Source organism: Ptiloglossa arizonensis, chromosome 2 (genome assembly GCF_051014685.1).
Source record: "Ptiloglossa arizonensis isolate GNS036 chromosome 2, iyPtiAriz1_principal, whole genome shotgun sequence".
NCBI classification, from domain to species: domain Eukaryota; kingdom Metazoa; phylum Arthropoda; class Insecta; order Hymenoptera; family Colletidae; genus Ptiloglossa; species Ptiloglossa arizonensis.
In genome coordinates, this window is record NC_135049.1 from 34,201,232 (window position 1) to 34,345,410 (window position 144,179).

Here is a 144,179-nt window from a genome sequence, read left to right on the forward strand (position 1 = left end):
CGGAACGTGGAAAAATGTTTCTAACAATCGCCTAGAGACATAAACATTCGCTAAAGCAATTCGCCTTCCCAGATTTCGCAATATCTTGATGTTTGTTTATCATAATTATTAACAACCGTCGTAGGACCGTAGATTAAACAATTATTAACAATGTCCTAGTATAAATAATGGCTTAAAATATCATTTTGTTGAAATATTCTTTGTTCGCGATGGAATTGTTCTTATTGAGATCAAACCGACATTGTCAAGGCTGGAAATGTTTATCGATTCACAAACGTCTATCACGATGGTTTTTCTATCTAGAAAAGCGATTAATTGAATTTCGACGCTTTTACATCAAGAATACAGCTTCCACGCATAATCCGAAAATTATAAGAACGAAACAAATGTTAAATTAATGTATCTAATAAACAATTGTTACTTTCCATGCTTTGAAACATTAAGAAACACGTTTATACCTCGAATCTCGGTCAAAATTAATTGCTGTAGGCGAATCAATCATATTTAATGCATAAATAAGATGCATATTGTAAGATAAATGTTCGGAACATGTATAAATGTTAGTAACAATCGCGGAAATGAACAAACATTCACCGAAACCGTTCGCCTTCGCAGATTTCGCAATATCCTGACGTTCATTTATCATATTTATTAACAATCGTCGTAGAATTGTAGATTAAACCATTATTAACAATTTCCTAGTATAAATAATGGTTTAAAATATCATTTCGTTGAAATATTCTTTGTTCAGGAAGGAATTTTTCATTGAGGTGCAACCGACATACTCAAGGCTACACGTGTCGATCATCGCGAAGATTGTTCTATTCAGAGAAGCGATTAATTGAATTTCGCCGCTTTGGAGTAAAAAATGAAACTTCTACGCGTATTGTGTAAATTATAAAAATTAAACAAATGTTAAATTAATGTATCTAATAAACAATTGTTACTTTCCATGCTTTAAAACTTTCCTAAACACGTTTTACTATAAATCTCGATCAAAAACAATTTCTGTAAGTTACTTAATCATTTTTAATGCATAAATAAGGTGCACATTGTTCAATTAATATTGAGAACATGCATAAATGTTAGTAGCAATCGCGGAAATGAACAAACATTCATCGAAACCGTTCGTCTTCGCAGATTTTGCAATATCTCGATGTTTATTTATCATATTTATTAACAACCGTCATAGGACCATACTTTAGACAATTATTAACAATGTTCTAGTATAAATAATGGCTTAAAAGTCATTACTTTCTGGAAATATTTGTTAGATCGAACAAAGACAATCGAAGTAACCGTGCGATAAAATAAATGAATATTTCTCTACATATCGAAAAAATAGTTTGTATATATGCATGTATATTCCGAACGCTCAGTGACACACATATGTCACATGGCAATGAAGTGGGTTGCCATCTACTAGAGAATAGGTAAACTACACTTAAGGTGTGAAAACACCTGGCGGAGAAACGCTCAAGTTTGTTGAGGAATTGTTGTTATTTCCACCAATAGATAGCGCCACATGCATAATTTACCGACATTACAGATAAGTATTTCCATTTGTATGGTATTCCCTACCGTGCAATAAAATAAATAAATATTTTTGTACAAAGTTTCGTATGTATCATCTTTCGAATAAATGTAAAGTTAAACGAAATCAGCGTAATGAAATTTCTCTGCATTCTAGCCTTCCTTTATACATTTAAAAAAATCTTTGATACCTCGAAATCATGGCTACACATATCGATTATCGACTCACAAGTGTTTATCACGATGATTTTTCTACATAGAAAAGCGATTAGTCGAAATTCAGCACGTTTGAGTAAGAAATACAAATTCTACGCGTATTGTGTAAATTATGAGAATTAAATAAATGCTAAACTATTGCAGTAAATAGACAATTATTACTTTCCTTGCTTTCAAACTTTACGAAACAAGTTTTTACTTTGAATCTCGATCAAAATCAATTTCTATAAGTATAATCATTTACCATGCATAAATAAGATACATATTGTTCGATTAATATTGAGAACATGCATAAATGTTAGTAACAATCGCGAAAGTTAACAAATATGTTCTCCAAGAGACGGCAACCCATATAATTACCACGTTGCAAATGTTTGGAATTTCAGATCATATTTGCATGCATCACAAACAATAATTTCGATATGTAGAGAAATATTTATTTATTTTATCGCACGGTAGGGAATATTATACAAAGGGGATTATATATCTTTAATGTCGGTAAATTTATGCTCGTGGCGCTATCTATTGGTGGAAATAAGAACAATTCCTCAACAAACTTGAGCGTTTCTCCGCCAGGTGTTTTCACACCTTAAGTGTAGGTTACCTATTCTCTAGTAGATGGCAACCCACTTCATTGCCGTGTGACATATGTGTGTCACTGAGCGTTCAGAATATATATTTGCATATATACAGACTATAATTTCGATATGTAGAGAAATATTCATTTATTTTATCGCACGGTTACTTCGATTGTCTTTGTTCAATCTAACAAATATTTCCAGAAAGTGATGACATTCAAGCCATTATTTATGCTAAAACAATGTTAATAATTGTTTAATCTACGGTCCCACGACGCTTGTTAATAATTATGATAAATAAACGTCAAGATATTGCTAAATTTGCGAAGGCGAACGGTTTCGGTGAATGTTTGTCCATTTCCGCGATTGTTAGTAACATTTATATGTGCTCCCAATATTAATTGAACAATGTGCATATTATTTATGCATCACAAATGATTAAGAAACTTATAGAAATTAATTTTGATCGAGCTCCGAAGTAAAGAGGTGTTTCTTAAAGTTTTAAAATATGGAAAGTAATAATTGTCTATTAGATATATCGATGTAACATTTGATTAGTACTTGAGAAATCGAAATGCATACTTCCTTGGCGACAGTGTTCTCCTCATACCAAAGGATGAAATTCAGACATAAATTGTAGAAAATGTTCAATGTTGGGACTCTTGTTGTCAGGAGTATATGATATGCGAGGAAGTGCCACGATTTCGCGAATGAAAAATACTTCTATGAAAAATAATGTTTTAATCCATTATTTATACCAGGACATTGTTAATAATTTTTTATACCATGGTGCTACGACGGTTGTTAATAATTCTGATGAATGAACATCAAGATATTGCGAAATCTGCGAAGGGGAACGGTTTCAGTGAATTGTTGTTCATCCACGCGATTGTTATTAACATTTATGCATGTTTCGAACATTTATGTGAGAGAATGCATCTTAGTTATGCATTGTAAATTATTGATTTGCCTATAGAAATTAAATTTCATCGAGAATTGAAGTAAAACGTGGTATTCATATGTTTCTCGATTTTCGATCGAAATTAATATTTGTAAAGTAATTAATGACTTATAATGCACAAACAAGATGCACATTGTAATGTTAATATTCGGAACGTGCGTAAATGTTAATAACAATCACGGAAATGAAAAAACATTTACCAAAACCGTTCTTCTTCATAGATTTTGCAATATCTTGATGTTTATTTATCATAATCATTAACAACCGTCGTTGGACCATAGTTTAAACAATTATTAACAATGTCCTAGTATAAATAATGGCTTAAAATATCATTTCGTTAAAATATTCTTTGTTCACGAAGGAATTTTTCGTTGAGATCCAACTGATATTCTCAATGTTACAGGTATCGATGATCGATTCACAAGTGTTCATCACGATAATTTTTCTATTTAGAAAAGCGATTAATTGAATTGTGCCACTTTTAAGTAAAAAATGCAACTTCTGCACGTATTGTGTAAATTATAAGAATTAAATAAATGTTAAATTAATGTACCAAATAGACAATTACTACTTTCTATGCATTAAATCTTTACGAAACACGTTTTCACTTCGAATCTCGATCAAAATTAATTTCTATAAATTACTTAATCATTTGTAATGCATAGATAAGATGTACATTGTTCGATTAATATTGGGAGCACGCGAAAAAGTTAATAAAAATCGCATATAGGAAGAAACATTCACAGAAACCGTTCGCCTTCGCAGATTTTGCAATATCTTGATGTTTATTTATCATAATTATTAATAACCGTCGTAGGACCGTAGTTTGAACAATTATTAACTATTTCCTAGTATAAATAATGGCTTAAAATATCATTTCGTTGAAATATTCTTTGTTCGCGAAGGAATTTTTCGCTGAGATCCAACTGACATTTTCAAGGCTACAGGTATCGATTATCGATTCACAAGTCTTCATCGCGATGATTTTTCTAACTAAAAAAGGCGATTAATTGAATTTCGGCACTTTTATGTAAAAAATACCACTTCTACGCGTATTGTGTAAATTATAAGAATTAAACAAATGTTAAATTAATGTATTTAATGAACAATTGTTACCTTCCATGCTTTAAAACTTTAGGAAACACGTTTTAACATCGAGTCTCGATCAAAATCAATTTCTATAAGTTTCTTAATTAATTGCAATACATAAATAAGATGCACATTGTTCGATCAATATTGGAAACATGCATAAATGTTAGTAACAATCGCGGAAATGAACAAACATTCACCGAAACCGTTCGCCTTCGAAGATTTCGATTAGATCGAACAAAGACAATGGAAGAAACGGTAAGTCACCTTGGGGAGGGTATATAAGGAGCCCCCGGTTGTTTAAAATTTCATTGTTCCCGAAGCCTCCGAGGTGGACGCATCTCTTCGTTTTAGGTTTATGGAAGGGGGATCCCTCACCATGGTAACCGGTACTGGCCGCCGGTAAGCGGTGGTCAGTATTGGCGACCACTCTCTCAATCCTTCCTTTTTTTTTCTAACTGTTTCTTTGTCTAATTCTTTTCATTTGTACTCTGATTTTAATTTCTACTTGTTTTGACATGTTTATTTTTTTCCACTAACCAAATTCATTTCTATTTTCTATTATGCCATGACTTTAGGTTTCTCTTAGGTTTCTCTTAGATACATTCTCTTAGATGTATCGGAAAACGAAGAACGAAGAACGAAGAGGACTGATGTATTGCATCCTCCGCGGGACTGTTAATTCTAAGTATAGACTAAGTTAGTTTTAAGGTTACCATGTACGAGTATCTGTGATCTGCCGAGCAATTATCCAATCTTTAACTTCTTTTTGCTCGCTTGCTCGTATCTCAGTCCGGCCACCTCTGCTTGTTGCATAAGCAAGTGACCGGCCGTGGAGGTGGACCGAACGCTCGATCGCTGTCTCTTCTGGTGCGTCCGCTTTGAGAGAGAATATGCTGCGAACACAGGGGCAGGTGTTCGCACCGGTCCCTGCGGAAGTCCTTGTGCCACAAGACCCTCTCTTTGTCATCCTCCGTGAGTCAGGTCCACGCTTTGCGTGGTTCCTGACGCGGAGTTGGGAGAAACGGGGCACTCTATATGAGTGGACGGCGTCGTGCATTTCCTCTTTAATCGGGCCCACTGAGGGGAAACGGGACCGACCTAGTAGGAGCAACTCCACGGTTCGTGTCGCGTATTTCCCAATTTCGCCTAATTTTTCCATAATGTAATTGCTCGGCAGAATTAAACGAGGAGATCAAAGGAAAATTGATTCCGTCCATCTCTGCAGTTAGAATAAGTTAGTTTTAAGGCTGTGATCTGCCAAGCAATTATCCAATCTTTAGCTTAATTTTGCTCGCTTCCTCGTTCCTCGGTCCGGTCACCACTGCTTCTTGTACAAGCAAGTGGCCGGCCGTGTAAGTAGTCCGAACGGTCTATCACCGTCTCTTCCGGTGTGTCCGCTTCCAGAGGGGGCATGTTGCGACCACAGGAGCAGGCATTTTTGCCGGTCCCTGCGAAAGTCTCCAAAATAAGACCCTCTCGTCGCAAAGATGGAGAAACGGGGCACTCCTCTAGGGGAGTGGTAGGCGTCGTTCGTTTTCTCTGGAATCGGAACCACGTAGGGGAAACGGTATAGACCTAGTAGGACCAACTGCACGGTTCGTGTCGCGTCTTTCCCAATTTTGCCTAATTTTTCCATAATGTAATTGCTTGGCAAAACTAAACAAGGAGATCGAAGGAAAATTGATTCTTTCCATCTCTTTGGTTTAGTATCTTCGTTTGTATCGCGTGTCGAGGGAGATCGATGAAACTTTGATTCCATCTATCTCTCTCCGGGTCTCCGCTCGCAGCAACCTCCACGTGGTGAGACCTGGTAATCGGTATTACTCGCGACGAAGTATCACTTACAACGAGCAACGCCGAGCTAATTGGCTGCGAACTTAGAATAATTATTTAAGATGTGAGAACAAGTAGAAAACAAGATTTTTGTAAGGCGTGTGAGAGCGTGAAGACGTTAATGAAACCAATAGCTGGAATGGCCTAGGGGAAAAGTACACACACCATTGTAATCGGGCGAGTTTCTACTTTCAGATGCAACAGGAATTTCTCGAGTTCGTCAATCCGTTCGCGAGATATGGGAGTTTGAAGTTAAGGAATGGTTGAGAAACCATCGAAATTTTCGCAATTCTGATGCTAGAAACGAATAACTGGAATGGCCTAGGGGAAAAGTACACACACCATTCTAATCGGGCGAGTCTCTACTTTCAGATGCAACAGGAATATCTCGAGTTCGTCAATCCGTTCGCGAGATATGGGAGTTTGAAGTTAAGGAATGCTTGAGAAACCATCAAAATTTTCGAAAGTCTGATACTCGAAACCAATAACTACAAACGCCTAGGGGAAAAATACACATACCGTTGTAATCGGGCGAGTTTCTACTTTCACATGCAACAGGAATTTCTCGAGTTTGTCAACCAGTTCGCGAAATATCGGAGTTTGGAGTTAAGAGATGGTTGGGGAAACCATCAAAATTTTCGCAAGTCTGATATTCGATAACAACAACTGGAGTCGCCTAGGGGAAAAGTGCACACAGCATTGTAATCGGGCGAGTTTCTACTTTCAGATACAACAGGAATATCTCGAATTCGTCAATCCGTTCGCGATATATGGGAGTTTGAAGTTAAGGAATGGTTGAGGAACCATCAAAATATTCGCTGGTCTAATACTCGAAACCAATACCTACAAAGGCCTAGGAGAAAAATACACATACCGTTGAAATAGGGCGAGTTTCTACTTTCACATGCAACAGGAATTTCTCGAGTTCGGCATTCCGTTCGCGAGATATGGGAGTTTGAAGTTAAGGAATGGTTGTGAAACCATCAAAATTTTCGCTGGTCTGATACTCGAAACCAATAACTCGAATGGCCTAGGGGAAAAGTACACACAGCATTGTAATCGGGCGAGTTTCTACTTTCAGATGCAACAGGAATTTCTCGAGTTCGTCAACACGTTCGCGAGATATGGGAGTTTGAAGTTAAGGAATGGTTGGGGAAACCATCAAAATTTTCGCAAGTCTGATATTCGATAAGAACAACTGGAGTCGCCTAGGGGAAAAGTGCACACAGCATTGTAATCGGGCGAGTTTCTACTTTCAGATACAACAGGAATTTCTCGAATTCGTCAATCCGTTCGCGATATATGGGAGTTTGAAGTTAAGGAATGGTTGAGGAACCATCAAAATATTCGCTGGTCTAATACTCGAAACCAATAACTACAAAGGCCTAGGAGAAAAATACACACACCATTGTAATCGGGCGAGTTTCTACTTTCAGATGCAACAGGAATTTCTCGAGTTCGTCAATCCGTTCGCCAGATATGGGAGTTTGAAGTTAAGGTATGGTTGAGAAACCATCAAAATTTTCGAAAGTCTGATACTCGAAACCAATAACTGGAATGGTCTAGGGGAAAAGTACACACAGCATTGTAATCGGGCGAGTTTCTACTTTCAGATGCAACAGGAATTTCTCGAGTTCGTCAATCCGTTCGCGAGATATGGGAGTTTGAAGTTAAGGAATGGTTGAGAAACGATCAAAATTTACGCAAGTCTGATACTCGAAACCAATAACTACAAAGGCCTAGGGGAAAAACACACACACCATTGTACTCGGGCGAGTTTCTACTTTCAGATGCAACAGAAATTTCTCGAGTTCGTCAATCCGTTCGCGAGAAATGGGTGTTTGAAGTTAAGGAATGGTTGAGAAACCATCAAAATTTTCGCTGGTCTGATACTCGAAACCAATAACTGGAATGGCCTAGAGGAAAAGTACACACACCATTGTAATCGGGCGAGTTTCCATTTCCAGATGCAACAGGAATTTCTCGAGTTCGTCAATCCGTTCGCGAGATATGGGAGTTTGAAGTTAAGGAATGGTTGAGAAACCATCCAAGTTTTCGCAAGTCTGATACTCGAAACCAATAACTACAAAGGTCTACGGGAAAAATACACTTACCTTTGTAATCGGGCGAGTTTCCACTTTCAGATACAACAGGAATTTCTCGAGTTCGTCTATCCGTTCGCGAGATATGGGAGTTTGATGTTAAGGAATGGTTGAGGAACCATCAAAATTTTCGCTGGTCTGATACTCGAAACCAATAACAGGAATGGCCTACGGGAAAAGTACACACACCATTGTAATCGGGCGAGTTTCCACTTTCAGATGCAACAGAAATTTCTCGAGTTCGTCAATCCGTTCGCGAGATATGAGAGTTTGAATTTAAGGAATGGTTGAGAAACCATCAAAATTTTCGCTGGTCTGATACTCGAAACCAATAACTGGAATGGCCTAGAGGAAAAGTACACACACCATTGTAATCGGGCGAGTTTCTACTTTCAGATGCAACAGGAATTTCCCGAGTTCATCAATCCGTTCGCGAGATATGGGAGTTTGAAGTTATGGAATAGTTGAGGAACCATCAAAATTTTCGCAAGTCTGATACTTGAAACCAATAACTCCTATGGCCTGGGGCAAAAATGCACATACCGTTGTAATCGGGCGAGTTTCTGCTTTTAGATGCAATAGGAAATTCTCGAGTTCGTCAATCCGTTCGCGAGATATGGAAGTGTGAAATTACGGAATGGTTGAGAAACCATCAAAATTTTCGAAAGTCTGATACTCGAAACCAATAACTGGAATGGTCTAGGGGAAAAGTACACACAGCATTGTAATCGGGCGAGTTTCTACTTTCAGATGCAACAGGAATTTCTCGAGTTCGTCAACACGTTCGCGAGATATGGGAGTTTGAAGATACGGAATGGTTGTGAAACCATCAAAATTTTCGCAAGTCTGATAATCGAAACCAATAGCTGGAATGGTCTAGGGGAAAAGTACACACACCATTGTAATCGGGCGTGTTTCTACTTTCAGATGCAACAGAAATTTCTCGAGTTCGTCAATCCGTTCGCGAGATATGGGAGTTTGAAGTTAAGGAATGCTTGAGAAACCATCAAAATTTTCGAAAGTTTGATACTCGAAACCAATAACTACAAAGGCCGAGGGGAAAAATACACATACCGTTGTAATCGGGCGAGTTTCTACTTTCACGTGCAACAGGAATTTCTCGAGTTCGTCAATGCGTTCGCGAGATATGGAAGTGTGAAGTTAAGGAATGGTTGAGAAACAATCAAAATTTTCGCTGGTCTGATAATCGAAACCAGTAACTGGAATGGCCTAGGGGCAAAATACACATACCGTTGTAATTGGGAGAGTTTCTGCTTTCAGATGCAACAGAAATTTCTCGAGTTCGTCAATCCGTTCGCGATATATGGGTGTTTGAAGTTAAGGAATGGTTGAGAAACCATCAAAATTTTCGCTGGTCTGATACTCGAAACCAATAACTGGAATGGCCTAGGGAAACAGTACACTCACCATTGTAATCGGGCGAGTTTCTACTTTCAGATGCAACAGAAATTTCTCGAGTTCGTCAATCGGTTCGCGAGATATGGGTGTTTGAAGTTAAGGAATGGTTGAGAAACCATCAAAATTTTCGCAATTCTGATGCTAGAAACGAATAACTACAAAGGCCTACGGGAAAAATACACATACCTTTGTAATCGGGCGAGTTTCCACTCTCAGATGAAACAGGAATTTCTCGAGTTCGTCAATCCGTTCGCGAGATATGGGAGTTTGAAGTTAAGGAATGGTTGAGAAACCATCAAAATTTTCGCAATTCTGATGCTAGAAACGAATAACTGGAATGGCCTAGGGGAAAAGTACACACACCATTGTAATCGGTCGACTTTCTACTTTCAGATGCAACAGGAAGTAACCGAGTTCGTCAATCCGTTCGCGAGATAAGGGAGTTTGAAATTAAGGAATGCGTGAGAAACGATCAAAATTTTCACAAGTCTGATTCTCGAAACCAATAACTACTATGATCTAGGGCAAAAATACACATACCGTTGTAATCGGTCGAGTTTCTGCTTTCAGATGCAGCAGAAATTTCTCGAGTTCGTCAATCCGTTCGCGAGATATGGGAGTCTGAAGTTAAGGAATGCTTGAGGAACCATCAAAAGTTTCGAAAGTCTGATACTCGAAACCAATAACTACAAAGGCCTAGGGGAATAATACACATATCTTTGTAATCGGGCGAGTTTCTACTTTCACATGCAACAAGAATTTCTCGAGTTCGGCAATCCGTTCGCGAGATATGGGAGTTTGAAATTAAGGATAGGTTGAGAAACCATCAAAATTTACGCAAGTCTGATACTCGAAACCAATAACTACAAAGGCCTAGGGGAAAAATACACATACCGTTGTAATCGGGCTAGTTTCCACTTTCAGATGCAACTGGAATTTCTCGAGTTTGTCAATCCGTTCACGAGATATGGGTGTCTGAAGTTAAGGAATGGTTGACAAACCATCGAAATTTTCGCAATTCTGATGCTAGAAACGAATAACTGGAATGGCCCAGGGGAAAAGAACACACCATTCTAATCGGGCGAGTCTCTACTTTCAGATGCAACAGGAATATCTCGAGTTCGTCAATCCGTTCGCGAGATATGGGAGTTTGAAGCTAAGGAATGCTTGAGAAACCACCAAAATTTTCGCAATTCTGATACTCGAAACCAATAACTGGAATGGCCTAGGGTTAAAGTACACACACCCTTGTAATCGTGCGAGTTTCTACTTTCTGATGCAACAGGAATTTCTCGAGTTCGTCATTCCGTTCGGGGGATATGGGAGTTTGAAGTTAAGGAATGGTTGAGAAACCATCAAAATTTACGCTGGTCTGATACTCGAAACCAATAACTACAAAGGCCTAGGGGAAAAATGCACATACCTTTGTAATCGGGCGAGTTTCCAGTTTCAGATGCAACAGGAATTACTCGAGTTCGTCATCCCGTTCGCGAGATATGGGAGTTCGAGGTTAAGGAATGGCTGAGAAACCATCCAAATTTTCGTAATTCTGATGCTAGAAACCAATAACTGCAATGACCTAGGGGAAAATACACATACCGTTGTAATCGGGCGAGTTTCTGCTTTCAGATGCAACAGGAATTTCTCGAGTTCGTCAATCCGTTCGCGATATATAGGAGTTTGAAGTTAAGGAATGGCTGGGAAACTATCAAAATTTTCGCAAGTCTGATACTCGAAACCAATAACTACAAAGGCCTAGGTGAAAAACACACATATCTTTGCAATCGGGCGAGTTTCTTCTTTCAGATGCAACAGGAATTTCTCGAGTTCGTCAATCCGTTCGCGAGAAATGGGAGTTTGAAGTTAAGGAATGGTTGAGAAACTATCAAAATTTTCGCATGTCTGTTACCCGAAACCAATAACTACACAGGCCTAGGTGAAAAACACACATATCTTTGTAATCGGGCGAGTTTCTACTTTCAGATGCAACAGGAATTTCTCGAGTTCGTCAACCCGTTCGCTAGAAATGGGAGTTTGAACTTAAGGAATGGTTGAGAAACTATCAAAATTTTCGCGTGTCTGATACCCGAAACCAATAACTACAAAGACCTAGGTGAAAAACACACATATCTTTGTAATCGGGCGAGTTTCTACTTTCAGATGCAACAGGAATTTCTCGAGTTCGTCAATCCGTTCGCGAGAAATGGGAGTTCGAAGTTAAGGAATGGTTGAGAAACTATCAAAATTTTCGCATGTCTGATACCTGAAACCAATAACTACACAGGCCTAGGTGAAAAACACACATATCTTTGTAATCGGGAGAGTTTCTACTATAAGATGCAACAGGAATTTCTCGAGTTCGTCAATCCGTTCGCGAGATGTGGGAGTTTGAAGTTAAGGAATGGTTGAGAAACCATCAAAATTTTCGCAGATCTGATACTCGAAACCAATAACTGGAATGGCCTAGGTCAAAAATACACGTACCGTTGTAATCGGGCGTGTTTCTGCTTTCAGATGCAATAGGATATTCTCGAGTTCGTCAATCCGTTCGCGAGATATGGTAGTTTGAAGTTAAGGAATGGTTGAGAAACCATCAAAATTTTCGCAAGTCTGATACTCGAAACCAATAACTACAATGGCCTAGGGGAAAAATACACATACCGTTGAAATCGGGCGAGTTTCTGCTTTCAGATGCAACAGGAATTTCTCGAGTTCGTCAATCCGTTCGCGAGATATGGGAGTTTGATGTTAAGGAATGGTTGAGAAACTATCAAAATTTTCGCGTGGCTGATACCCGAAACCAATAACTACAAAGACCTAGGTGAAAAACACACATATCTTTGTAATCGGGCGAGTTTCTACTTTCAGATGCAACAGGAGTTTCTCGAGTTCGTCAATCCGTTCGCGAGAAATGGGTGTTTGAAGTTAAGGAATGTTTGAGAAACTATCAAATTTTTCGCATGTCTGATACCCGAAACCAATAACTACACAGGCCTAGGTGAAAAACACACATATCTTTGTAATCGGGCGAGTTTCTACTTTAAGATGCGAAAGGAATTTCTCGAGTTCGTCATTCCGTTCGCGAGATATGGGAGTTTGAAGGTTAGGAATGCTTGAGAAACCATCAAAATTTTCGCTGGTCTGATACTCGAAACCAATAACTGGAATGACTTAGGGGAAAAGTGCACACACCATTGTAATCGGGCGAGTTTCTGCTTTCAGATGCAACAGGAATTTCTCGAGTTCGTCAATCCGTTCGCGAGATATGGGAGTTTGAAGTTAAGGAATGGCTGAGAAACTATCAAAATTTTCGCAAGTCTGATACTCGAAACCAATAACTACAAAGGCCTAGGGGAAAAGTGCACAGATCATTGTAATCGGGCGAGTTTCTGCTTTCAGATGCAACAGGAATTTCTCGAGTTCGTCAATCCGTTCGTGAGATATGGGAGTTTGAAATTAAGGATAGGTTGAGAAACCATCAAAATTTACGCAAGTCTGATACTCGAAACCAATAACTACATAGGCCTAGGGGAAAAATACACATACCGTTGTAATCGGGCGAGTTTCCACTTTCAGATGCAACAGGAATTTCTCGAGTTCGTCAATCCGTTCGCGAGATATGGGAGTTTGAAGTTAAGGAATGGTTGGGAAACCCTTAAAATTTTCGCAAGTCTGATACTCGAAACCAATAACTACAAAGGCCTAGGGGAAAAACACACATATCTTTCTAATCGGGCGAGCTTCTAATTTCAGATGCAACAGGAATTTCTCGAGTTCGTCTATCCGTTCGCGAGATATGGGAGTTTGAAGTTAAGGAATGGTTGAGAAACCATCAAAATTTTCGCAAGTCTGATACGCGAAACCAATAACTACAAAGGCCTAGGGGAAAAATACGCATACCTTTGTAATCGGGCGAGTATCCACTTTCAGATGCAACAGGAATTTCTCGAGTTCGTCAATCCGTTCACGAGATATGGGAGTTTGAAGTTAAGGAATGGTTGAGAAACCATCGAAATTTTCGCAATTCTGATGCTAGAAACGAATAACTGGAATGGCCTAGGGGAAAAGTACACACACCATTCTAATCGGGCGAGTCTCTACTTTCAGATGCAACAGGAATTTCTCGAGTTCGTCATTCCGTTCGCGAGATATGGGAGTTTGAAGTTAAGGAATGGTCGGGAAACTCTCAAAATTTTCGCAAGTCTGATACTCGAAACCAATAACTACTTAGGCCTAGGGGAAAAACACACATATCTTTGTAATCGGGCGAGTTTCTAATTTCAGATGCAACAGGAATTTCTCGAGTTCGTCAATCCGTTCGCGAGATATGGGAGTTTGAAGTTAAGGAATGGTTGAGAAACCATCGAAATTTTCGCAATTCTGATGCTAGAAACGAATAACTGGAATGGCCTAGGGGAAAAGTACACACATCATTGTAATCGGGCGAGTTTCTGCTTTCAGATGCAACAGGAATTTCTCGAGTTCGTCAATCCGTTCGTGAGATATGGGAGTTTGAAATTAAGGATAGGTTGAGAAACCATCAAAATTTACGCAAGTCTGATACTCGAAACCAATAACTACAAAGGCCTAGGGGAAAAATACACATACCGTTGTAATCGGGCGAGTTTCCACTTTTAGATGCAACAGGAATTTCTCGAGTTCGTCAATCCGTTCGCGAGATATGGGAGTTAGAAGTTATTGAATGCTTGAGAAACCATCAAAATTTTCGCAAGTCTGATACTCGAAACCAATAACTACAAAGGCCTAGGGGAAAAATACACATACCGTTGTAATCGGGCGAGTTTCTACTTTCACATGCAAAAGGAATTTCTCGAGTTCGTCATTCCGTTCGCGAGATATGGGAGTTTGAAGTTAAGGAATGGTTGAGAAACCATCAAAATTTTCGCAATTCTGATGCTAGAAACCAATAACTACAATGGCCTAGGGGAAAAATACACACACCGTTGTAATCGGGCGAGTTTCTGCTTTCAGATGCAACAGGAATTTCTCGAGTTCGTCATTCCGTTCGCGAGATATGGGAGTTTGAAGTTAAGGAATGGTTGAGAAACCTTCAAAATTTTCCCAATTCTGATCCTAGAAACCAATAACTACAATGGCCTAAGGGAAAAATGCACATACCGTTGAAATCGGGCGAGCTTCTGCTTTCAGATGCAACAGGAATTTCTCGAGTTCGTCAATCCGTTCGCGAGATATGGGACTTTGAAGTTAAGGAATGGTTGAGAAGCCTTCAAAATTTTCGCTGGTCTGATACTCGAAACCAATAACTGGAATGGCCTAGGTCAAAAATACACGTACCGTTGTAATCGGGCGTGTTTCTGCTTTCAGATGCAATAGGAAATTCTCGAGTTCGTCAATCCGTTCGCTAGATATGGTAGTTTGAAGTTAAGGAATGCTTGAGAAACCATCAAAATTTTCGCAAGTCTGATGCTAGAAACCAATAACTACAATGGCCTAGAGGAAAAATAAACATACCGTTGTAATCGGGCGAGTTTCAGATGCAACAGGAATTTCTCGTGTTCGTCATTCCGTTCGCGAGATATGGGAGTTTGAAGTTAAGGAATGGTTGAGAAACCATCAAAATTTTCGCAATTCTGATCCTAGAAACCAATAACTACAATGGCCTAGGGGAAAAATACACATACCGTTGTAATCGGGCGAGTTTCTGCTTTCAGATGCAACAGGAATTTCTCGAGTTCGTCAATCCGTTCGCGAGATATGGGAGTTAGAAGTTATGGAATGCTTGAGAAACCATCAAAATTTTCGCAATTCTGATCCTAGAAACCAATAACTACAATGGCCTAGGGGAAAAATACACATACCGTTGTAATCGGGCGAGTTTCTGCTTTCAGATGCAACAGGAATTTCTCGAGTTCGTCAATCCGTTCGCGAGATATGGGAGTTAGAAGTTATGGAATGCTTGAGAAACCATCAAAATTTTCGCAAGTCTGATACTCGAAACCAATAACTACAAAGGCATAGGGGAAGAATGCACATACCTTTGTAATTGGGAGAGTTTCTACTTTCAGATGCAACAGGAATTTCTCGAGTTCGTCAATCCGTTCGCGAGATATGGGAGTTAGAAGTTATTGAATGCTTGAGAAACCATCAAAATTTTCGCAAGTCTGATACTCGAAACCAATAACTACTATAGCCTAGGGCAAAAATGCACATACCGTTGAAATCGGGCGAGTTTCTGCTTTCAGATGCAACAGGAATTTCTCGAGTTCGTCAATCCGTTCGGGAGATATGGGAGTTTGAAGTTAAGGAATGGTTGAGAAGCCTTCAAAATTTTCGCTGGTCTGATACTCGAAACCAATAACTGGAATGGCCTAGGTCAAAAATACACGTACCGTTGTAATCGGGCGTGTTTCTGCTTTCAGATGCAATAGGAAATTCTCGAGTTCGTCAATCCGTTCGCTAGATATGGTAGTTTGAAGTTAAGGAATGCTTGAGAAACCATCAAGATTTTCGCAAGTCTAATGCTAGAAACCAATAACTACAATGGCCTAGGGGAAAAATAAACATACCGTTGTAATCGGGCGAGTTTCAGATGCAACAGGAATTTCTCGAGTTCGTCATTCCGTTCGCGAGATATGGGAGTTTGAAGTTAAGGAATGGTTGAGAAACCATCAAAATTTTCGCAATTCTGATCCTAGAAGCCAATAACTACAATGGCCTAGGGGAAAAATGCACATACCGTTGAAATCGGGCGAGTTTCTGCTTTCAGATGCAACAGGAATTTCTCGAGTTCGTCATTCCGTTCGCGAGATATGGGAGTTTGAAGTTAAGGAATGGTTGAGAAGCCTTCAAAATTTTCGCTGGTCTGATACTCGAAACCAATAACTGGAATGCCCTAGGAGAAAAATACACACACCGTTGTAATCGGGCGAGTTTCTGCTTTCAGATGCAACAGGAATTTCTCGAGTTCGTCAATCCGTTCGCGAGATATGGGAGTCAGAAGTTATTGAATGCTTGAGAAACCATCAAAATTTTCGCAAGTCTGATACTCGAAACCAATAACTACTATAGCCTAGGGGAAAAATGCACATACCGTTGAAATCGGGCGAGTTTCTGCTTTCAGATGCAACAGGAATTTCTCGAGTTCGTCATTCCGTTCGCGAGATATGGGAGTTTGAAATTAAGGAATGCTTGAGAAACCATCAAAATTTTCGCAAGTCTGATACTCGAAACCAATAACTACAAAGGCATAGGGGAAGAATGCCCATACCTTTGTAATCGGGCGAGTTTCCACTTTCATATGCAGCAGGAATTTCTCGAGTTCGTCATTCCGTTCGCGAGATATGGGAGTTTGAAGTTAAGGAATGGTTGAGAAACCATCAAAATTTTCGCAACTCTGATGCTAGAAACCAATAACTACAATGGCCTAGGGGAAAAATACACATACCGCTGTAATCGGGCGAGTTTCTGCTTTCAGATGCAACAGGAATTTCTCGAGTTCGTCAATCCGTTCGCGAAATGTGGGAGTTAGAAGTTAAGGAATGCTTGAGAAACCATCAAAATTTTCGCAAGTCTGATACTCGAAACCAATAACTACTATAGCCTAGGGCAAAAATGCACATACCGTTGAAATCGGGCGAGTTTCTGCTTTCAGATGCAACAGGAATTTCTCGAGTTCGTCAATCCGTTCGGGAGATATGGGAGTTTGAAGTTAAGGAATGGTTGAGAAGCCTTCAAAATTTTAGCTGGTCTGATACTCGAAACCAATAACTGGAATGGCCTAGGTCAAAAATACACGTACCGTTGTAATCGGGCGTGTTTCTGCTTTCAGATGCAATAGGAAATTCTGGAGTTCGTCAATCCGTTCGCTAGATATGGTAGTTTGAAGTTAAGGAATGCTTGAGAAACCATCAAAATTTTCGCAAGTCTGATGCTAGAAACCAATAACTACAATGGCCTAGGGGAAAAATAAACATACCGTTGTAATCGGGCGAGTTTCAGATGCAACAGGAATTTCTCGAGTTCGTCATTCCGTTCGCGAGATATGGGAGTTTGAAGTTAAGGAATGGTTGAGAAACCATCAAAATTTTCGCAATTCTGATCCTAGAAGCCAATAACTACAATGGCCTAGGGGAAAAATGCACATACCGTTGAAATCGGGCGAGTTTCTGCTTTCAGATGCAACAGGAATTTCTCGAGTTCGTCATTCCGTTCGCGAGATATGGGAGTTTGAAGTTAAGGAATGGTTGAGAAGCCTTCAAAATTTTCGCTGGTCTGATACTCGAAACCAATAACTGGAATGGCCTAGGAGAAAAATACACACACCGTTGTAATCGGGCGAGTTTCTGCTATCAGATGCAACAGGAATTTCTCGAGTTCGTCAATCCGTTCGCGAGATATGGGAGTTAGAAGTTATTGAATGCTTGAGAAACCATCAAAATTTTCGCAAGTCTGATACTCGAAACCAATAACTACTATAGCCTAGGGGAAAAATGCACATACCGTTGAAATCGGGCGAGTTTCTGCTTTCAGATGCAACAGGAATTTCTCGAGTTCGTCATTCCGTTCGCGAGATATGGGAGTTTGAAGTTAAGGAATGCTTGAGCAACCATCAAAATTTTCGCAAGTCTGATACTCGAAACCAATAACTACAAAGGCATAGGGGAAGAATGCCCATACCTTTGTAATCGGGCGAGTTTCCACTTTCATATGCAGCAGGAATTTCTCGAGTTCGTCATTCCGTTCGCGAGATATGGGAGTTTGAAGTTAAGGAATGGTTGAGAAACCATCAAAATTTTCGCAACTCTGATGCTAGAAACCAATAACTACAATGGCCTAGGGGAAAAATACACATACCGCTGTAATCGGGCTAGTTTCTGATTTCAGATGCAACAGGAATTTCTCGAGTTCGTCAATCCGTTCGCGAGATGTGGGAGTTAGAAGTTAAGGAATGCTTGAGAAACCATCAAAATTATCGCAAGTCTGATACTCGAAACCAATAACTACTATGGTCTAGGTCAAAAATACACGTACCGTTGTAATCGGGCGAGTTTCTGCTTTCAGATGCAACAGGAATTTCTCGAGTTCGTCTATCCGTTCGCGAGATATGGGAGTTTGAAGTTATGGAATGCTTGAGAAACCATCAAAATTTTCGCAAGTCTGATACTCGAAACCAATAACTACAAAGGCATAGGGGAAGAATGCCCATACCTTTGTAATCGGGCGAGTTTCCACTTTCAGATGCAGCAGGAATTTCTCGAGTTCGTCATTCCGTTCGCGAGATATGGGAGTTTGAAGTTAAGGAATGGTTGAGAAACCATCAAAACTTTCGCAACTCTGATGCTAGAAACCAATAACTACAATGGCCTAGGGGAAAAATACACATACCGCTGTAATCGGGCGAGTTTCTGCTTTCAGATGCAACAGGAATTTCTCGAGTTCGTCAATCCGTTCGCGAAATGTGGGAGTTAGAAGTTAAGGAATGCTTGAGAAACCATCAAAATTTTCGCAAGTCTGATACTCGAAACAAATAACTACTATAGCCTAGGGCAAAAATGCACATACCGTTGAAATCGGGCGAGTTTCTGCTTTCAGATGCAACAGGAATTTCTCGAGTTCGTCAATCCGTTCGGGAGATATGGGAGTTTGAAGTTAAGGAATGGTTGAGAAGCCTTCAAAATTTTAGCTGGTCTGATACTCGAAACCAATAACTGGAATGGCCTAGGTACCAAAAATACACGTACCGTTGTAATCGGGCGTGTTTCTGCTTTCAGATGCAATAGGAAATTCTGGAGTTCGTCAATCCGTTCGCTAGATATGGTAGTTTGAAGTTAAGGAATGCTTGAGAAACCATCAAAATTTTCGCAAGTCTGATGCTAGAAACCAATAACTACAATGGCCTAGGGGAAAAATAAACATACCGTTGTAATCGGGCGAGTTTCAGATGCAACAGGAATTTCTCGAGTTCGTCATTCCGTTCGCGAGATATGGGAGTTTGAAGTTAAGGAATGGTTGAGAAACCATCAAAATTTTCGCAATTCTGATCCTAGAAGCCAATAACTACAATGGCCTAGGGGAAAAATGCACATACCGTTGAAATCGGGCGAGTTTCTGCTTTCAGATGCAACAGGAATTTCTCGAGTTCGTCATTCCGTTCGCGAGATATGGGAGTTTGAAGTTAAGGAATGGTTGAGAAGCCTTCAAAATTTTCGCTGGTCTGATACTCGAAACCAATAACTGGAATGGCCTAGGAGAAGAATACACACACCGTTGTAATCGGGCGAGTTTCTGCTTTCAGATGCAACAGGAATTTCTCGAGTTCGTCAATCCGTTCGCGAGATATGGGAGTTAGAAGTTATTGAATGCTTGAGAAACCATCAAAATTTTCGCAAGTCTGATACTCGAAACCAATAACTACTATAGCCTAGGGGAAAAATGCACATACCGTTGAAATCGGGCGAGTTTCTGCTTTCAGATGCAACAGGAATTTCTCGAGTTCGTCAATCCGTTCGCGAGATATGGGAGTTAGAAGTTATTGAATGCTTGAGAAACCATCAAAATTTTCGCAAGTCTGATACTCGAAACCAATAACTACAATAGCCTAGGGGAAAAATGCACATACCGTTGAAATCGGGCGAGTTTCTGCTTTCAGATGCAACAGGAATTTCTCGAGTTCGTCATTCCGTTCGCGAGATATGGGAGTTTGAAGTTAAGGAATGCTTGAGCAACCATCAAAATTTTCGCAAGTCTGATACTCGAAACCAATAACTACAAAGGCATAGGGGAAGAATGCCCATACCTTTGTAATCGGGCGAGTTTCCACTTTCATATGCAGCAGGAATTTCTCGAGTTCGTCATTCCGTTCGCGAGATATGGGAGTTTGAAGTTAAGGAATGGTTGAGAAACCATCAAAATTTTCGCAACTCTGATGCTAGAAACCAATAACTACAATGGCCTAGGGGAAAAATACACATACCGCTGTAATCGGGCTAGTTTCTGATTTCAGATGCAACAGGAATTTCTCGAGTTCGTCAATCCGTTCGCGAGATGTGGGAGTTAGAAGTTAAGGAATGCTTGAGAAACCATCAAAATTATCGCAAGTCTGATACTCGAAACCAATAACTACTATGGTCTAGGTCAAAAATACACGTACCGCTGTAATCGGGCGAGTTTCTGCTTTCAGATGCAACAGGAATTTCTCGAGTTCGTCAATCCGTTCGCGAGATATGGGAGTTTGAAGTTAAGGAATGCTTGAGAAACCATCAAAATTTTCGCAAGTCTGATACTCGAAACCAATAACTTCTATGGCCTAGGGGAAAAATACACTTACCGTTGTAATCGGGCGAGTTTCTGCTTTCAGATGCAATAGGAAATTCTCGAGTTCGTCAATCCGTTCGCGAGAAATGGGAGTTTGAAGTTAAGGAATGGTTGAGAAACCATCACAATTTTCGCAAGTCTGATACTCGAAACCAATAACTACAAAGGCCTAGGGGAAAAATGCACATACCGTTGAAATCGGGCGAGTTTCTGCTTTCAGATGCAAGAGGAAATTCTCGAGTTCGTCAATCCGTTCGCGAGATATGGGAGTTTGAAGTTAAGGAATGCTTGAGAAACCATCAAAATTTTCGCAAGTCTGATACTCGAAACCAATAACTACAAAGGCATAGGGGAAGAATCCACATACCTTTGTAATCGTGCGAGTTTCCACTTTCAGATGCAGCAGGAATTTCTCGAGTTCGTCATTCCGTTCGCGAGATATGGGAGTTTGAAGTTAAGGAATGGTTGAGAAACCATCAAAATTTTCGCAATTCTGATGCTAGAAACCAATAACTACAATGGCCTAGGGGAAAAATACACATACCGCTGTAATCGGGCGAGTTTCTGCTTTCAGATGCAACAGGAATTTCTCGAGTTCGTCAATCCGTTCGCGAGATATGGGAGTTTGAAGTTAAGGAATGCTTGAGAAACCATCAAAATTTTCGCAAGTCTGATACTCGAAACCAATAACTACAATGGCCTAGGGGAAAAATACACATACCGTTGTAATCGGGCGAGTTTCTGCTGTCAGATGCAACAGGAATTTCTCGAGTTCGTCAATCCGTTCGCGAGATATGGGAGTTTGAATTTAAGGAATGCTTGAGAAACCATCAAAATTATCGCAAGTCTGATACTCGAAACCAATAACTACTATAGCCTAGGGCAAAAATGCACATACCGTTGAAATCGGGCGAGTTTCTGCTTTCAGATGCAACAGGAATTTCTCGAGTTCGTCATTCCGTTCGCGAGATATGGGAGTTTGAAGTTAAGGAATGGTTGAGAAGCCTTCAAAATTTTCGCTGGTCTGATACTCGAAACCAATAACTGGAATGGCCTAGGAGAAAAATACACACACCGTTGTAATCGGGCGAGTTTCTGCTTTCAGATGCAACAGGAATTTCTCGAGTTCGTCAATCCGTTCGCGAGATATGGGAGTTAGAAGTTATTGAATGCTTGAGAAACCATCAAAATTTTCGCAAGTCTGATACTCGAAACCAATAACTACGAAGGCATAGGGGAAGAATGCCCATACCTTTGTAATCGGGCGAGTTTCCACTTTCATATGCAGCAGGAGTTTCTCGAGTTCGTCATTCCGTTCGCGAGATATGGGAGTTTGAAGTTAAGGAATGGTTGAGAAACCATCAAAATTTTCGCAACTCTGATGCTAGAAACCAATAACTACAATGGCCTAGGGGAAAAATACACATACCGCTGTAATCGGGCGAGTTTCTGCTTTCAGATGCAACAGGAATTTCTCGAGTTCGTCAATCCGTTCGCGAGATGTGGGAGTTAGAAGTTAAGGAATGCTTGAGAAACCATCAAAATTTTCGCAAGTCTGATACTCGAAACCAATAACTACTATAGCCTAGGGCAAAAATGCACATACCGTTGAAATCGGGCGAGTTTCTGCTTTCAGATGCAACAGGAATTTCTCGAGTTCGTCAATCCGTTCGGGAGATATGGGAGTTTGAAGTTAAGGAATGGTTGAGAAGCCTTCAAAATTTTCGCTGGTCTGATACTCGAAACCAACAACTGGAATGGCCTAGGTCAAAAATACACGTACCGTTGTAATCGGGCGTGTTTCTGCTTTCAGATGCAATAGGAAATTCTGGAGTTCGTCAATCCGTTCGCTAGATATGGTAGTTTGAAGTTAAGGAATGCTTGAGAAACCATCAAAATTTTCGCAAGTCTGATGCTAGAAACCAATAACTACAATGGCCTAGGGGAAAAATAAACATACCGTTGTAATCGGGCGAGTTTCAGATGCAACAGGAATTTCTCGAGTTCGTCATTCCGTTCGCGAGATATGGGAGTTTGAAGTTAAGGAATGGTTGGGAAACCATCAAAATTTTCGCAATTCTGATCCTAGAAGCCAATAACTACAATGGCCTAGGGGAAAAATGCACATACCGTTGAAATCGGGCGAGTTTCTGCTTTCAGATGCAACAGGAATTTCTCGAGTTCGTCATTCCGTTCGCGAGATATGGGAGTTTGAAGTTAAGGAATGGTTGAGAAGCCTTCAAAATTTTCGCTGGTCTGATACTCGAAACCAATAACTGGAATGGCCTAGGAGAAAAATACACACACCGTTGTAATCGGGCGAGTTTCTGCTTTCAGATGCAACAGGAATTTCTCGAGTTCGTCAATCCGTTCGCGAGATATGGGAGTTAGAAGTTATTGAATGCTTGAGAAACCATCAAAATTTTCGCAAGTCTGATACTCGAAACCAATAACTACAAAGGCATAGGCGAAGAATGCCCATACCTTTGTAATCGGGCGAGTTTCCACTTTCATATGCAGCAGGAATTTCTCGAGTTCGTCATTCCGTTCGCGAGATATGGGAGTTTGAAGTTAAGGAATGGTTGAGAAACCATCAAAATTTTCGCAACTCTGATGCTAGAAACCAATAACTACAATGGCCTAGGGGAAAAATACACATACCGCTGTAATCGGGCGAGTTTCTGATTTCAGATGCAACAGGAATTTCTCGAGTTCGTCAATCCGTTCGCGAGATGTGGGAGTTAGAAGTTAAGGAATGCTTGAGAAACCATCAAAATTATCGCAAGTCTGATACTCGAAACCAATAACTACTATGGTCTAGGTCAAAAATACACGTACCGTTGTAATCGGGCGAGTTTCTGCTTTCAGATGCAACAGGAATTTCTCGAGTTCGTCTATCCGTTCGCGAGATATGGGAGTTTGAAGTTATGGAATGCTTGAGAAACCATCAAAATTTTCGCAAGTCTGATACTCGAAACCAATAACTACAAAGGCATAGGGGAAGAATGCCCATACCTTTGTAATCGGGCGAGTTTCCACTTTCAGATGCAGCAGGAATTTCTCGAGTTCGTCATTCCGTTCGCGAGATATGGGAGTTTGAAGTTAAGGAATGGTTGAGAAACCATCAAAATTTTCGCAACTCTGATGCTAGAAACCAATAACTACAATGGCCTAGGGGAAAAATACACATACCGCTGTAATCGGGCGAGTTTCTGCTTTCAGATGCAACAGGAATTTCTCGAGTTCGTCAATCCGTTCGCGAGATATGGGAGTTTCAAGTTAAGGAATGCTTGAGAAACCATCAAAATTTTCGCAAGTCTGATACTCGAAACCAATAACTTCTATGGCCTAGGGCAAAAATTTACATACCGTTGAAATCGGGCGAGTTTCTGCTTTCAGATGCAACAGGAATTTCTCGAGTTCGTCAAACCGTTCGCGAGATATGGTAGTTTGAAGTTAAGGAATGGTTGAGAAACCATCAAAATTTTCGCAATTCTAATACTCGAAACCAATAACTACAATGGCCTAGGGGAAAAATACACATACCGTTGTAATCGGGCGAGTTTCTGCTGTCAGATGCAACAGGAATTTCTCGAGTTCGTCAATCCGTTCGCGAGATATGGGAGTTTGAATTTAAGGAATGCTTGAGAAACCATCAAAATTATCGCAAGTCTGATACTCGAAACCAATAACTACAAAGGCCTAGGGGAAAAAACACGTATCGTTGTAATCGGGCGAGTTTCTGCTTTCAGATGCAACAGGGATTTCTCGAGTTCGTCATTCCGTTCGCGAGATATGGGAGTTTCAAGTTAAGGAATGCTTGAGAAACCAACAAAATTTTCGCAAGTCTGATACTCGAATCCAATAACAAGTATGGCCTAGGGCAAAAATACACTTACCGTTGTAATCGGGCGAGTTTCTGCTTTCAGATGCAATAGGAAATTCTCGAGTTCGTCAATCCGTTCGCGAGAAATGGGAGTTTGAAGTTAAGGAATGGTTGAGAAACCATCACAATTTTCGCAAGTCTGATACTCGAAACCAATAACTACAAAGGCCTAGGGGAAAAATGCACATACCGTTGAAATCGGGCGAGTTTCTGCTTTCAGATGCAACAGGAATTTCTCGAGTTCGTCATTCCGTTCGCGAGATATGGGAGTTTGAAGTTAAGGAATGCTTGAGAAACCATCAAAATTTTCGCAAGTCTGATACTCGAAACCAATAACTACAAAGGCATAGGGGAAGAATGCCCATACCTTTGTAATCGGGCGAGTTTCCACTTTCAGATGCAGCAGGAATTTCTCGAGTTCGTCATTCCGTTCGCGAGATATGGGAGTTTGAAGTTAAGGAATGGTTGAGAAACCATCAAAATTTTCGCAACTCTGATGCTAGAAACCAATAACTACAATGGCCTAGGGGAAAAATACACATACCGCTGTAATCGGGCGAGTTTCTGCTTTCAGATGCAACAGGAATTTCTCGAGTTCGTCTATCCGTTCGCGAGATATGGGAGTTTGAAGTTATGGAATGCTTGAGAAACCATCACAATTTTCGCAAGTCTGATACTCGAAACCAATAACTACAAAGGCATAGGGGAAGAATGCCCATACCTTTGTAATCGGGCGAGTTTCCACTTTCAGATGCAGCAGGAATTTCTCGAGTTCGTCATTCCGTTCGCGAGATATGGGAGTTTGAAGTTAAGGAATGGTTGAGAAACCATCAAAATTTTCGCAACTCTGATACTCGAAACCAATAACTACAAAGGCATAGGGGAAGAATGCCCATACCTTTGTAATCGGGCGAGTTTCCACTTTCAGATGCAGCAGGAATTTCTCGAGTTCGTCATTCCGTTCGCGAGATATGGGAGTTTGAAGTTAAGGAATGGTTGAGAAACCATCAAAATTTTCGCAACTCTGATGCTAGAAACCAATAACTACAATGGCCTAGGGGAAAAATACACATACCGCTGTAATCGGGCGAGTTTCTGCTTTCAGATGCAACAGGAATTTCTCGAGTTCGTCAATCCGTTCGCGAGATATGGGAGTTTGAAGTTAAGGAATGCTTGAGAAACCATCAAAATTTTCGCAAGTCTGATACTCGAAACCAATAACTTCTATGGCCTAGGGCAAAAATTTCCATACCGTTGAAATCGGGCGAGTTTCTGTTTTCAGATGCAACAGGAATTTCTCGAGTTCGTCAAACCGTTCGCGAGATATGGTAGTTCGAAGTTAAGGAATGGTTGAGAAACCATCAAAATTTTCGCAAGTCTAATACTCGAATCCAATAACAAGTATGGCCTAGGGCAAAAATACACTTACCGTTGTAATCGGGCGAGTTTCTGCTTTCAGATGCAATAGGAAATTCTCGAGTTCGTCAATCCGTTCGCGAGAAATGGGAGTTTGAAGTTAAGGAATGGTTGAGAAACCATCACAATTTTCGCAAGTCTGATACTCGAAACCAATAACTACAAAGGCCTAGGGGAAAAATGCACATACCGTTGAAATCGGGCGAGTTTCTGCTTTCAGATGCAAGAGGAAATTCTCGAGTTCGTCAATCCGTTCGCGAGATATGGGAGTTTGAAGTTAAGGAATGCTTGAGAAACCATCAAAATTTTCGCAAGTCTGATACTCGAAACCAGTAACTACAAAGGCATAGGGGAAGAATGCACATACCTTTGTAATCGTGCGAGTTTCCACTTTCAGATGCAGCAGGAATTTCTCGAGTTCGTCATTCCGTTCGCGAGATATGGGAGTTTGAAGTTAAGGAATGGTTGAGAAACCATCAAAATTTTCGCAATTCTGATGCTAGAAACCAATAACTACAATGGCCTAGGGGAAAAATACACATACCGCTGTAATTGGGCGAGTTTCTGCTTTCAGATGCAACAGGAATTTCTCGAGATCGTCAATCCGTTCGCGAGATATGGGAGTTTGAAGTTAAGGAATGCTTGAGAAACCATCAAAATTTTCGCAAGTCTGATACTCGAAACCAATAACTTCTATGGCCTAGGGGAAAAATGCACATACCGTTGAAATCGGGCGAGTTTCTGCTTTCAGATGCAACAGGAATTTCTCGAGTTCGTCATTCCGTTCGCGAGATATGGGAGTTTGAAGTTAAGGAATGGTTGAGAAGCCTTCAAAATTTTCGCTGGTCTGATACTCGAAACCAATTACTGGAATGGCCTAGGAGAAAAATACACACACCGTTGTAATCGGGCGAGTTTCTGCTTTCAGATGCAACAGGAATTTCTCGAGTTCGTCAATCCGTTCGCGAGATATGGGAGTTAGAAGTTATTGAATGCTTGAGAAACCATCAAAATTTTCGCAAGTCTGATACTCGAAACCAATAACTACTATAGCCTAGGGGAAAAATGCACATACCGTTGAAATCGGGCGAGTTTCTGCTTTCAGATGCAACAGGAATTTCTCGAGTTCGTCATTCCGTTCGCGAGATATGGGAGTTTGAAGTTAAGGAATGCTTGAGCAACCATCAAAATTTTCGCAAGTCTGATACTCGAAACCAATAACTACAAAGGCATAGGGGAAGAATGCCCATACCTTTGTAATCGGGCGAGTTTCCACTTTCATATGCAGCAGGAATTTCTCGAGTTCGTCATTCCGTTCGCGAGATATGGGAGTTTGAAGTTAAGGAATGGTTGAGAAACCATCAAAATTTTCGCAACTCTGATGCTAGAAACCAATAACTACAATGGCCTAGGGGAAAAATACACATACCGCTGTAATCGGGCGAGTTTCTGATTTCAGATGCAACAGGAATTTCTCGAGTTCGTCAATCCGTTCGCGAGATGTGGGAGTTAGAAGTTAAGGAATGCTTGAGAAACCATCAAAATTATCGCAAGTCTGATACTCGAAACCAATAACTACTATGGTCTAGGTCAAAAATACACGTACCGTTGTAATCGGGCGAGTTTCTGCTTTCAGATGCAACAGGAATTTCTCGAGTTCGTCTATCCGTTCGCGAGATATGGGAGTTTGAAGTTATGGAATGCTTGAGAAACCATCAAAATTTTCGCAAGTCTGATACTCGAAACCAATAACTACAAAGGCATAGGGGAAGAATGCCCATACCTTTGTAATCGGGCGAGTTTCCACTTTCAGATGCAGCAGGAATTTCTCGAGTTCGTCATTCCGTTCGCGAGATATGGGAGTTTGAAGTTAAGGAATGGCTGAGAAACCATCAAAATTTTCGCAACTCTGATGCTAGAAACCAATAACTACAATGGCCTAGGGGAAAAATACACATACCGCTGTAATCGGGCGAGTTTCTGCTTTCAGATGCAACAGGAATTTCTCGAGTTCGTCAATCCGTTCGCGAGATATGGGAGTTTGAAGTTAAGGAATGCTTGAGAAACCATCAAAATTTTCGCAAGTCTGATACTCGAAACCAATAACTTCTATGGCCTAGGGCAAAAATTTACATACCGTTGAAATCGGGCGAGTTTCTGCTTTCAGATGCAACAGGAATTTCTCGAGTTCGTCAAACCGTTCGCGAGATATGGTAGTTCGAAGTTAAGGAATGGTTGAGAAACCATCAAAATTTTCGCAAGTCTAATACTCGAAACCAATAACTACAATGGCCTAGGGGAAAAATACACATACCGTTGTAATCGGGCGAGTTTCTGCTGTCAGATGCAACAGGAATTTCTCGAGTTCGTCAATCCGTTCGCGAGATATGGGAGTTTGAATTTAAGGAATGCTTGAGAAACCATCAAAATTATCGCAAGTCTGATACTCGAAACCAATAACTACAAAGGCCTAGGGGAAAAAACACGTATCGTTGTAATCGGGCGAGTTTCTGCTTTCAGATGCAACAGGGATTTCTCGAGTTCGTCATTCCGTTCGCGAGATATGGGAGTTTGAAGTTAAGGAATGCTTGAGAAACCAACAAAATTTTCGCAAGTCTGATACTCGAATCCAATAACAAGTATGGCCTAGGGCAAAAATACACTTACCGTTGTAATCGGGCGAGTTTCTGCTTTCAGATGCAATAGGAAATTCTCGAGTTCGTCAATCCGTTCGCGAGAAATGGGAGTTTGAAGTTAAGGAATGGTTGAGAAACCATCACAATTTTCGCAAGTCTGATACTCGAAACCAATAACTACAAAGGCATAGGGGAAGAATGCCCATACCTTTGTAATCGGGCGAGTTTCCACTTTCAGATGCAGCAGGAATTTCTCGAGTTCGTCATTCCGTTCGCGAGATATGGGAGTTTGAAGTTAAGGAATGGTTGAGAAACCATCAAAATTTTCGCAACTCTGATGCTAGAAACCAATAACTACAAAGGCCTAGGGGAAAAATGCACATACCGTTGAAATCGGGCGAGTTTCTGCTTTCAGATGCAACAGGAATTTCTCGAGTTCGTCATTCCGTTCGCGAGATATGGGAGTTTGAAGTTAAGGAATGCTTGAGAAACCATCAAAATTTTCGCAAGTCTGATACACGAAACCAATAACTACAAAGGCATAGGGGAAGAATGCCCATACCTTTGTAATCGGGCGAGTTTCCACTTTCAGATGCAGCAGGAATTTCTCGAGTTCGTCATTCCGTTCGCGAGATATGGGAGTTTGAAGTTAAGGAATGGTTGAGAAACCATCAAAATTTTCGCAACTCTGATGCTAGAAACCAATAACTACAATGGCCTAGGGGAAAAATACACATACCGCTGTAATCGGGCGAGTTTCTGCTTTCAGATGCAACAGGAATTTCTCGAGTTCGTCTATCCGTTCGCGAGATATGGGAGTTTGAAGTTATGGAATGCTTGAGAAACCATCACAATTTTCGCAAGTCTGATACTCGAAACCAATAACTACAAAGGCATAGGGGAAGAATGCCCATACCTTTGTAATCGGGCGAGTTTCCACTTTCAGATGCAGCAGGAATTTCTCGAGTTCGTCATTCCGTTCGCGAGATATGGGAGTTTGAAGTTAAGGAATGGTTGAGAAACCATCAAAATTTTCGCAACTCTGATACTCGAAACCAATAACTACAAAGGCATAGGGGAAGAATGCCCATACCTTTGTAATCGGGCGAGTTTCCACTTTCAGATGCAGCAGGAATTTCTCGAGATCGTCATTCCGTTCGCGAGATATGGGAGTTTGAAGTTAAGGAATGGTTGAGAAACCATCAAAATTTTCGCAACTCTGATGCTAGAAACCAATAACTACAATGGCCTAGGGGAAAAATACACATACCGCTGTAATCGGGCGAGTTTCTGCTTTCAGATGCAACAGGAATTTCTCGAGTTCGTCTATCCGTTCGCGAGATATGGGAGTTTGAAGTTATGGAATGCTTGAGAAACCATCACAATTTTCGCAAGTCTGATACTCGAAACCAATAACTACAAAGGCATAGGGGAAGAATGCCCATACCTTTGTAATCGGGCGAGTTTCCACTTTCAGATGCAGCAGGAATTTCTCGAGTTCGTCATTCCGTTCGCGAGATATGGGAGTTTGAAGTTAAGGAATGGTTGAGAAACCATCAAAATTTTCGCAACTCTGATGCTAGAAACCAATAACTACAATGGCCTAGGGGAACAATACACATACCGCTGTAATCGGGCGAGTTTCTGCTTTCAGATGCAACAGGAATTTCTCGAGTTCGTCAATCCGTTCGCGAGATATGGGAGTTTGAAGTTAAGGAATGCTTGAGATACCATCAAAATTTTCGCAAGTCTGATACTCGAAACCAATAACTTCTATGGCCTAGGGCAAAAATTTACATACCGTTGAAATCGGGCGAGTTTCTGCTTTCAGATGCAACAGGAATTTCTCGAGTTCGTCAAACCGTTCGCGAGATATGGTAGTTCGAAGTTAAGGAATGGTTGAGAAACCATCAAAATTTTCGCAAGTCTAATACTCGAAACCAATAACTACAATGGCCTAGGGGAAAAATACACATACCGCTGTAATCGGGCGAGTTTCTGATTTCAGATGCAACAGGAATTTCTCGAGTTCGTCTATCCGTTCGCGAGATATGGGAGTTTGAAGTTATGGAATGCTTGAGAAACCATCAAAATTTTCGCAAGTCTGATACTCGAAACCAATAACTACAAAGGCATAGGGGAAGAATGCCCATACCTTTGTAATCGGGCGAGTTTCCACTTTCAGATGCAGCAGGAATTTCTCGAGTTCGTCATTACGTTCGCGAGATATGGGAGTTTGAAGTTAAGGAATGGTTGAGAAACCATCAAAATTTTCGCAACTCTGATGCTAGAAACCAATAACTACAATGGCCTAGGGGAAAAATACACATACCGCTGTAATCGGGCGAGTTTCTGCTTTCAGATGCAACAGGAATTTCTCGAGTTCGTCAATCCGTTCGCGAGATATGGGAGTTTGAAGTTAAGGAATGCTTGTGATACCATCAAAATTTTCGCAAGTCTGATACTCGAAACCAATAACTTCTATGGCCTAGGGCAAAAATTTACATACCGTTGAAATCGGGCGAGTTTCTGCTTTCAGATGCAACAGGAATTTCTCGAGTTCGTCAAACCGTTCGCGAGATATGGTAGTTCGAAGTTAAGGAATGGTTGAGAAACCATCAAAATTTTCGCAAGTCTAATACTCGAAACCAATAACTACAATGGCCTAGGGGAAAAATACACATACCGTTGTAATCGGGCGAGTTTCTGCTGTCAGATGCAAGAGGAAATTCTCGAGTTCGTCAATCCGTTCGCGAGATATGGGAGTTTGAAGTTAAGGAATGCTTGAGAAACCATCAAAATTTTCGCAAGTCTGATACTCGAAACCAATAACTACAAAGGCATAGGGGAAGAATGCCCATACCTTTGTAATCGGGCGAGTTTCCACTTTCATATGCAGTAGGAATTTCTCGAGTTCGTCATTCCGTTCGCGAGATATGGGAGTTTGAAGTTAAGGAATGGTTGAGAAACCATCAAAATTTTCGCAACTCTGATGCTAGAAACCAATAACTACAATGGCCTAGGGGAAAAATACACATACCGCTGTAATCGGGCGAGTTTCTGATTTCAGATGCAACAGGAATTTCTCGAGTTCGTCAATCCGTTCGCGAGATGTGGGAGTTAGAAGTTAAGGAATGCTTGAGAAACCATCAAAATTATCGCAAGTCTGATACTCGAAACCAATAACTACTATGGTCTAGGTCAAAAATACACGTACCGCTGTAATCGGGCGAGTTTCTGCTTTCAGATGCAACAGGAATTTCTCGAGTTCGTCAATCCGTTCGCGAGATATGGGAGTTTGAAGTTAAGGAATGCTTGAGAAACCATCAAAATTTTCGCAAGTCTGATACTCGAAACCAATAACTTCTATGGCCTAGGGGAAAAATACACTTACCGTTGTAATCGGGCGAGTTTCTGCTTTCAGATGCAATAGGAAATTCTCGAGTTCGTCAATCCGTTCGCGAGAAATGGGAGTTTGAAGTTAAGGAATGGTTGAGAAACCATCACAATTTTCGCAAGTCTGATACTCGAAACCAATAACTACAAAGGCCTAGGGGAAAAATGCACATACCTTTGTAATCGTGCGAGTTTCCACTTTCAGATGCAGCAGGAATTTCTCGAGTTCGTCATTCCGTTCGCGAGATATGGGAGTTTGAAGTTAAGGAATGGTTGAGAAACCATCAAAATTTTCGCAATTCTGATGCTAGAAACCAATAACTACAATGGCCTAGGGGAAAAATACACATACCGCTGTAATCGGGCGAGTTTCTGCTTTCAGATGCAACAGGAATTTCTCGAGTTCGTCAATCCGTTCGCGAGATATGGGAGTTTGAAGTTAAGGAATGCTTGAGAAACCATCAAAATTTTCGCAAGTCTGATACTCGAAACCAATAACTTCTATGGCCTAGGGGAAAAATGCACATACCGTTGAAATCGGGCGAGTTTCTGCTTTCAGATGCAACAGGAATTTCTCGAGTTCGTCATTCCGTTCGCGAGATATGGGAGTTTGAAGTTAAGGAATGGTTGAGAAGCCTTCAAAATTTTCGCTGGTCTGATACTCGAAACCAATTACTGGAATGGCCTAGGAGAAAAATACACACACCGTTGTAATCGGGCGAGTTTCTGCTTTCAGATGCAACAGGAATTTCTCGAGTTCGTCAATCCGTTCGCGAGATATGGGAGTTAGAAGTTATTGAATGCTTGAGAAACCATCAAAATTTTCGCAAGTCTGATACTCGAAACCAATAACTACTATAGCCTAGGGGAAAAATGCACATACCGTTGAAATCGGGGGAGCTTCTGCTTTCAGATGCAACAGGAATTTCTCGAGTTCGTCCTTCCGTTCGCGAGATATGGGAGTTTGAATTTAAGGAATGCTTGAGCAACCATCAAAATTTTCGCAAGTCTGATACTCGAAACCAATAACTACAAAGGCATAGGGGAAGAATGCCCATACCTTTGTAATCGGGCGAGTTTCCACTTTCATATGCAGCAGGAATTTCTCGAGTTCGTCATTCCGTTCGCGAGATATGGGAGTTTGAAGTTAAGGAATGGTTGAGAAACCATCAAAATTTTCGCAACTCTGATGCTAGAAACCAATAACTACAATGGCCTAGGGGAAAAATACACATACCGCTGTAATCGGGCGAGTTTCTGATTTCAGATGCAACAGGAATTTCTCGAGTTCGTCAATCCGTTCGCGAGATGTGGGAGTTAGAAGTTAAGGAATGCTTGAGAAACCATCAAAATTATCGCAAGTCTGATACTCGAAACCAATAACTACTATGGTCTAGGTCAAAAATACACGTACCGTTGTAATCGGGCGAGTTTCTGCTTTCAGATGCAACAGGAATTTCTCGAGTTCGTCTATCCGTTCGCGAGATATGGGAGTTTGAAGTTATGGAATGCTTGAGAAACCATCAAAATTTTCGCAAGTCTGATACTCGAAACCAATAACTACAAAGGCATAGGGGAAGAATGCCCATACCTTTGTAATCGGGCGAGTTTCCACTTTCAGATGCAGCAGGAATTTCTCGAGTTCGTCATTCCGTTCGCGAGATATGGGAGTTTGAAGTTAAGGAATGGTTGAGAAACCATCAAAATTTTCGCAACTCTGATGCTAGAAACCAATAACTACAATGGCCTAGGGGAAAAATACACATACCGCTGTAATCGGGCGAGTTTCTGCTTTCAGATGCAACAGGAATTTCTCGAGTTCGTCAATCCGTTCGCGAGATATGGGAGTTTGAAGTTAAGGAATGCTTGAGAAACCATCAAAATTTTCGCAAGTCTAATACTCGAAACCAATAACTACAATGGCCTAGGGGAAAAATACACATACCGTTGTAATCGGGCGAGTTTCTGCTGTCAGATGCAACAGGAATTTCTCGAGTTCGTCAATCCGTTCGCGAGATATGGGAGTTTGAATTTAAGGAATGCTTGAGAAACCATCAAAATTATCGCAAGTCTGATACTCGAAACCAATAACTACAAAGGCCTAGGGGAAAAAACACGTATCGTTGTAATCGGGCGAGTTTCTGCTTTCAGATGCAACAGGGATTTCTCGAGTTCGTCATTCCGTTCGCGAGATATGGGAGTTTGAAGTTAAGGAATGCTTGAGAAACCAACAAAATTTTCGCAAGTCTGATACTCGAATCCAATAACAAGTATGGCCTAGGGCAAAAATACACTTACCGTTGTAATCGGGCGAGTTTCTGCTTTCAGATGCAATAGGAAATTCTCGAGTTCGTCAATCCGTTCGCGAGAAATGGGAGTTTGAAGTTAAGGAATGGTTGAGAAACCATCACAATTTTCGCAAGTCTGATACTCGAAACCAATAACTACAAAGGCCTAGGGGAAAAATGCACATACCGTTGAAATCGGGCGAGTTTCTGCTTTCAGATGCAAGAGGAAATTCTCGAGTTCGTCAATCCGTTCGCGAGATATGGGAGTTTGAAGTTAAGGAATGCTTGAGAAACCATCAAAATTTTCGCAAGTCTGATACTCGAAACCAATAACTACAAAGGCATAGGGGAAGAATCCACATACCTTTGTAATCGTGCGAGTTTCCACTTTCAGATGCAGCAGGAATTTCTCGAGTTCGTCATTCCGTTCGCGAGATATGGGAGTTTGAAGTTAAGGAATGGTTGAGAAACCATCAAAATTTTCGCAATTCTGATGCTAGAAACCAATAACTACAATGGCCTAGGGGAAAAATACACATACCGCTGTAATCGGGCGAGTTTCTGCTTTCAGATGCAACAGGAATTTCTCGAGTTCGTCAATCCGTTCGCGAGATATGGGAGTTTGAAGTTAAGGAATGCTTGAGAAACCATCAAAATTTTCGCAAGTCTGATACTCGAAACCAATAACTTCTATGGCCTAGGGGAAAAATGCACATACCGTTGAAATCGGGCGAGTTTCTGCTTTCAGATGCAACAGGAATTTCTCGAGTTCGTCATTCCGTTCGCGAGATATGGGAGTTTGAAGTTAAGGAATGGTTGAGAAGCCTTCAAAATTTTCGCTGGTCTGATACTCGAAACCAATTACTGGAATGGCCTAGGAGAAAAATACACACACCGTTGTAATCGGGCGAGTTTCTGCTTTCAGATGCAACAGGAATTTCTCGAGTTCGTCAATCCGTTCGCGAGATATGGGAGTTAGAAGTTATTGAATGCTTGAGAAACCATCAAAATTTTCGCAAGTCTGATACTCGAAACCAATAACTACTATAGCCTAGGGGAAAAATGCACATACCGTTGAAATCGGGCGAGTTTCTGCTTTCAGATGCAACAGGAATTTCTCGAGTTCGTCATTCCGTTCGCGAGATATGGGAGTTTGAAGTTAAGGAATGCTTGAGCAACCATCAAAATTTTCGCAAGTCTGATACTCGAAACCAATAACTACAAAGGCATAGGGGAAGAATGCCCATACCTTTGTAATCGGGCGAGTTTCCACTTTCATATGCAGCAGGAATTTCTCGAGTTCGTCATTCCGTTCGCGAGATATGGGAGTTTGAAGTTAAGGAGTGGTTGAGAAACCATCAAAATTTTCGCAACTCTGATGCTAGAAACCAATAACTACAATGGCCTAGGGGAAAAATACACATACCGCTGTAATCGGGCGAGTTTCTGATTTCAGATGCAACAGGAATTTCTCGAGTTCGTCAATCCGTTCGCGAGATGTGGGAGTTAGAAGTTAAGGAATGCTTGAGAAACCATCAAAATTATCGCAAGTCTGATACTCGAAACCAATAACTACTATGGTCTAGGTCAAAAATACACGTACCGTTGTAATCGGGCGAGTTTCTGCTTTCAGATGCAACAGGAATTGCTCGAGTTCGTCTATCCGTTCGCGAGATATGGGAGTTTGAAGTTATGGAATGCTTGAGAAACCATCAAAATTTTCGCAAGTCTGATACTCGAAACCAATAACTACAAAGGCATAGGGGAAGAATGCCCATACCTTTGTAATCGGGCGAGTTTCCACTTTCAGATGCAGCAGGAATTTCTCGAGTTCGTCATTCCGTTCGCGAGATATGGGAGTTTGAAGTTAAGGAATGGTTGAGAAACCATCAAAATTTTCGCAACTCTGATGCTAGAAACCAATAACTGCAATGGCCTAGGGGAAAAATACACATACCGCTGTAATCGGGCGAGTTTCTGCTTTCAGATGCAACAGGAATTTCTCGAGTTCGTCAATCCGTTCGCGAGATATGGGAGTTTGAAGTTAAGGAATGCTTGAGAAACCATCAAAATTTTCGCAAGTCGGATACTCGAAACCAATAACTTCTATGGCCTAGGGCAAAAATTTACATACCGTTGAAATCGGGCGAGTTTCTGCTTTCAGATGCAACAGGAATTTCTCGAGTTCGTCAAACCGTTCGCGAGATATGGTAGTTCGAAGTTAAGGAATGGTTGAGAAACCATCAAAATTTTCGCAAGTCTAATACTCGAAACCAATAACTACAATGGCCTAGGGGAAAAATACACATACCGTTGTAATCGGGCGAGTTTCTGCTGTCAGATGCAACAGGAATTTCTCGAGTTCGTCAATCCGTTCGCGAGATATGGGAGTTTGAATTTAAGGAATGCTTGAGAAACCATCAAAATTATCGCAAGTCTGATACTCGAAACCAATAACTACAAAGGCCTAGGGGAAAAAACACGTATCGTTGTAATCGGGCGAGTTTCTGCTTTCAGATGCAACAGGGATTTCTCGAGTTCGTCATTCCGTTCGCGAGATATGGGAGTTTGAATTTAAGGAATGCTTGAGAAACCATCAAAATTATCGCAAGTCTGATACTCGAAACCAATAACTACAAAGGCCTAGGGGAAAAAACACGTATCGTTGTAATCGGGCGAGTTTCTGCTTTCAGATGCAACAGGGATTTCTCGAGTTCGTCATTCCGTTCGCGAGATATGGGAGTTTGAAGTTAAGGAATGCTTGAGAAACCAACAAAATTTTCGCAAGTCTGATACTCGAATCCAATAACAAGTATGGCCTAGGGCAAAAATACACTTACCGTTGTAATCGGGCGAGTTTCTGCTTTCAGATGCAATAGGAAATTCTCGAGTTCGTCAATCCGTTCGCGAGAAATGGGAGTTTGAAGTTAAGGAATGGTTGAGAAACCATCACAATTTTCGCAAGTCTGATACTCGAAACCAATAACTACAAAGGCCTAGGGGAAAAATGCACATACCGTTGAAATCGGGCGAGTTTCTGCTTTCAGATGCAAGAGGAAATTCTCGAGTTCGTCAATCCGTTCGCGAGATATGGGAGTTTGAAGTTAAGGAATGCTTGAGAAACCATCAAAATTTTCGCAAGTCTGATACTCGAAACCAATAACTACAAAGGCATAGGGGAAGAATCCACATACCTTTGTAATCGTGCGAGTTTCCACTTTCAGATGCAGCAGGAATTTCTCGAGTTCGTCATTCCGTTCGCGAGATATGGGAGTTTGAAGTTAAGGAATGGTTGAGAAACCATCAAAATTTTCGCAATTCTGATGCTAGAAACCAATAACTACAATGGCCTAGGGGAAAAATACACATACCGCTGTAATCGGGCGAGTTTCTGCTTTCAGATGCAACAGGAATTTCTCGAGTTCGTCAATCCGTTCGCGAGATATGGGAGTTTGAAGTTAAGGAATGCTTGAGAAACCATCAAAATTTTCGCAAGTCTGATACTCGAAACCAATAACTTCTATGGCCTAGGGGAAAAATGCACATACCGTTGAAATCGGGCGAGTTTCTGCTTTCAGATGCAACAGGAATTTCTCGAGTTCGTCATTCCGTTCGCGAGATATGGGAGTTTGAAGTTAAGGAATGGTTGAGAAGCCTTCAAAATTTTCGCTGGTCTGATACTCGAAACCAATTACTGGAATGGCCTAGGAGAAAAATACACACACCGTTGTAATCGGGCGAGTTTCTGCTTTCAGATGCAACAGGAATTTCTCGAGTTCGTCAATCCGTTCGCGAGATATGGGAGTTAGAAGTTATTGAATGCTTGAGAAACCATCAAAATTTTCGCAAGTCTGATACTCGAAACCAATAACTACTATAGCCTAGGGGAAAAATGCACATACCGTTGAAATCGGGCGAGGTTCTGCTTTCAGATGCAACAGGAATTTCTCGAGTTCGTCATTCCGTTCGCGAGATATGGGAGTTTGAAGTTAAGGAATGCTTGAGCAACCATCAAAATTTTCGCAAGTCTGATACTCGAAACCAATAACTACAAAGGCATAGGGGAAGAATGCCCATACCTTTGTAATCGGGCGAGTTTCCACTTTCATATGCAGCAGGAATTTCTCGAGTTCGTCATTCCGTTCGCGAGATATGGGAGTTTGAAGTTAAGGAGTGGTTGAGAAACCATCAAAATTTTCGCAACTCTGATGCTAGAAACCAATAACTACAATGGCCTAGGGGAAAAATACACATACCGCTGTAATCGGGCGAGTTTCTGATTTCAGATGCAACAGGAATTTCTCGAGTTCGTCAATCCGTTCGCGAGATGTGGGAGTTAGAAGTTAAGGAATGCTTGAGAAACCATCAAAATTATCGCAAGTCTGATACTCGAAACCAATAACTACTATGGTCTAGGTCAAAAATACACGTACCGTTGTAATCGGGCGAGTTTCTGCTTTCAGATGCAACAGGAATTTCTCGAGTTCGTCTATCCGTTCGCGAGATATGGGAGTTTGAAGTTATGGAATGCTTGAGAAACCATCAAAATTTTCGCAAGTCTGATACTCGAAACCAATAACTACAAAGGCATAGGGGAAGAATGCCCATACCTTTGTAATCGGGCGAGTTTCCAGTTTCAGATGCAGCAGGAATTTCTCGAGTTCGTCATTCCGTTCGCGAGATATGGGAGTTTGAAGTTAAGGAATGGTTGAGAAACCATCAAAATCTTCGCAACTCTGATGCTAGAAACCAATAACTGCAATGGCCTAGGGGAAAAATACACATACCGCTGTAATCGGGCGAGTTTCTGCTTTCAGATGCAACAGGAATTTCTCGAGTTCGTCAATCCGTTCGCGAGATATGGGAGTTTGAAGTTAAGGAATGCTTGAGAAACCATCAAAATTTTCGCAAGTCGGATACTCGAAACCAATAACTTCTATGGCCTAGGGCAAAAATTTACATACCGTTGAAATCGGGCGAGTTTCTGCTTTCAGATGCAACAGGAATTTCTCGAGTTCGTCAAACCGTTCGCGAGATATGGTAGTTCGAAGTTAAGGAATGGTTGAGAAACCATCAAAATTTTCGCAATTCTAATACTCGAAACCAATAACTACAATGGCCTAGGGGAAAAATACACATACCGTTGTAATCGGGCGAGTTTCTGCTGTCAGATGCAACAGGAATTTCTCGAGTTCGTCAATCCGTTCGCGAGATATGGGAGTTTGAATTTAAGGAATGCTTGAGAAACCATCAAAATTATCGCAAGTCTGATACTCGAAACCAATAACTACAAAGGCCTAGGGGAAAAAACACGTATCGTTGTAATCGGGCGAGTTTCTGCTTTCAGATGCAACAGGGATTTCTCGAGTTCGTCATTCCGTTCGCGAGATATGGGAGTTTGAAGTTAAGGAATGCTTGAGAAACCAACAAAATTTTCGCAAGTCTGATACTCGAATCCAATAACAAGTATGGCCTAGGGCAAAAATACACTTACCGTTGTAATCGGGCGAGTTTCTGCTTTCAGATGCAATAGGAAATTCTCGAGTTCGTCAATCCGTTCGCGAGAAATGGGAGTTTGAAGTTAAGGAATGGTTGAGAAACCATCACAATTTTCGCAAGTCTGATACTCGAAACCAATAACTACAAAGGCCTAGGGGAAAAATGCACATACCGTTGAAATCGGGCGAGTTTCTGCTTTCAGATGCAAGAGGAAATTCTCGAGTTCGTCAATCCGTTCGCGAGATATGGGAGTTTGAAGTTAAGGAATGCTTGAGAAACCATCAAAATTTTCGCAAGTCTGATACTCGAAACCAATAACTACAAAGGCATAGGGGAAGAATGCACATACCTTTGTAATCATGCGAGTTTCCACTTTCAGATGCAGCAGGAATTTCTCGAGTTCGTCATTCCGTTCGCGAGATATGGGAGTTTGAAGTTAAGGAGTGGTTGAGAAACCATCAAAATTTTCGCAATTCTGATGCTAGAAACCAATAACTACAATGGCCTAGGGGAAAAATACACATACCGCTGTAATCGGGCGAGTTTCTGCTTTCAGATGCAACAGGAATTTCTCGAGTTCGTCAATCCGTTCGCGAGATATGGGAGTTTGAAGTTAAGGAATGCTTGAGAAACCATCAAAATTTTCGCAAGTCTGATACTCGAAACCAATAACTTCTATGGCCTAGGGGAAAAATGCACATACCGTTGAAATCGGGTGAGTTTCTGCTTTCAGATGCAACAGGAATTTCTCGAGTTCGTCTATCCGTTCGCGAGATATGGGAGTTTGAAGTTATGGAATGCTTGAGAAACCATCAAAATTTTCGCAAGTCTGATACTCGAAACCAATAACTACAAAGGCATAGGGGAAGAATGCCCATACCTTTGTAATCGGGCGAGTTTCCACTTTCAGATGCAGCAGGAATTTCTCGAGTTCGTCATTCCGTTCGCGAGATATGGGAGTTTGAAGTTAAGGAATGGTTGAGAAACCATCAAAATTTTCGCAACTCTGATGCTAGAAACCAATAACTACAATGGCCTAGGGGAAAAATACACATACCGCTGTAATCGGGCGAGTTTCTGCTTTCAGATGCAACAGGAATTTCTCGAGTTCGTCAATCCGTTCGCGAGATATGGGAGTTTGAAGTTAAGGAATGCTTGAGAAACCATCAAAATTTTCGCAAGTCTGATACTCGAAACCAATAACTTCTATGGCCTAGGGCAAAAATTTACATACCGTTGAAATCGGGCGAGTTTCTGCTTTCAGATGCAACAGGAATTTCTCGAGTTTGTCAAACCGTTCGCGAGATATGGTAGTTCGAAGTTAAGGAATGGTTGAGAAACCATCAAAATTTTCGCAAGTCTAATACTCGAAACCAATAACTACAATGGCCTAGGGGAAAAATACACATACCGTTGTAATCGGGCGAGTTTCTGCTGTCAGATGCAACAGGAATTTCTCGAGTTCGTCAATCCGTTCGCGAGATATGGGAGTTTGAATTTAAGGAATGCTTGAGAAACCATCAAAATTATCGCAAGTCTGATACTCGAAACCAATAACTACAAAGGCCTAGGGGAAAAAACACGTATCGTTGTAATCGGGCGAGTTTCTGCTTTCAGATGCAACAGGGATTTCTCGAGTTCGTCATTCCGTTCGCGAGATATGGGAGTTTGAAGTTAAGGAATGCTTGAGAAACCAACAAAATTTTCGCAAGTCTGATACTCGAATCCAATAACAAGTATGGCCTAGGGCAAAAATACACTTACCGTTGTAATCGGGCGAGTTTCTGCTTTCAGATGCAATAGGAAATTCTCGAGTTCGTCAATCCGTTCGCGAGAAATGGGAGTTTGAAGTTAAGGAATGGTTGAGAAACCATCACAATTTTCGCAAGTCTGATACTCGAAACCAATAACTACAAAGGCCTAGGGGAAAAATGCACACACCGTTGAAATCGGGCGAGTTTCTGCTTTCAGATGCAAGAGGAAATTCTCGAGTTCGTCAATCCGTTCGCGAGATATGGGAGTTTGAAGTTAAGGAATGCTTGAGAAACCATCAAAATTTTCGCAAGTCTGATACTCGAAACCAATAACTACAAAGGCATAGGGGAAGAATGCACATACCTTTGTAATCATGCGAGTTTCCACTTTCAGATGCAGCAGGAATTTCTCGAGTTCGTCATTCCGTTCGCGAGATATGGGAGTTTGAAGTTAAGGAATGGTTGAGAAACCATCAAAATTTTCGCAATTCTGATGCTAGAAACCAATAACTACAATGGCCTAGGGGAAAAATACACATACCGCTGTAATCGGGCGAGTTTCTGCTTTCAGATGCAACAGGAATTTCTCGAGTTCGTCAATCCGTTCGCGAGATATGGGAGTTTGAAGTTAAGGAATGCTTGAGAAACCATCAAAATTTTCGCAAGTCTGATACTCGAAACCAATAACTTCTATGGCCTAGGGGAAAAATGCACATACCGTTGAAATCGGGCGAGTTTCTGCTTTCAGATGCAACAGGAATTTCTCGAGTTCGTCATTCCGTTCGCGAGATATGGGAGTTTGAAGTTAAGGAATGCTTGAGCAACCATCAAAATTTTCGCAAGTCTGATACTCGAAACCAATAACTACAAAGGCATAGGCGAAGAATGCCCATACCTTTGTAATCGGGCGAGTTTCCACTTTCATATGCAGCAGGAATTTCTCGAGTTCGTCATTCCGTTCGCGAGATATGGGAGTTTGAAGTTAAGGAATGGTTGAGAAACCATCAAAATTTTCGCAACTCTGATGCTAGAAACCAATAACTACAATGGCCTAGGGGAAAAATACACATACCGCTGTAATCGGGCGAGTTTCTGATTTCAGATGCAACAGGAATTTCTCGAGTTCGTCAATCCGTTCGCGAGATGTGGGAGTTAGAAGTTAAGGAATGCTTGAGAAACCATCAAAATTATCGCAAGTCTGATACTCGAAACCAATAACTACTATGGTCTAGGTCAAAAATACACGTACCGTTGTAATCGGGCGAGTTTCTGCTTTCAGATGCAACAGGAATTTCTCGAGTTCGTCTATCCGTTCGCGAGATATGGGAGTTTGAAGTTATGGAATGCTTGAGAAACCATCAAAATTTTCGCAAGTCTGATACTCGAAACCAATAACTACAAAGGCCTAGGGGAAAAATGCACATACCGTTGAAATCGGGCGAGTTTCTGCTTTCAGATGCAACAGGAATTTCTCGAGTTCGTCATTCCGTTCGCGAGATATGGGAGTTTGAAGTTAAGGAATGCTTGAGAAACCATCAAAATTTTCGCAAGTCTGATACTCGAAACCAATAACTACAAAGGCATAGGGGAAGAATGCCCATACCTTTGTAATCGGGCGAGTTTCCACTTTCAGATGCAGCAGGAATTTCTCGAGTTCGTCATTCCGTTCGCGAGATATGGGAGTTTGAAGTTAAGGAATGGTTGAGAAACCATCAAAATTTTCGCAACTCTGATGCTAGAAACCAATAACTACAATGGCCTAGGGGAAAAATACACATACCGCTGTAATCGGGCGAGTTTCTGCTTTCAGATGCAACAGGAATTTCTCGAGTTCGTCTATCCGTTCGCGAGATATGGGAGTTTGAAGTTAAGGAATGGTTGAGAAACCATCAAAATTTTCGCAAGTCTAATACAGGAAACCAATAACTACAAAGGCATAGGGGAAGAATGCACATACATTTGTAATCGGGCGAGTTTCCGCTTTCAGATGCAGCAGGAATTTCTCGAGTTCGTCAATCCGTTCGCGAGATGTGGGAGTTAGAAGTTATGGAATGCTTGCGAAACCATCAAAATTTTCGCAAGTCTGATACTCGAATCCAATAACTATTATGGCCTAGGGCAAAAATACACACACCGTTGTAATCGGGCGAGTTTCTGCTTTCAGATGCAATAGGAAATTCTCGAGTTCGTCAATCCGTTCGCGAGATATGGGAGTTAGAAGTTATGGAATGCTTGAGAAACCATCAAAATTTTCGCAAGTCTGATACTCGAAACCAACAACTACTATGGCCTAGGTCAAAAATACACGTACCGTTGTAATCGGGTGAGTTTCTGCTTTGAGATGCAACAGGAATTTCTCGAGTTCGTCTATCCGTTCGCGAGATATGGGAGTTAGAAGTTATGGAATGGTTGAGAAACCATCAAAATTTTCGCATGTCTGATACTCGAAACCAATAACTACAAAGGCCTAGGGGAAAATACACATAGCGTTGTAATCGGGCGAGTTTCTACTTTCGGATGCAACCGGAATTTCTCGAGTTCGTCAATCCGTTCGCGAGATATGGGAGTTTGAAGTTAAGGAATGGTTGAGAAACCATCAAAACTTTCGCAAGTCTGATACTCGAAACCAACAACTACACAGGCCTCGGGGAAAAATACACATACCGTTGTAATCGGGCGACTTTCTACTTTCACATGCAACAGGAATTTCTCGAGTTCGTCAATCCATTCGCGGAATATGGGAGTTTGAAGTTAAGGAATGCTTGAGAAACCATAAAAATTCTCGCAAGTCTGATACTCGAAACCAATAACTTCTATGGCCTAGGGCAAAAATGCACATACCGTTGAAATCGGGCGAGTTTCTGCTTTCAGATGCAGCAGGAATTTCTCGAGTTCGTCAATCCGTTCGCGAGATGTGGGAGTTAGAAGTTAAGGAATGCTTGAGAAACCATCAAAATTATCGCAAGTCTGATACTCGAAACCAATAACTACAATGGCCTAGGGGAAAAATACACATACTGTTGTAATCGGGCGAGTTTCTGCTTTCAGATGCAACAGGAATTTCTCGAGTTCGTCAATCCGTTCGCGAGATATGGGAGTTAGAAGTTATGGAATGCTTGAGAAACCATCAATATTTTCGCAAGTCTGATACTCGAAACCAATAACTACTATGGCCTAGGTCAAAAATACACGTACCGTTGTAATCGGGCGAGTTTCTGCTTTGAGATGCAACAGGAATTTCTCGAGTTCGTCTATCCGTTCGCGAGATATGGGAGTTTGAAGTTATGGAATGCTTGAGAAACCATCAAAATTTTCGCAAGTCTGATACTCGAAACCAATAACTACAAAGGCATAGGGGAAGAATGCACATACCTTTGTAATCGGGCGAGTTTCCACTTTCAGATGCAGCAGGAATTTCTCGAGTTCGTCATTCCGTTCGCGAGATATGGGAGTTTGAAGTTAAGGAATGGTTGAGAAACCATCAAAATTTTCGCAATTCTGATGCTAGAAACCAATAACTACAATGGCCTAGGGGAAAAATACACATACCGCTATAATCGGGCGAGTTTCTGCTTTCAGATGCAACAGGAATTTCTCGAGTTCGTCAATCCGTTCGCGAGATATGGGAGTTTGAAGTTAAGGAATGCTTGAGAAACCATCAAAATTTTCGCAAGTCTGATACTCGAAACCAATAACTTCTATGGCCTACGGCAAAAATACACTTACCGTTGTAATCGGGCGAGTTTCTGCTTTCAGATGCAACAGGAATTTCTCGAGTTCGTCAATCCGTTCGCGAGATATGGGAGTTTGAAGTTAAGGAATGGTTGAGAAGCCATCAAAATTTTCGCAAGTCTAATACTCGAAACCAATAACTACAATGGCCTAGGGAAAAAATACACATACCGTTGTAATCGGGCGAGTTTCTGCTGTCAGATGCAACAGGAATTTCTCGAGTTCGTCAATCCGTTCGCGAGATATGGGAGTTTGAAGTTAAGGAATGCTTGAGAAACCATCAAAATTATCGCAAGTCTGATACTCGAAACCAATAACTACAAAGGCCTAGGGGAAAAAAACGCGTATCGTTGTAATCGGGCGAGTTTCTGCTTTCAGATGCAACAGGAATTTCTCGAGTTCGTCATTCCGTTCGCGAGATATGGGAGTTTGAAGTTAAGGAATGCTTGAGAAAACAACAAAATTTTCGCAAGTCTGATACTCGAATCCAATAAAAAGTATGGCCTAGGGCAAAAATACACTTACCGTTGTAATCGGGCGAGTTTCTGTTTTCAGATGCCATAGGAAATTCTCGAGTTCGTCAATCCGTTCGCGAGATATGGGAGTTTGAAGTTAAGGAATGGTTGAGAAACCATCACAATTTTCGCAAGTCTGATACTCGAAACCAATAACTTCTATGGCCTAGGGCAAAAATGCACATACCGTTGAAATCGGGCGAGTTTCTGCTTTCAGATGCAACAGGAAATTCTCGAGTTCGTCAATCCGTTCGCGAGATATGGGAGTTCGAAGTTATGGAATGCTTGAGAAACCATCAAAATTTTCGCAAGTCTGATACTCGAAACCAATAACTACAAAGGCATAGGGGAAGAAAGCACATACCTTTGTAATCGGGCGAATTTCCACTTTCAGATGCAGCAGGAATTTCTCGAGTTCGTCATTCCGTTCGCGAGATGTGGGAGTTTGAAGTTAAGGATTGGTTGAGAAACCATCAAAATTTTCGCAATTCTGATGCTAGAAACCAATAACTACAATGGCCTAGGGGAAAAATACACATACCGCTGTAATCGGGCGAGTTTCTGCTTTCAGATGCAAAAGGAATTTCTCGAGTTCGTCAATCCGTTCGCGAGATGTGGGAGTTAGAAGTTAAGGAATGCTTGAGAAACCATCAAAATTATCGCAAGTCTGATACTCGAAACCAATAACTACAATGGCCTAGGGGAAAAATACACATACCGTTGTAATCGGGCGAGTTTCTGCTTTCAGATGCAACAGGAATTTCTCGAGTTCGTCAATCCGTCCGCGAGATATGGGAGTTTGAAGTTAAGGAATGCTTGAGAAACCATCAAAATTTTCGCAAGTCTGATACTCGAAACCAATAACTTCTATGGCCTAGGGCAAAAATGCACATACCGTTGAAATCGGGCGAGTTTCTGCTTTCAGATGCAACAGGAAATTCTCGAGTTCGTCAATCCGTTCGCGAGATATGGGAGTTCGAAGTTATGGAATGCTTGAGAAACCATCAAAATTTTCGCAAGTCTGATACTCGAAACCAATAACTACAAAGGCATAGGGGAAGAATGCACATACCTTTGTAATCGGGCGAGTTTCCACTTTCAGATGCAGCAGGAATTTCTCGAGTTCGTCATTCCGTTCGCGAGATATGGGAGTTTGAAGTTAAGGAATGGTTGAGAAACCATCAAAATTTTCGCAATTCTGATGCTAGAAACCAATAACTACAATGGCCTAGGGGAAAAATACACATACCGCTATAATCGGGCGAGTTTCTGCTTTCAGATGCAACAGGAATTTCTCGAGTTCGTCAATCCGTTCGCGAGATATGGGAGTTTGAAGTTAAGGAATGCTTGAGAAACCATCAAAATTTTCGCAAGTCTGATACTCGAAACCAATAACTTCTATGGCCTACGGCAAAAATACACTTACCGTTGTAATCGGGCGAGTTTCTGCTTTCAGATGCAACAGGAATTTCTCGAGTTCGTCAATCCGTTCGCGAGATATGGGAGTTTGAAGTTAAGGAATGGTTGAGAAGCCATCAAAATTTTCGCAAGTCTAATACTCGAAACCAATAACTACAATGGCCTAGGGAAAAAATACACATACCGTTGTAATCGGGCGAGTTTCTGCTGTCAGATGCAACAGGAATTTCTCGAGTTCGTCAATCCGTTCGCGAGATATGGGAGTTTGAAGTTAAGGAATGCTTGAGAAACCATCAAAATTATCGCAAGTCTGATACTCGAAACCAATAACTACAAAGGCCTAGGGGAAAAAAACGCGTATCGTTGTAATCGGGCGAGTTTCTGCTTTCAGATGCAACAGGAATTTCTCGAGTTCGTCATTCCGTTCGCGAGATATGGGAGTTTGAAGTTAAGGAATGCTTGAGAAAACAACAAAATTTTCGCAAGTCTGATACTCGAATCCAATAAAAAGTATGGCCTAGGGCAAAAATACACTTACCGTTGTAATCGGGCGAGTTTCTGTTTTCAGATGCCATAGGAAATTCTCGAGTTCGTCAATCCGTTCGCGAGATATGGGAGTTTGAAGTTAAGGAATGGTTGAGAAACCATCACAATTTTCGCAAGTCTGATACTCGAAACCAATAACTTCTATGGCCTAGGGCAAAAATGCACATACCGTTGAAATCGGGCGAGTTTCTGCTTTCAGATGCAACAGGAAATTCTCGAGTTCGTCAATCCGTTCGCGAGATATGGGAGTTCGAAGTTATGGAATGCTTGAGAAACCATCAAAATTTTCGCAAGTCTGATACTCGAAACCAATAACTACAAAGGCATAGGGGAAGAAAGCACATACCTTTGTAATCGGGCGAATTTCCACTTTCAGATGCAGCAGGAATTTCTCGAGTTCGTCATTCCGTTCGCGAGATGTGGGAGTTTGAAGTTAAGGATTGGTTGAGAAACCATCAAAATTTTCGCAATTCTGATGCTAGAAACCAATAACTACAATGGCCTAGGGGAAAAATACACATACCGCTGTAATCGGGCGAGTTTCTGCTTTCAGATGCAAAAGGAATTTCTCGAGTTCGTCAATCCGTTCGCGAGATGTGGGAGTTAGAAGTTAAGGAATGCTTGAGAAACCATCAAAATTATCGCAAGTCTGATACTCGAAACCAATAACTACAATGGCCTAGGGGAAAAATACACATACCGTTGTAATCGGGCGAGTTTCTGCTTTCAGATGCAACAGGAATTTCTCGAGTTCGTCAATCCGTCCGCGAGATATGGGAGTTTGAAGTTAAGGAATGCTTGAGAAACCATCAAAATTTTCGCAAGTCTGATACTCGAAACCAATAACTTCTATGGCCTAGGGCAAAAATGCACATACCGTTGAAATCGGGCGAGTTTCTGCTTTCAGATGCAACAGGAAATTCTCGAGTTCGTCAATCCGTTCGCGAGATATGGGAGTTCGAAGTTATGGAATGCTTGAGAAACCATCAAAATTTTCGCAAGTCTGATACTCGAAACCAATAACTACAAAGGCATAGGGGAAGAAAGCACATACCTTTGTAATCGGGCGAATTTCCAATTTCAGATGCAGCAGGAATTTCTCGAGTTCGTCATTCCGTTCGCGAGATGTGGGAGTTTGAAGTTAAGGATTGGTTGAGAAACCATCAAAATTTTCGCAATTCTGATGCTAGAAACCAATAACTACAATGGCCTAGGGGAAAAATAAACATAACGTTGTAATCGGGCGAGCTTCTGCTTTCAGATGCAACAGGAGTTTCTCGAGTTCGTCAATCCGTTCGCGAGATGTGGGAGTTAGAAGTTATGGAATGCTTGAGAAACCATCAAAATTTTCGCAAGTCTGATACTCGAAACCAATAACTTCTATGGCCTATGGCAAAAATGCACATACCGTTGAAATCGGTCGAGTTTCTGCTTTCAGGTGCAACAGGAATTTCTCGAGTTCGTCAATCCGTTCGCGAGATATGGGAGTTTGAAGTTAAGGAATGGTTGAGAAACCATAAAAATTTTCGCAATTCTGATGCTAGAAACCAATAACTACAATGCCCTAGGGGAAAAATACACATACCGTTGTAATCGGGCGAGTTTCTGCTTTCAGATGCAACAGGAATTTCTCGAGTTCGTCAATCCGTTCGCGAGATATGGGAGTTAGAAGTTATGGAATGCTTGAGAAACCATCAAAATTATCGCAAGTCTGATACTCGAAACCAATAACTACAATGGCCTAGGGCAAAAATACACGTACCGTTGTAATCGGGCGAGTTTCTGCTTTCAGATGCAATAGGAAATTCTCAAGTTCGTCAATCCGTTCGCGAGATATGGGAGTTTGAAGTTAAGGAATGGTTGAGAAACCATCACAATTTTCGCAAGTCTGATACTCGAAACCAATAACAACTATGGCCTAGGGCAAAAATACACGTACCGTTGTAATCGGGCGAGTTTCTGCTTTCAGATGCAATAGGAAATTCTCGAGTTCTTCAATCCGTTCGCGAGATATGGGAGTTTGAAGTTAAGGAATGCTTGAGAAACCATCAAAATTATCGCAAGTCTGATACTCGAAGCCAACAACTACAAAGGCCTTGGGGAAAAATACACGTACCGTTGTATTCGGGCGAGTTTCTGCTTTCAGATGCAATAGGAAATTCTCAAGTTCGTCAATCCGTTCGCGAGATATGGGAGTTTGAAGTTAAGGAATGGTTGAGAAACCATCACAATTTTCGCAAGTCTGATACTCGAAACCAATAACAACTATGGCCTAGGGCAAAAATACACGTACCGTTGTAATCGGGCGAGTTTCTGCTTTCAGATGCAATAGGAAATTCTCGAGTTCTTCAATCCGTTCGCGAGATATGGGAGTTTGAAGTTAAGGAATGCTTGAGAAACCATCAAAATTTTCGCAAGTCTGATACTCGAAACCAATAACTACAAAGGCCTAGGGGGAAAATGCACATACCGTTGAAGTCGGGCGAGTTTCTGCTTTCAGATGCAATAGGAAATTCTCGAGTTCGTCAATCCGTTCGCGAGATATGGGAGTTTGAAGTTAAGGAATGCTTGAGAAACCATCAAAATTTTCGCAAGTCTGATACTCGAATCCAATAGCAAGTATGGCCTAGGGCAAAAATACACATACCGTTGTAATCGGGCGAGTTTCTGCTTTCAGATGCAATAGGATATTCTCGAGTTCGTCATTCCGTTCGCGAGATATGGGAGTTTGAAGTTAAGGAATGCTTGAGAAACCATCAAAATTTTCGCAAGTCTGATACTCGAAACCAATAACTTCTATGGCCTACGGCAAAAATACACTTACCGTTGTAATCGGGCGAGTTTCTGCTTTCAGATGCAACAGGAATTTCTCGAGTTCGTCAATCCGTTCGCGAGATATGGGAGTTTGAAGTTAAGGAATGGTTGAGAAGCCATCAAAATTTTCGCAAGTCTAATACTCGAAACCAATAACTACAATGGCCTAGGGGAAAAATACACATACCGTTGTAATCGGGCGAGTTTCTGCTTTCAGATGCAATAGGAAATTCTCGAGTTCTTCAATCCGTTCGCGAGATATGGGAGTTTGAAGTTAAGGAATGCTTGAGAAACCATCAAAATTTTCGCAAGTCTGATACTCGAAACCAATAACTACAAAGGCCTAGGGGGAAAATGCACAGACCGTTGAAATCGGGCGAGTTTCTGCTTTCAGATGCAATAGGAAATTCACGAGTTCGTCAATCCGTTCGCGAGATATGGGAGTTTGAAGTTAAGGAATGCTTGAGAAAACAACAAAATTTTCGCAAGTCTGATACTCGAATCCAATAAAAAGTATGGCCTAGGGCAAAAATACACTTACCGTTGTAATCGGGCGAGTTTCTGTTTTCAGATGCCATAGGAAATTCTCGAGTTCGTCAATCCGTTCGCGAGATATGGGAGTTTGAAGTTAAGGAATGGTTGAGAAACCATCACAATTTTCGCAAGTCTGATACTCGAAACCAATAACTTCTATGGCCTAGGGCAAAAATGCACATACCGTTGAAATCGGGCGAGTTTCTGCTTTCAGATGCAACAGGAAATTCTCGAGTTCGTCAATCCGTTCGCGAGATATGGGAGTTCGAAGTTATGGAATGCTTGAGAAACCATCAAAATTTTCGCAAGTCTGATACTCGAAACCAATAACTACAAAGGCATAGGGGAAGAAAGCACATACCTTTGTAATCGGGCGAATTTCCACTTTCAGATGCAGCAGGAATTTCTCGAGTTCGTCATTCCGTTCGCGAGATGTGGGAGTTTGAAGTTAAGGATTGGTTGAGAAACCATCATAATTTTCGCAATTCTGATGCTAGAAACCAATAACTACAATGGCCTAGGGGAAAAATACACATACCGCTGTAATCGGGCGAGTTTCTGCTTTCAGATGCAACAGGAATTTCTCGAGTTCGTCAATCCGTTCGCGAGATGTGGGAGTTAGAAGTTAAGGAATGCTTGAGAAACCATCAAAATTATCGCAAGTCTGATACTCGAAACCAATAACTACAATGGCCTAGGGGAAAAATACACATACCGTTGTAATCGGGCGAGTTTCTGCTTTCAGATGCAACAGGAATTTCTCGAGTTCGTCAATCCGTCCGCGAGATATGGGAGTTTGAAGTTAAGGAATGCTTGAGAAACCATCAAAATTTTCGCAAGTCTGATACTCGAAACCAATAACTTCTATGGCCTAGGGCAAAAATGCACATACCGTTGAAATCGGGCGAGTTTCTGCTTTCAGATGCAATAGGAAATTCACGAGTTCGTCAATCCGTTCGCGAGATATGGGAGTTTGAAGTTATGGAATGCTTGAGAAACCATCAAAATTTTCGCAAGTCTGATACTCGAAACCAATAACTACAAAGGCATAGGGGAAGAAAGCACATACCTTTGTAATCGGGCGAATTTCCAATTTCAGATGCAGCAGGAATTTCTCGAGTTCGTCATTCCGTTCGCGAGATGTGGGAGTTTGAAGTTAAGGATTGGTTGAGAAACCATCAAAATTTTCGCAATTCTGATGCTAGAAACCAATAACTACAATGGCCTAGGGGAAAAATACACATACCGCTGTAATCGGGCGAGTTTCTGCTTTCAGATGCAACAGGAATTTCTCGAGTTCGTCATTCCGTTCGCGAGGTATGGGAGTTTGAAGTTAAGGAATGGTTGAGAAACCATCAAAATTTTCGCAATTCTGATGCTAGAAACCAATAACTACAATGGCCCAGGGGAAAAATAAACATAACGTTGTAATCGGGCGAGCTTCTGCTTTCAGATGCAACAGGAGTTTCTCGAGTTCGTCAATCCGTTCGCGAGATGTGGGAGTTAGAAGTTATGGAATGCTTGAGAAACCATCAAAATTTTCGCAAGTCTGATACTCGAAACCAATAACTTCTATGGCCTAGGGCAAAAATGCACATACCGTTGAAATCGGTCGAGTTTCTGCTTTCAGGTGCAACAGGAATTTCTCGAGTTCGTCAATCCGTTCGCGAGATATGGGAGTTTGAAGTTAAGGAATGGTTGAGAAACCATAAAAATTTTCGCAATTCTGATGTTAGAAACCAATAACTACAATGCCCTAGGGGAAAAATACACATACCGTTGTAATCGGGCGAGTTTCTGCTTTCAGATGCAACAGGAATTTCTCGAGTTCGTCAATCCGTTCGCGAGATATGGGAGTTAGAAGTTATGGAATGCTTGAGAAACCATCAAAATTTTCACAAGTCTGATACTCGAAACCAATAACTACTATGGCCTAGGGCAAGAATGCACATACCGTTGAAATCGGGCGAGTTTCTGCTGTCAGATGCCACAGGAATTTCTCGAGTTCGTCAATCCGTTCGCGAGATATGGGAGTTTGAAGTTAAGGAATGCTTGAGAAACCATCAAAATTATCGCAAGTCTGATACTCGAAGCCAATAACTACAAAGGCCTTGGGGAAAAATAAACGTACCGTTGTATTCGGGCGAGTTTCTGCTTTCAGATGCAATAGGAAATTCTCAAGTTCGTCAATCCGTTCGCGAGATATGGGAGTTTGAAGTTAAGGAATGGTTGAGAAACCATCACAATTTTCGCAAGTCTGATACTCGAAACCAATAACAACTACGGCCTAGGGCAAAAATACACGTACCGTTGTAATCGGGCGAGTTTCTGCTTTCAGATGCAATAGGAAATTCTCGAGTTCTTCAATCCGTTCGCGAGATATGGGAGTTTGAAGTTAAGGAATGCTTGAGAAACCATAAAAATTTTCGCAAGTCTGATACTCGAAACCAATAACTACAATTGCCTAGGGGAAAAATACACGTAACGTTGTAATCGGGCGAGTTTCTGCTGTCAGATGCAACAGGAATTTCTCGAGTTCGTCAATCCGTTCGCGAGATATGGGAGTTTGAAGTTAAGGATGCTTGAGAAACCATCAAAATTATCGCAAGTCTGATACTTGAAATCAATAACTACAATTGCCTAGGGGAAAAATACACATACCGTTGTAATCGGGCGAGTTTCTGCTGTCAGATGCAACAGGAATTTCTCGAGTTCGTCAATCCGTTCGCGAGATATGGAAGTTTGAAGTTAAGGAATGCTTGAGAAACCATCAAAATTTTCGCAAGTCTGATACTCGAATCCAATAACAAGTATGGCCTAGGGCAAAAATACACTTACCGTTGTAATCGGGCGAGTTTCTGCTTTCAGATGCAATAGGAAATTCTCGAGTTCGTCAATCCGTTCGTGAGAAATGGGAGTTTGAAGTTAAGGAATGGTTGAGAAACCATCACAATTTTCGCAAGTCTGATACTCGAAACCAATAACTACAAAGGCCTAGGGGAAAAATGCACATACCGTTGAAATCGGGCGAGTTTCTGCTTTCAGATGCAATAGGAAATTCTCGAGTTCGTCATTCCGTTCGCGAGATATGGGAGTTTGAAGTTAAAGAATGGTTGAGAAACCATCAAAATTTTCGCAATTCTGATGCTAGAAACCAATAACTACAATGGCCTAGGGGAAAAATACACATACCATTGTAATCGGGCGAGCTTCTGCTTTCAGATGCAACAGGAGTTTCTCGAGTTCGTCAATCCGTTCGCGAGATGTGGGAGTTAGAAGTTATGAAATGCTTGAGAAACCATCAAAATTTTCGCAAGTCTGATACTCGAATCCAATAACAAGTATGGCCTAGGGCAAAAATACACATACCGTTGTAATCGGGCGAGTTTCTGCTTTCAGATGCAATAGGAAATTCTCGAGTTCGTCATTCCGTTCGCGAGATATGGCAGTTTGAAGTTAAAGAATGGTTGAGAAACCATCAAAATTTTCGCAATTCTGATGCTAGAAACCAATAACTACAATGGCCTAGGGGAAAAATACACATACCGTTGTAATCGGGCGAGCTTCTGCTTTCAGATGCAACAGGAGTTTCTCGAGTTCGTCAATCCGTTCGCGAGATGTGGGAGTTAGAAGTTATGGAATGCTTGAGAAACCATCAAAATTTTCGCAAGTCTGATACTCGAAACCAATAACTTCTATGGCCTAGGGCAAAAATGCACCTACCGTTGAAATCGGTCGAGTTTCTGCTTTCAGAAGCAACAGGAATTTCTCGAGTTCGTCAATCCGTTCGCGAGATATGGGAGTTTGAAGTTGAGGAATGGTTGAGAAACCTTTAAAATTTTCGCTGGTCTGATACTCGAAACCAGTAACTGGAATGGCCTAGGTCAAAAATACACGTACCGTTGTAATCGGGCGTGTTTCTGCTTTCAGATGCAATAGGTAATTCTCGGGTTCGTCAATCCGTTCGCGAGATATGGAAGTTTGAAGTTAAGGAATGATTGAGAAACCATCAAAATTTTCGCAAGTCTGATACTCGAAACCAATAACGGGAATGGCCTAGGGGAAAGGTACACACACCATTATAATCGTGCGAGTTTCTACTTTCAGATGCAACAGGAATTTCTCGAGTTCGTCATTCCGTTCGCGAGATATGGGAGTTTGAAGTTAAGGAATGGTTTAGAAACCATCAAAGTTTTCGCAATTCTGATGCTAGAAACCAATAACTACAAAGGCCTAGGGGAAAAATGCAAATACCTTTGTAATCGGGCGAGTTTCCACTTTCAGATGCAACAGGAATTTCTCGAGTTCGTCAATCCGTTCGCGAGATATGGGAGTTTGAAGTGAAGGAATGGTTGAGAAACCTTCAAAATTTTCGCTGGTCTGATACTCGAAACCAATAACTACAAAGGCATAGGGGAAAAATGCACATACCTTTGTATTCGGGCGAGTCTCCACTTTCAGATGCAACAGGAATTTCTCGAGTTCGTCAATCCGTTCGCGAGATATGGGAGTTTGAAGTTAAGGAATGGTTGAGAAGCCATCAAAATTTTCGCTGGTCTGACACTCGAATCCAATAACAAGTATGGCCTAGGGCAAAAATACACATACCGTTGTAATCGGGCGAGTTTCTGCTTTCAGATGCAACAGGAATTTCTCGAGTTCGTCAATCCGTTCGCGAGGTATGGGAGTTTGAAGTTAAGGAATGGTTGAGAAACCTTCAAAATTTTCGTTGGTCTGATACACGAAACCAATAACTGGAATGGCCTAGGTCAAAAATACACGTACCGTTGTAATCGGGCGAGTTTCTGATGTCAGATGCAACAGGAATTTCTCGAGTTCGTCAATCCGTTCGCGAGATATGGGAGTTTGAAGTTAAGGAATGGTTGAGAAACCTTCAAAATTTTCGCTGGTCTGATACACGAAACCAATAACTGGAATGGCCTAGGTCAAAAATACACGTACCGTTGTAATCGGGCGAGTTTCTGATGTCAGATGCAACAGGAATTTCTCGAGTTCGTCAATCCGTTCGCGAGATATGGGAGTTTGAAGTTAAGGAATGGTTGAGAAGCCATCAAAATTTTCGCTGGTCTGATACTCGAATCCAATAACAAGTATGGCCTAGGGCAAAAATACACATACCGTTGTCATCGGGCGAGTTTCTGCTTTCAGATGCAACAGGAATTTCTCGAGTTCGTCAATCCGTTCGCGAGATATGGGAGTTTGAAGTTAAGGAATGGTTGAGAAACCTTCAAAATTTTCGCTGGTCTGATACACGAAACCAATAACTGGAATGGCCTAGGTCAAAAATACACGTACCGTTGTAATCGGGCGAGTTTCTGATGTCAGATGCAACAGGAATTTCTCGAGTTCGTCAATCCGTTCGCGAGATATGGGAGTTTGAAGTTAAGGAATGGTTGAGAAACCATAAAAATTTTCGCAATTCTGATGCTGGAAACCAATAACTACAATGCCCTAGGGGAAAAATACACATACCTTTGTAATCGAGCGAGTTTCTGCTTTCAGATGCAACAGGAATTTCTCGAGTTCGTCAATCCGTTCGCGAGATATGGGAGTTAGAAGTTATGGAATTCTTGAGAAACCATCAAAATTTTCACAAGTCTGATACTCGAAACCAATAACTACTATGGCCTAGGGCAAGAACGCACATACCGTTGAAATCGGGCGAGTTTCTGCTGTCAGATGCCACAGGAATTTCTCGAGTTCGTCAATCCGTTCGCGAGATATGGGAGTTTGAAGTTAAGGAATGCTTGAGGAACCATCAAAATTATCGCAAGTCTGATACTCGAAGCCAATAACTACAAAGGCCTTGGGGAAAAATACACGTACCGTTGTATTCGGGCGAGTTTCTGCTTTCAGATGCAACAGGAATTTCTCGAGTTCGTCTATCCGTTCGCGAGATATGGGAGTTTGAAGTTATGGAATGCTTGAGAAACCATCACAATTTTCGCAAGTCTGATACTCGAAGCCAATAACTACAAAGGCCTTGGGGAAAAATACACGTACCGTTGACATCGGTCGAGTTTCTGCTTTCAGATGCAACAGGAATTTCTCGAGTTCGTCAATCCGTTCGCGAGATATGGGAGTTTGAAGTTGAGGAATGGTTGAGAAACCTTTAAAATTTTCGCTGGTCTGATACTCGAAACCAGTAACTGGAATGGCCTAGGTCAAAAATACACGTACCGTTGTAACCGGGCGTGTTTCTGCTTTCAGATGCAATAGGAAATTCTCGAGTTCGTCAATCCGTTCGCGAGGTATGGTAGTTTGAAGTTAAGGAATGGTTGAGAAACCATCAACATTTTCGCAAATCTGATACTTGAAATCAATAACTACAATTGCCTAGGGGAAAAATACACATACCGTTGTAATCGGGCGAGTTTCTGCTGTCAGATGCAACAGGAATTTCTCGAGTGCGTCAATCCGTTCGCGAGATATGGGAGTTTGAAGTTAAGGAATGGTCGAGAAACCATCACAGTTTTCGCAAGTCTGATACTCGAAACCAATAAGTACTATGGCCTAGTGCAAAAATACACGTACCGTTGTAATCGGGCGAGTTTCTGCTTTCAGATGCAATAGGAAATTCTCGAGTTCGTCAATCCGTTCGCGAGATATGGGAGTTTGAAGTTAAGGAATGCTTGAGAAACCATCAAAATTTTCGCAAGTCTGATACTCGAAACCAATAACTACAAAGGCCTAGGGGAAAAATGCACATACCGTTGAAATCGGGCGAGTTTCTGCTTTCAGATGCAATAGGAAATTCTCGAGTTCGTCAATCCGTTCGCGAGATATGGGAGTTTGAAGTTAAGGAATGCTTGAGAAACCATCAAAATTTTCGCAAGTCTGATACTCGAATCCAATAACAAGTATGGCCTAGGGCAAAAATACACATACCGTTGTAATCGGGCGAGTTTCTGCTTTCAGATGCAATAGGAAATTCTCGAGTTCGTCAATCCGTTCGCGAGATATGGAAGTTTGAAGTTAAGGAATGATTGAGAAACCATCAAAATTTTCGCAAGTCTGATACTCGAAACCAATAACGGGAATGGCCTAGGGGAAAGGTACACACACCGTTGTAATCGTGCGAGTTTCTACTTTCAGATGCAACAGGAATTTCTCGAGTTCGTCATTCCGTTCGCGAGATATGGGAGTTTGAAGTTAAGGAATGGTTTAGAAACCATCAAAGTTTTCGCAATTCTGATGCTAGAAACCAATAACTACAAAGGCCTAGGGGAAAAATGCAAATACCTTTGTAATCGAGCGAGTTTCCACTTTCAGATGCAACAGGAATTTCTCGAGTTCGTCAATCCGTTCGCGAGATATGGGAGTTTGAAGTGAAGGAATGGTTGAGAAACCTTCAAAATTTTAGCTGGTCTAATACTCGGAACCAATAACTACAAAGGCATAGGGGGAAAATGCACATACCTTTGTAATCGGGCGAGTCTCCACTTTCAGATGCAACAGGAATTTCTCGAGTTCGTCAATCCGTTCGCGAGATATGGGAGTTTGAAGTTAAGGAATGGTTGAGAAGCCATCAAAATTTTCGCTGGTCTGATACTCGAATCCAATAACAAGTATGGCCTAGGGCAAAAATACACATACCGTTGTAATCGGGCGAGTTTCTGCTTTCAGATGCAACAGGAATTTCTCGAGTTCGTCAATCCGTTCGCGAGATATGGGAGTTTGAAGTTATGGAATGCTTGAGAAACCATCAAAATTTTCACAAGTCTGATACTCGAAACCAATAACTACTATGGCCTAGGGCAAGAATGCACATACCGTTGAAATCGGGCGAGTTTCTGCTGTCAGATGCCACAGGAATTTCTCGAGTTCGTCAATCCGTTCGCGAGATATGGTAGTTTGAAGTTAAGGAATGCTTGAGAAACCATCAAAATTATCGCAAGTCTGATACTCAAAGCCAATAACTACAAAGGCCTTGGGGAAAAATACACGTACCGTTGTATTCGGGCGAGTTTCTGCTTTCAGATGCAACAGGAGTTTCTCGAGTTCGTCAATCCGTTCGCGAGATATGGGAGTTTGAAGTTAAGGAATGGTTGAGAAACCATCACAATTTTCGCAAGTCTGATACTCGAAACCAATAACTACTATAGCCTAGGGCAAAAATACACGTATCCTTGTAATCGGGCGAGTTTCTGCTTTCCGATGCAATAGGAAATTCTCGAGTTCGTCAATCCGTTCGCGAGATATGGGAGTTTGAAGTTAAGGAATGCTTGAGAAACCATCAAAATTTTCGCAAGTCTGATACTCAAATCCAATAACAAGTACGGCCTAGGGCAAAAATACACATACCGTTGTAATCGGGCGAGTTTCTGCTTTCAGATGCAATAGGAAATTCTCGAGTTCGTCAATCCGTTCGCGAGATATGGAAGTTTGAAGTTAAGGAATGCTTGAGAAACCATCAAAATTATCGCAAGTCTGATACTCGAATCCAATAACAAGTATGGCCTAGGGCAAAAATACACATACCGTTGTAATCGGGCGAGTTTCTGCTTTCAGATGCAATAGGAAATTCTCGAGTTCGTCAATCCGTTCGCGAGATATGGGAGTTAGAAGTTATGGAATGCTTGAGAAACCATCAAAATTTTCACAAGTCTGATACTCGAAACCAATAACTACTATGGCCTAGGGCAAGAATACACATACCGTTGAAATCGGGCGAGTTTCTGCTGTCAGATGCCACAGGAATTTCTCGAGTTCGTTAATCCGTTCGCGAGATATGGGAGTTTGAAGTTAAGGAATGCTTGAGAAACCATCAAAATTATCGCAAGTCTGATACTCGAAGCCAATAACTACAAAGGCCTTGGGGAAAAATACACGTACCGTTGTATTCGGGCGAGTTTCTGCTTTCAGATGCAATAGGAAATTCTCGAGTTCGTCAATCCGTTCGCGAGATATGGGAGTTTGAAGTTAAGGAATGCTTGAGAAACCATCAAAATTTTCGCAAGTCTGATACTCGAATCCAATAACAAGTATGGCCTAGGGCAAAAAGACACATACCGTTGTAATCGGGCGAGTTTCTGCTTTCAGATGCAATAGGAAATTCTCGATTTCGTCATCCGTTCGCGAGATATGGAAGTTTGAAGTTAAGGAATGCTTGAGAAACCATCAAAATTTTCGCAAGTCTGATACTCGAAACCAATAACTGGAATGGCCTAGGTAAAAAATACACGTACCGTTGTAATCGGGCGAGTTTCTGCTGTCAGATGCCACAGGAATTTCTCGAGTTCGTCAATCCGTTCGCGAGATATGGGAGTTTGAAGTTAAGGAATGCTTGAGAAACCATCAAAATTATCGCAAGTCTGATACTCGAATCCAATAACAAGTATGGCCTAGGGCAAAAATACACATACCGTTGTAATCGGGCGAGTTTCTGCTTTCAGATGCAATAGGAAATTCTCGAGTTCGTCAATCCGTTCGCGAGATATGGGAGTTAGAAGTTATGGAATGCTTGAGAAACCATCAAAATTTTCGCAAGTCTGATACTCGAAACCAATAACTGGAATGGCCTAGGTAAAAAATACACGTACCGTTGTAATCGGGCGAGTTTCTGCTGTCAGATGCCACAGGAATTTCTCGAGTTCGTCAATCCGTTCGCGAGATATGGGAGTTTGAAGTTAAGGAATGCTTGAGAAACCATCAAAATTATCGCAAGTCTGATACTCGAATCCAATAACAAGTATGGCCTAGGGCAAAAATACACATACCGTTGTAATCGGGCGAGTTTCTGCTTTCAGATGCAATAGGAAATTCTCGAGTTCGTCAATCCGTTCGCGAGATATGGGAGTTAGAAGTTATGGAATGCTTGAGAAACCATCAAAATTTTCACAAGCCTGATACTCGAAACCAATAACTACTATGGCCTAGGGCAAGAATGCACATACCGTTGAAATCGGGCGAGTTTCCACTTTCAGATGCAACAGGAATTTCTCGAGTTCGTCAATCCGTTCGCGAGATATGGGAGTTTGAAGTGAAGGAATGGTTGAGAAACCTTCAAAATTTTAGCTGGTCTAATACTCGAAACCAATAACTACAAAGGCATAGGGGGAAAATGCACATACCTTTGTAATCGGGCGAGTCTCCACTTTCAGATGCAACAGGAATTTCTCGAGTTCGTCAATCCGTTCGCGAGATATGGGAGTTTGAAGTTAAGGAATGGTTGAGAAGCCATCAAAATTTTCGCTGGTCTGATACTCGAATCCAATAACAAGTATGGCCTAGGGCAAAAATACACATACCGTTGTAATCGGGCGAGTTTCTGCTTTCAGATGCAACAGGAATTTCTCGAGTTCGTCAATCCGTTCGCGAGATATGGGAGTTTGAAGTTATGGAATGCTTGAGAAACCATCAAAATTTTCACAAGTCTGATACTCGAAACCAATAACTACTATGGCCTAGGGCAAGAATGCACATACCGTTGAAATCGGGCGAGTTTCTGCTGTCAGATGCCACAGGAATTTCTCGAGTTCGTCAATCCGTTCGCGAGATATGGTAGTTTGAAGTTAAGGAATGCTTGAGAAACCATCAAAATTATCGCAAGTCTGATACTCAAAGCCAATAACTACAAAGGCCTTGGGGAAAAATACACGTACCGTTGTATTCGGGCGAGTTTCTGCTTTCAGATGCAATAGGAAATTCTCGAGTTCGTCAATCCGTTCGCGAGATATGGGAGTTTGAAGTTAAGGAATGCTTGAGAATCCATCAAAATTTTCGCAAGTCTGATACTCGAAACCAATAACTACAAAGGCCTAGGGGGAAAATGCACATACCGTTGAAATCGGGCGAGTTTCTGCTTTCAGATGCAATAGGAAATTCTCGAGTTCGTCAATCCGTTCGCGAGATATGGGAGTTTGAAGTTAAGGAATGCTTGAGAAACCATCAAAATTTTCGCAAGTCTAATACTCGAATCCAATAACAAGTATGGCCTAGGGCAAAAATACACATACCGTTGTAATCGGGCTAGTTTCTGCTTTCAGATGCAATAGGATATTCTCGAGTTCGTCATTCCGTTCGCGAGATATGGGAGTTTGAAGTTAAGGAATGGTTGAGAAACCATCAAAATTTTCGCAATTCTGATGCTAGAAACAAATAACTACAATGGCCTAGGGGAAAAATACACATACCGTTGTAATCGGGCGAGTTTCTGCTTTCAGATGCAACAGGAGTTTCTCGAGTTCGTCAATCCGTTCGCGAGATATGGGAGTTTGAAGTTAAGGAATGGTTGAGAAACCATCACAATTTTCGCAAGTCTGATACTCGAAACCAATAACTACTATAGCCTAGGGCAAAAATACACGTATCCTTGTAATCGGGCGAGTTTCTGCTTTCCGATGCAATAGGAAATTCTCGAGTTCGTCAATCCGTTCGCGAGATATGGGAGTTTGAAGTTAAGGAATGCTTGAGAAACCATCAAAATTTTCGCAAGTCTGATACTCAAATCCAATAACAAGTATGGCCTAGGGCAAAAATACACATACCGTTGTAATCGGGCGAGTTTCTGCTTTCAGATGCAATAGGAAATTCTCGAGTTCGTCAATCCGTTCGCGAGATATGGAAGTTTGAAGTTAAGGAATGCTTGAGAAACCATCAAAATTTTCGCAAGTCTGATACTCGAATCCAATAACAAGTATGGCCTAGGGCAAAAATACACATACCGTTGTAATCGGGCGAGTTTGTGCTTTCAGATGCAATAGGAAATTCTCGAGTTCGTCAATCCGTTCGCGAGATATGGAAGTTTGAAGTTAAGGAATGCTTGAGAAACCATCAAATTTTTCGCAAGTCTGATACTCGAAACCAATAACTGGAATGGCCTAGGTAAAAAATACACGTACCGTTGTAATCGGGCGAGTTTCTGCTGTCAGATGCCACAGGAATTTCTCGAGTTCGTCAATCCGTTCGCGAGATATGGGAGTTTGAAGTTAAGGAATGCTTGAGAAACCATCAAAATTATCGCAAGTCTGATACTCGAATCCAATAACAAGTATGGCCTAGGGCAAAAATACACATACCGTTGTAATCGGGCGAGTTTCTGCTTTCAGATGCAATAGGAAATTCTCGAGTTCGTCAATCCGTTCGCGAGATATGGGAGTTAGAAGTTATGGAATGCTTGAGAAACCATCAAAATTTTCACAAGTCTGATACTCGAAACCAATAACTACTATGGCCTAGGGCAAGAATGCACATACCGTTGAAATCGGGCGAGTTTCTGCTGTCAGATGCCACAGGAATTTCTCGAGTTCGTTAATCCGTTCGCGAGATATGGGAGTTTGAAGTTAAGGAATGCTTGAGAAACCATCAAAATTATCGCAAGTCTGATACTCGAAGCCAATAACTACAAAGGCCTTGGGGAAAAATACACGTACCGTTGTATTCGGGCGAGTTTCTGCTTTCAGATGCAATAGGAAATTCTCGAGTTCGTCAATCCGTTCGCGAGATATGGGAGTTTGAAGTTAAGGAATGCTTGAGAAACCATCAAAATTTTCGCAAGTCTGATACTCGAATCCAATAACAAGTATGGCCTAGGGCAAAAATACACATACCGTTGTAATCGGGCGAGTTTCTGCTTTCAGATGAAATAGGAAATTCTCGAGTTCGTCAATCCGTTCGCGAGATATGGAAGTTTGAAGTTAAGGAATGCTTGAGAAACCATCAAAATTTTCGCAAGTCTGATACTCGAAACCAATAACTGGAATGGCCTAGGTAAAAAATACACGTACCGTTGTAATCGGGCGAGTTTCTGCTGTCAGATGCCACAGGAATTTCTCGAGTTCGTCAATCCGTTCGCGAGATATGGGAGTTTGAAGTTAAGGAATGCTTGAGAAACCATCAAAATTATCGCAAGTCTGATACTCGAATCCAATAACAAGTATGGCCTAGGGCAAAAATACACATACCGTTGTAATCGGGCGAGTTTCTGCTTTCAGATGCAATAGGAAATTCTCGAGTTCGTCAATCCGTTCGCGAGATATGGGAGTTAGAAGTTATGGAATGCTTGAGAAACCATCAAAATTTTCGCAAGTCTGATACTCGAAACCAATAACTGGAATGGCCTAGGTAAAAAATACACGTACCGTTGTAATCGGGCGAGTTTCTGCTGTCAGATGCCACAGGAATTTCTCGAGTTCGTCAATCCGTTCGCGAGATATGGGAGTTTGAAGTTAAGGAATGCTTGAGAAACCATCAAAATTATCGCAAGTCTGATACTCGAATCCAATAACAAGTATGGCCTAGGGCAAAAATACACATACCGTTGTAATCGGGCGAGTTTCTGCTTTCAGATGCAATAGGAAATTCTCGAGTTCGTCAATCCGTTCGCGAGATATGGGAGTTAGAAGTTATGGAATGCTTGAGAAACCATCAAAATTTTCACAAGCCTGATACTCGAAACCAATAACTACTATGGCCTAGGGCAAGAATGCACATACCGTTGAAATCGGGCGAGTTTCCACTTTCAGATGCAACAGGAATTTCTCGAGTTCGTCAATCCGTTCGCGAGATATGGGAGTTTGAAGTGAAGGAATGGTTGAGAAACCTTCAAAATTTTAGCTGGTCTAATACTCGAAACCAATAACCACAAAGGCATAGGGGGAAAATGCACATACCTTTGTAATCGGGCGAGTCTCCACTTTCAGATGCAACAGGAATTTCTCGAGTTCGTCAATCCGTTCGCGAGATATGGGAGTTTGAAGTTAAGGAATGGTTGAGAAGCCATCAAAATTTTCGCTGGTCTGATTCTCGAATCCAACAACAAGTATGGCCTAGGGCAAAAATACACATACCGTTGTAATCGGGCGAGTTTCTGCTTTCAGATGCAACAGGAATTTCTCGAGTTCGTCAATCCGTTCGCGAGATATGGGAGTTTGAAGTTATGGAATGCTTGAGAAACCATCAAAATTTTCACAAGTCTGATACTCGAAACCAATAACTACTATGGCCTAGGGCAAGAATGCACATACCGTTGAAATCGGGCGAGTTTCTGCTGTCAGATGCCACAGGAATTTCTCGAGTTCGTCAATCCGTTCGCGAGATATGGTAGTTTGAAGTTAAGGAATGCTTGAGAAACCATCAAAATTATCGCAAGTCTGATACTCAAAGCCAATAACTACAAAGGCCTTGGGGAAAAATACACGTACCGTTGTATTCGGGCGAGTTTCTGCTTTCAGATGCAATAGGAAATTCTCGAGTTCGTCAATCCGTTCGCGAGATATGGGAGTTTGAAGTTAAGGAATGCTTGAGAATCCATCAAAATTTTCGCAAGTCTGATACTCGAAACCAATAACTACAAAGGCCTAGGGGGAAAATGCACATACCGTTGAAATCGGGCGAGTTTCTGCTTTCAGATGCAATAGGAAATTCTCGAGTTCGTCAATCCGTTCGCGAGATATGGGAGTTTGAAGTTAAGGAATGCTTGAGAAACCATCAAAATTATCGCAAGTCTAATACTCGAATCCAATAACAAGTATGGCCTAGGGCAAAAATACACATACCGTTGTAATCGGGCTAGTTTCTGCTTTCAGATGCAATAGGATATTCTCGAGTTCGTCATTCCGTTCGCGAGATATGGGAGTTTGAAGTTAAGGAATGGTTGAGAAACCATCAAAATTTTCGCAATTCTGATGCTAGAAACAAATAACTACAATGGCCTAGGGGAAAAATACACATACCGTTGTAATCGGGCGAGTTTCTGCTTTCAGATGCAACAGGAGTTTCTCGAGTTCGTCAATCCGTTCGCGAGATATGGGAGTTTGAAGTTAAGGAATGGTTGAGAAACCATCACAATTTTCGCAAGTCTGATACTCGAAACCAATAACTACTATAGCCTAGGGCAAAAATACACGTATCCTTGTAATCGGGCGAGTTTCTGCTTTCCGATGCAATAGGAAATTCTCGAGTTCGTCAATCCGTTCGCGAGATATGGGAGTTTGAAGTTAAGGAATGCTTGAGAAACCATCAAAATTTTCGCAAGTCTGATACTCAAATCCAATAACAAGTATGGCCTAGGGCAAAAATACACATACCGTTGTAATCGGGCGAGTTTCTGCTTTCAGATGCAATAGGAAATTCTCGAGTTCGTCAATCCGTTCGCGAGATATGGAAGTTTGAAGTTAAGGAATGCTTGAGAAACCATCAAAATTTTCGCAAGTCTGATACTCGAATCCAATAACAAGTATGGCCTAGGGCAAAAATACACATACCGTTGTAATCGGGCGAGTTTGTGCTTTCAGATGCAATAGGAAATTCTCGAGTTCGTCAATCCGTTCGCGAGATATGGAAGTTTGAAGTTAAGGAATGCTTGAGAAACCATCAAATTTTTCGCAAGTCTGATACTCGAAACCAATAACTGGAATGGCCTAGGTAAAAAATACACGTACCGTTGTAATCGGGCGAGTTTCTGCTGTCAGATGCCACAGGAATTTCTCGAGTTCGTCAATCCGTTCGCGAGATATGGGAGTTTGAAGTTAAGGAATGCTTGAGAAACCATCAAAATTATCGCAAGTCTGATACTCGAATCCAATAACAAGTATGGCCTAGGGCAAAAATACACATACCGTTGTAATCGGGCGAGTTTCTGCTTTCAGATGCAATAGGAAATTCTCGAGTTCGTCAATCCGTTCGCGAGATATGGGAGTTAGAAGTTATGGAATGCTTGAGAAACCATCAAAATTTTCACAAGTCTGATACTCGAAACCAATAACTACTATGGCCTAGGGCAAGAATGCACATACCGTTGAAATCGGGCGAGTTTCTGCTGTCAGATGCCACAGGAATTTCTCGAGTTCGTTAATCCGTTCGCGAGATATGGGAGTTTGAAGTTAAGGAATGCTTGAGAAACCATCAAAATTATCGCAAGTCTGATACTCGAAGCCAATAACTACAAAGGCCTTGGGGAAAAATACACGTACCGTTGTATTCGGGCGAGTTTCTGCTTTCAGATGCAATAGGAAATTCTCGAGTTCGTCAATCCGTTCGCGAGATATGGGAGTTTGAAGTTAAGGAATGCTTGAGAAACCATCAAAATTTTCGCAAGTCTGATACTCGAATCCAATAACAAGTATGGCCTAGGGCAAAAATGCACATACCGTTGTAATCGGGCGAGTTTCTGCTTTCAGATGCAATAGGAAATTCTCGAGTTCGTCAATCCGTTCGCGAGATATGGAAGTTTGAAGTTAAGGAATGCTTGAGAAACCATCAAAATTTTCGCAAGTCTGATACTCGAAACCAATAACTGGAATGGCCTAGGTAAAAAATACACGTACCGTTGTAATCGGGCGAGTTTCTGCTGTCAGATGCCACAGGAATTTCTCGAGTTCGTCAATCCGTTCGCGAGATATGGGAGTTTGAAGTTAAGGAATGCTTGAGAAACCATCAAAATTATCGCAAGTCTGATACTCGAATCCAATAACAAGTATGGCCTAGGGCAAAAATACACATACCGTTGTAATCGGGCGAGTTTCTGCTTTCAGATGCAATAGGAAATTCTCGAGTTCGTCAATCCGTTCGCGAGATATGGGAGTTAGAAGTTATGGAATGCTTGAGAAACCATCAAAATTTTCACAAGCCTGATACTCGAAACCAATAACTACTATGGCCTAGGGCAAGAATGCACATACCGTTGAAATCGGGCGAGTTTCTGCTGTCAGATGCCACAGGAATTTCTCGAGTTCGTCAATCCGTTCGCGAGATATGGGAGTTTGAAGTTAAGGAATGCTTGAGAAACCATCAAAATTAACGCAAGTCTGATACTCGAAGCCAATAACTACAAAGGCCTTGGGGAAAAATACACGTACCGTTGTATTCGGGCGAGTTTCTGCTTTCAGATGCAATAGGAAATTCTCGAGTTCGTCAATCCGTTCGCGAGATATGGGAGTTTGAAGTTAAGGAATGCTTGAGAATCCATCAAAATTTTCGCAAGTCTGATACTCGAAACCAATAACTACAAAGGCCTAGGGGGAAAATGCACATACCGTAGAAATCGGGCGAGTTTCTGCTTTCAGATGCAATAGGAAATTCTCGAGTTCGTCAATCCGTTCGCGAGATATGGGAGTTTGAAGTTAAGGAATGCTTGAGAAACCATCAAAATTTTCGCAAGTCTGATACTCGAATCCAATAACAAGTATGGCCTAGGGCAAAAATACACATACCGTTGTAATCGGGCGAGTTTCTGCTTTCAGATGCAATAGGATATTCTCGAGTTCGTCATTCCGTTCGCGAGATATGGGAGTTTGAAGTTAAGGAATGGTTGAGAAACCATCAAAATTTTCGCAATTCTGATGCTAGAAACAAATAACTACAATGGCCTAGGGGAAAAATACACATACCGTTGTAATCGGGCGAGTTTCTGCTTTCAGATGCAAGAGGAGTTTCTCGAGTTCGTCAATCCGTTCGCGAGATATGGGAGTTTGAAGTTAAGGAATGGTTGAGAAACCATCACAATTTTCGCAAGTCTGATACTCGAAACCAATAACTACTATAGCCTAGGGCAAAAATTCACGTATCATTGTAATCGGGCGAGTTTCTGCTTTCCGATGCAATAGGAAATTCTCGAGTTCGTCAATCCGTTCGCGAGATATGGGACTTTGAAGTTAAGGAATGCTTGAGAAACCATCAAAATTTTCGCAAGTCTGATACTCGAATCCAATAACAAGTATGGCCTAGGGCAAAAATACACATACCATTGTAATCGGGCGAGTTTCTGCTTTCAGATGCAATAGGAAATTCTCGAGTTCGTCAATCCGTTCGCGAGATATGGAAGTTTGAAGTTATGGAATGCTTGAGAAACCGTCAAAATTTTCGCAAGTCTGATACTCGAATCCAATAACAAGTATGGCCTAGGGCAAAAATACACGTACCGTTGTAATCGGGCGAGTTTCTGCTTTCAGATGCAATAGGAAATTCTCGAGTTCGTCAATCCGTTCGCGAGATATGGGAGTTTGAAGTTAAGGAATGCTTGAAAAACCATCAAAATTTTCGCAAGTCTGATACTCGAAACCAATAACTACAAAGGCCTAGGGGGAAAATGCACGTACCGTTGAAATCGGGCGAGTTTCTGCTTTCAGATGCAATAGGAAATTCTCGAGTTCGTCAATCCGTTCGCGAGATAGTGGAGTTTGAAGTTAAGGAATGCTTGAGAAACCATCAAAATTTTCGCAAGTCTGATACTCGAATCCAATAACAAGTATGGCCTAGGGCAACAATACACATACCGTTGTAATCCGGCGAGTTTCTGCTTTCAGATGCAATAGGATATTCTCGAGTTCGTCATTCCGCTCGCGAGATATGGGAGTTTGAAGTAAAGGAATGTTTGAGAAACCATCAAAATTTTCGCAATTCTGATGCTAGAAACAAATAACTACTATAGCCTAGGGCAAAAATACACGTACCATTGTAATCGGGCGAGTTTCTGCTTTCCGATGCAATAGGAAATTCTCGATTTCGTCAATCCGATCGCGAGATATGGGAGTTTGAAGTTAAGGAATGCTTGACAAACCATCAAAATTTTCGCAAGTCTGATACACGAATCCAATAACAAGTATGGCCTAGGGCAAAAATACACATACCGTTGTAATCGGGCGAGTTTCTGCTTTCTGATGCAATAGGAAATTCTTGAGTTCGTCAATCCGTTCGCGAGATATGGAAGTTTGAAGTTAAGGAATGCTTGAGAAACCATCAAAATTTTCGCAAGTCTGATACTCGAATCCAATAACAAGTATGGCCTATGGCAAAAATACACATACCGTTGTAATCGGGCGAGTTTCTGCTTTCAGATGCAATAGTAAATTCTCGAGTTGGTCAATCCTTTCGCGAGATATGGGAGTTTTGAAGTTAAGGAATGCTTGAGAAACCCTCAAAATTTTCGCAAGTCTGATACTCGAAACCAATAACTACAAAGGCCTAGGGGAAAAATGCACATACCGTTGAAATCGGGCGAGTTTCTGCTTTTAGATGCAGTAGGAAATTCTCGAGTTCGTCAATCCGTTCGCGAGATATGGGAGTTTGAAGTTAAGGAATGGTTGAGAAGCCATCAAAATTTTCGCTGGTCTGATACTCGAATCCAATAACAAGTATGGCCTAGGGCAAAAATACACATACCGTTGTAATCGGGCGAGTTTCTGCTTTCAGATGCAACAGGAATTTCTCGAGTTCGTCAATCCGTTCGCGAGATATGGGAGTTTGAAGTTAAGGAATGCTTGAGAAACCATCAAAATTTTCGCAAGTCTGATACTCGAATCCAATAACAAGTATGGCCTAGGGCAAAAATACACATACCGTTGTAATCGGGCTAGTTTCTGCTTTCAGATGCAATAGTAAATTCTCGAGTTGGTCAATCCTTTCGCGAGATATGGGAGTTTTGAAGTTAAGGAATGCTTGAGAAACCCTCAAAATTTTCGCAAGTCTGATACTCGAAACCAATAACTACAAAGGCCTAGGGTAAGAATGCACATACCGTTGAAATCGGGCGAGTTTCTGCTGTCAGATGCCACAGGAATTTCTCGAGTTCGTCAATCCGTTCGCGAGATATGGTAGTTTGAAGTTAAGGAATGCTTGAGAAACCATCAAAATTATCGCAAGTCTGATACTCGAAGCCAATAACTACAAAGGCCTTGGGGAAAAATACACGTACCGTTGTATTCGGGCGAGTTTCTGCTTTCAGATGCAATAGGAAATTCTCGAGTTCGTCAATCCGTTCGCGAGATATGGGAGTTTGAAGTTAAGGAATGCTTGAGAAACCATCAAAATTTTCGCAAGTCTGATACTCGAATCCAATAACAAGTATGGCCTAGGGCAAAAATACACATACCGTTGTAATCGGGCTAGTTTCTGCTTTCAGATGCAATAGGATATTCTCGAGTTCGTCATTCCGTTCGCGAGATATGGGAGTTTGAAGTTAAGGAATGGTTGAGAAACCATCAAAATTTTCGCAATTCTGATGCTAGAAACAAATAACTACAATGGCCTAGGGGAAAAATACACATACCGTTGTAATCGGGCGAGTTTCTGCTTTCAGATGCAACAGGAGTTTCTCGAGTTCGTCAATCCGTTCGCGAGATATGGGAGTTTGAAGTAAAGGAATGGTTGAGAAACCATCACAATTTTCGCAAGTCTGATACTCGAAACCAATAACTACTATAGCCTAGGGCAAAAATACACGTATCATTGTAATCGGGCGAGTTTCTGCTTTCCGATGCAATAGGAAATTCTCGAGTTCGTCAATCCGTTCGCGAGATATGGGAGTTTGAAGTTAAGGAATGCTTGAGAAACCATCAAAATTTTCGCAAGTCTGATACTCGAATCCAATAACAAGTATGGCCTAGGGCAAAAATACACATACCGTTGTAATCGGGCGAGTTTCTGCTTTCAGATGCAATAGGAAATTCTCGAGTTCGTCAATCCGTTCGCGAGATATGGAAGTTTGAAGTTAAGGAATGCTTGAGAAACCATCAAAATTTTCGCAAGTCTGATACTCGAAACCAATAACTGGAATGGCCTAGGTAAAAAATACACGTACCGTTGTAATCGGGCGAGTTTCTGCTGTCAGATGCCACAGGAATTTCTCGAGTTCGTCAATCCGTTCGCGAGATATGGGAGTTTGAAGTTAAGGAATGCTTGAGAAACCATCAAAATTATCGCAAGTCTGATACTCGAATCCAATAACAAGTATGGCCTAGGGCAAAAATACACATACCGTTGTAATCGGGCGAGTTTCTGCTTTCAGATGCAATAGGAAATTCTCGAGTTCGTCAATCCGTTCGCGAGATATGGGAGTTAGAAGTTATGGAATGCTTGAGAAACCATCAAAATTTTCACAAGTCTGATACTCGAAACCAATAACTACTATGGCCTAGGGCAAGAATGCACATACCGTTGAAATCGGGCGAGTTTCTGCTGTCAGATGCCACAGGAATTTCTCGAGTTCGTCAATCCGTTCGCGAGATATGGGAGTTAGAAGTTATGGAATGCTTGAGAAACCATCAAAATTTTCACAAGTCTGATACTCGAAACCAATAACTACTATGGCCTAGGGCAAAAATACACGTATCATTGTAATCGGGCGAGTTTCTGCTTTCCGATGCAATAGGAAATTCTCGAGTTCGTCAATCCGTTCGCGAGATATGGGAGTTTGAAGTTAAGGAATGCTTGAGAAACCATCAAAATTTTCGCAAGTCTGATACTCGAATCCAATAACAAGTATGGCCTAGGGCAAAAATACACATACCGTTGTAATCGGGCGAGTTTCTGCTTTCAGATGCAATAGGAAATTCTCGAGTTCGTCAATCCGTTCGCGAGATATGGAAGTTTGAAGTTAAGGAATGCTTGAGAAACCATCAAAATTTTCGCAAGTCTGATACTCGAATCCAATAACAAGTATGGCCTAGGGCAAAAATACACATACCGTTGTAATCGGGCGAGTTTCTGCTGTCAGATGCCACAGGAATTTCTCGAGTTCGTCAATCCGTTCGCGAGATATGGGAGTTTGAAGTTAAGGAATGCTTGAGAAACCATCAAAATTATCGCAAGTCTGATACTCGAATCCAATAACAAGTATGGCCTAGGGCAAAAATACACATACCGTTGTAATCGGGCGAGTTTCTGCTTTCAGATGCAATAGGAAATTCTCGAGTTCGTCAATCCGTTCGCGAGATATGGGAGTTAGAAGTTATGGAATGCTTGAGAAACCATCAAAATTTTCACAAGTCTGATACTCGAAACCAATAACTACTATGGCCTAGGGCAAGAATGCACATACCGTTGAAATCGGGCGAGTTTCTGCTGTCAGATGCCACAGGAATTTCTCGAGTTCGTCAATCCGTTCGCGAGATATGGGAGTTTGAAGTTAAGGAATGCTTGAGAAACCATCAAAATTTTCGCAAGTCTGATACTCGAATCCAATAACAAGTATGGCCTAGGGCAAAAATACACATACCGTTGTAATCGGGCGAGTTTCTGCTTTCAGATGCAATAGGAAATTCTCGAGTTCGGCAATCGGTTCGCGAGATATGGGAGTTAGAAGTTATGGAATGCTTGAGAAACCATCAAAATTTTCACAAGTCTGATACTCGAAACCAATAACTACAAAGGCCTTGGGGAAAAATACACGCACCGTTGTAATCGGGCGAGTTTCTGCTTTCCGATGCAATAGGAAATTCTCGATTTCGTCAATCCGATCGCGAGATATGGGAGTTTGAAGTTAAGGAATGCTTGACAAACCATCAAAATTTTCGCAAGTCTGATACACGGATCCAATAACAAGTATGGCCTAGGGCAAAAATACACATACCGTTGTAATCGGGCGAGTTTCTGCTTTCTGATGCAATAGGAAATTCTTGAGTTCGTCAATCCGTTCGCGAGATATGGAAGTTTGAAGTTAAGGAATGCTTGAGAAACCATCAAAATTTTCGCAAGTCTGATACTCGAATCCAATAACAAGTATGGCCTAGGGCAAAAATACACATACCGTTGTAATCGGGCGAGTTTCTGCTTTCAGATGCAATAGTAAATTCTCGAGTTGGTCAATCCTTTCGCGAGATATGGGAGTTTTGAAGTTAAGGAATGCTTGAGAAACCCTCAAAATTTTCGCAAGTCTGATACTCGAAACCAATAACTACAAAGGCCTAGGGGAAAAATGCACATACCGTTGAAATCGGGCGAGTTTCTGCTTTTAGATGCAGTAGGAAATTCTCGAGTTCGTCAATCCGTTCGCGAGATATGGGAGTTTGAAGTTAAGGAATGGTTGAGAAGCCATCAAAATTTTCGCTGGTCTGATACTCGAATCCAATAACAAGTATGGCCTAGGGCAAAAATACACATACCGTTGTAATCGGGCGAGTTTCTGCTTTCAGATGCAACAGGAATTTCTCGAGTTCGTCAATCCGTTCGCGAGATATGGGAGTTTGAAGTTATGGAATGCTTGAGAAACCATCAAAATTTTCACAAGTCTGATACTCGAAACCAATAACTACTATGGCCTAGGGTAAGAATGCACATACCGTTGAAATCGGGCGAGTTTCTGCTGTCAGATGCCACAGGAATTTCTCGAGTTCGTCAATCCGTTCGCGAGATATGGTAGTTTGAAGTTAAGGAATGCTTGAGAAACCATCAAAATTATCGCAAGTCTGATACTCGAAGCCAATAACTACAAAGGCCTTGGGGAAAAATACACGTACCGTTGTATTCGGGCGAGTTTCTGCTTTCAGATGCAATAGGAAATTCTCGAGTTCGTCAATCCATTCGCGAGATATGGGAGTTTGAAGTTAAGGAATGCTTGAGAAACCATCAAAATTTTCGCATGTCTGATACTCGAATCCAATAACAAGTATGGCCTAGGGCAAAAATACACATTCCGTTGTAATCGGGCTAGTTTCTGCTTTCAGATGCAATAGGATATTCTCGAGTTCGTCATTCCGTTCGCGAGATATGGGAGTTTGAAGTTAAGGAATGGTTGAGAAACCATCAAAATTTTCGCAATTCTGATGCTAGAAACAAATAACTACAATGGCCTAGGGGAAAAATACACATACCGTTGTAATCGGGCGAGTTTCTGCTTTCAGATGCAACAGGAGTTTCTCGATTTCGTCAATCCGTTCGCGAGATATGGGAGTTTGAAGTAAAGGAATGGTTGAGAAACCATCACAATTTTCGCAAGTCTGATACTCGAAACCAATAACTACTATACCCTAGGGCAAAAATACACGTATCATTGTAATCGGGCGAGTTTCTGCTTTCCGATGCAATAGGAAATTCTCGAGTTCGTCAATCCGTTCGCGAGATATGGGAGTTTGAAGTTAAGGAATGCTTGAGAAACCATCAAAATTTTCGCAAGTCTGATACTCGAATCCAATAACAAGTATGGCCTAGGGCAAAAATACACATACCGTTGTAATCGGGCGAGTTTCTGCTTTCAGATGCAATAGGAAATTCTCGAGTTCGTCAATCCGTTCGCGAGATATGGAAGTTTGAAGTTAAGGAATGCTTGAGAAACCATCAAAATTTTCGCAAGTCTGATACTCGAAACCAATAACTGGAATGGCCTAGGTAAAAAATACACGTACCGTTGTAATCGGGCGAGTTTCTGCTGTCAGATGCCACAGGAATTTCTCGAGTTCGTCAATCCGTTCGCGAGATATGGGAGTTTGAAGTTAAGGAATGCTTGAGAAACCATCAAAATTATCGCAAGTCTGATACTCGAATCCAATAACAAGTATGGCCTAGGGCAAAAATACACATACCGTTGTAATCGGGCGAGTTTCTGCTTTCAGATGCAATAGGAAATTCTCGAGTTCGTCAATCCGTTCGCGAGATATGGGAGTTAGAAGTTATGGAATGCTTGAGAAACCATCAAAATTTTCACAAGTCTGATACTCGAAACCAATAACTACTATGGCCTAGGGCAAGAATGCACATACCGTTGAAATCGGGCGAGTTTCTGCTGTCAGATGCCACAGGAATTTCTCGAGTTCGTCAATCCGTTCGCGAGATATGGGAGTTTGAAGTTAAGGAATGCTTGAGAAACCATCAAAATTTTCGCAAGTCTGATACTCGAATCCAATAACAAGTATGGCCTAGGGCAAAAATACACATACCGTTGTAATCGGGCGAGTTTCTGCTTTCAGATGCAATAGGAAATTCTCGAGTTCGTCAATCCGTTCGCGAGATATGGGAGTTTGAAGTTAAGGAATGCTTGACAAACCATCAAAATTTTCGCAAGTCTGATACACGGATCCAATAACAAGTATGGCCTAGGGCAAAAATACACATACCGTTGTAATCGGGCGAGTTTCTGCTTTCTGATGCAATAGGAAATTCTTGAGTTCGTCAATCCGTTCGCGAGATATGGAAGTTTGAAGTTAAGGAATGCTTGAGAAACCATCAAAATTTTCGCAAGTCTGATACTCGAATCCAATAACAAGTATGGCCTAGGGCAAAAATACACATACCGTTGTAATCGGGCGAGTTTCTGCTTTCAGATGCAATAGTAAATTCTCGAGTTGGTCAATCCTTTCGCGAGATATGGGAGTTTTGAAGTTAAGGAATGCTTGAGAAACCCTCAAAATTTTCGCAAGTCTGATACTCGAAACCAATAACTACAAAGGCCTAGGGGAAAAATGCACATACCGTTGAAATCGGGCGAGTTTCTGCTTTTAGATGCAGTAGGAAATTCTCGAGTTCGTCAATCCGTTCGCGAGATATGGGAGTTTGAAGTTAAGGAATGGTTGAGAAGCCATCAAAATTTTCGCTGGTCTGATACTCGAATCCAATAACAAGTATGGCCTAGGGCAAAAATACACATACCGTTGTAATCGGGCGAGTTTCTGCTTTCAGATGCAACAGGAATTTCTCGAGTTCGTCAATCCGTTCGCGAGATATGGGAGTTTGAAGTTATGGAATGCTTGAGAAACCATCAAAATTTTCACAAGTCTGATACTCGAAACCAATAACTACTATGGCCTAGGGTAAGAATGCACATACCGTTGAAATCGGGCGAGTTTCTGCTGTCAGATGCCACAGGAATTTCTCGAGTTCGTCAATCCGTTCGCGAGATATGGTAGTTTGAAGTTAAGGAATGCTTGAGAAACCATCAAAATTATCGCAAGTCTGATACTCGAAGCCAATAACTACAAAGGCCTTGGGGAAAAATACACGTACCGTTGTATTCGGGCGAGTTTCTGCTTTCAGATGCAATAGGAAATTCTCGAGTTCGTCAATCCATTCGCGAGATATGGGAGTTTGAAGTTAAGGAATGCTTGAGAAACCATCAAAATTTTCGCATGTCTGATACTCGAATCCAATAACAAGTATGGCCTAGGGCAAAAATACACATTCCGTTGTAATCGGGCTAGTTTCTGCTTTCAGATGCAATAGGATATTCTCGAGTTCGTCATTCCGTTCGCGAGATATGGGAGTTTGAAGTTAAGGAATGGTTGAGAAACCATCAAAATTTTCGCAATTCTGATGCTAGAAACAAATAACTACAATGGCCTAGGGGAAAAATACACATACCGTTGTAATCGGGCGAGTTTCTGCTTTCAGATGCAACAGGAGTTTCTCGATTTCGTCAATCCGTTCGCGAGATATGGGAGTTTGAAGTAAAGGAATGGTTGAGAAACCATCACAATTTTCGCAAGTCTGATACTCGAAACCAATAACTACTATACCCTAGGGCAAAAATACACGTATCATTGTAATCGGGCGAGTTTCTGCTTTCCGATGCAATAGGAAATTCTCGAGTTCGTCAATCCGTTCGCGAGATATGGGAGTTTGAAGTTAAGGAATGCTTGAGAAACCATCAAAATTTTCGCAAGTCTGATACTCGAATCCAATAACAAGTATGGCCTAGGGCAAAAATACACATACCGTTGTAATCGGGCGAGTTTCTGCTTTCAGATGCAATAGGAAATTCTCGAGTTCGTCAATCCGTTCGCGAGATATGGAAGTTTGAAGTTAAGGAATGCTTGAGAAACCATCAAAATTTTCGCAAGTCTGATACTCGAAACCAATAACTGGAATGGCCTAGGTAAAAAATACACGTACCGTTGTAATCGGGCGAGTTTCTGCTGTCAGATGCAACAGGAATTTCTCGAGTTCGTCAATCCGTTCGCGAGATATGGGAGTTTGAAGTTAAGGAATGCTTGAGAAACCATCAAAATTATCGCAAGTCTGATACTCGAATCCAATAACAAGTATGGCCTAGGGCAAAAATACACATACCGTTGTAATCGGGCGAGTTTCTGCTTTCAGATGCAATAGGAAATTCTCGAGTTCGTCAATCCGTTCGCGAGATATGGGAGTTAGAAGTTATGGAATGCTTGAGAAACCATCAAAATTTTCACAAGTCTGATACTCGAAACCAATAACTACTATGGCCTAGGGCAAGAATGCACATACCGTTGAAATCGGGCGAGTTTCTGCTGTCAGATGCCACAGGAATTTCTCGAGTTCGTCAATCCGTTCGCGAGATATGGGAGTTTGAAGTTAAGGAATGCTTGAGAAACCATCAAAATTATCGCAAGTCTGATACTCGAAGCCAATAACTACAAAGGCCTTGGGGAAAAATACACGTACCGTTGTATTCGGGCGAGTTTCTGCTTTCAGATGCAATAGGAAATTCTCGAGTTCGTCAATCCGTTCGCGAGATATGGGAGTTTGAAGTTAAGGAATGGTTGAGAAACCATCACAATTTTCGCAAGTCTGATACTCGAAACCAATAACTACTATGGCCTAGGGCAAAAATACACGTACCGTTGTAATCGGGCGAGTTTCTGCTTTCAGATGCAATAGGAAATTCTCGAGTTCGTCAATCCGTTCGCGAGATATGGGAGTTTGAAGTTAAGGAATGCTTGAGAATCCATCAAAATTTTCGCAAGTCTGATACTCGAAACCAATAACTACAAAGGCCTAGGGGGAAAATGCACATACCGTAGAAATCGGGCGAGTTTCTGCTTTCAGATGCAATAGGAAATTCTCGAGTTCGTCAATCCGTTCGCGAGATGTGGGAGTTTGAAGTTAAGGAATGCTTGAGAAACCATCAAAATTTTCGCAAGTCTGATACTCGAATCCAATAACAAGTATGGCCTACGGCAAAAATACACATACCGTTGTAATCGGGCGAGTTTCTGCTTTCAGATGCAATAGGATATTCTCGAGTTCGTCATTCCGTTCGCGAGATATGGGTGTTTGAAGTTAAGGAATGGTTGAGAAACCATCAAAATTTTCGCAATTCTGATGCTAGAAACAAATAACTACAATGGCCTAGGGGAAAAATACACATACCGTTGTAATCGGGCGAGTTTCTGCTTTCAGATGCAACAGGAGTTTCTCGAGTTCGTCAATCCGTTCGCGAGATATGGGAGTTTGAAGTTAAGGAATGGTTGAGAAACCATCACAATTTTCGCAAGTCTGATACTCGAAACCAATAACTACTATAGCCTAGGGCAAAAATTCACGTATCATTGTAATCGGGCGAGTTTCTGCTTTCCGATGCAATAGGAAATTCTCGAGTTCGTCAATCCGTTCGCGAGATATGGGAGTTTGAAGTTAAGGAATGCTTGAGAAACCATCAAAATTTTCGCAAGTCTGATACTCGAATCCAATAACAAGTATGGCCTAGGGCAAAAATACACATACCGTTGTAATCGGGCGAGTTTCTGCTTTCAGATGCAATAGGAAATTCTCGAGTTCGTCAATCCGTTCGCGAGATATGGAAATTTGAAGTTAAGGAATGCTTGAGAAACCATCAAAATTTTCGCAAGTCTGATACTCGAATCCAATAACAAGCATAGCCTAGGGCAAAAATACACATGCCGTTGTAATCGGGCGAGTTTCTGCTTTCAGATGCAATAGGAAATTCTCGAGTTCGTCAATCCGTTCGCGAGATATGGGAGTTTGAAGTTAAGGAATGCTTGAGAAACCATCGAAATTATCGCAAGTCTGATACTCGAAGCCAATAACTGCAAAGGCCTTGGGGAAAAATACACGTACCGTTGTATTCGGGCGAGTTTCTGCTTTCAGATGCAACAGGAAATTCTCGAGTTCGTCAATCCGTTCGCGAGATATGGGAGTTTGAATTTAAGGAATGGTTGAGAAACCATCACAATTTTCGCAAGTCTGATACTCGAAACCAATAACTACTATGGCCTAGGGCAAAAATACACGTACCGTTGTAATCGGGCGAGTTTCTGCTTTCAGATGCAATAGGAAATTCTCGAGTTCGTCAATCCGTTCGCGAGATATGGGAGTTTGAAGTTAAGGAATGCTTGAAAAACCATCAAAATTTTCGCAAGTCTGATACTCGAAACCAATAACTACAAAGGCCTAGGGGGAAAATGCACGTACCGTTGAAATCGGGCGAGTTTCTGCTTTCAGATGCAATAGGAAATTCTCGAGTTCGTCAGTCCGTTCGCGAGATATGGGAGTTTGAAGTTAAGGAATGCTTGAGAAACCATCAAAATTTTCGCAAGTCTGATACTCGAATCCAATAACAAGTATGGCCTAGGGCAAAAATACACATACCGTTGTAATCGGGCGAGTTTCTGCTTTCAGATGCAATAGGAAATTCTCGAGTTCGTCAATCCGTTCGCGAGATATGGAAGTTTGAAGTTAAGGAATGCTTGAGAAACCATCAAAATTTTCGCAAGTCTGATACTCGAATCCAATAACAAGTATGGCCTAGGGCAAAAATACACATACCGTTGTAATCGGGCGAGTTTCTGCTTTCAGATGCAATAGGAAATTCTCGAGTTCGTCAATCCGTTCGCGAGATATGGAAGTTTGAAGTTAAGGAATGCTTGAGAAACCATCAAAATTTTCGCAAGTCTGATACTCGAAACCAATAACTGGAATGGCCTAGGTAAAAAATACACGTACCGTTGTAATCGGGCGAGTTTCTGCTGTCAGATGCCACAGGAATTTCTCGAGTTCGTCAATCCGTTCGCGAGATATGGGAGTTTGAAGTTAAGGAATGCTTGAGAAACCATCAAAATTATCGCAAGTCTGATACTCGAATCAAATAACAAGTATGGCCTAGGGCAAAAATACACATACCGTTGTAATCGGGCGAGTTTCTGCTTTCAGATGCAATAGGAAATTCTCGAGTTCGTCAATCCGTTCGCGAGATATGGGAGTTAGAAGTTATGGAATGCTTGAGAAACCATCAAAATTTTCACAAGTCTGATACTCGAAACCAATAACTACTATGGCCTAGGGCAAGAATGCACATACCGTTGAAATCGGGCGAGTTTCTGGTGTCAGATGCCACAGGAATTTCTCGAGTTCGTCAATCCGTTCGCGAGATATGGGAGTTTGAAGTTAAGGAATGCTTGAGAAACCATCAAAATTATCGCAAGTCTGATACTCGAAGCCAATAACTACAAAGGCCTTGGGGAAAAATACACGTACCGTTGTATTCGGGCGAGTTTCTGCTTTCAGATGCAATAGGAAATTCTCGAGTTCGTCAATCCGTTCGCGAGATATGGGAGTTTGAAGTTAAGGAATGGTTGAGAAACCATCACAATTTTCGCAAGTCTGATACTCGAAACCAATAACTACTATGGCCTAGGGCAAAAATACACGTACCGTTGTAATCGGGCGAGTTTCTGCTTTCAGATGCAATAGGAAATTCTCGAGTTCGTCAATCCGTTCGCGAGATATGGGAGTTTGAAGTTAAGGAATGCTTGAGAATCCATCAAAATTTTCGCAAGTCTGATACTCGAAACCAATAACTACAAAGGCCTAGGGGGAAAATGCACATACCGTAGAAATCGGGCGAGTTTCTGCTTTCAGATGCAATAGGAAATTCTCGAGTTCGTCAATCCGTTCGCGAGATGTGGGAGTTTGAAGTTAATGAATGCTTGAGAAACCATCAAAATTTTCGCAAGTCTGATACTCGAATCCAATAACATGTATGGCCTAGGGCAAAAATACACATACCGTTGTAATCGGGCGAGTTTCTGCTTTCAGATGCAATAGGATATTCTCGAGTTCGTCATTCCGTTCGCGAGATATGGGAGTTTGAAGTTAAGGAATGGTTGAGAAACCATCAAAATTTTCGCAATTCTGATGCTAGAAACAAATAACTACAATGGCCTAGGGGAAAAATACACATACCGTTGTAATCGGGCGAGTTTCTGCTTTCAGATGCAACAGGAGTTTCTCGAGTTCGTCAATCCGTTCGCGAGATATGGGAGTTTGAAGTTAAGGAATGGTTGAGAAACCATCACAATTTTCGCAAGTCTGATACTCGAAACCAATAACTACTATAGCCTAGGGCAAAAATTCACGTATCATTGTAATCGGGCGAGTTTCTGCTTTCCGATGCAATAGGAAATTCTCGAGTTCGTCAATCCGTTCGCGAGATATGGGAGTTTGAAGTTAAGGAATGCTTGAGAAACCATCAAAATTTTCGCAAGTCTGATACTCGAATCCAATAACAAGTATGGCCTAGGGCAAAAATACACATACCGTTGTAATCGGGCGAGTTTCTGCTTTCAGATGCAATAGGAAATTCTCGAGTTCGTCAATCCGTTCGCGAGATATGGAAATTTGAAGTTAAGGAATGCTTGAGAAACCATCAAAATTTTCGCAAGTCTGATACTCGAATCCAATAACAAGTATGGCCTAGGGCAAAAATACACATACCGTGGTAATCGGGCGAGTTTCTGCTTTCAGATGCAATAGGAAATTCTCGAGTTCGTCAATCCGTTCGCGAGATATGGGAGTTTGAAGTTAAGGAATGCTTGAGAAACCATCGAAATTATCGCAAGTCTGATACTCGAAGCCAATAACTGCAAAGGCCTTGGGGAAAAATACACGTACCGTTGTATTCGGGCGAGTTTCTGCTTTCAGATGCAACAGGAAATTCTCGAGTTCGTCAATCCGTTCGCGAGATATGGGAGTTTGAATTTAAGGAATGGTTGAGAAACCATCACAATTTTCGCAAGTCTGATACTCGAAACCAATAACTACTATGGCCTAGGGCAAAAATACACGTACCGTTGTAATCGGGCGAGTTTCTGCTTTCAGATGCAATAGGAAATTCTCGAGTTCGTCAATCCGTTCGCGAGATATGGGAGTTTGAAGTTAAGGAATGCTTGAAAAACCATAAAAATTTTCGCAAGTCTGATACTCGAAACCAATAACTACAAAGGCCTGGGGGGAAAATGCACGTACCGTTGAAATCGGGCGAGTTTCTGCTTTCAGATGCAATAGGAAATTCTCGAGTTCGTCAATCCGTTCGCGAGATAGTGGAGTTTGAAGTTAAGGAATGCTTGAGAAACCATCAAAATTTTCGCAAGTCTGATACTCGAATCCAATAACAAGTATGGCCTAGGGCAACAATACACATACCGTTGTAATCCGGCGAGTTTCTGCTTTCAGATGCAATAGGATATTCTCGAGTTCGTCATTCCGTTCGCGAGATATGGGAGTTTGAAGTAAAGGAATGTTTGAGAAACCATCAAAATTTTCGCAATTCTGATGCTAGAAACAAATAACTACTATAGCCTAGGGCAAAAATACACGTACCACTGTAATCGGGCGAGTTTCTGCTTTCCGATGCAATAGGAAATTCTCGATTTCGGCAATCCGATCGCGAGATATGGGAGTTTGAAGTTAAGGAATGCTTGACAAACCATCAAAATTTTCGCAAGTCTGATACACGAATCCAATAACAAGTATGGCCTAGGGCAAAAATACACATACCGTTGTAATCGGGCGAGTTTCTGCTTTCAGATGCAATGAGGAAATTCTTGAGTTCGTCAATCCGTTTGCGAGATATGGAAGTTTGAAGTTAAGGAATGCTTGAGAAACCATCAAAATTTTCGCAAGTCTGATACTCGAATCCAATAACAAGTATGGCCTAGGGCAAAAATACACATACCGTTGTAATCGGGCGAGTTTCTGCTTTCAGATGCAATAGTAAATTCTCGAGTTGGTCAATCCTTTCGCGAGATATGGGAGTTTTGAAGTTAAGGAATGCTTGAGAAACCCTCAACATTTTCGCAAGTCTGATACTCGAAACCAATAACTACAAAGGCCTAGGGGAAAAATGCACATACCGTTGAAATCGGGCGAGTTTCTGCTTTTAGATGCAGTAGGAAATTCTCGAGTTCGTCAATCCGTTCGCGAGATATGGGAGTTTGAAGTTAAGGAATGGTGGAGAAACCATTCCAATTTTCGCAAGTCCGATACTCGAAACCAATAACTACTATGGCCTAGGGCAAAAATAAACGTACCGTTGTAATCGGGCGAGTTTCTGCTTTCAGATGCAATAGGAAATTCTCGAGTTCGTCAATCCGTTCGCGAGATATGGAAGTTTGAAGTTGAGGAATGCTTGAGAAACCATCAAAATTTTCGCAAGTCTGACACTCGAATCCAATAACAAGTATGGCCTAGGGCAAAAATACACATACCGTTGTAATCGGGCGAGTTTCTGCTTTCAGATGCAACAGGAATTTCTCGAGTTGGTCAATCCTTTCGCGAGATATGGGAGTTTTGAAGTTAAGGAATGCTTGAGAAACCCTCAACATTTTCGCAAGTCTGATACTCGAAACCAATAACTACAAAGGCCTAGGGGAAAAATGCACATACCGTTGAAATCGGGCGAGTTTCTGCTTTTAGATGCAGTAGGAAATTCTCGAGTTCGTCAATCCGTTCGCGAGATATGGGAGTTTGAAGTTAAGGAATGGTGGAGAAACCATTCCAATTTTCGCAAGTCCGATACTCGAAACCAATAACTACTATGGCCTAGGGCAAAAATAAACGTACCGTTGTAATCGGGCGAGTTTCTGCTTTCAGATGCAATAGGAAATTCTCGAGTTGGTCAATCCTTTCGCGAGATATGGGAGTTTTGAAGTTAAGGAATGCTTGAGAAACCCTCAAAATTTTCGCAAATCTGATACTCGAAACCAATAACTACAAAGGCCTAGGGGAAAAATGCACATACCGTTGAAATCGGGCGAGTTTCTGCTTTTAGATGCAGTAGGAAATTCTCGAGTTCGTCAATCCGTTCGCGAGATATGGGAGTTTGAAGTTAAGGAATAGTTGAGAAACCATCACAATTTTCGCAAGTCCGATACTCGAAACCAATAACTACTATGGCCTAGGGCAAAAATACACGTACCGTTGTAATGGGGCGAGTTTCTGCTTTCAGATGCAATAGGAAATTCTCGAGTTCGTCAATCCGTTCGCGAGATATGGGAGTTTGAAGTTAAGGAATGCTTGAGAAACCATCAAAATTATCGCAAGTCTGATACTCGAAGCCAATAACTACAAAGGCCTTGGGGAAAAATACACGTACCGTTGTATTCGGGCGAGTTTCTGCTTTGAGATGCAATAGGAAATTCTCGAGTTCGTCAATCCGTTCGCGAGATATGGGAGTTTGAAGTCAAGGAATGGTTGAGAAACCATCACAATTTTCGCAAGTCTGATGCTCGAAACCAATAACTACTATGGCCTAGGGCAAAAATACACGTACCGTTGTAATCGGGCGAGTTTCTGCTTTCAGATGCAATAGGAAATTCTCGAGTTCGTCAATCCGTTCGCGAGATATGGAAATTTGAAGTTAAGGAATGCTTGAGAAACCATCAAAATTTTCGCAAGTCTGATACTCGAATCCAATAACAAGTATGGCCTAGGGCAAAAATACACATACCGTGGTAATCGGGCGAGTTTCTGCTTTCAGATGCAATAGGAAATTCTCGAGTTCGTCAATCCGTTCGCGAGATATGGGAGTTTGAAGTTAAGGAATGCTTGAGAAACCATCGAAATTATCGCAAGTCTGATACTCGAAGCCAATAACTGCAAAGGCTTTGGGGAAAAATACACGTACCGTTGTATTCGGGCGAGTTTCTGCTTTCAGATGCAACAGGAAATTCTCGAGTTCGTCAATCCGTTCGCGAGATATGGGAGTTTGAATTTAAGGAATGGTTGAGAAACCATCACAATTTTCGCAAGTCTGATACTCGAAACCAATAACTACTATGGCCTAGGGCAAAAATACACGTACCGTTGTAATCGGGCGAGTTTCTGCTTTCAGATGCAATAGGAAATTCTCGAGTTCGTCAATCCGTTCGCGAGATATGGGAGTTTGAAGTTAAGGAATGCTTGAAAAACCATAAAAATTTTCGCAAGTCTGATACTCGAAACCAATAACTACAAAGGCCTGGGGGGAAAATGCACGTACCGTTGAAATCGGGCGAGTTTCTGCTTTCAGATGCAATAGGAAATTCTCGAGTTCGTCAATCCGTTCGCGAGATAGTGGAGTTTGAAGTTAAGGAATGCTTGAGAAACCATCAAAATTTTCGCAAGTCTGATACTCGAATCCAATAACAAGTATGGCCTGGGGCAACAATACACATACCGTTGTAATCCGGCGAGTTTCTGCTTTCAGATGCAATAGGATATTCTCGAGTTCGTCATTCCGTTCGCGAGATATGGGAGTTTGAAGTAAAGGAATGTTTGAGAAACCATCAAAATTTTCGCAATTCTGATGCTAGAAACAAATAACTACTATAGCCTAGGGCAAAAATACACGTACCATTGTAATCGGGCGAGTTTCTGCTTTCCGATGCAATAGGAAATTCTCGATTTCGGCAATCCGATCGCGAGATATGGGAGTTTGAAGTTAAGGAATGCTTGACAAACCATCAAAATTTTCGCAAGTCTGATACACGAATCCAATAACAAGTATGGCCTATGGCAAAAATACACATACCGTTGTAATCGGGCGAGTTTCTGCTTTCAGATGCAATGAGGAAATTCTTGAGTTCGTCAATCCGTTCGCGAGATATGGAAGTTTGAAGTTAAGGAATGCTTGAGAAACCATCAAAATTTTCGCAAGTCTGATACTCGAATCCAATAACAAGTATGGCCTAGGGCAAAAATACACATACCGTTGTAATCGGGCGAGTTTCTGCTTTCAGATGCAATAGTAAATTCTCGAGTTGGTCAATCCTTTCGCGAGATATGGGAGTTTTGAAGTTAAGGAATGCTTGAGAAACCCTCAACATTTTCGCAAGTCTGATACTCGAAACCAATAACTACAAAGGCCTAGGGGAAAAATGCACATACCGTTGAAATCGGGCGAGTTTCTGCTTTTAGATGCAGTAGGAAATTCTCGAGTTCGTCAATCCGTTCGCGAGATATGGGAGTTTGAAGTTAAGGAATGGTGGAGAAACCATTCCAATTTTCGCAAGTCCGATACTCGAAACCAATAACTACTATGGCCTAGGGCAAAAATAAACGTACCGTTGTAATCGGGCGAGTTTCTGCTTTCAGATGCAATAGGAAATTCTCGAGTTCGTCAATCCGTTCGCGAGATATGGAAGTTTGAAGTTGAGGAATGCTTGAGAAACCATCAAAATTTTCGCAAGTCTGACACTCGAATCCAATAACAAGTATGGCCTAGGGCAAAAATACACATACCGTTGTAATCGGGCGAGTTTCTGCTTTCAGATGCAATAGGAAATTCTCGAGTTGGTCAATCCTTTCGCGAGATATGGGAGTTTTGAAGTTAAGGAATGCTTGAGAAACCCTCAAAATTTTCGCAAATCTGATACTCGAAACCAATAACTACAAAGGCCTAGGGGAAAAATGCACATACCGTTGAAATCGGGCGAGTTTCTGCTTTTAGATGCAGTAGGAAATTCTCGAGTTCGTCAATCCGTTCGCGAGATATGGGAGTTTGAAGTTAAGGAATAGTTGAGAAACCATCACAATTTTCGCAAGTCCGATACTCGAAACCAATAACTACTATGGCCTAGGGCAAAAATACACGTACCGTTGTAATGGGGCGAGTTTCTGCTTTCAGATGCAATAGGAAATTCTCGAGTTCGTCAATCCGTTCGCGAGATATGGGAGTTTGAAGTTAAGGAATGCTTGAGAAACCATCAAAATTATCGCAAGTCTGATACTCGAAGCCAATAACTACAAAGGCCTTGGGGAAAAATACACGTACCGTTGTATTCGGGCGAGTTTCTGCTTTCAGATGCAATAGGAAATTCTCCAGTTCGTCAATCCGTTCGCGAGATATGGGAGTTTGAAGTCAAGGAATGGTTGAGAAACCATCACAATTTTCGCAAGTCTGATGCTCGAAACCAATAACTACTATGGCCTAGGGCAAAAATACACGTACCGTTGTAATCGGGCGAGTTTCTGCTTTCAGATGCAATAGGAAATTCTCGAGTTCGTTAATCCGTACGCGAGATATGGGAGTTTTGAAGTTAAGGAATGCTTGAGAAACCCTCAAAATTTTCGCAAATCTGATACTCGAAACCAATAACTACAAAGGCCTTGGGGAAAAATACACGTACCGTTGTAATCGGGCGAGTTTCTGCTTTCAGATGCAATAGGAAATTCTCGAGTTCGTCAATCCGTTCGCGAGATATGGGTGTTTGAAGTTAAGGAATGCTTGAGAAACCATCACAATTTTCGCAATTCTGATGCTAGAAACCAATAACTACAATGGCCTAGGGGAAAAATACACATACCGTTGTAATCGGGCGAGGTTCTGCTTTCAGATGCAACAGGAGTTTCTCGAGTTCGTCAATCCGTTCGCGAGATGTGGGAGTTAGAAGTTATGGAATGCTTGAGAAACCATCAAAATTTTCGCAAGTCTGATACTCGAAGCTAATAACTACAAAGGCCTTGGGGAAAAATACACGCACCGTTGTAATCGGGCGAGTTTCTGCTTTCAGATGCAATAGGAAATTCTCGAGTTCGTCAATCCGTTCGCGAGATATGGAAGTTTGAAGTTAAGGAATGCTTGAGAAACCATCAAAATTTTCGCAAGTCTGATACTCGAATCCAATAACAAGTATGGCCTAGGGCAAAAATATACATACCGTTGTAATCGGGCGAGTTTCTGCTTTCAGATGCAATAGGAAATTCTCGAGTTGGTCAATCCTTTCGCGAGATATGTGAGTTTGAAGTTAAGGAATGCTTGAGAAACCCTCAAAATTTTCGCAAGTCTGATACTCGAAACCAATAACTACAAAGGCCTAGGGGAAAAATGCACATACCGTTGAAATCGGGCGAGTTTCTGCTTTCAGATGCAGTAGGAAATTCTCGAGTTTGTCAATCCGTTCGCGAGATATGGGTATTTGAAGTTAAGGAATGCTTGAGAAACCATCACAATTTTCGCAATTCTGATGCTAGAAACCAATAACTACAATGGCCTAGGGGAAAAATACACATACCGTTGTAATCGGGCGAGGTTCTGCTTTCAGATGCAACAGGAGTTCCTCGAGTTCGTCAATCCGTTCGCGAGATGTGGGAGTTAGAAGTTATGGAATGCTTGAGAAACCATCAAAATTTTCGCAAGTCTGATACTCGAAGCTAATAATTACAAAGGCCTTGGGGAAAAATACACGTACCGTTGTAATCGGGCGAGTTTCTGCTTTGAGATGCAATAGGAAATTCTCGAGTTCGTCAATCCGTTCGCGAGATATGGGAGTTTGAAGTTAAGGAATGCTTGAGAAACCCTCAAAATTTTCGCAAGTCTGATACTCGAAACCAATAACTACAAAGGCCTAGGGGAAAAATGCACATACGGTTGAAATCGGGCGAGTTTCTGCTTTCAGATGCAATAGGAAACTCTCGAGTTCGTCAATCCGTTCGCGAGATATGGGAGTTTGAAGTTAAGGATGCTTGAGAAACCATCAAAATTATCGCAAGTCTGATACTCGAAGCCAATAACTACAAAGGCCTTGGGGAAAAATACACGTACCGTTGTAATCGGGCGAGTTTCTGCTTTCAGATGCAATAGGAAATTCTCGAGTTCGTCAATCCGTTCGCGAGATATGGGAGTTTGAAGTTAAGGAATGGTTGAGAAACCATCACAATTTTCGCAAGTCTGATACTCGAAACCACTAACTACTATAGCCTAGGGCAAAAATACACGTACCATTGTAATCGGGAGAGTTTCTGCTTTCCGATGCAATAGGAAATTCTCGAGTTCGTCAATCCGATCGCGAGATATGGGAGTTTGAAATTAAGGAATGCTTGTCAAACCATCAAAATTTTCGCAAGTCTGATACACGAATCCAATAACAAGTATGGCCTAGGGCAAAAATACACATACCGTTGTAATCGGGCGAGTTTCTGCTTTCAGATGCAATAGGAAATTCTCGAGTTCGTCAATCCGTTCGCGAGATATGGAAGTTTGAAGTTAAGGAATGCTTGAGAAACCATCAAAATTTTCGCAAGTCTGATACTCGAATCCAATAACAAGTATGGCCTAGGGCAAAAATACACATACCGTTGTAATCGGGCGAGTTTCTGCTTTCAGATGCAACAGAAAATTCTCGAGTTGGTCAATCCTTTCGCGAGATATGGGAGTTTGAAGTTAAGGAATGCTTGAGAAACCCTCAAAATTTTCGCAAGTCTGATACTCGAAACCAATAACTACAAAGGCCTAGGGGAAAAATGCATAGACCGTTGAAATCGGGCGAGTTTCTGCTTTTAGATGCAGTAGGAAATTCTCGAGTTCGTCAATCCGTTCGCGAGATATGGGAGTTTGAAGTTAAGGAATGGTTGAGAAACCATCACAATTTTCGCAAGTCCGATACTCGAAACCAATAACTACTATGGCCTAGGGCAAGAATACACGTACCGTTGTAATCGGGCGAGGTTCTGCTTTCAGATGCAACAGGAGTTCCTCGAGTTCGTCAATCCGTTCGCGAGATGTGGGAGTTAGAAGTTATGGAATGCTTGAGAAACCATCAAAATTTTCGCAAGTCTGATACTCGAAGCTAATAACTACAAAGGCCTTGGGGAAAAATACACGTACCGTTGTAATCGGGCGAGTTTCTGCTTTCAGATGCAATAGGAAATTCTCGAGTTCGTCAATCCGTTCGCGAGATATGGGAGTTTGAAGTTAAGGAATGCTTGAGAAACCCTCAAAATTTTCGCAAGTCTGATACTCGAAACCAATAACTACAAAGGCCTAGGGGAAAAATGCACATACGGTTGAAATCGGGCGAGTTTCTGCTTTCAGATGCAATAGGAAACTCTCGAGTTCGTCAATCCGTTCGCGAGATATGGGAGTTTGAAGTTACGGATGCTTGAGAAACCATCAAAATTATCGCAAGTCTGATACTCGAAGCCAATAACTACAAAGGCCTTGGGGAAAAATACACGTACCGTTGTAATCGGGCGAGTTTCTGCTTTCAGATGCAATAGGAAATTCTCGAGTTCGTCAATCCGTTCGCGAGATATGGGAGTTTGAAGTTAAGGAATGGTTGAGAAACCATCACAATTTTCGCAAGTCTGATACTCGAAACCACTAACTACTATAGCCTAGGGCAAAAATACACGTACCATTGTAATCGGGAGAGTTTCTGCTTTCCGATGCAATAGGAAATTCTCGAGTTCGTCAATCCGATCGCGAGATATGGGAGTTTGAAATTAAGGAATGCTTGTCAAACCATCAAAATTTTCGCAAGTCTGATACACGAATCCAATAACAAGTATGGCCTAGGGCAAAAATACACATACCGTTGTAATCGGGCGAGTTTCTGCTTTCAGATGCAATAGGAAATTCTCGAGTTCGTCAATCCGTTCGCGAGATATGGAAGTTTGAAGTTAAGGAATGCTTGAGAAACCATCAAAATTTTCGCAAGTCTGATACTCGAATCCAATAACAAGTATGGCCTAGGGCAAAAATACACATACCGTTGTAATCGGGCGAGTTTCTGCTTTCAGATGCAACAGGAAATTCTCGAGTTGGTCAATCCTTTCGCGAGATATGGGAGTTTGAAGTTAAGGAATGCTTGAGAAACCCTCAAAATTTTCGCAAGTCTGATACTCGAAACCAATAACTACAAAGGCCTAGGGGAAAAATGCACATACCGTTGAAATCGGGCGAGTTTCTGCTTTTAGATGCAGTAGGAAATTCTCGAGTTCGTCAATCCGTTCGCGAGATATGGGAGTTTGAAGTTAAGGAATGGTTGAGAAACCATCACAATTTTCGCAAGTCCGATACTCGAAACCAATAACTACTATGGCCTAGGGCAAGAATACACGTACCGTTGTAATCGGGCGAGTTTCTGCTTTCAGATGCAATAGGAAATTCTCGAGTTGGTCAATCCGTTCGCGAGATATGGAAGTTTGAAGTTAAGGAATGCTTGAGAAACCATCACAATTTTCGCAATTCTGATGCTAGAAACCAACAACTACAATGGCCTAGGGGAAAAATACACATACCGTTGTAATCGGGCGAGTTCCTGCTTTCAGATGCAATAGGAAATTCTCGAGTTCGTCAATCCGTTCGCGAGATATGGGAGTTTGAAGTTAAGGAATGGTTGAGAAACCATCACAATTTTCGCAAGTCTGATACTCGAAACCAATATCTACTATGGCCTAGGGCAAAAATACACATACCGTTGTAATCGGGCGAGTTTCTGCTTTCAGATGCAACAGGAATGTCTCGAATTCGTCAATCCGTTCGCGAGATATGGGGGTTAGAAGTTATGGAATGCTTGAGAAACCATCAAAATTTTCGCAAGTCTGATACTCGAATCCAATAACAAGTATGGCCTATTGCAAAAATACACATACCGTTGTAATCGGGCGAGTTTCTGCTTTCAGATGCAATAGGAAATTCTCGAGTTCGTCAATCCGTTCGCGAGATATGGAAGTTTGAAGTTAAGGAATGCTTGAGAAACCATCAAAATTTTCGCAAGTCTGATACTCGAATCCAATAACAAGTATGGCCTAGGGCAAAAATATACATACCGTTGTAATCGGGCGAGTTTCTGCTTTCAGATGCAATAGGAAATTCTCGAGTTGGTCAATCCTTTCGCGAGATATGTGAGTTTGAAGTTAAGGAATGCTTGAGAAACCCTCAAAATTTTCGCAAGTCTGATACTCGAAACCAATAACTACAAAGGCCTAGGGGAAAAATGCACATACCGTTGAAATCGGGCGAGTTTCTGCTTTCAGATGCAGTAGGAAATTCTCGAGTTTGTCAATCCGTTCGCGAGATATGGGTATTTGAAGTTAAGGAATGCTTGAGAAACCATCACAATTTTCGCAATTCTGATGCTAGAAACCAATAACTACAATGGCCTAGGGGAAAAATACACATACCGTTGTAATCGGGCGAGGTTCTGCTTTCAGATGCAACAGGAGTTCCTCGAGTTCGTCAATCCGTTCGCGAGATGTGGGAGTTAGAAGTTATGGAATGCTTGAGAAACCATCAAAATTTTCGCAAGTCTGATACTCGAAGCTAATAACTACAAAGGCCTTGGGGAAAAATACACGCACCGTTGTAATCGGGCGAGTTTCTGCTTTCAGATGCAATAGGAAATTCTCGAGTTCGTCAATCCGTTCGCGAGATATGGGAGTTTGAAGTTAAGGAATGGTTGAGAAACCATCACAATTTTCGCAAGTCTGATACTCGAAACCAATAACTACTATGGCCTAGGGCAAAAATACACATACCGTTGTAATCGGGCGAGTTTCTGCTTTCAGATGCAACAGGAATGTCTCGAATTCGTCAATCCGTTCGCGAGATATGGGGGTTAGAAGTTATGGAATGCTTGAGAAACCATCAAAATTTTCGCAAGTCTGATACTCGAATCCAATAACAAGTATGGCCTAGGGCAAAAATACACATACCGTTGTAATCGGGCGAGTTTCTGCTTTCAGATGCAATAGGAAATTCTCGAGTTGGTCAATCCGTTCGCGAGATATGGGAGTTTGAAGTTAAGGAATGCTTGAGAAACCCTCAAAATTTTCGCAAGTCTGATACTCGAAACCAATAACTACAAAGGCCTAGGGGAAAAATGCACATACGGTTGAAATCGGGCGAGTTTCTGCTTTCAGATGCAATAGGAAACTCTCGAGTTCGTCAATCCGTTCGCGAGATATGGGAGTTTGAAGTTAAGGATGCTTGAGAAACCATCAAAATTATCGCAAGTCTGATACTCGAAGCCAATAACTACAAAGGCCTTGGGGAAAAATACACGTACCGTTGTAATCGGGCGAGTTTCTGCTTTCAGATGCAATAGGAAATTCTCGAGTTCGTCAATCCGTTCGCGAGATATGGGAGTTTAAAGTTAAGGAATGCTTGAGAAACCCTCAAAATTTTCGCAAGTCTGATACTCGAAACCAATAACTACAAAGGCCTAGGGGAAAAATGCACATACCGTTGAAATCGGGCGAGTTTCTGCTTTTAGATGCAGTAGGAAATTCTCGAGTTCGTCAATCCGTTCGCGAGATATGGGAGTTTGAAGTTAAGGAATGGTTGAGAAACCATCACAATTTTCGCAAGTCCGATACTCGAAACCAATAACTACTATGGCCTAGGGCAAGAATACACGTACCGTTGTAATCGGGCGAGTTTCTGCTTTCAGATGCAATAGGAAATTCTCGAGTTCGTCAATCCGTTCGCGAGATATGGGTGTTTGAAGTTAAGGAATGCTTGAGAAACCATCACAATTTTCGCAATTCTGATGCTAGAAACCAATAACTACAATGGCCTAGGGGAAAAATACACATACCGTTGTAATCGGGCGAGTTCCTGCTTTCAGATGCAATAGGAAATTCTCGAGTTCGTCAATCCGTTCGCGAGATATGGGAGTTTGAAGTTAAGGAATGGTTTAGAAACCATCACAATTTTCGCAAGTCTGATACTCGAAACCAATAACTACTACGGCCTAGGGCAAAAATACACATACCGTTGTAATCGGGCGAGTTTCTGCTTTCAGATGCAACAGGAATGTCTCGAATTCGTCAATCCGTTCGCGAGATATGGGGGTTAGATGTTATGGAATGCTTGAGAAACCATCAAAATTTTCGCAAGTCTGATACTCGAATCCAATAACAAGTATGGCCTAGGGCAAAAATACACATACCGTTGTAATCGGGCGAGTTTCTGCTTTCAGATGCAATAGGTAATTCTCGAGTTCGTCAATCCGTTCGCGAGATATGGTAGTTTGAAGTTAAGGAATGGTTGAGAAACCATCAAAATTTTCGCAAGTCTGATACTCGAAACCAATAACTACAATGGTCTAGGGGAAAAATACACATACCGTTGTAATCGGGCGAGGTTCTGCTTTCAGATGCAACAGGAGTTTCTCGAGTTCGTCAATCCGTTCGCGAGATGTGGGAGTTAGAAGTTATGGAATGCTTGAGAAACCATCAAAATTTTCGCAAGTCTGATACTCGAAGCTAATAACTACAAAGGCCTTGGGGAAAAATACACGCACCGTTGTAATCGGGCGAGTTTCTGCTTTCAGATGCAATAGGATATTCTCGAGTTCGTCAATCCGTTCGCGAGATATGGGAGTTTGAAGTTAAGGAATGGTTGAGAAACCATCACAATTTTCGCAAGTCTGATACTCGAAACCAATAACTACTGTGGCCTAGGGCAAAAATACACATACCGTTGTAATCGGGCGAGGTTCTGCTTTCAGATGCAACAGGAATGTCTCGAATTCGTCAATCCGTTCGCGAGATATGGGGGTTAGAAGTTATGGAATGCTTGAGAAACCATCAAAATTTTCGCAAGTCTGATACTCGAAACCAATAACTATTATACAAAGGCCTAGGGGAAAAATGCACATACGGTTGAAATCGGGCGAGTTTCTGCTTTCAGATGCAATAGGAAACTCTCGAGTTCGTCAGTCCGTTCGCGAGATATGGGAGTTTGAAATTAAGGAATGCTTGAGAAACCCTCAAAATTTTCGCTGGTCTGATACTCGAAACCAATAACTGGAATGGCCTAGGTCAAAAATACACGTACCGTTGTAATCGGGCGTGTTTCTGCTTTCAGATGCAACAGGTAATTCTAGGGTTCGTCAATCCGTTCGCGAGATATGGTAGTTTGAAGTTAAGGAATGGTTGAGAAACCATCAAAATTTTCGCAAGTCTGATACTCGAAACCAATAACTACAATGGTCTAGGGGAAAAATACACATACCGTTGTAATCGGGCGAGTTTCTGCTGTCAGATGCAACAGGAATTTCTCGAGTTCGTCAATCCGTTCGCGAGATATGGGAGTTTGAAGTTAAGGATGCTTGAGAAACCATCAAAATTATCGCAAGTCTGATACTCGAAGCCAATAACTACAAAGGCCTTGGGGAAAAATAGACGTACCGTTGTAATCGGGCGAGTTTCTGCTTTCAGATGCAATAGGAAATTCTAGAGTTCTTCAATCCGTTCGCGAGATATGGGAGTTTGAAGTTAAGGAATGGTTGAGAAACCATCACAATTTTCGCAATTCTGATGCTAGAAACCAATAACTACAATGGCCTAGGGGAAAAATACACATACCGTTGTAATCGGGCGAGGTTCTGCTTTCAGATGCAACTGGAGTTTCTCGAGTTCGTCCATCCGTTCGCGAGATGTGGGAGTTAGAAGTTATGGAATGCTTGAGAAACCATCAAAATTTTCGCAAGTCTGATACTCGAATCCAATAACAAGTATGGCCTAGGGCAAAAATACACATACCGTTGTAATCGGGCGAGTTTCTGCTTTCAGATGCAATTGGAAATTCTCGAGTTCGTCAATCGGTTCGCGAGATATGGAAGTTTGAAGTTAAGGAATGATTGAGAAACCATCAAAATTTTCGCAAGTCTGATACTCGAAACCAATAACTGGAATGGCCTAGGGGAAAAGTACACACACCATTGTAATCGTGCGAGTTTCTACTTTCAGATGCAACAGGAATTTCTCGAGTTCGTCATCCCGTTCGCGAGATATGGGAGTTTGAAGTTAAGGAATGGTTGAGAAACCATCAAAATTTTCGCAAGTCTGATACTCGAAACCAATAACTACAAAGGCATAGGGGAAAAATGCACATACCTTTGTAATCGGGCGAGTCTCCACTTTCAGATGCAACAGGAATTTCTCGAGTTCGTCATTCCGTTCGCGAGATATGGGAGTTTGAAGTTAAGGAATGGTTGAGAAACCATCAAAATTTTCGCAATTCTGATGCTAGAAACACATAACTACAATGCCCTAGGGGAAAAATGCACATACCGTTGTAATCGGGCGAGTTTCTGCTGTCAGATGCAACAGGAATTTCTCGAGATCGTCAATCCGTTCGCGAGATATGGGAGTTTGAAGTTAAGGAATGCTTGAGAAACCATCACAATTTTCGCAAGTCTGATACTCGAAACCAATAACTACTATGGCCTAGGGCAAAAATACACATACCGTTGTAATCGGGCGAGTTTCTGCTTTCAGATGCAATAGGAAATTCTCGAGTTCGTCATTCCGTTCGCGAGATATGGGAGTTTGAACTTAAGGAATGGTAGAGAAACCATCAAAATTTTCGCAATTCTGATGCTAGAAACCAATAACTACAATGGCCTAGGGGAAAAATACACATACCGTTGTAATCGGGCGAGTTTCTGCTTTCAGATGCAACAGGAGTTTCTCGAGTTCGTCAGTCCGTTCGCGAGATGTGGGAGTTAGAAGTTATGGAATGCTTGAGAAACCATCAAAATTTTCGCAAGTCTGATACTCGAAACCAATAACTTCTATGGCCTAGGGCAAAAATGCACATACCGTTTAAATCGGTCGAGTTTCTGCTTTCAGAAGCAACAGGAATTTCTCGAGTTCGTCATTCCGTTCGCGAGGTATGGGAGTTTGAAGTTGAGGAATGGTTGAGAAACCTTCAAAATTTTCGCAGGTCTGATACTCGAAACCAATAACTGGAATGGCCTAGGTCAAAAATACACGTACCGTTGTAATCGGGCGTGTTTCTGCTTTCAGATGCAACAGGAGTTTCTCGAGTTTGTCAGTCCGTTCGCGAGATGTGGGAGTTAGAAGTTATGGAATGCTTGAGAAACCATCAAAATTTTCGCAAGTCTGATACTCGAAACCAATAACTTCTATGGCCTAGGGCAAAAATGCACATACCGTTGAAATCGGTCGAGTTTCTGCTTTCAGATGCAACAGGAATTTCTCGAGTTCGTCAATCCGTTCGCGAGGTATGGGAGTTTGAAGTTGAGGAATGGTTGAGAAACCTTCAAAATTTTCACAGGTCTGATACTCGAAACCAATAACTGGAATGGCCTACGTCAAAAATACACGTACCGTTGTAATCGGGCGTGTTTCTGCCTTCAGATGCATTAGGAAATTCTCGAGTTCGTCAATCCGTTCGCGAGATATGGGAGTTTGAAGTTAAGGAATGCTTGAGAAACCATCAAAATTTTCGCAAGTCTGATACTCGAAACCAATAACTACAAAGGCCTAGGGGAAAAATGCACATACCGTTGAAATCGGGCGAGTTTCTGCTTTCAGATGCAATAGGAAATTCTCGAGTTCGTCAATCCGATCGTGAGATGTGGGAGTTTGAAGTTAAGGAATGGTTGAGAAACCATCAAAATTTTCGCAAGTCTGATACTCGAGACCAATAACTACAATGGCCTAGGGGAAAAATACACATACCGTTGTAATCGGGCGAGTTTCTGCTTTCAGATGCAATAGGAAATTCTCGAGTTCGTCAATCCGTTCGCTATATATGGGAGTTTGAAGTTAAGGAATGCTTGAGAAACCATCAAAATTTTAGCAAGTCTAATACTCGAAACCAATAACTAGAAAGGCATATGGGAAAAATGCACATACCGTTGAAATCGGGCGAGTTTCTGCTTTCAGATGCAATAGGAAATTCTCGAGTTCGTCAATCCGTTCGCTAGATATGGGAGTTTGAAGTTAAGGAATGCTTGAGAAACCATCAAAATTTTCGCAAGTCTGATACTCGAATCCAATAACATGTATGGCCTAGGGCAAAAATACACATACCGTTGTAATCGGGCGAGTTTCTGCTTTCAGATGCAATAGGAAATTCTCGAGTTCGTCATTCCGTTCGCGAGATATGGGAGTTTGAAGTTAAGGAATGGTTGCGAAACCATCAAAATTTTCGCAATTCTGATGCTAGAAACCAATAACTACAATGGCCTAGGGGAAAAATACACATACCGTTGTAATCGGGCCCGTTTCTGCTTTCAGATGCAACAGGAGCTTCTCGAGTTCGTCAATCCGCTCGCGAGATGTGGGAGTTAGAAGTTATGGAATGCTTGAGAAACCACCAAAATTTTCGCAAGTCCGATACTCGAAACCAATAACTTCTATGGCCTAGGGCAAAAAAGCACATACCGTTGAAATCGGTCGAGTTTCTGCTTTCAGATGCAACAGGAATTTCTCGAGTTCGTCAATCCGTTCCCGAGATATGGGAGTTTGAAGTTAAGGAATGCTTGAGAAACCATCAAAATTTTCGCAAGTCTGATACTCGAAACCAATAACTACAAACGCCTAGGGGAAAAATGCACATACCGTTGAAATCGGGCGAGTTTCTGCTTTCAGATGCAATAGGAAATTCTCGAGTTCGTCAATCCGATCGTGAGATGTGGGAGTTTGAAGTTAAGGAATGGTTGAGAAACCATCAAAATTTTCGCAAGTCTGATACTCGAGACCAATAACTACAATGGCCTAGGGGAAAAATACACATACCGTTGTAATCGGGCGAGTTTCTGCTGTCAGATGCAACAGGAATTTCTCGAGTTCGTCAATCCGTTCGCGAGATATGGGAGTTTGAAGTTAAGGAATAGTTGTGAAACCATTACAATTTTCGCAAGTCTGATACTCGAAACCAATAACTACTATGGCCTAGGGCAAAAATACACGTACCGTTGTAATCGGGCGAGTTTCTGCCTTCAGATGCATTAGGAATTTCTCGAGATCGTCAATCCGTTCGCGAGATATGGGAGTTTGAAGTTAAGGAATGCTTGAGAAACCATCAAAATTTTAGCAAGTCTGATACTCGAAACCAATAACTAGAAAGGCATATGGGAAAAATGCACATACCGTTGAAATCGGGCGAGTTTCTGCTTTCAGATGCAATAGGAAATTCTCGAGTTCGTCAATCCGTTCGCTAGATATGGGAGTTTGAAGTTAAGGAATGCTTGAGAAACCATCAAAATTTTCGCAAGTCTGATACTCGAATCCAATAACATGTATGGCCTAGGGCAAAAATACACATACCGTTGTAATCGGGCGAGTTTCTGCTTTCAGATGCAATAGGAAATTCTCGAGTTCGTCATTCCGTTCGCGAGATATGGGAGTTTGAAGTTAAGGAATGGTTGCGAAACCATCAAAATTTTCGCAATTCTGATGCTAGAAACCAATAACTACAATGGCCTAGGGGAAAAATACACATACCGTTGTAATCGGGCCCGTTTCTGCTTTCAGATGCAACAGGAGCTTCTCGGGTTCGTCAATCCGCTCGCGAGATGTGGGAGTTAGAAGTTATGGAATGCTTGAGAAACCACCAAAATTTTCGCAAGTCTGATACTCGAAACCAATAACTTCTATGGCCTAGGGCAAAAAAGCACATACCGTTGAAATCGGTCGAGTTTCTGCTTTCAGATGCAACAGGAATTTCTCGAGTTCGTCAATCCGTTCCCGAGATATGGGAGTTTGAAGTTAAGGAATGCTTGAGAAACCATCAAAATTTTCGCAAGTCTGATACTCGAAACCAATAACTACAAACGCCTAGGGGAAAAATGCACATACCGTTGAAATCGGGCGAGTTTCTGCTTTCAGATGCAATAGGAAATTCTCGAGTTCGTCAATCCGATCGTGAGATGTGGGAGTTTGAAGTTAAGGAATGGTTGAGAAACCATCAAAATTTTCGCAAGTCTGATACTCGAGACCAATAACTACAATGGCCTAGGGGAAAAATACACATACCGTTGTAATCGGGCGAGTTTCTGCTGTCAGATGCAACAGGAATTTCTCGAGTTCGTCAATCCGTTCGCGAGAAATGGGAGTTTGAAGTTAAGGAATGCTTGAGAAACCATCAAAATTATCGCAAGTCTGATACTCGAAGCCAATAACTACAAAGGCCTTGGGGAAAAATACACTTACCGTTGTAATCGGTCGAGTTTCTGCTTTCATATGCAATAAGAAATTCTCGAGTTCGTCAATCCGTTCGCGAGATATGGGAGTTTGAAGTTAAGGAATAGTTGTGAAACCATTACAATTTTCGCAAGTCTGATACTCGAAACCAATAACTACTATGGCCTAGGGCAAAAATACACGTACCGTTGTAATCGGGCGAGTTTCTGCCTTCAGATGCATTAGGAATTTCTCGAGATCGTCAATCCGTTCGCGAGATATGGGAGTTTGAAGTTAAGGAATGCTTGAGAAACCATCAAAATTTTAGCAAGTCTGATACTCGAAACCAATAACTAGAAAGGCATATGGGAAAAATGCATATACCGTTGAAATCGGGCGAGTTTCTGCTTTCAGATGCAATAGGAAATTCTCGAGTTCGTCAATCCGTTCGCTAGATATGGGAGTTTGAAGTTAAGGAATGCTTGAGAAACCATCAAAATTTTCGCAAGTCTGATACTCGAATCCAATAACATGTATGGCCTAGGGCAAAAATACACATACCGTTGTAATCGGGCGAGTTTCTGCTTTCAGATGCAATAGGAAATTCTCGAGTTCGTCATTCCGTTCGCGAGATATGGGAGTTTGAAGTTAAGGAATGGTTGCGAAACCATCAAAATTTTCGCAATTCTGATGCTAGAAACCAATAACTACAATGGCCTAGGGGAAAAATACACATACCGTTGTAATCGGGCCCGTTTCTGCTTTCAGATGCAACAGGAGCTTCTCGAGTTCGTCAATCCGTTCGCGAGATGTGGGTGTTAGAAGTTATGGAATGCTTGAGAAACCACCAAAATTTTCGCAAGTCTGATACTCGAAACCAATAACTTCTATGGCCTAGGGCAAAAATGCACATACCGTTGAAATCGGTCGAGTTTCTGCTTTCAGATGCAACAGGAAATTCTCGAGTTCGTCAATCCGTTCGCGAGATATGGTAGTTTGAAGTTAAGGAATGGTTGAGAAACCATCAAAATTTTCGCAAGTCTGATACTCGAGACCAATAACTACAATGGCCTAGGGGAAAAATACACATACCGTTGTAATCGGGCGAGTTTCTGCTGTCAGATGCAACAGGAATTTCTCGAGTTCGTCAATCCGTTCGCGAGAAATGGGAGTTTGAAGTTAAGGAATGCTTGAGAAACCATCAAAATTATCGCAAGTCTGATACTCGAAGCCAATAACTACAAAGGCCTTGGGGAAAAATACACTTACCGTTGTAATCGGTCGAGTTTCTGCTTTCATATGCAATAGGAAATTCTCGAGTTCGTCAATCCGTTCGCGAGATATGGGAGTTTGAAGTTAAGGAATAGTTGTGAAACCATTACAATTTTCGCAAGTCTGATACTCGAAACCAATAACTACTATGGCCTAGGGCAAAAATACACGTACCGTTGTAATCGGGCGAGTTTCTGCCTTCAGATGCATTAGGAATTTCTCGAGATCGTCAATCCGTTCGCGAGATATGGGAGTTTGAAGTTAAGGAATGCTTGAGAAACCATCAAAATTTTAGCAAGTCTGATACTCGAAACCAATAACTAGAAAGGCATATGGGAAAAATGCATATACCGTTGAAATCGGGCGAGTTTCTGCTTTCAGATGCAATAGGAAATTCTCGAGTTCGTCAATCCGTTCGCTAGATATGGGAGTTTGAAGTTAAGGAATGCTTGAGAAACCATCAAAATTTTCGCAAGTCTGATACTCGAATCCAATAACATGTATGGCCTAGGGCAAAAATACACATACCGTTGTAATCGGGCGAGTTTCTGCTTTCAGATGCAATAGGAAATTCTCGAGTTCGTCATTCCGTTCGCGAGATATGGGAGTTTGAAGTTAAGGAATGGTTGCGAAACCATCAAAATTTTCGCAATTCTGATGCTAGAAACCAATAACTACAATGGCCTAGGGGAAAAATACACATACCGTTGTAATCGGGCCCGTTTCTGCTTTCAGATGCAACAGGAGCTTCTCGAGTTCGTCAATCCGTTCGCGAGATGTGGGTGTTAGAAGTTATGGAATGCTTGAGAAACCACCAAAATTTTCGCAAGTCTGATACTCGAAACCAATAACTTCTATGGCCTAGGGCAAAAATGCACATACCGTTGAAATCGGTCGAGTTTCTGCTTTCAGATGCAACAGGAAATTCTCGAGTTCGTCAATCCGTTCGCGAGATATGGTAGTTTGAAGTTAAGGAATGGTTGAGAAACCATCAAAATTTTCGCAAGTCTGATACTCGAGACCAATAACTACAATGGCCTAGGGGAAAAATACACATACCGTTGTAATCGGGCCCGTTTCTGCTTTCAGATGCAACAGGAGCTTCTCGAGTTCGTCAATCCGTTCGCGAGATGTGGGTGTTAGAAGTTATGGAATGCTTGAGAAACCACCAAAATTTTCGCAAGTCTGATACTCGAAACCAATAACTTCTATGGCCTAGGGCAAAAATGCACATACCGTTGAAATCGGTCGAGTTTCTGCTTTCAGATGCAACAGGAAATTCTCGAGTTCGTCAATCCGTTCGCGAGATATGGTAGTTTGAAGTTAAGGAATGGTTGAGAAACCATCAAAATTTTCGCAAGTCTGATACTCGAGACCAATAACTACAATGGCCTAGGGGAAAAATACACATACCGTTGTAATCGGGCGAGTTTCTGCTGTCAGATGCAACAGGAATTTCTCGAGTTCGTCAATCCGTTCGCGAGATATGGGAGTTAGAAGTTATGGAATGCTTGAGAAACCATCAAAATTTTCGCAAGTCCGATACTCGAAACCATTAACTACTATGGCCTAGGGCAAAAATACACGTACCGTTGTAATCGGGCGAGTTTCTGCTTTCAGATGCAATAGGAAAATCTCGAGTTCGTCAATCCGTTCGCGAGATATGGGCGTTTGAAGTTAAGGAATGCTAGAGAAACCATCAAAATTATCGCAAGTCTGATACTCGAAGCTAATAACTACAAAGGCCTTGGGGAAAAATACACGCACCGTTGTAATCGGGCGAGTTTCTGCTTTCAGATGCAATAGGAAATTCTCGAGTTCGTCATTCCGTTCGCGAGATATGGGAGTTTGAAGTTAAGGAATGGTTGAGAAACCATCAAAATTTTCGCAATTCTGATGCTAGAAACCAATGACTAAAATGCCCTAGGGGAAAAATACACATACCGTTGTAATCGGGCGAGTTTCTGCTTTCAGATGCAACAGGAATTACTCGAGTTCGTCAATCCGTTCGCGAGATATGGGAGTTTGAAGTTAAGGAATGGTTGAGAAACCATCAAAATTTTCGCAAGTCTGATAATCGAAACCAATAACAACTATGGCCTAGGGCAAAGATGCGCATACCTTTGTAATCGGGCGAGTCTCCACTTTCAGATGCAACAGGAATTTCTCGAGTTCGTCATTCCATTCGCGAGATATGGGAGCTTGAAGTTAAGGAATGGTTGTGAAACCATCAAAATTTTCGCAATTCCGATGCTAGAAACCAATAACTACAATGCCCTAGGGGAAAAATACACATACCGTTGTAATCGGGCGAGTTTCTGCTGTCAGATGCAACAGGAATTTCTCGAGTTCGTCAATCCGTTCGCGAGAAATGGGAGTTTGAAGTTAAGGAATGCTTGAGAAACCATCAAAATTATCGCAAGTCTGATACTCGAAGCCAATAACTACAAAGGCCTTGGGGAAAAATACACTTACCGTTGTAATCGGTCGAGTTTCTGCTTTCATATGCAATAGGAAATTCTCGAGTTCGTCAATCCGTTCGCGAGATATGGGAGTTTGAAGTTAAGGAATAGTTGAGAAACCATTACAATTTTCGCAAGTCTGATACTCGAAACCAATAACTACTATGGCCTAGGGCAAAAATACACGTACCGTTGTAATCGGGCGAGTTTCTGCCTTCAGATGCATTAGGAATTTCTCGAGATCGTCAATCCGTTCGCGAGATATGGGAGTTTGAAGTTAAGGAATGCTTGAGAAACCATCAAAATTTTAGCAAGTCTGATACTCGAAACCAATAACTAGAAAGGCATATGGGAAAAATGCACATACCGTTGAAATCGGGCGAGTTTCTGCTTTCAGATGCAATAGGAAATTCTCGAGTTCGTCAATCCGTTCGCTAGATATGGGAATTTGAAGTTAAGGAATGCTTGAGAAACCATCAAAATTTTCGCAAGTCTGATACTCGAATCCAATAACATGTATGGCCTAGGGCAAAAATACACATACCGTTGTAATCGGGCGAGTTTCTGCTTTCAGATGCAATAGGAAATTCTCGAGTTCGTCATTCCGTTCGCGAGATATGGGAGTTTGAAGTTAAGGAATGGTTGAGAAACCATCAAAATTTTCGCAATTCTGATGCTAGAAACCAATGACTACAATGCCCTAGGGGAAAAATACACATACCGTTGTAATCGGGCGAGTTTCTGCTTTCAGATGCAACAGGAATTACTCGAGTTCGTCAATCCGTTCGCGAGATATGGGAGTTTGAAGTTAAGGAATGGTTGAGAAACCATCAAAATTTTCGCAAGTCTGATAATCGAAACCAATAACAACTATGGCCTAGGGCAAAGATGCGCATACCTTTGTAATCGGGCGAGTCTCCACTTTCAGATGCAACAGGAATTTCTCGAGTTCGTCATTCCATTCGCGAGATATTGGAGTTTGAAGTTAAGGAATGGTTGTGAAACCATCAAAATTTTCGCAATTCCGATGCTAGAAACCAATAACTACAATGCCCTAGGGGAAAAATACACATACCGTTGTAATCGGGCGAGTTTCTGCTTTCAGATGCAACAGGAATTTCTCGAGTTCGTCAATCCGTTCGCGAGATATGGGAGTTTGAAGTTAAGGAATGCTTGAGAAACCATCAAAATTTTCGCAAGTCTGATTCACGAATCCAATAACAAGTATGGCCTAGGGCAAAAATACACATACCGTTGTAATCGGGCGAGTTTCTGTTTTCAGATGCAACAGGAGTTTCTCGTGTTCGTCAATCCGTTCGCGAGATGTGGGAGTTAGAAGTTATGGAATGCTTGAGAAACCACCAAAATTTTCGCAAGTCTGATACTCGAAGCTAATAACTACAAGGCCTTGGGGAAAAATACACGCACCGTTGTAATCGGGCGAGTTTCTGCTTTCAGATGCAATAGGAAATTCTCGAGTTCGCAATCCGTTCGCGAGATATGGGAGTTTGAAGTTAAGGAATGGTTGAGAAACCATCACAATTTTCGCAATTCTGATACTCGAAACCAATAACTACTATGGCCTAGGGCAAAAATACACATACCGTTGTAATCGGGCGAGTTTCTGTTTTCAGATGCAACAGGAGTTTCTCGTGTTCGTCAATCCGTTCGCGAGATGTGGGAGTTAGAAGTTATGGAATGCTTGAGAAACCACCAAAATTTTCGCAAGTCTGATACTCGAAGCTAATAACTACAAGGCCTTGGGGAAAAATACACGCACCGTTGTAATCGGGCGAGTTTCTGCTTTCAGATGCAATAGGAAATTCTCGAGTTCGTCAATCCGTTCGCGAGATATGGAAGTTTGAAGTTAAGGAATGATTGAGAAACCATCAAAATTTTCGCAAGTCTGATACTCGAAACCAAAAACTGGAATGGCCTAGGGGAAAAGTACACATACCGTTGTAATCGGGCGAGTTTCTGCTTTCAGATGCAATTGGAAATTCTCGAGTTCGTCAATCCGTTCGCGAGATATGGAAGTTTGAAGTTAAGAAATGATTGAGAAACCATCAAAATTTTCGCAAGTCTGATACTCGAAACCATAAACTGGAATGGCCTAGGGGAAAACTACACACACCATTGTAATTGTGCGAGTTTCTACTTTCAGATGCAACAGGAATTTCTCGAGTTCGTCATTCCGTTCGCGAGATATGGGAGTTTGAAGTTAAGGAATGGTTGAGAAACCATCAAGATTTTCGCAGTTCTGATGCTAGAAACCAATAACTACAAGGCCCTAGGTGAAAAATACACATACCGTTGTAATCGGGCGAGTTTCTGCTGTCAGATGCAATAGGAAATTCTCGAGTTCGTCAATCCGTTCGCGAGATATGGAAGTTTGAAGTTAAGGAATGATTGAGAAACCATCAAAATTTTCGCAAGTCTGATACTCGAATCCAATAACAAGTATGGCCTAGGGCAAAAATACACATACCGTTGTAATCGGGCGTGTTTCTGCTTTCAGATGCAATAGGTAATTCTAGGGTTCGTCAATCCGTTCGCGAGATATGGTAGTTTGAAGTTAAGGAATGGTTGAGAAACCATCAAAATTTTCGCAAGTCTGATACTCGAAACCAATAACTACAATGGTCTAGGGGAAAAATACACATACCGTTGTAATCGGGCGAGTTTCTGCTGTCAGATGCAACAGGAATTTCTCGAGTTCGTCAATCCGTTCGCGAGATATGGGAGTTTGAAGTTAAGGATGCTTGAGAAACCATCAAAATTATCGCAAGTCTGATACTCGAAGCCAATAACTACAAAGGCCTTGGGGAAAAATACACGTACCGTTGTAATCGGGCGAGTTTCTGCTTTCAGATGCAATAGGAAATTCTAGAGTTCTTCAATCCGTTCGCGAGATATGGGAGTTTGAAGTTAAGGAATGGTTGAGAAACCATCACAATTTTCGCAATTCTGATGCTAGAAACCAATAACTACAATGGCCTAGGGGAAAAATACACATACCGTTGTAATCGGGCGAGGTTCTGCTTTCAGATGCAACTGGAGTTTCTCGAGTTCGTCCATCCGTTCGCGAGATGTGGGAGTTAGAAGTTATGGAATGCTTGAGAAACCATCAAAATTTTCGCAAGTCTGATACTCGAATCCAATAACAAGTATGGCCTAGGGCAAAAATACACATACCGTTGTAATCGGGCGAGTTTCTGCTTTCAGATGCAATCGGAAATTCTCGAGTTCGTCAATCCGTTCGCGAGATATGGAAGTTTGAAGTTAAGGAATGATTGAGAAACCATCAAAATTTTCGCAAGTCTGATACTCGAAACCAATAACTGGAATGGCCTAGGGGAAAAGTACACACACCATTGTAATCGTGCGAGTTTCTACTTTCAGATGCAACAGGAATTTCTCGAGTTCGTCATCCCGTTCGCGAGATATGGGAGTTTGAAGTTAAGGAATGGTTGAGAAACCATCAAAATTTTCGCAAGTTTGATACTCGAAACCAATAACTACAAAGGCATAGGTGAAAAATGCACATACCTTTGTAATCGGGCGAGTCTCCACTTTCAGATGCAACAGGAATTTCTCGAGTTCGTCATTCCGTTCGCGAGATATGGGAGTTTGAAGTTAAGGAATGGTTGAGAAACCATCAAAATTTTCGCAATTCTGATGCTAGAAACACATAACTACAATGCCCTAGGGGAAAAATGCACATACCGTTGTAATCGGGCGAGTTTCTGCTGTCAGATGCAACAGGAATTTCTCGAGATCGTCAATCCGTTCGCGAGATATGGGAGTTTGAAGTTAAGGAATGCTTGAGAAACCATCACAATTTTCGCAAGTCTGATACTCGAAACCAATAACTACTATGGCCTAGGGCAAAAATACACATACCGTTGTAATCGGGCGAGTTTCTGCTTTCAGATGCAATAGGAAATTCTCGAGTTCGTCATTCCGTTCGCGAGATATGGGAGTTTGAACTTAAGGAATGGTAGAGAAACCATCAAAATTTTCGCAATTCTGATGCTAGAAACCAATAACTACAATGGCCTAGGGGAAAAATACACATACCGTTGTAATCGGGCGAGTTTCTGCTTTCAGATGCAACAGGAGTTTCTCGAGTTCGTCAGTCCGTTCGCGAGATGTGGGAGTTAGAAGTTATGGAATGCTTGAGAAACCATCAAAATTTTCGCAAGTCTGATACTCGAAACCAATAACTTCTATGGCCTAGGGCAAAAATGCACATACCGTTGAAATCGGTCGAGTTTCTGCTTTCAGAAGCAACAGGAATTTCTCGAGTTCGTCATTCCGTTCGCGAGATATGGGAGTTTGAACTTAAGGAATGGTAGAGAAACCATCAAAATTTTCGCAATTCTGATGCTAGAAACCAATAACTACAAAGGCCTAGGGGAAAAATGCACATACCGTTGAAATCGGGCGAGTTTCTGCTTTCAGATGCAATAGGAAATTCTCGAGTTCGTCAATCCGATCGTGAGATGTGGGAGTTTGAAGTTAAGGAATGGTTGAGAAACCATCAAAATTTTCGCAAGTCTGATACTCGAGACCAATAACTACAATGGCCTAGGGGAAAAATACACATACCGTTGTAATCGGGCGAGTTTCTGCTGTCAGATGCAACAGGAATTTCTCGAGTTCGTCAATCCGTTCGCGAGAAATGGGAGTTTGAAGTTAAGGAATGCTTGAGAAACCATCAAAATTATCGCAAGTCTGATACTCGAAGCCAATAACTACAAAGGCCTTGGGGAAAAATACACTTACCGTTGTAATCGGTCGAGTTTCTGCTTTCATATGCAATAGGAATTTCTCGAGATCGTCAATCCGTTCGCGAGATATGGGAGTTTGAAGTTAAGGAATGCTTGAGAAACCATCAAAATTTTAGCAAGTCTGATACTCGAAACCAATAACTAGAAAGGCATATGGGAAAAATGCACATACCGTTGAAATCGGGCGAGTTTCTGCTTTCAGATGCAATAGGAAATTCTCGAGTTCGTCAATCCGTTCGCTAGATATGGGAGTTTGAAGTTAAGGAATGCTTGAGAAACCATCAAAATTTTAGCAAGTCTCATACTCGAAACCAATAACTAGAAAGGCATATGGGAAAAATGCACATACCGTTGAAATCGGGCGAGTTTCTGCTTTCAGATGCAATAGGAAATTCTCGAGTTCGTCAATCCGTTCGCTAGATATGGGAGTTTGAAGTTAAGGAATGCTTGAGAAACCATCAAAATTTTCGCAAGTCTGATACTCGAATCCAATAACATGTATGGCCTAGGGCAAAAATACACATACCGTTGTAATCGGGCGAGTTTCTGCTTTCAGATGCAATAGGAAATTCTCGAGTTCGTCATTCCGTTCGCGAGATATGGGAGTTTGAAGTTAAGGAATGGTTGCGAAACCATCAAAATTTTCGCAATTCTGATGCTAGAAACCAATAACTACAATGGCCTAGGGGAAAAATACACATACCGTTGTAATCGGGCCCGTTTCTGCTTTCAGATGCAACAGGAGCTTCTCGAGTTCGTCAATCCGCTCGCGAGATGTGGGAGTTAGAAGTTATGGAATGCTTGAGAAACCACCAAAATTTTCGCAAGTCTGATACTCGAAACCAATAACTTCTATGGCCTAGGGCAAAAAAGCACATACCGTTGAAATCGGTCGAGTTTCTGCTTTCAGATGCAACAGGAATTTCTCGAGTTCGTCAATCCGTTCCCGAGATATGGGAGTTTGAAGTTAAGGAATGCTTGAGAAACCATCAAAATTTTCGCAAGTCTGATACTCGAAACCAATAACTACAAACGCCTAGGGGAAAAATGCACATACCGTTGAAATCGGGCGAGTTTCTTCTTTCAGATGCAATAGGAAATTCTCGAGTTCGTCAATCCGATCGTGAGATGTGGGAGTTTGAAGTTAAGGAATGGTTGAGAAACCATCAAAATTTTCGCAAGTCTGATACTCGAGACCAATGACTAAAATGCCCTAGGGGAAAAATACACATACCGTTGTAATCGGGCGAGTTTCTGCTTTCAGATGCAACAGGAATTACTCGAGTTCGTCAATCCGTTCGCGAGAAATGGGAGTTTGAAGTTAAGGAATGCTTGAGAAACCATCAAAATTATCGCAAGTCTGATACTCGAAGCCAATAACTACAAAGGCCTTGGGGAAAAATACACTTACCGTTGTAATCGGTCGAGTTTCTGCTTTCATATGCAATAGGAAATTCTCGAGTTCGTCAATCCGTTCGCGAGATATGGGAGTTTGAAGTTATGGAATGCTTGAGAAACCACCAAAATTTTCGCAAGTCTGATACTCGAATCCAATAACATGTATGGCCTAGGGCAAAAATACACATACCGTTGTAATCGGGCGAGTTTCTGCTTTCAGATGCAATAGGAAATTCTCGAGTTCGTCATTCCGTTCGCGAGATATGGGAGTTTGAAGTTAAGGAATGGTTGCGAAACCATCAAAATTTTCGCAATTCTGATGCTAGAAACCAATAACTACAATGGCCTAGGGGAAAAATACACATACCGTTGTAATCGGGCCCGTTTCTGCTTTCAGATGCAACAGGAGCTTCTCGAGTTCGTCAATCCGCTCGCGAGATGTGGGAGTTAGAAGTTATGGAATGCTTGAGAAACCACCAAAATTTTCGCAAGTCTGATACTCGAAACCAATAACTTCTATGGCCTAGGGCAAAAAAGCACATACCGTTGAAATCGGTCGAGTTTCTGCTTTCAGATGCAACAGGAATTTCTCGAGTTCGTCAATCCGTTCCCGAGATATGGGAGTTTGAAGTTAAGGAATGGTTGAGAAACCATCAAAATTTTCGCAAGTCTGATAATCGAAACCAATAACAACTATGGCCTAGGGCAAAGATGCGCATACCTTTGTAATCGGGCGAGTCTCCACTTTCAGATGCAACAGGAATTTCTCGAGTTCGTCATTCCATTCGCGAGATATGGGAGTTTGAAGTTAAGGAATGGTTGTGAAACCATCAAAATTTTCGCAATTCCGATGCTAGAAACCAATAACTACAATGCCCTAGGGGAAAAATACACATACCGTTGTAATCGGGCGAGTTTCTGCTGTCAGATGCAACAGGAATTTCTCGAGTTCGTCAATCCGTTCGCGAGAAATGGGAGTTTGAAGTTAAGGAATGCTTGGGAAACCATCAAAATTATCGCAAGTCTGATACTCGAAGCCAATAACTACAAAGGCCTTGGGGAAAAATACACTTACCGTTGTAATCGGTCGAGTTTCTGCTTTCATATGCAATAGGAAATTCTCGAGTTCGTCAATCCGTTCGCGAGATATGGGAGTTTGAAGTTAAGGAATAGTTGAGAAACCATTACAATTTTCGCAAGTCTGATACTCGAAACCAATAACTACTATGGCCTAGGGCAAAAATACACGTACCGTTGTAATCGGGCGAGTTTCTGCCTTCAGATGCATTAGGAATTTCTCGAGATCGTCAATCCGTTTGCGAGATATGGGAGTTTGAAGTTAAGGAATGCTTGAGAAACCATCAAAATTTTAGCAAGTCTGATACTCGAAACCAATAACTAGAAAGGCATATGGGAAAAATGCACATACCGTTGAAATCGGGCGAGTTTCTGCTTTCAGATGCAATAGGAAATTCTCGAGTTCGTCAATCCGTTCGCTAGATATGGGAGTTTGAAGTTAAGGAATGCTTGAGAAACCATCAAAATTTTCGCAAGTCTGTAACTCGAATCCAATAACATGTATGGCCTAGGGCAAAAATACACATACCGTTGTAATCGGGCGAGTTTCTGCTTTCAGATGCAATAGGAAATTCTCGAGTTCGTCATTCCGTTCGCGAGATATGGGAGTTTGAAGTTAAGGAATGGTTGAGAAACCATCAAAATTTTCGCAATTCTGATGCTAGAAACCAATGACTACAATGCCCTAGGGGAAAAATACACATACCGTTGTAATCGGGCGAGTTTCTGCTTTCAGATGCAACAGGAATTTCTCGAGTTCGTCATTCCATTCGCGAGATATTGGAGTTTGAAGTTAAGGAATGGTTGTGAAACCATCAAAATTTTCGCAATTCCGATGCTAGAAACCAATAACTACAATGCCCTAGGGGAAAAATACACATACCGTTGTAATCGGGCGAGTTTCTGCTTTCAGATGCAACAGGAATTTCTCGAGTTCGTCAATCCGTTCGCGAGATATGGGAGTTTGAAGTTAAGGAATGCTTGAGAAACCATCAAAATTTTCGCAAGTCTGATTCACGAATCCAATAACAAGTATGGCCTAGGGCAAAAATACACATACCGTTGTAATCGGGCGAGTTTCTGTTTTCAGATGCAACAGGAGTTTCTCGTGTTCGTCAATCCGTTCGCGAGATGTGGGAGTTAGAAGTTATGGAATGCTTGAGAAACCACCAAAATTTTCGCAAGTCTGATACTCGAAGCTAATAACTACAAAGGCCTTGGGGAAAAATACACGCACCGTTGTAATCGGGCGAGTTTCTGCTTTCAGATGCAATAGGAAATTCTCGAGTTCGCAATCCGTTCGCGAGATATGGGAGTTTGAAGTTAAGGAATGGTTGAGAAACCATCACAATTTTCGCAATTCTGATACTCGAAACCAATAACTACTATGGCCTAGGGCAAAAATACACATACCGTTGTAATCGGGCGAGTTTCTGCTTTCAGATGCAACAGGAATGTCTCGAATTCGTCAATCCGTTCGCGAGATATGGGGGTTAGAAGTTATGGAATGCTTGAGAAACCATCAAAATTTTCGCAAGTCTGATACTCGAATCCAATAACAAGTATGGCCTAGGGCAAAAATACACATACCGTTGTAATCGGGCGTGTTTCTGCTTTCAGATGCAATTGGAAATTCTCGAGTTCGTCAATCCGTTCGCGAGATATGGAAGTTTGAAGTTAAGGAATGATTGAGAAACCATCAAAATTTTCGCAAGTCTGATACTCGAAACCAAAAACTGGAATGGCCTAGGGGAAAAGTACACACACCATTGTAATCGTGCGAGTTTCTACTTTCAGATGCAACAGGAATTTCTCGAGTTCGTCATTCCGTTCGCGAGATATGGGAGTTTGAAGTTAAGGAATGGTTGAGAAACCATCAAAATTTTCGCAATTCTGTTGCCAGAAACCAATAACTACAAGGCCCTAGGGGAAAAATACACATACCGTTGTAATCGGGCGAGTTTCTGCTGTCAGATGCAATAGGAAATTCTCGAGTTCGTCAATCCGTTCGCGAGATATGGAAGTTTGAAGTTAAGGAATGATTGAGAAACCATCAAAATTTTCGCAAGTCTGATACTCGAATCCAATAACAAGTATGGCCTAGGGCAAAAATACACATACCGTTGTAATCGGGCGAGTTTCTGCTTTCAGATGCAATTGGAAATTCTCGAGTTCGTCAATCCGTTCGCGAGATATGGAAGTTTGAAGTTAAGAAATGATTGAGAAACCATCAAAATTTTCGCAAGTCTGATACTCGAAACCATAAACTGGAATGGCCTAGGGGAAAAGTACACACACCATTGTAATCGTGCGAGTTTCTACTTTCAGATGCAACAGGAATTTCTCGAGTTCGTCATTCCGTTCGCGAGATATGGGAGTTTGAAGTTAAGGAATGGTTGAGAAACCATCAAAATTTTCGCAGTTCTGATGCTAGAAACCAATAACTACAAGGCCCTAGGTGAAAAATACACATACCGTTGTAATCGGGCGAGTTTCTGCTGTCAGATGCAATAGGAAATTCTCGAGTTCGTCAATCCGTTCGCGAGATATGGAAGTTTGAAGTTAAGGAATGATTGAGAAACCATCAAAATTTTCGCAAGTCTGATACTCGAATCCAATAACAAGTATGGCCTAGGGCAAAAATACACATACCGTTGTAATCGGGCGAGTTTCTGCTTTCAGATGCAATAGGAAATTCTCGAGTTCGTCAATCCGTTCGCGAGATATGGAAGTTTGAAGTTAAGGAATGATTGAGAAACCATCAAAATTTTCGCAAGTCTGATACTCGAAACCATAAACTGGAATGGCCTAGGGGAAAAGTACACATACCGTTGTAATCGGGCGACTTTCTGCTTTCAGATGCAACAGGAGTTTCTCGAGTTCGTCAATCCGTTCGCGAGATATGGGAGTTTGAACTTAAGGAATGGTTGAGAAACCATCAAAATTTTTGCAATTCTGATGCTAGAAACCAATAACTACTATGGCCTAGGGCAAAACTACACGTACCGTTGTAATCGGGCGAGTTTCTGCTTTCAGATGCAATAGGAAATTCTCGAGTTCGTCAATCCGTTCGCGAGATATGGGAGTTTGACTTTAAGGAATGCTTGAGAAACCATCAAAATTTTCGCAAGTCTGATACTCGAATCCAATAACAAGTATGGCCTAGGGCAAAAATACACATACCGTTGTAATCGGGCGGGTTTCTGCTTTCAGATGCAATTGGAAATTCTCGAGTTCGTCAATCCGTTCGCGAGATATGGAAGTTTGAAGTTAAGGAATGATTGAGAAACCATCAAAATTTTCGCAAGTCTGATACTCGAAACCATAAACTGGAATGGCCTAGGGGAAAAGTACACATACCGTTGTAATCTGGCGACTTTCTGCTTTCAGATGCAACAGGAGTTTCTCGAGTTCGTCAATCCGTTCGCGAGATATGGGAGTTTGAACTTAAGGAATGGTTGAGAAACCATCAAAATTTTCGCAAGTCTGATAATCGAAACCAATAACAACTATGGCCTAGGGCAAAGATGCGCATACCTTTGTAATCGGGCGAGTCTCCACTTTCAGATGCAACAGGAATTTCTCGAGTTCGTCATTCCATTCGCGAGATATGGGAGTTTGAAGTTAAGGAATGGTTGTGAAACCATCAAAATTTTCGCAATTCCGATGCTAGAAACCAATAACTACAATGCCCTAGGGGAAAAATACACATACCGTTGTAATCGGGCGAGTTTCTGCTGTCAGATGCAACAGGAATTTCTCGAGTTCGTCAATCCGTTCGCGAGAAATGGGAGTTTGAAGTTAAGGAATGCTTGGGAAACCATCAAAATTATCGCAAGTCTGATACTCGAAGCCAATAACTACAAAGGCCTTGGGGAAAAATACACTTACCGTTGTAATCGGTCGAGTTTCTGCTTTCATATGCAATAGGAAATTCTCGAGTTCGTCAATCCGTTCGCGAGATATGGGAGTTTGAAGTTAAGGAATAGTTGAGAAACCATTACAATTTTCGCAAGTCTGATACTCGAAACCAATAACTACTATGGCCTAGGGCAAAAATACACGTACCGTTGTAATCGGGCGAGTTTCTGCCTTCAGATGCATTAGGAATTTCTCGAGATCGTCAATCCGTTTGCGAGATATGGGAGTTTGAAGTTAAGGAATGCTTGAGAAACCATCAAAATTTTAGCAAGTCTGATACTCGAAACCAATAACTAGAAAGGCATATGGGAAAAATGCACATACCGTTGAAATCGGGCGAGTTTCTGCTTTCAGATGCAATAGGAAATTCTCGAGTTCGTCAATCCGTTCGCTAGATATGGGAGTTTGAAGTTAAGGAATGCTTGAGAAACCATCAAAATTTTCGCAAGTCTGTAACTCGAATCCAATAACATGTATGGCCTAGGGCAAAAATACACATACCGTTGTAATCGGGCGAGTTTCTGCTTTCAGATGCAATAGGAAATTCTCGAGTTCGTCATTCCGTTCGCGAGATATGGGAGTTTGAAGTTAAGGAATGGTTGAGAAACCATCAAAATTTTCGCAATTCTGATGCTAGAAACCAATGACTACAATGCCCTAGGGGAAAAATACACATACCGTTGTAATCGGGCGAGTTTCTGCTTTCAGATGCAACAGGAATTTCTCGAGTTCGTCATTCCATTCGCGAGATATTGGAGTTTGAAGTTAAGGAATGGTTGTGAAACCATCAAAATTTTCGCAATTCCGATGCTAGAAACCAATAACTACAATGCCCTAGGGGAAAAATACACATACCGTTGTAATCGGGCGAGTTTCTGCTTTCAGATGCAACAGGAATTTCTCGAGTTCGTCAATCCGTTCGCGAGATATGGGAGTTTGAAGTTAAGGAATGCTTGAGAAACCATCAAAATTTTCGCAAGTCTGATTCACGAATCCAATAACAAGTATGGCCTAGGGCAAAAATACACATACCGTTGTAATCGGGCGAGTTTCTGTTTTCAGATGCAACAGGAGTTTCTCGTGTTCGTCAATCCGTTCGCGAGATGTGGGAGTTAGAAGTTATGGAATGCTTGAGAAACCACCAAAATTTTCGCAAGTCTGATACTCGAAGCTAATAACTACAAAGGCCTTGGGGAAAAATACACGCACCGTTGTAATCGGGCGAGTTTCTGCTTTCAGATGCAATAGGAAATTCTCGAGTTCGCAATCCGTTCGCGAGATATGGGAGTTTGAAGTTAAGGAATGGTTGAGAAACCATCACAATTTTCGCAATTCTGATACTCGAAACCAATAACTACTATGGCCTAGGGCAAAAATACACATACCGTTGTAATCGGGCGAGTTTCTGCTTTCAGATGCAACAGGAATGTCTCGAATTCGTCAATCCGTTCGCGAGATATGGGGGTTAGAAGTTATGGAATGCTTGAGAAACCATCAAAATTTTCGCAAGTCTGATACTCGAATCCAATAACAAGTATGGCCTAGGGCAAAAATACACATACCGTTGTAATCGGGCGTGTTTCTGCTTTCAGATGCAATTGGAAATTCTCGAGTTCGTCAATCCGTTCGCGAGATATGGAAGTTTGAAGTTAAGGAATGATTGAGAAACCATCAAAATTTTCGCAAGTCTGATACTCGAAACCAAAAACTGGAATGGCCTAGGGGAAAAGTACACACACCATTGTAATCGTGCGAGTTTCTACTTTCAGATGCAACAGGAATTTCTCGAGTTCGTCATTCCGTTCGCGAGATATGGGAGTTTGAAGTTAAGGAATGGTTGAGAAACCATCAAAATTTTCGCAATTCTGTTGCCAGAAACCAATAACTACAAGGCCCTAGGGGAAAAATACACATACCGTTGTAATCGGGCGAGTTTCTGCTGTCAGATGCAATAGGAAATTCTCGAGTTCGTCAATCCGTTCGCGAGATATGGAAGTTTGAAGTTAAGGAATGATTGAGAAACCATCAAAATTTTCGCAAGTCTGATACTCGAATCCAATAACAAGTATGGCCTAGGGCAAAAATACACATACCGTTGTAATCGGGCGAGTTTCTGCTTTCAGATGCAATTGGAAATTCTCGAGTTCGTCAATCCGTTCGCGAGATATGGAAGTTTGAAGTTAAGAAATGATTGAGAAACCATCAAAATTTTCGCAAGTCTGATACTCGAAACCATAAACTGGAATGGCCTAGGGGAAAAGTACACACACCATTGTAATCGTGCGAGTTTCTACTTTCAGATGCAACAGGAATTTCTCGAGTTCGTCATTCCGTTCGCGAGATATGGGAGTTTGAAGTTAAGGAATGGTTGAGAAACCATCAAAATTTTCGCAGTTCTGATGCTAGAAACCAATAACTACAAGGCCCTAGGTGAAAAATACACATACCGTTGTAATCGGGCGAGTTTCTGCTGTCAGATGCAATAGGAAATTCTCGAGTTCGTCAATCCGTTCGCGAGATATGGAAGTTTGAAGTTAAGGAATGATTGAGAAACCATCAAAATTTTCGCAAGTCTGATACTCGAATCCAATAACAAGTATGGCCTAGGGCAAAAATACACATACCGTTGTAATCGGGCGAGTTTCTGCTTTCAGATGCAATAGGAAATTCTCGAGTTCGTCAATCCGTTCGCGAGATATGGAAGTTTGAAGTTAAGGAATGATTGAGAAACCATCAAAATTTTCGCAAGTCTGATACTCGAAACCATAAACTGGAATGGCCTAGGGGAAAAGTACACATACCGTTGTAATCGGGCGACTTTCTGCTTTCAGATGCAACAGGAGTTTCTCGAGTTCGTCAATCCGTTCGCGAGATATGGGAGTTTGAACTTAAGGAATGGTTGAGAAACCATCAAAATTTTTGCAATTCTGATGCTAGAAACCAATAACTACTATGGCCTAGGGCAAAACTACACGTACCGTTGTAATCGGGCGAGTTTCTGCTTTCAGATGCAATAGGAAATTCTCGAGTTCGTCAATCCGTTCGCGAGATATGGGAGTTTGACTTTAAGGAATGCTTGAGAAACCATCAAAATTTTCGCAAGTCTGATACTCGAATCCAATAACAAGTATGGCCTAGGGCAAAAATACACATACCGTTGTAATCGGGCGGGTTTCTGCTTTCAGATGCAATTGGAAATTCTCGAGTTCGTCAATCCGTTCGCGAGATATGGAAGTTTGAAGTTAAGGAATGATTGAGAAACCATCAAAATTTTCGCAAGTCTGATACTCGAAACCATAAACTGGAATGGCCTAGGGGAAAAGTACACATACCGTTGTAATCTGGCGACTTTCTGCTTTCAGATGCAACAGGAGTTTCTCGAGTTCGTCAATCCGTTCGCGAGATATGGGAGTTTGAACTTAAGGAATGGTTGAGAAACCATCAAAATTTTTGCAATTCTGATGCTAGAAACCAATAACTACTATGGCCTAGGGCAAAAATACACGTACCGTTGTAATCGGGCGAGTTTCTGCTGTCAGATGCAATAGGAAATTCTCGAGTTCGTCAATCCGTTCGCGAGATATGGAAGTTTGAAGTTAAGGAATGATTGAGAAACCATCAAAATTTTCGCAAGTCTGATACTCGAATCCAATAACAAGTATGGCCTAGGGCAAAAATACACATACCGTTGTAATCGGGCGAGTTTCTGCTTTCAGATGCAATTGGAAATTCTCGAGATCGTCAATCCGTTCGCGAGATATGGGAGTTTGAAGTTAAGGAATGCTTGAGAAACCATCAAAATTTTCGCAAGTCTGATACTCGAAACCATAAACTGGAATGGCCTAGGGGAAAAGTACACACACCATTGTAATCGTGCGAGTTTCTACTTTCAGATGCAACAGGAATTTCTCGAGTTCGTCATTCCGTTCGCGAGATATGGGAGTTTGAAGTTAAGGAATGGTTGAGAAACCATCAAAATTTTCGCAGTTCTGATGCTAGAAACCAATAACTACAAGGCCCTAGGTGAAAAATACACATACCGTTGTAATCGGGCGAGTTTCTGCTGTCAGATGCAATAGGAAATTCTCGAGTTCGTCAATCCGTTCGCGAGATATGGAAGTTTGAAGTTAAGGAATGATTGAGAAACCATCAAAATTTTCGCAAGTCTGATACTCGAATCCAATAACAAGTATGGCCTAGGGCAAAAATACACATACCGTTGTAATCGGGCGAGTTTCTGCTTTCAGATGCAATAGGAAATTCTCGAGTTCGTCAATCCGTTCGCGAGATATGGAAGTTTGAAGTTAAGGAATGATTGAGAAACCATCAAAATTTTCGCAAGTCTGATACTCGAATCCAATAACAAGTATGGCCTAGGGCAAAAATACACATACCGTTGTAATCGGGCGAGTTTCTGCTTTCAGATGCAATAGGAAATTCTCGAGTTCGTCAATCCGTTCGCGAGATATGGAAGTTTGAAGTTAAGGAATGATTGAGAAACCATCAAAATTTTCGCAAGTCTGATACTCGAAACCATAAACTGGAATGGCCTAGGGGAAAAGTACACATACCGTTGAAATCTGGCGACTTTCTGCTTTCAGATGCAACAGGAGTTTCTCGAGTTCGTCAATCCGTTCGCGAGATATGGGAGTTTGAACTTAAGGAATGGTTGAGAAACCATCAAAATTTTTGCAATTCTGATGCTAGAAACCAATAACTACTATGGCCTAGGGCAAAAATACACGTACCGTTGTAATCGGGCGAGTTTCTGCTTTCAGATGCAATAGGAAATTCTCGAGTTCGTCAATCCGTTCGCGAGATATGGGAGTTTGACTTTAAGGAATGCTTGAGAAACCATCCAAATTTTCGCAAGTCTGATACTCGAATCCAATAACAAGTATGGCCTAGGGCAAAAATACACGTACCGTTGTAATCGGGCGAGTTTCTGCCTTCAGATGCATTAGGAATTTCTCGAGATCGTCAATCCGTTCGCGAGATATGGGAGTTTGAAGTTAAGGAATGCTTGAGAAACCATCAAAATTTTAGCAAGTCTGATACTCGAAACCAATAACTAGAAAGGCATATGGGAAAAATGCACATACCGTTGAAATCGGGCGAGTTTCTGCTTTCAGATGCAATAGGAAATTCTCGAGTTCGTCAATCCGTTCGCTAGATATGGGAGTTTGAAGTTAAGGAATGCTTGAGAAACCATCAAAATTTTCGCAAGTCTGATACTCGAATCCAATAACATGTATGGCCTGGGGCAAAAATACACATACCGTTGTAATCGGGCGAGTTTCTGCTTTCAGATGCAATAGGAAATTCTCGAGTTCGTCATTCCGTTCGCGAGATATGGGAGTTTGAAGTTAAGGAATGGTTGCGAAACCATCAAAATTTTCGCAATTCTGATGCTAGAAACCAATAACTACAATGGCCTAGGAGAAAAATACACATACCGTTGTAATCGGGCCCGTTTCTGCTTTCAGATGCAATAGGAAATTCTCGAGTTCGTCAATCCGTTCGCGAGATATGGAAGTTTGAAGTTAAGGAATGATTGAGAAACCATCAAAATTTTCGCAAGTCTGATACTCGAAACCAATAACAAGTATGGCCTAGGGCAAAAATACACATACCGTTGTAATCGGGCGAGTTTCTGCTTTCAGATGCAATTGGAAATTCTCGAGTTCGTCAATCCGTTCGCGAGATATGGAAGTTTGAAGTTAAGAAATGATTGAGAAACCATCAAAATTTTCGCAAGTCTGATACTCGAAACCATAAACTGGAATGGCCTAGGGGAAAAGTACACACACCATTGTAATCGTGCGAGTTTCTACTTTCAGATGCAACAGGAATTTCTCGAGTTCGTCATTCCGTTCGCGAGATATGGGAGTTTGAAGTTAAGGAATGGTTGAGAAACCATCAAAATTTTCGCAATTCTGTTGCCAGAAACCAATAACTACAAGGCCCTAGGGGAAAAATACACATACCGTTGTAATCGGGCGAGTTTCTGCTGTCAGATGCAATAGGAAATTCTCGAGTTCGTCAATCCGTTCGCGAGATATGGAAGTTTGAAGTTAAGGAATGATTGAGAAACCATCAAAATTTTCGCAAGTCTGATACTCGAATCCAATAACAAGTATGGCCTAGGGCAAAAATACACATACCGTTGTAATCGGGCGACTTTCTGCTTTCAGATGCAACAGGAGTTTCTCGAGTTCGTCAATCCGTTCGCGAGATATGGGAGTTTGAACTTAAGGAATGGTTGAGAAACCATCAAAATTTTTGCAATTCTGATGCTAGAAACCAATAACTACTATGGCCTAGGGCAAAAATACACGTACCGTTGTAATCGGGCGAGTTTCTGCTTTCAGATGCAATAGGAAATTCTCGAGTTCGTCAATCCGTTCGCGAGATATGGGAGTTTGACTTCAAGGAATGCTTGAGAAACCATCCAAATTTTCGCAAGTCTGATACTCGAATCCAATAACAAGTATGGCCTAGGGCAAAAATACACATACCGTTGTAATCGGGCGAGTTTCTGCTTTCAGATGCAATTGGAAATTCTCGAGTTCGTCAATCCGTTCGCGAGATATGGAAGTTTGAAGTTAAGGAATGATTGAGGAACCATCAAAATTTTCGCAATTCTGTTGCCAGAAACCAATAACTACAAGGCCCTAGGGGAAAAATACACATACCGTTGTAATCGGGCGAGTTTCTGCTGTCAGATGCAATAGGAAATTCTCGAGTTCGTCAATCCGTTCGCGAGATATGGAAGTTTGAAGTTAAGGAATGATTGAGAAACCATCAAAATTTTCGCAAGTCTGATACTCGAATCCAATAACAAGTATGGCCTAGGGCAAAAATACACATACCGTTGTAATCGGGCGAGTTTCTGCTTTCAGATGCAATAGGAAATTCTCGAGTTCGTCAATCCGTTCGCGAGATATGGAAGTTTGAAGTTAAGGAATGATTGAGAAACCATCAAAATTTTCGCAAGTCTGATACTCGAATCCAATAACAAGTATGGCCTAGGGCAAAAATACACATACCGTTGTAATCGGGCGAGTTTCTGCTTTCAGATGCAATAGGAAATTCTCGAGTTCGTCAATCCGTTCGCGAGATATGGAAGTTTGAAGTTAAGGAATGATTGAGAAACCATCAAAATTTTCGCAAGTCTGATACTCGAAACCATAAACTGGAATGGCCTAGGGGAAAAGTACACATACCGTTGTAATCTGGCGACTTTCTGCTTTCAGATGCAACAGGAGTTTCTCGAGTTCGTCAATCCGTTCGCGAGATATGGGAGTTTGAACTTAAGGAATGGTTGAGAAACCATCAAAATTTTTGCAATTCTGATGCTAGAAACCAATAACTACTATGGCCTAGGGCAAAAATACACGTACCGTTGTAATCGGGCGAGTTTCTGCTTTCAGATGCAATAGGAAATTCTCGAGTTCGTCAATCCGTTCGCGAGATATGGGAGTTTGACTTTAAGGAATGCTTGAGAAACCATCCAAATTTTCGCAAGTCTGATACTCGAATCCAATAACAAGTATGGCCTAGGGCAAAAATACACGTACCGTTGTAATCGGGCGAGATTCTGCCTTCAGATGCATTAGGAATTTCTCGAGATCGTCAATCCGTTCGCGAGATATGGGAGTTTGAAGTTAAGGAATGCTTGAGAAACCATCAAAGTTTTAGCAAGTCTGATACTCGAAACCAATAACTAGAAAGGCATATGGGAAAAATGCACATACCGTTGAAATCGGGCGAGTTTCTGCTTTCAGATGCAATAGGAAATTCTCGAGTTCGTCAATCCGTTCGCTAGATATGGGAGTTTGAAGTTAAGGAATGCTTGAGAAACCATCAAAATTTTCGCAAGTCTGATACTCGAATCCAATAACATGTATGGCCTAGGGCAAAAATACACATACCGTTGTAATCGGGCGAGTTTCTGCTTTCAGATGCAATAGGAAATTCTCGAGTTCGTCATTCCGTTCGCGAGATATGGGAGTTTGAAGTTAAGGAATGGTTGCGAAACCATCAAAATTTTCGCAAGTCTGATACTCGAATCCAATAACAAGTATGGCCTAGGGCAAAAATACACATACCGTTGTAATCGGGCGAGTTTCTGCTTTCAGATGCAATTGGAAATTCTCGAGTTCGTCAATCCGTTCGCGAGATATGGAAGTTTGAAGTTAAGGAATGATTGAGGAACCATCAAAATTTTCGCAAGTCTGATACTCGAAACCATAAACTGGAATGGCCTAGGGGAAAAGTATACACACCATTGTAATCGTGCGAGTTTCTACTTTCAGATGCAACAGGAATTTCTCGAGTTCGTCATTCCGTTCGCGAGATATGGGAGTTTGAAGTTAAGGAATGGTTGAGAAACCATCAAAATTTTCGCAATTCTGTTGCCAGAAACCAATAACAACAAGGACCTAGGGGAAAAATACACATACCGTTGTAATCGGGCGAGTTTCTGCTGTCAGATGCAATAGGAAATTCTCGAGTTCGTCAATCCGTTCGCGAGATATGGAAGTTTGAAGTTAAGGAATGATTGAGAAACCATCAAAATTTTCGCAAGTCTGATACTCGAATCCAATAACAAGTATGGCCTAGGGCAAAAATACACATACCGTTGTAATCGGGCGAGTTTCTGCTTTCAGATGCAATTGGAAATTCTCGAGTTCGTCAATCCGTTCGCGAGATATGGAAGTTTGAAGTTAAGAAATGATTGAGAAACCATCAAAATTTTCGCAAGTCTGATACTCGAAACCATAAACTGGAATGGCCTAGGGGAAAAGTACACACACCATTGTAATCGTGCGAGTTTCTACTTTCAGATGCAACAGGAATTTCTCGAGTTCGTCATTCCGTTCGCGAGATATGGGAGTTTGAAGTTAAGGAATGGTTGAGAAACCATCAAAATTTTCGCAGTTCTGATGCTAGAAACCAATAACTACAAGGCCCTAGGTGAAAAATACACATACCGTTGTAATCGGGCGAGTTTCTGCTGTCAGATGCAATAGGAAATTCTCGAGTTCGTCAATCCGTTCGCGAGATATGGAAGTTTGAAGTTAAGGAATGATTGAGAAACCATCAAAATTTTCGCAAGTCTGATACTCGAAACCATAAACTGGAATGGCCTAGGGGAAAAGTACACATACCGTTGTAATCTGGCGACTTTCTGCTTTCAGATGCAACAGGAGTTTCTCGAGTTCGTCAATCCGTTCGCGAGATATGGGAGTTTGAACTTAAGGAATGGTTGAGAAACCATCAAAATTTTTGCAATTCTGATGCTAGAAACCAATAACTACTATGGCCTAGGGCAAAAATACACGTACCGTTGTAATCGGGCGAGTTTCTGCTTTCAGATGCAATAGGAAATTCTCGAGTTCGTCAATCCGTTCGCGAGATATGGGAGTTTGACTTTAAGGAATGCTTGAGAAACCATCCAAATTTTCGCAAGTCTGATACTCGAATCCAATAACAAGTATGGCCTAGGGCAAAAATACACGTACCGTTGTAATCGGGCGAGTTTCTGCCTTCAGATGCATTAGGAATTTCTCGAGATCGTCAATCCGTTCGCGAGATATGGGAGTTTGAAGTTAAGGAATGCTTGAGAAACCATCAAAATTTTAGCAAGTCTGATACTCGAAACCAATAACTAGAAAGGCATATGGGAAAAATGCACATACCGTTGAAATCGGGCGAGTTTCTGCTTTCAGATGCAATAGGAAATTCTCGAGTTCGTCAATCCGTTCGCTAGATATGGGAGTTTGAAGTTAAGGAATGCTTGAGAAACCATCAAAATTTTCGCAAGTCTGATACTCGAATCCAATAACATGTATGGCCTAGGGCAAAAATACACATACCGTTGTAATCGGGCGAGTTTCTGCTTTCAGATGCAATAGGAAATTCTCGAGTTCGTCATTCCGTTCGCGAGATATGGGAGTTTGAAGTTAAGGAATGGTTGCGAAACCATCAAAATTTTCGCAATTCTGATGCTAGAAACCAATAACTACAATGGCCTAGGGGAAAAATACACATACCGTTGTAATCGGGCCCGTTTCTGCTTTCAGATGCAACAGGAGCTTCTCGAGTTCGTCAATCCGTTCGCGAGATGTGGGAGTTAGAAGTTATGGAATGCTTGAGAAACCACCAAAATTTTCGCAAGTCTGATACTCGAAACCAATAACTTCTATGGCCTAGGGCAAAAATGCACATACCGTTGAAATCGGGCGAGTTTCTGCTGTCAGATGCAACAGGAATTTCTCGAGTTCGTCAATCCGTTCGCGAGATATGGGAGTTAGAAGTTATGGAATGCTTGAGAAACCATCAAAATTTTCGCAAGTCCGATACTCGAAACCATTAACTACTATGGCCTAGGGCAAAAATACACGTACCGTTGTAATCGGGCGAGTTTCTGCTTTCAGATGCAATAGGAAAATCTCGAGTTCGTCAATCCGTTCGCGAGATATGGGAGTTTGAAGTTAAGGAATGCTAGAGAAACCATCAAAATTATCGCAAGTCTGATACTCGAAGCTAATAACTACAAAGGCCTTGGGGAAAAATACACGCACCGTTGTAATCGGGCGAGTTTCTGCTTTCAGATGCAATAGGAAATTCTCGAGTTCGTCATTCCGTTCGCGAGATATGGGAGTTTGAAGTTAAGGAATGGTTGAGAAACCATCAAAATTTTCGCAATTCTGATGCTAGAAACCAATGACTAAAATGCCCTAGGGGAAAAATACACATACCGTTGTAATCGGGCGAGTTTCTGCTTTCAGATGCAACAGGAATTACTCGAGTTCGTCAATCCGTTCGCGAGATATGGGAGTTTGAAGTTAAGGAATGGTTGAGAAACCATCAAAATTTTCGCAAGTCTGATAATCGAAACCAATAACAACTATGGCCTAGGGCAAAGATGCGCATACCTTTGTAATCGGGCGAGTCTCCACTTTCAGATGCAACAGGAATTTCTCGAGTTCGTCATTCTATTCGCGAGATATGGGAGTTTGAAGTTAAGGAATGGTTGTGAAACCATCAAAATTTTCGCAATTCCGATGCTAGAAACCAATAACTACAATGCCCTAGGGGAAAAATACACATACCGTTGTAATCGGGCGAGTTTCTGCTGTCAGATGCAACAGGAATTTCTCGAGTTCGTCAATCCGTTCGCGAGAAATGGGAGTTTGAAGTTAAGGAATGCTTGGGAAACCATCAAAATTATCGCAAGTCTGATACTCGAAGCCAATAACTACAAAGGCCTTGGGGAAAAATACACTTACCGTTGTAATCGGTCGAGTTTCTGCTTTCATATGCAATAGGAAATTCTCGAGTTCGTCAATCCGTTCGCGAGATATGGGAGTTTGAAGTTAAGGAATAGTTGAGAAACCATTACAATTTTCGCAAGTCTGATACTCGAAACCAATAACTACTATGGCCTAGGGCAAAAATACACGTACCGTTGTAATCGGGCGAGTTTCTGCCTTCAGATGCATTAGGAATTTCTCGAGATCGTCAATCCGTTCGCGAGATATGGGAGTTTGAAGTTAAGGAATGCTTGAGAGACCATCAAAATTTTAGCAAGTCTGATACTCGAAACCAATAACTAGAAAGGCATATGGGAAAAATGCACATACCGTTGAAATCGGGCGAGTTTCTGCTTTCAGATGCAATAGGAAATTCTCGAGTTCGTCAATCCGTTCGCTAGATATGGGAGTTTGAAGTTAAGGAATGCTTGAGAAACCATCAAAATTTTCGCAAGTCTGATACTCGAATCCAATAACATGTATGGCCTAGGGCAAAAATACACATACCGTTGTAATCGGGCGAGTTTCTGCTTTCAGATGCAATAGGAAATTCTCGAGTTCGTCATTCCGTTCGCGAGATATGGGAGTTTGAAGTTAAGGAATGGTTGAGAAACCATCAAAATTTTCGCAATTCTGATGCTAGAAACCAATGACTACAATGCCCTAGGGGAAAAATACACATACCGTTGTAATCGGGCGAGTTTCTGCTTTCAGATGCAACAGGAATTTCTCGAGTTCGTCATTCCATTCGCGAGATATTGGAGTTTGAAGTTAAGGAATGGTTGTGAAACCATCAAAATTTTCGCAATTCCGATGCTAGAAACCAATAACTACAAAGCCCTAGGGGAAAAATACACATACCGTTGTAATCGGGCGAGTTTCTGCTTTCAGATGCAACAGGAATTTCTCGAGTTCGTCATTCCGTTCGCGAGATATGGGAGTTTGAAGTTAAGGAATGGTTGAGAAACCATCAAAATTTTCGCAATTCTGTTGCCAGAAACCAATAACTACAAGGCCCTAGGGGAAAAATACACATACCGTTGTAATCGGGCGAGTTTCTGCTGTCAGATGCAATAGGAAATTCTCGAGTTCGTCAATCCGTTCGCGAGATATGGAAGTTTGAAGTTAAGGAATGATTGAGAAGCCATCAAAATTTTCGCAAGTCTGATACTCGAATCCAATAACAAGTATGGCCTAGGGCAAAAATACACATACCGTTGTAATCGGGCGAGTTTCTGCTTTCAGATGCAATTGGAAATTCTCGAGTTCGTCAATCCGTTCGCGAGATATGGAAGTTTGAAGTTAAGAAATGATTGAGAAACCATCAAAATTTTCGCAAGTCTGATACTCGAAACCATAAACTGGAATGGCCTAGGGGAAAAGTACACACACCATTGTAATCGTGCGAGTTTCTACTTTCAGATGCAACAGGAATTTCTCGAGTTCGTCATTCCGTTCGCGAGATATGGGAGTTTGAAGTTAAGGAATGGTTGAGAAACCATCAAAATTTTCGCAGTTCTGATGCTAGAAACCAATAACTACAAGGCCCTAGGTGAAAAATACACATACCGTTGTAATCGGGCGAGTTTCTGCTGTCAGATGCAATAGGAAATTCTCGAGTTAGTCAATCCGTTCGCGAGATATGGAAGTTTGAAGTTAAGGAATGATTGAGAAACCATCAAAATTTTCGCAAGTCTGATACACGAATCCAATAACAAGTATGGCCTAGGGCAAAAATACACATACCGTTGTAATCGGGCGAGTTTCTGCTTTCAGATGCAATAGGAAATTCTCGAGTTCGTCAATCCGTTCGCGAGATATGGAAGTTTGAAGTTAAGGAATGATTGAGAAACCATCAAAATTTTCGCAAGTCTGATACTCGAAACCATAAACTGGAATGGCCTAGGGGAAAAGTACACACACCATTGTAATCGTGCGAGTTTCTACTTTCAGATGCAACAGGAATTTCTCGTGTTCGTCATTCCGTTCGCGAGATATGGGAGTTTGAAGTTAAGGAATGGTTGAGAAACCGTCAAAATTTTCGCAATTCTGTTGCCAGAAACCAATAACTACAAGGCCCTAGGGGAAAAATACACATACCGTTGTAATCGGGCGAGTTTCTGCTGTCAGATGCAATAGGAAATTCTCGAGTTCGTCAATCCGTTCGCGAGATATGGAAGTTTGAAGTTAAGGAATGATTGAGAAACCATCAAAATTTTCGCAAGTCTGATTCTCGAATCCAATAACAAGTATGGCCTAGGGCAAAAATACACATACCGTTGTAATCGGGCGAGTTTCTGCTTTCAGATGCAGTTGGAAATTCTCGAGTTCGCCAATCCGTTCGCGAGATATGGAAGTTTGAAGTTAAGGAATGATTGAGAAACCATCAAAATTTTCGCAAGTCTGATACTCGAAACCATAAACTGGAATGGCCTAGGGGAGAAGTACACACACCATTGTAATCGTGCGAGTTTCTACTTTCAGATGCAACAGGAATTTCTCGAGTTCGTCATTCCGTTCGCGAGATATGGGAGTTTGAAGTTAAGGAATTGTTGAGAAACCATCAAAATTTTCGCAATTCTGATGCTAGAAACCAATAACTACAAGGCCCTAGGGGAAAAATACACATACCGTTGTAATCGGGCGAGTTTCTGGTGTCAGATGCAATAGGAAATTCTCGAGTTCGTCAATCCGTTCGCGAGATATGGGAGTTTGAAGTTAAGGAATGGTTGAGAAACCATCACAATTTTCGCAAGTCTGATACTCGAAACCAATAACTACTATGGCCTAGGGCAAAAATACACATACCGTTGTAATCGGGCGAGTTTCTGCTTTCAGATGCAACAGGTATGTCTCGAATTCGTCAATCCATTCGCGAGATATGGGGGTTGGAAGTTATGGAATGCTTGAGAAACCATCAAAATTTTCGCAAGTCTGATACTCGAATCCAATAACAAGTATGGCCTAGGGCAAAAATACACTTACCGTTGTAATCGGGCGAGTTTCTGCTTTCAGATGCAACAGGAGTTTCTCGTGTTCGTCAATCCGTTCGCGAGATGTGGGAGTTAGAAGTTATAGAATGCTTGAGAAACCATCAAAATTTTCGCAAGTCTGATACTCGAAACCAATAACTTCTATTGCCTAGGGCAAAAATGCACATACCGTTGAAATCGGTCGAGTTTCTGCTTTCAAATGCAACAGGAATTTCTCGAGTTCGTCATTCCGTTCGCGAGATATGGGAGTTTGAACTTAAGGAATGGTTGAGAAACCATCAAAATTTTTGCAATTCTGATGCTAGAAACCAATAACTACAATGGCCTAGGGGAAAAATACACATACCGTTGTAATCGGGCGACTTTCTGCTTTCAGATGCAACAGGAGTTTCTCGAGTTCGTCAATCCGTTCGCGAGGCATGGGAGTTTGAAGTTGAGGAATGGTTGAGAAACCTTCAAAATTTTCGCAGGTCTGATACTCGAAACCAATAACTGGAATGCCCTAGGTCAAAAATACACGTACCGTTGTAATCGGGCGTGTTTCTGCTTTCAGATGCAATAGGAAATTCTCGAGTTCGTCAATCCGTTCGCGAGATATGGTAGTTTGAATTTAAGGAATGGTTGAGAAACCATCAAAATTTTCGCAAGTCTGATACTCGAGACCAATAACTACAATGGCCTAGGGAAAAATACACATACCGTTGTAATCGGGCGAGTTTCTGCTGTCAGATGCAACAGGAATTTCTCGAGTTCGTCAATCCGTTCGCGAGATATGGGAGTTAGAAGTTATGGAATGCTTGAGAAACCATCAAAATTTTCGCAAGTCTGATACTCGAAACCAATAACTTCTATGGCCTAGGGCAAAAATGCACATACCGTTGAAATCGGTCGAGTTTCTGCTTTCAGATGCAACAGGAGTTTCTCGAGTTCGTCATTCCGTTCGCGAGATATGGGAGTTTGAACTTAAGGAATGGTTGAAAAACCATCAAAATTTTTGCAATTCTGATGCTAGAAACCAATAACTACAATGGCCTAGGGCAAAAATGCACATACCGTTGAAATCGGTCGAGTTTCTGCTTTCAGATGCAACAGGAGTTTCTCGTGTTCGTCAATCCGTTCGCGAGGTATGGCAGTTTCAAGTTGAGGAATGGTTGAGAAACCTTCAAAATTTTCGCAGATCTGATACTCGAGACCAATAACTACAAAGGCATAGGGGAAAAATGCACATACGGTTGAAATTGGGCGAGTTTCTGCTTTCAGATGCAATAGGAAATTCTCGAGTTCGTCATTCCGTTCGCGAGATATGGGAGTTTGAACTTAAGGAATGGTTGAGAAACCATCAAAATTTTTGCAATTCTGATGCTAGAAACCAATAACTACAATGGCCTAGGGGAAAAATACACATACCGTTGTAATCGGGCGAGTTTCTGCTTTCAGATGCAACAGGAAATTCTCGAGTTCGTCAATCCGTTCTCGAGATATGGTAGTTTGAAGTTAAGGAATGGTTGAGAAACCATCAAAATTTTCGCAATTCTGATGCTAGAAACCAATAACTACAATGGCATAGGGGAAAAATACACATACCGTTGTAATCGGGCGAGTTTCTACTTTCAGATGCAACAGGAATTTCTCGAGTTCGTCATTCCGTTCGCGAGATATGGGAGTTTGAAGTTAAGGAATGGTTGAGAAACCATCAAAATTTTCGCAATTCTGTTGCCAGAAACCAATAACTACAAGGCCCTAGGGGAAAAATACACATACCGTTGTAATCGGGCGAGTTTCTGCTGTCAGATGCAATAGGAAATTCTCGAGTTCGTCAATCCGTTCGCGAGATATGGAAGTTTGAAGTTAAGGAATGATTGAGAAACCATCAAAATTTTCGCAAGTCTGATACTCGAATCCAATAACAAGTATGGCCTAGGGCAAAAATACACATACCGTTGTAATCGGGCGAGTTTCTGCTTTCAGATGCAATTGGAAATTCTCGAGTTCGTCAATCCGTTCGCGAGATATGGAAGTTTGAAGTTAAGAAATGATTGAGAAACCATCAAAATTTTCGCAAGTCTGATACTCGAAACCATAAACTGGAATGGCCTAGGGGAAAAGTACACACACCATTGTAATCGTGCGAGTTTCTACTTTCAGATGCAACAGGAATTTCTCGAGTTCGTCATTCCGTTCGCGAGATATGGGAGTTTGAAGTTAAGGAATGGTTGAGAAACCATCAAAATTTTCGCAGTTCTGATGCTAGAAACCAATAACTACAAGGCCCTAGGTGAAAAATACACATACCGTTGTAATCGGGCGAGTTTCTGCTGTCAGATGCAATAGGAAATTCTCGAGTTCGTCAATCCGTTCGCGAGATATGGAAGTTTGAAGTTAAGGAATGATTGAGAAACCATCAAAATTTTCGCAAGTCTGATACTCGAATCCAATAACAAGTATGGCCTAGGGCAAAAATACACATACCGTTGTAATCGGGCGAGTTTCTGCTTTCAGATGCAATAGGAAATTCTCGAGTTCGTCAATCCGTTCGCGAGATATGGAAGTTTGAAGTTAAGGAATGATTGAGAAACCATCAAAATTTTCGCAAGTCTGATACTCGAATCCAATAACAAGTATGGCCTAGGGCAAAAATACACATACCGTTGTAATCGGGCGAGTTTCTGCTTTCAGATGCAATAGGAAATTCTCGAGTTCGTCAATCCGTTCGCGAGATATGGAAGTTTGAAGTTAAGGAATGATTGAGAAACCATCAAAATTTTCGCAAGTCTGATACTCGAAACCATAAACTGGAATGGCCTAGGGGAAAAGTACACATACCGTTGTAATCTGGCGACTTTCTGCTTTCAGATGCAACAGGAGTTTCTCGAGTTCGTCAATCCGTTCGCGAGATATGGGAGTTTGAACTTAAGGAATGGTTGAGAAACCATCAAAATTTTTGCAATTCTGATGCTAGAAACCAATAACTACTATGGCCTAGGGCAAAAATACACGTACCGTTGTAATCGGGCGAGTTTCTGCTTTCAGATGCAATAGGAAATTCTCGAGTTCGTCAATCCGTTCGCGAGATATGGGAGTTTGACTTTAAGGAATGCTTGAGAAACCATCCAAATTTTCGCAAGTCTGATACTCGAATCCAATAACAAGTATGGCCTAGGGCAAAAATACACGTACCGTTGTAATCGGGCGAGTTTCTGCCTTCAGATGCATTAGGAATTTCTCGAGATCGTCAATCCGTTCGCGAGATATGGGAGTTTGAAGTTAAGGAATGCTTGAGAAACCATCAAAATTTTAGCAAGTCTGATACTCGAAACCAATAACTAGAAAGGCATATGGGAAAAATGCACATACCGTTGAAATCGGGCGAGTTTCTGCTTTCAGATGCAATAGGAAATTCTCGAGTTCGTCAATCCGTTCGCTAGATATGGGAGTTTGAAGTTAAGGAATGCTTGGGAAACCATCAAAATTTTCGCAAGTCTGATACTCGAATCCAATAACATGTATGGCCTAGGGCAAAAATACACATACCGTTGTAATCGGGCGAGTTTCTGCTTTCAGATGCAATAGGAAATTCTCGAGTTCGTCATTCCGTTCGCGAGATATGGGAGTTTGAAGTTAAGGAATGGTTGCGAAACCATCAAAATTTTCGCAATTCTGATGCTAGAAACCAATAACTACAATGGCCTAGGGGAAAAATACACATACCGTTGTAATCGGGCCCGTTTCTGCTTTCAGATGCAACAGGAGCTTCTCGAGTTCGTCAATCCGTTCGCGAGATGTGGGAGTTAGAAGTTATGGAATGCTTGAGAAACCACCAAAATTTTCGCAAGTCTGATACTCGAAACCAATAACTTCTATGGCCTAGGGCAAAAATGCACATACCGTTGAAATCGGGCGAGTTTCTGCTGTCAGATGCAACAGGAATTTCTCGAGTTCGTCAATCCGTTCGCGAGATATGGGAGTTAGAAGTTATGGAATGCTTGAGAAACCATCAAAATTTTCGCAAGTCCGATACTCGAAACCATTAACTACTATGGCCTAGGGCAAAAATACACGTACCGTTGTAATCGGGCGAGTTTCTGCTTTCAGATGCAATAGGAAAATCTCGAGTTCGTCAATCCGTTCGCGAGATATGGGAGTTTGAAGTTAAGGAATGCTAGAGAAACCATCAAAATTATCGCAAGTCTGATACTCGAAGCTAATAACTACAAAGGCCTTGGGGAAAAATACACGCACCGTTGTAATCGGGCGAGTTTCTGCTTTCAGATGCAATAGGAAATTCTCGAGTTCGTCATTCCGTTCGCGAGATATGGGAGTTTGAAGTTAAGGAATGGTTGAGAAACCATCAAAATTTTCGCAATTCTGATGCTAGAAACCAATGACTAAAATGCCCTAGGGGAAAAATACACATACCGTTGTAATCGGGCGAGTTTCTGCTTTCAGATGCAACAGGAATTACTCGAGTTCGTCAATCCGTTCGCGAGATATGGGAGTTTGAAGTTAAGGAATGGTTGAGAAACCATCAAAATTTTCGCAAGTCTGATAATCGAAACCAATAACAACTATGGCCTAGGGCAAAGATGCGCATACCTTTGTAATCGGGCGAGTCTCCACTTTCAGATGCAACAGGAATTTCTCGAGTTCGTCATTCCATTCGCGAGATATGGGAGTTTGAAGTTAAGGAATGGTTGTGAAACCATCAAAATTTTCGCAATTCCGATGCTAGAAACCAATAACTACAATGCCCTAGGGGAAAAATACACATACCGTTGTAATCGGGCGAGTTTCTGCTGTCAGATGCAACAGGAATTTCTCGAGTTCGTCAATCCGTTCGCGAGAAATGGGAGTTTGAAGTTAAGGAATGCTTGGGAAACCATCAAAATTATCGCAAGTCTGATACTCGAAGCCAATAACTACAAAGGCCTTGGGGAAAAATACACTTACCGTTGTAATCGGTCGAGTTTCTGCTTTCATATGCAATAGGAAATTCTCGAGTTCGTCAATCCGTTCGCGAGATATGGGAGTTTGAAGTTAAGGAATAGTTGAGAAACCATTACAATTTTCGCAAGTCTGATACTCGAAACCAATAACTACTATGGCCTAGGGCAAAAATACACGTACCGTTGTAATCGGGCGAGTTTCTGCCTTCAGATGCATTAGGAATTTCTCGAGATCGTCAATCCGTTCGCGAGATATGGGAGTTTGAAGTTAAGGAATGCTTGAGAGACCATCAAAATTTTAGCAAGTCTGATACTCGAAACCAATAACTAGAAAGGCATATGGGAAAAATGCACATACCGTTGAAATCGGGCGAGTTTCTGCTTTCAGATGCAATAGGAAATTCTCGAGTTCGTCAATCCGTTCGCTAGATATGGGAGTTTGAAGTTAAGGAATGCTTGAGAAACCATCAAAATTTTCGCAAGTCTGATACTCGAATCCAATAACATGTATGGCCTAGGGCAAAAATACACATACCGTTGTAATCGGGCGAGTTTCTGCTTTCAGATGCAATAGGAAATTCTCGAGTTCGTCATTCCGTTCGCGAGATATGGGAGTTTGAAGTTAAGGAATGGTTGAGAAACCATCAAAATTTTCGCAATTCTGATGCTAGAAACCAATGACTACAATGCCCTAGGGGAAAAATACACATACCGTTGTAATCGGGCGAGTTTCTGCTTTCAGATGCAACAGGAATTTCTCGAGTTCGTCATTCCATTCGCGAGATATTGGAGTTTGAAGTTAAGGAATGGTTGTGAAACCATCAAAATTTTCGCAATTCCGATGCTAGAAACCAATAACTACAAAGCCCTAGGGGAAAAATACACATACCGTTGTAATCGGGCGAGTTTCTGCTTTCAGATGCAACAGGAATTTCTCGAGTTCGTCATTCCGTTCGCGAGATATGGGAGTTTGAAGTTAAGGAATGGTTGAGAAACCATCAAAATTTTCGCAATTCTGTTGCCAGAAACCAATAACTACAAGGCCCTAGGGGAAAAATACACATACCGTTGTAATCGGGCGAGTTTCTGCTGTCAGATGCAATAGGAAATTCTCGAGTTCGTCAATCCGTTCGCGAGATATGGAAGTTTGAAGTTAAGGAATGATTGAGAAGCCATCAAAATTTTCGCAAGTCTGATACTCGAATCCAATAACAAGTATGGCCTAGGGCAAAAATACACATACCGTTGTAATCGGGCGAGTTTCTGCTTTCAGATGCAATTGGAAATTCTCGAGTTCGTCAATCCGTTCGCGAGATATGGAAGTTTGAAGTTAAGAAATGATTGAGAAACCATCAAAATTTTCGCAAGTCTGATACTCGAAACCATAAACTGGAATGGCCTAGGGGAAAAGTACACACACCATTGTAATCGTGCGAGTTTCTACTTTCAGATGCAACAGGAATTTCTCGAGTTCGTCATTCCGTTCGCGAGATATGGGAGTTTGAAGTTAAGGAATGGTTGAGAAACCATCAAAATTTTCGCAGTTCTGATGCTAGAAACCAATAACTACAAGGCCCTAGGTGAAAAATACACATACCGTTGTAATCGGGCGAGTTTCTGCTGTCAGATGCAATAGGAAATTCTCGAGTTAGTCAATCCGTTCGCGAGATATGGAAGTTTGAAGTTAAGGAATGATTGAGAAACCATCAAAATTTTCGCAAGTCTGATACACGAATCCAATAACAAGTATGGCCTAGGGCAAAAATACACATACCGTTGTAATCGGGCGAGTTTCTGCTTTCAGATGCAATAGGAAATTCTCGAGTTCGTCAATCCGTTCGCGAGATATGGAAGTTTGAAGTTAAGGAATGATTGAGAAACCATCAAAATTTTCGCAAGTCTGATACTCGAAACCATAAACTGGAATGGCCTAGGGGAAAAGTACACACACCATTGTAATCGTGCGAGTTTCTACTTTCAGATGCAACAGGAATTTCTCGTGTTCGTCATTCCGTTCGCGAGATATGGGAGTTTGAAGTTAAGGAATGGTTGAGAAACCGTCAAAATTTTCGCAATTCTGTTGCCAGAAACCAATAACTACAAGGCCCTAGGGGAAAAATACACATACCGTTGTAATCGGGCGAGTTTCTGCTGTCAGATGCAATAGGAAATTCTCGAGTTCGTCAATCCGTTCGCGAGATATGGAAGTTTGAAGTTAAGGAATGATTGAGAAACCATCAAAATTTTCGCAAGTCTGATTCTCGAATCCAATAACAAGTATGGCCTAGGGCAAAAATACACATACCGTTGTAATCGGGCGAGTTTCTGCTTTCAGATGCAGTTGGAAATTCTCGAGTTCGTCAATCCGTTCGCGAGATATGGAAGTTTGAAGTTAAGGAATGATTGAGAAACCATCAAAATTTTCGCAAGTCTGATACTCGAAACCATAAACTGGAATGGCCTAGGGGAAAAGTACACACACCATTGTAATCGTGCGAGTTTCTACTTTCAGATGCAACAGGAATTTCTCGAGTTCGTCATTCCGTTCGCGAGATATGGGAGTTTGAAGTTAAGGAATTGTTGAGAAACCATCAAAATTTTCGCAATTCTGATGCTAGAAACCAATAACTACAAGGCCCTAGGGGAAAAATACACATACCGTTGTAATCGGGCGAGTTTCTGGTGTCAGATGCAATAGGAAATTCTCGAGTTCGTCAATCCGTTCGCGAGATATGGGAGTTTGAAGTTAAGGAATGGTTGAGAAACCATCACAATTTTCGCAAGTCTGATACTCGAAACCAATAACTACTATGGCCTAGGGCAAAAATACACATACCGTTGTAATCGGGCGAGTTTCTGCTTTCAGATGCAACAGGTATGTCTCGAATTCGTCAATCCATTCGCGAGATATGGGGGTTGGAAGTTATGGAATGCTTGAGAAACCATCAAAATTTTCGCAAGTCTGATACTCGAATCCAATAACAAGTATGGCCTAGGGCAAAAATACACATACCGTTGTAATCGGGCGAGTTTCTGCTTTCAGATGCAACAGGAGTTTCTCGTGTTCGTCAATCCGTTCGCGAGATGTGGGAGTTAGAAGTTATAGAATGCTTGAGAAACCATCAAAATTTTCGCAAGTCTGATACTCGAAACCAATAACTTCTATTGCCTAGGGCAAAAATGCACATACCGTTGAAATCGGTCGAGTTTCTGCTTTCAAATGCAACAGGAATTTCTCGAGTTCGTCATTCCGTTCGCGAGATATGGGAGTTTGAACTTAAGGAATGGTTGAGAAACCATCAAAATTTTTGCAATTCTGATGCTAGAAACCAATAACTACAATGGCCTAGGGGAAAAATACACATACCGTTGTAATCGGGCGACTTTCTGCTTTCAGATGCAACAGGAGTTTCTCGAGTTCGTCAATCCGTTCGCGAGGCATGGGAGTTTGAAGTTGAGGAATGGTTGAGAAACCTTCAAAATTTTCGCAGGTCTGATACTCGAAACCAATAACTGGAATGCCCTAGGTCAAAAATACACGTACCGTTGTAATCGGGCGTGTTTCTGCTTTCAGATGCAATAGGAAATTCTCGAGTTCGTCAATCCGTTCGCGAGATATGGTAGTTTGAATTTAAGGAATGGTTGAGAAACCATCAAAATTTTCGCAAGTCTGATACTCGAGACCAATAACTACAATGGCCTAGGGAAAAATACACATACCGTTGTAATCGGGCGAGTTTCTGCTGTCAGATGCAACAGGAATTTCTCGAGTTCGTCAATCCGTTCGCGAGATATGGGAGTTAGAAGTTATGGAATGCTTGAGAAACCATCAAAATTTTCGCAAGTCTGATACTCGAAACCAATAACTTCTATGGCCTAGGGCAAAAATGCACATACCGTTGAAATCGTGCGAGTTTCCACTTTCAGATGCAGCAGGAATTTCTCGAGTTCGTCATTCCGTTCGCGAGATATGGGAGTTTGAAGTTAAGGAATGGTTGAGAAACCATCAAAATTTTTGCAATTCTGATGCTAGAAACCAATAACTACAATGGCCTAGGGGAAAAATACACATACCGTTGTAATCGGGCGAGTTTCTGCTTTCAGATGCAACAGGAGTTTCTCGTGTTCGTCAATCCGTTCGCGAGGTATGGCAGTTTCAAGTTGAGGAATGGTTGAGAAACCTTCAAAATTTTCGCAGATCTGATACTCGAGACCAATAACTACAAAGGCATAGGGGAAAAATGCACATACGGTTGAAATTGGGCGAGTTTCTGCTTTCAGATGCAATAGGAAATTCTCGAGTTCGTCATTCCGTTCGCGAGATATGGGAGTTTGAACTTAAGGAATGGTTGAGAAACCATCAAAATTTTTGCAATTCTGATGCTAGAAACCAATAACTACAATGGCCTAGGGGAAAAATACACATACCGTTGTAATCGGGCGAGTTTCTGCTTTCAGATGCAACAGGAAATTCTCGAGTTCGTCAATCCGTTCTCGAGATATGGTAGTTTGAAGTTAAGGAATGGTTGAGAAACCATCAAAATTTTCGCAATTCTGATGCTAGAAACCAATAACTACAATGGCATAGGGGAAAAATACACATACCGTTGTAATCGGGCGAGTTTCTGCTTTCAGATGCAACAGGAGCTTCTCGAGTCCGTCAATCCGTTCGCGAGATGTGGGAGTTAGAAGTTATGGAATGCTTGAGAAACCATTACAATTTTCGCAAGTCTGATACTCGAAACCAATAACTACTATGGCCTAGGGCAAAAATACACGTACCGTTGTAATCGGGCGAGTTTCTGCTTTCAGATGCAATAGGAAATTCTCGAGTTCGTTAATCCGTTCGCGAGATATGGGAGTTTGAAGTTAAGGAATGCTTGAGAAACCATCAAAATTTTCGCAAGTCTGATACACGAAACCAATAACTGGAATGGCCTAGGTCAAAAATACACGTACCGTTGTAATCGGCCGAGTTTCTGCTGTCAGATGCAACAGGAATTTCTCGAGATCGTCGATCCGTTCGCGAGATATGGGAGTTTGAAGTTAAGGAATGCTTGAGAAACCATCAAAATTTTCGCAAGTCTGATACTCGAAACCAATAACTACAAAGGCATAGGAGAAAAATGCACATACCGTTGAAATCGGGCGAGTTTCTGCTTTCAGATGCAATAGGAAATTCTCGAGTTCGTAAATCCGTTCGCGAGATATGGGAGTTTGAAATTAAGGAATGCTTGATAAACCATCAAAATTATCGCAAGTCTGATACTCGAAGCCAATGACTACAAAGGCCTTGGGGAAAAATACACTTACCGTTGTAATCGGGCGAGTTTCTGCTTTCATATGCAATAGGAAATTCTCGAGTTCGTCAATCCGTTCGCGAGATTTGGGAGTTTGAAGTTAAGGAATGGTTGAGAAACCATCAAAATTTTCGCAAGTCTGATACTCGAAACCATAAACTGGAATGGCCTAGGGGAAAAGTACACACACCATTGTAATCGTGCGAGTTTCTACTTTCAGATGCAACAGGAATTTCTCGAGTTCGTCATTCCGTTCGCGAGATATGGGAGTTTGAAGTTAAGGAATGGTTGAGAAACCATCAAAATTTTCGCAGTTCTGATGCTAGAAACCAATAACTACAAGGCCCTAGGTGAAAAATACACATACCGTTGTAATCGGGCGAGTTTCTGCTGTCAGATGCAATAGGAAATTCTCGTTTAGTCAATCCGTTCGCGAGATATGGAAGTTTGAAGTTAAGGAATGATTGAGAAACCATCAAAATTTTCGCAAGTCTGATACTCGAATCCAATAACAAGTATGGCCTAGGGCAAAAATACACATACCGTTGTAATCGGGCGAGTTTCTGCTTTCAGATGCAATAGGAAATTCTCGAGTTCGTCAATCCGTTCGCGAGATATGGAAGTTTGAAGTTAAGGAATGATTGAGAAACCATCAAAATTTTCGCAAGTCTGATACTCGAATCCAATAACAAGTATGGCCTAGGGCAAAAATACACATACCGTTGTAATCGGGCGAGTTTCTGCTTTCAGATGCAATAGGAAATTCTCGAGTTCGTCAATCCGTTCGCGAGATATGGAAGTTTGAAGTTAAGGAATGATTGAGAAACCATCAAAATTTTCGCAAGTCTGATACTCGAAACCATAAACTGGAATGGCCTAGGGGAAAAGTACACACACCATTGTAATCGTGCGAGTTTCTACTTTCAGATGCAACAGGAATTTCTCGTGTTCGTCATTCCGTTCGCGAGATATGGGAGTTTGAAGTTAAGGAATGGTTGAGAAACCATCAAAATTTTCGCAATTCTGTTGCCAGAAACCAATAACTACAAGGCCCTAGGGGAAAAATACACATACCGTTGTAATCGGGCGAGTTTCTGCTGTCAGATGCAATAGGAAATTCTCGAGTTCGTCAATCCGTTCGCGAGATATGGAAGTTTGAAGTTAAGGAATGATTGAGAAACCATCAAAATTTTCGCAAGTCTGATACTCGAATCCAATAACAAGTATGGCCTAGGGCAAAAATACACATACCGTTGTAATCGGGCGAGTTTCTGCTTTCAGATGCAATTGGAAATTCTCGAGTTCGTCAATCCGTTCGCGAGATATGGAAGTTTGAAGTTAAGGAATGATTGAGAAACCATCAAAATTTTCGCAAGTCTGATACTCGAAACCATAAACTGGAATGGCCTAGGGGAAAAGTACACACACCATTGTAATCGTGCGAGTTTCTACTTTCAGATGCAACAGGAATTTCTCGAGTTCGTCATTCTGTTCGCGAGATATGGGAGTTTGAAGTTAAGGAATGGTTGAGAAACCATCAAAATTTTCGCAATTCTGATGCTAGAAACCAATAACTACAAGGCCCTAGGGGAAAAATACACATACCGTTGTAATCGGGCGAGTTTCTGGTGTCAGATGCAATAGGAAATTCTCGAGTTCGTCAATCCGTTCGCGAGATATTAGAGTTTGAAGTTAAGGAATGGTTGAGAAACCATCACAATTTTCGCAAGTCTGATACTCGAAACCAATAACTACTATGGCCTAGGGCAAAAATACACATACCGTTGTAATCGGGCGAGTTTCTGCTTTCAGATGCAACAGGTATGTCTCGAATTCGTCAATCCATTCGCGAGATATGGGGGTTGGAAGTTATGGAATGCTTGAGAAACCATCAAAATTTTCGCAAGTCTGATACTCGAATCCAATAACAAGTATGGCCTAGGGCAAAAATACACATACCGTTGTAATCGGGCGAGTTTCTGCTTTCAGATGCAACAGGAGTTTCTCGAGTTCGTCAATCCGTTCGCGAGATGTGGGAGTTAGAAGTTATAGAATGCTTGAAAAAACCATCAAAATTTTCGCAAGTCTGATACTCGAAACCAATAACTTCTATTGCCTAGGGCAAAAATGCACATACCGTTGAAATCGGTCGAGTTTCTGCTTTCAAATGCAACAGGAATTTCTCGAGTTCGTCATTCCGTTCGCGAGATATGGGAGTTTGAACTTAAGGAATGGTTGAGAAACCATCAAAATTTTTGCAATTCTGATGCTAGAAACCAATAACTACAATGGCCTAGGGGAAAAATACACATACCGTTGTAATGGGGCGACTTTCTGCTTTCAGATGCAACAGGAGTTTCTCGAGTTCGTCAATCCGTTCGCGAGATGTGGGAGTTAGAAGTTATGGAATGCTTGAGAAACCATCAAAATTTTCGCAAGTCTGATACTCGAAACCAATAACTTCTATGGCCTAGGGCAAAAATGCACATACCGTTGAAATCGGTCGAGTTTCTGCTTTCAGATGCAACAGGAATTTCTCGAGTTCGTCAATCCGTTCGCGAGGCATGGGAGTTTGAAGTTGAGGAATGGTTGAGAAACCTTCAAAATTTTCGCAGGTCTGATACTCGAAACCAATAACTGGAATGCCCTAGGTCAAAAATACACGTACCGTTGTAATCGGGCGTGTTTCTGCTTTCAGATGCAATAGGAAATTCTCGAGTTCGTCAATCCGTTCGCGAGATATGGTAGTTTGAATTTAAGGAATGGTTGAGAAACCATCAAAATTTTCGCAAGTCTGATACTCGAGACCAATAACTACAATGGCCTAGGGAAAAATACACATACCGTTGTAATCGGGCGAGTTTCTGCTGTCAGATGCAACAGGAATTTCTCGAGTTCGTCAATCCGTTCGCGAGATATGGGAGTTAGAAGTTATGGAATGCTTGAGAAACCATCAAAATTTTCGCAAGTCTGATACTCGAAACCAATAACTTCTATGGCCTAGGGCAAAAATGCACATACCGTTGAAATCGGTCGAGTTTCTGCTTTCAGATGCAACAGGAGTTTCTCGAGTTCGTCATTCCGTTCGCGAGATATGGGAGTTTGAACTTAAGGAATGGTTGAGAAACCATCAAAATTTTTGCAATTCTGATGCTAGAAACCAATAACTACTATGGCCTAGGGCAAAAATACACGTACCGTTGTAATCGGGCGAGTTTCTGCTTTCAGATGCAATAGGAAATTCTCGAGTTCGTCAATCCGTTCGCGAGATATGGGAGTTTGACTTTAAGGAATGCTTGAGAAACCATCAAAATTTTCGCAAGTCTGATACTCGAAACCAATAACTTCTATGGCCTAGGGCAAAAATGCACATACCGTTGAAATCGGTCGAGTTTCTGCTTTCAGATGCAACAGGAGTTTCTCGAGTTCGTCATTCCGTTCGCGAGATATGGGAGTTTGAACTTAAGGAATGGTTGAAAAACCATCAAAATTTTTGCAATTCTGATACTCGAAACCAATAACTTCTATGGCCTAGGGCAAAAATGCACATACCGTTGAAATCGGTCGAGTTTCTGCTTTCAGATGCAACAGGAGTTTCTCGTGTTCGTCAATCCGTTCGCGAGGTATGGCAGTTTCAAGTTGAGGAATGGTTGAGAAACCTTCAAAATTTTCGCAGATCTGATACTCGAGACCAATAACTACAAAGGCATAGGGGAAAAATGCACATACTGTTGAAATTGGGCGAGTTTCTGCTTTCAGATGCAATAGGAAATTCTCGAGTTCGTCATTCCGTTCGCGAGATATGGGAGTTTGAACTTAAGGAATGGTTGAGAAACCATCAAAATTTTTGCAATTCTGATGCTA